This window comes from Anoplopoma fimbria, chromosome 11 (genome assembly GCF_027596085.1).
Source record: "Anoplopoma fimbria isolate UVic2021 breed Golden Eagle Sablefish chromosome 11, Afim_UVic_2022, whole genome shotgun sequence".
Lineage (NCBI taxonomy): Eukaryota > Metazoa > Chordata > Actinopteri > Perciformes > Anoplopomatidae > Anoplopoma > Anoplopoma fimbria.
The window spans coordinates 2,649,001-2,768,117 of NC_072459.1; the positions used below are offsets into that span (position 1 = coordinate 2,649,001).

The 119,117-nt window shown below is 41.4% G+C and overlaps 7 protein-coding genes across 9 annotated transcripts; 3 read left to right on the forward strand and 4 right to left on the reverse strand.

Annotated features, from left to right (window-relative positions):
• Positions 1–9: 9 nt before the first annotated feature.
• On the forward strand, positions 10–6,572 carry si:ch211-11k18.4 (uncharacterized). The gene is made up of 12 exons (XM_054607783.1): positions 10–285; positions 1,309–1,420; positions 2,304–2,397; positions 2,556–2,610; positions 2,809–2,949; positions 3,378–3,538; positions 3,729–3,827; positions 4,000–4,145; positions 4,400–4,571; positions 4,660–4,772; positions 5,682–5,766; positions 5,856–6,572. Exons 1-12 carry the CDS (start codon positions 168–170, stop codon positions 5,913–5,915), a joined length of 1,356 nt encoding a protein of 451 aa, XP_054463758.1. The 5' UTR covers positions 10–167; the 3' UTR covers positions 5,916–6,572.
• Positions 6,573–8,740: 2,168 nt separating this feature from the next.
• rabep2 (rabaptin, RAB GTPase binding effector protein 2) lies at positions 8,741–15,771 on the forward strand. 2 transcript variants are annotated; one of them, XM_054607731.1, is made up of 12 exons: positions 8,741–8,958; positions 10,902–11,057; positions 11,573–11,655; positions 11,749–12,120; positions 12,196–12,291; positions 12,425–12,523; positions 12,781–12,894; positions 13,367–13,445; positions 13,567–13,578; positions 13,716–13,870; positions 14,635–14,751; positions 14,871–15,771. In XM_054607731.1, the coding sequence occupies exons 1-12, from the start codon at positions 8,931–8,933 to the stop codon at positions 14,973–14,975; spliced, it is 1,416 nt and encodes a 471-aa protein (XP_054463706.1). In that variant the 5' UTR covers positions 8,741–8,930; the 3' UTR covers positions 14,976–15,771. The 2 variants fall into 2 exon arrangements, with proteins under 2 accessions (XP_054463706.1, XP_054463707.1); XM_054607732.1 differs by lacking the exon at positions 13,567–13,578.
• Positions 15,772–16,653: 882 nt separating this feature from the next.
• Positions 16,654–34,823, reverse strand: atp2a1 (ATPase sarcoplasmic/endoplasmic reticulum Ca2+ transporting 1). Its single transcript, XM_054606897.1, has 23 exons — positions 34,706–34,823; positions 32,869–32,951; positions 30,013–30,117; positions 28,058–28,196; positions 26,636–26,716; positions 26,457–26,542; positions 25,335–25,490; positions 25,077–25,218; positions 23,753–23,919; positions 23,563–23,651; positions 23,368–23,470; positions 23,136–23,267; positions 22,762–22,887; positions 21,811–22,029; positions 21,611–21,722; positions 21,290–21,513; positions 20,975–21,195; positions 20,686–20,888; positions 20,227–20,312; positions 19,897–20,030; positions 18,941–19,058; positions 18,495–18,612; positions 16,654–16,781 (listed from the first exon to the last, which is right to left on the reverse strand). The coding sequence occupies exons 1-23, from the start codon at positions 34,821–34,823 to the stop codon at positions 16,771–16,773; spliced, it is 2,973 nt and encodes a 990-aa protein (XP_054462872.1). The 3' UTR covers positions 16,654–16,770.
• Positions 34,824–48,375: 13,552 nt separating this feature from the next.
• Positions 48,376–73,850, reverse strand: LOC129098756 (Na(+)/H(+) exchange regulatory cofactor NHE-RF1-like). Its single transcript, XM_054607854.1, has 6 exons — positions 72,919–73,850; positions 57,377–57,550; positions 54,371–54,524; positions 52,388–52,431; positions 49,832–49,951; positions 48,376–49,730 (listed from the first exon to the last, which is right to left on the reverse strand). Exons 1-6 carry the CDS (start codon positions 73,513–73,515, stop codon positions 49,593–49,595), a joined length of 1,227 nt encoding a protein of 408 aa, XP_054463829.1. The 5' UTR covers positions 73,516–73,850; the 3' UTR covers positions 48,376–49,592.
• Positions 73,851–75,633: 1,783 nt separating this feature from the next.
• Positions 75,634–86,278, reverse strand: LOC129098687 (ras-related protein Rab-37-like). 2 transcript variants are annotated; one of them, XM_054607769.1, is made up of 10 exons: positions 86,158–86,278; positions 85,788–86,024; positions 84,821–84,931; positions 82,810–82,851; positions 81,622–81,688; positions 81,380–81,432; positions 80,895–80,960; positions 80,127–80,180; positions 79,970–80,046; positions 75,634–77,974 (listed from the first exon to the last, which is right to left on the reverse strand). In XM_054607769.1, the coding sequence occupies exons 2-10, from the start codon at positions 85,896–85,898 to the stop codon at positions 77,869–77,871; spliced, it is 687 nt and encodes a 228-aa protein (XP_054463744.1). In that variant the 5' UTR covers positions 85,899–86,024; positions 86,158–86,278; the 3' UTR covers positions 75,634–77,868. The 2 variants fall into 2 exon arrangements, with proteins under 2 accessions (XP_054463744.1, XP_054463745.1); XM_054607770.1 differs by lacking the exon at positions 86,158–86,278 and having other exon boundaries at positions 85,788–86,039.
• Positions 86,279–93,212: 6,934 nt separating this feature from the next.
• On the reverse strand, positions 93,213–107,288 carry xylt2 (xylosyltransferase II). The gene is made up of 11 exons (XM_054607919.1): positions 107,118–107,288; positions 102,039–102,582; positions 101,115–101,290; positions 99,495–99,697; positions 98,909–98,989; positions 98,368–98,584; positions 97,802–97,978; positions 97,407–97,663; positions 97,119–97,314; positions 96,408–96,741; positions 93,213–95,824 (listed from the first exon to the last, which is right to left on the reverse strand). The coding sequence occupies exons 1-11, from the start codon at positions 107,247–107,249 to the stop codon at positions 95,502–95,504; spliced, it is 2,640 nt and encodes an 879-aa protein (XP_054463894.1). The 5' UTR covers positions 107,250–107,288; the 3' UTR covers positions 93,213–95,501.
• Positions 107,289–112,008: 4,720 nt separating this feature from the next.
• Positions 112,009–118,754, forward strand: si:ch73-364h19.1 (uncharacterized). The gene is made up of 5 exons (XM_054608178.1): positions 112,009–112,158; positions 112,641–112,750; positions 114,965–115,057; positions 115,255–115,425; positions 117,478–118,754. The coding sequence occupies exons 1-5, from the start codon at positions 112,032–112,034 to the stop codon at positions 117,640–117,642; spliced, it is 666 nt and encodes a 221-aa protein (XP_054464153.1). The 5' UTR covers positions 112,009–112,031; the 3' UTR covers positions 117,643–118,754.
• The last annotated feature ends 363 nt before the right edge of the window (positions 118,755–119,117 follow it).

Sequence of the window (119,117 nt, forward strand, 5' to 3'; positions counted from 1 at the left end):
TCACGTCAACAGAACTCCACTACCCAGAATCCTCTGCGCCCCACCCACAAAAAAGCCGGTTAAGCTGACGACGTGGCCTCGCTGCAGCAGACCGGGGCGATTCAAACCGGCTCCGTCCACCTGTAGTCCAGAGAGGCCTCCACTCAGACACCTGACCGTCCGACACCATGACCGGGAAAACCAAGAGCCGCAGCGCTGCCAACGCGGAGTCCGTGACCGGCGGCGTCTCCTGCGACGAGCGCATCCTGCGGGACTGTCACCGCCTGTACACGGACCCGGACAGCGGTGAGTGGGCCGCCGTCTCCCCCGCTGGAGTGACGCCATGGCCGGGGAGAGAGTCTCTGCAGCACTCGGCACTTTGGCTGAGCTAACTGTTAGCACGCAGGCTAACAGTTTAACAAGGGGATGACGTCACGCTGGCTAGCCTCAATGCTAGTTTTATTAGCCATGCTCAGCTGTCAATCAAGTGTGCATCCTCTGTCCTTACCTCCTCTGTCCTTACCTCCTCTGTCCTTATGTCCTTACCTCCTCTGTCCTCACATCCTCTCTCCTCACATCCTCTGTCCTTACCTCCTCTGTCCTTACACCCTCTGTCCTCACATCCTCTGTCCTCACATCCTCTGTCCTCACACCCTCTGTCCTCACACCCTCTGTCCTTACATCCTCTGTCCTCACCTCCTCTGTCCTTACACCCTCTGTCCTCACATCCTCTGTCCTCACATCCTCTGTCCTCACACCCTCTGTCCTTACATCCTCTGTCCTTACATCCTCTGTCCTTACACCCTCTGTCCTTACATCCTCTGTCCTTACACCCTCTGTCCTTACATCCTCTGTCCTCACACCCTCTGTCCTCACACCCTCTGTCCTCACACCCTCTGTCCTCACATCCTCTGTCCTCACACCCTCTGTCCTCACATCCTCTGTCCTTACACCCTCTGTCCTCACATCCTCTGTCCTCACATCCTCTGTCCTTACACCCTCTGTCCTCACATCCTCTGTCCTTACCTACCTCCTCAGTCCTTACCTCCTCTGTCCTTACATCCTCTGTCCTTATACACTCTGTCCTTACCTCCTCAGTCCTTACCTCCTCTGTCCTTACATCCTCTGTCCTTATACCCTCTGTCCTTACATCCTCTGTCCTTACACCCTCTGTCCTTACATCCTCTGTCCTCACATCCTCTGTCCTTACACCCTCTGTCCTTACACCCTCACATCCTCTGTCCTTAACCTTCAGATTTAACCACAGCTCCAGCTCTACATTATTGATCCTTAATTTCTTTTTTTTTTTGATCGTGTTTGTTTTTTCAGGGTTGGTCTCAGTTGCTGAATCTGTGGATGTGAAGCTGCTGGCGCCCAGAAAAAAGATCACTGTGATGCTGATGGGGAACCACTCTGCTGGGAAAAGCTCCTTCATCAACTGGTAAATATGATTTTAATAAAGTATGTACTAACTATAAAGTGATATGCAACACAATGAAACATCTGGAAATATGAACGCATTAGAAAACCTTGTCTGGTCTCAGACTGTCCAACCGTATTCATGTCTGTTGCTTTCTGCTACGTCCCTCCTTTGCACAGTTTTTCGGCAATTCATTGGAGCATTTAACTGATAAATGTAATCTATTACATTACATTACATTACAGTCATTTAGCAGACGCCTTTATCCAAAGCGACTTACAATAAGTGTATTCAACATAGGTATTCAAGAGAACTACTGACCCCAGAAGTCATAAGTGCATCTCCTTTCTTAAACAAGCATCTAAGAGCATAAACCAGAGCAAAAGTATAGTGCAGAGGCAAACTACTACAATAATTGCAACAAACTAAACGAATACAATAATTGCAACAGACTAATAGAATATAATAAGTGCTACAAAAACGAATAGGATAAGTGCAACAGACGAATATGAATCAATAAGTGCAGTAAACGAATACGAATACAGTAAGTGCAACAACTAATACGAATGCAATAAGTGCTACGAGGAAGGCTCAGGGTAGTGCTTCTTGAAGAGGTGAGTTTTCAGCCTAAAAGATGGGCAGCGACTCTGCTGTCCTGACGTCAGTGGGGAGTTCATTCCACCACTGAGGGGCCAGGACAGAAAAAAGCTGCATCTATAATGCACGAGTGCAACACTAAGTATGCACCAGTCTATTGATTTTGCAGGATAATGTACTTTTAATTGATAGAGTTTGGACAGGTGACAAACCTGACATGGAAACATATATTTCTCCTCCATCTGTGCATCATGAAATTGTATATTCTGTGACCCTTTCCTTCCTTTTTTTTTTTTTTTTTGGTCAGGTACGTCGAAGAGCACATCCAGCGCACTGGAGTGGCTATTGAGACTCAAGGCTTCAACTTTGTTACAAGTGGGCGCAAGAGAGAATCTCTCACCGTGAGTGCAACTTAATAATGTCAAAACATTTACTGTTTATGGACGTTCTCATGATAGTGATGCTTATTACGTTACCATGCATTAGTTCCTCTCTAGTGTTTTCAGTTCTTCTTGATACCTCGTTTACAAACGACTAATCTGGTTCTGTTTTTCTTTAGGGAAATGCCACCCTTCATCTATATCCACATTTCAAGCCTCTGCAGGAGTTCAAAGGTGAGATTTCAGCTCAAATCACAATCCTTTAGAGGTCAAACAAGAATTCAAGTTCATGAGCACATTTGTTAAAGCAGTATAACTTATAGAAGAGCTTATTTTACAATGCTGCAGCTATGAGGCTTCAGCATGATGTTTTCTGTCATTGTAAAGTGATCACTATTGATCTGATCCGTGGTGTTGTGGATTGTTTTTCAGGTGTTTCTGAGTACTTGAGCACAGAGATCTGCACGTCACGACAGAAACGGTTCAGTCTGGTGACATTCGTGGATTCACCGGGGCTGGTGGACGGGGATATGAAGTATCCCTTTGACGTGGATGAGGTTATCATGTGGCTGGGTGAGTTACAACAAACTGACCTTGCCTGTTGTGTTACTGTAGTTATAGTTAATGAGGAATACTGGCCTCAAAGCACCAGACATTTAGTTATTTCTGCTTCAGTATTTGTGCTGCATTAGTGAGCTTTTTCCAGGTTAACTGCTCCTCTCACTATTTCCTGTGCGAGCTAACTGTGATTGGCTCAAAGCAAACCGTTGACAGTTCTTGTAATCATCTTTGAGTCACAGCATGATGAAACTGTGACGCGAGTCTAAATGTGAAGCAATAAAAAAAAAAAGTTACTCAAAAGTTTTTGCTCTGACATACTTTCATTACCATCATTCATCTTAAAACAACAATAATCTATTATGCATCATACATTATGTTTTTTTATTTTGTTTAGATTTCTTTATTCTGATCATTTTGCTCCCTCCCACTGTCACACTCAGGTGATCTCTGTGACCTGGTGCTGGTCTTCTTTGACCCCATGGGTCAGGCTCTGTGCAAGCGCTCCCTCAACATCGTGGAGCGTATGAACGAGAAACACGGAGATCGGCTGAGATTCTACCTGAGCAAGGCGGACGAGGCCGGGGGAGAGTCCGACAGACAGGTCTGCACGGCAACAGCTTTATTTATACGCTTGTGTTACGGGACGGCCTCCTTTCTTCATTGAGTTAAATGAAAAAACATTATCCGCTCCTCCTAGTATGAACAGTTTCCACATTTATAAGAATTCAAAGTGTGTATGAGCACAGAACACACATTCACCTCCTTCTGTCTTATTTCTTTGTCTGTCTCAGAGAGTAATGATGCAGATTGTTCAGGAGCTCTGCAAGCGACCGGGACTCAACAAATGTGGTTTTGACATGCCCACCATCTACATTCCTAATCCAAATAAGGTAAGAGTTGCACTTTTCATTAAGCTCTAGGGGATTGTTGACTTTTTAAAGGTTCATATCTCTGCTTCCTTATTTTTTTCTTGGCATATTATTCCAATGGGTTTAAAGATCGTGATATAACTTTTTCTGACGGGTCAAAATTTTCATTTGTTGTCTTTGTTCGTGTTCTCAGCCAAGCCGCTGTGTAAACCAGATCGAGGAGGTTTGTCGCACCATCGAGAAAACCATCAACCAAACGGTCCAGAACACACTCAACTCCCTGGAGAAGGACTGTGAGGTCATCAGCGAGGCCATCACTGACAAGCTCAGTGACGACCGGTAACTCACATAAACACTTTGTGCTCCGTAATACCATAATTGTTCTTTTCAAAATGGCATGCTTTAGTGTTGTAGAAGTAAGTACGCAGTGTAATGGGACCAGGATCTAGGAGCTTTCTTTGCATTTCTAAAAACTGTTTCATTGACTTCTATTCACCCAGACTGTGATGGTTGTCCTGTGCAGATATTTTACCTTAGTGGTCCTCACACAGTAGCATCAGTCAGAGAGTAAACCTGACCCTCTGCTCTCACAGGCAGACCAGCGCGATGAACCGACGGGCGCGCTGTAAGAGCTGCCTGCTGACTCTGCTGGGCTTCACCGTCCCTCTGGCTCTGATGGCTCTACTGGTTCTGGGCATTCTGTCCCAGGAGCTGCTGGAGGTGGCTCTGGGCCGCGAGGGCACAGAGACGCTGTCACTCTACCTGGTGAGTGTTGAAGGGAGTGCCAAGTTGTTGCTAAGTCTGCATGTAAAGCAGTCGGGTCTGATTTTAAAGCTGCTCTTGTAATCCACAGAGTCCCGTAGTCAAAGTGTTGGAGTCCCTCTCTGTGGAGCAGCAGCTCTACGGCTGTGGAGGAATGGTCCTGCTCTCCTTCCTCCTGCTCATCATCGCACGCTTCTCATTCAGGTAGAACAACAACACCTCAGCAGAGTCACCATTTTCATTTCATTCATTGTAATATGTTTTATATTCGGGTAAACTCTTCGTCCTGTTTCAACCTGTAATCTAATTTTATTTCACTTTATTTGTTTTGCTTCCTCCGATGGACACAGCTATATTCATTATCAATAACTCAACTAGAAGAGCACTCAGAGAACCTCTGCCAAGACCAGATGCCTTTTATGTATTCTCCCCGTGATTCAGATCAGCTCCAACATTTAATGGGTTCATCCTCAGTCTGGGCTCCATCCTTCCAGCACGTTTCATGAAAATCGGGCCAGTAGTTTTTTGTAGTCCTTCTGAAATCAGACAAACAAACCAAAACAAAACCTACTTGGCGGAGGTGATTAATTAAGAAATAATCAATCACTAAAGGAATTGGTCAAGCAATATGTGCCAAATATTCCCTAGTTCCAGCTTGTCAATTGTAAGCATTTGCTGTTTTGTCTTTATTTGTTATAATAAATACAACATCTTTAGGTTTTTGGAGTTAGTCACACAATACATGAAGGTGAAATCACCTCGAGCTTTGAAGTGTTTTGTGACATTTTATTGACCAAATGTGTTTTCGATTATAGTTGATAATGAAAATAGATGTTAGATGCGGCCGTGTTTTGTTCATAAACTACATGTGTACTGTACGTAGTATCAGTGTATCTGAGGTTCTGTTTGCACATGTTTTCCTTGACCATGATTCTTTTATTTCACTTGTGGGGTCAAGAACATAATCTATGTTAATCACTCATGTGATTTTGGTTTTCCTCGGATTTGCAGCTTTGCTCTTGACAAAGGATTCTAAACAGTTGTGACATTTTTCCCAACATCGGCTTATATCTTAATTACGAAACTCATCAAACTCCCTTCAATCCTTTGCAGGACTCGACCGACTCTTTCAGGCAAACAGAAAAGGCAACTGCAGGAGAAGCTGGAGTACGTTCAGGAGGTGGTGAAGACGAAGAAGGTATTCCATCAGTGTGTGACTGAAGTGATACACAGTGATGGTAATATAATACACAGTAGAGTGTTAAACCTTCTTTTGTGTTTCTCTAGAAAAATCTGTATGAAGAATACCTTCGCCAGAGTGTCAGCGATCATGACATGGATTTGTAGAGATGAAGACGACGACTCAGCATCCCCAACACCGACGCTGGACCAAATGAAATGAAAGCTCTGCCAAGGTTTCACACCAGCCGTCGTGTCACTCTGACCCCTCGATGCTGTATCCTGTCGTGCGGATGTAAATTATAAGCACATGGTAAACTCGTAGAAACCCCATCCAACATCTGGTGCTCTGGATACTGTAACGCCCGTTTTTAGACGATGTGAACACTCTAAACTCACACTACCTGCAGATTAATAGTTTGTTACTTGTTACTGATAACTTATTTGTTGTGAGCATTTATATACATGTACTTTGTGCCTCTGCTCCAGTCAAAATAATTCAGACTTGTACCACTATAAGATATTTAAACATTTGCAAACTATTTATAATATTCCTTTATCAGATAAATTGTATTTTGGTTTAAAAGGCCGTAGGGCACTGGTTTACACGAGACGCTTTGTATGAGTTTTTGAAGACTTTCACCAGCATTTTATACAGAACTTCAACCGCCTGGTATCATGGTACTAATCCAGTTCACATCATGAACGTCTATGTTTTCTAATATGTGGAATATTCCATTATACACTCAAAATTTTTGTATTTTCCTCTTCTACATTGTGACCATGTTTTAATTACAGATGACTTGAATAAAAAAGTGTTTAATACAACCATCTCTTTCTTGAGATTCATTTTAGTGGTTGAGATTTTTTCTGAAGATCTTAAAAAACAGCATCTACAGCAAATGTCTGCTTTTATGTGTTACTTACTATCTTGATTTCCATTAGGTGGAGATTGCATCGGTTTCTTTCTTGCCACACCCAGTTGGACTGCAGATGGATAAAGCAAAGACGGGATGCGTGCCCTCCTACTGTAGATATCAGATTTCTAGATGAAAATCGAAGAGCAGCATGTAAGAGTATCAGGGCTTGAATTTGATCGGTTCTATGAATAGAGCCACAGTTTTGGCCGCAGTATGTAGATGTTAGGATTCTGCTTTTATCACAAATGCACAACTGTTTGAAGCTAAATGTCCGTGGCTTCCAGTCATTATGATTGTGTGTGCTTTTATTATTGAAATGCAAACACAGGAAACTATAAACCTTGAATAGTCATGCCTTTGTCAAGCAAAGGAAGCAGGTGGAAAAAGACTGCTGCCAATAAAAAACAGTTTCCAGGTTGATATTGAGGTTGTTTTTTTAACATCTTTATGACTTATCTCACTTGTCATTGTTTAACAGATTACGTTTATTAATAATTTAAATAGTCCTGCTCTTTTATGCAGAAGAGGAGTGATGAACCACAACAAAAAACATAAAGTCCCTATAAAGTAGTTGACCTACACGATATCATTATGATTACATAATCTTTTCCTCTGTAAAGGACGGTATGAAAAGTGACCTACCTGCCAAAGCTGATAACACACAGCCAAAGATCATTCTGCACTTTGCTCTTGCAGCTAGCATTGTGAACAGGACAGACTTATTTGCAAACAGATTTCTGTGCAGATATATATTTTTGTTTTGTTTAAAAGGAGGAATTGGACAGTTCAGGTGGTGGAAGCACAACGAGCAGTGACGGAGCGCCATCTTTAGTGATGATGGAGAGGCCAAGTAACACCATGTCGGATCAGCTGGTCCCTCCTTCTGCTCAGAGTGCCTCCACTCTGGTCTGTTAAATATTGTAGATCCAGCATAACAACCTTCAAGATAAAGAATCCATGACTGAATTACAGGATCACCTGCAGGACATTCTGCACAGTGTTTAAGCATTCAGTACTCTGACTTTTTCACTTTTAGAGGAAACCTAAGAAACTGTCAAATTGGCAAAAGAGGGAATAAATTAAATGCAGGTAAATAAAAAAAAAAAAGATGTTATTTTCAGTATTTTGGGAGACTTTCACACATTTCATTAATAAATTCCTAAAATAAGATAATCCTTTATTAGTCCCGCAGCGGGGACATTTACAGGATTACAGCAGCATAGAGACATAGTAAAAAAAACAAGTATTATAAATAAGTAATTAAGTTAAAAAAATCCATAATAACTAAAAATATTATATGTACAGACAGAGTAATTATAGTATTGCACAGTGTATTTGTATAACACAGCTTTTCTAAGTGTTTTTCAGTGTTTTTTAGTGTTTTGTGGTCTACTGGGATGGCAGACAGAGCTGGTAATTTATTTTGAAAATGTTTTTTCATAACTTCCACAGGGTAATATTATCGGTGTTTGCAGCACTCATAACATGCCATTCAGGAATTAATCTGAGAAGAATCAAACAATCCCAAATTTCCAAGATGATTAAGGTGATTTAACACTTCTTGATCTAAATAACCTGAAATATGATATATAAAATAAATTAAACAATAAATTTTTTTACTTCCATCAAATTTTGAAATTTAAATAAATTAAATATTTTTATTGGTTTTTACAAACATGTTAAATATAAATGACCTTTTTTGAACAAAAATAAAATAAATTTCAATAAATAATTGAAGTTTCTTAATGAGAAATCTTCCAAAATAAAATGTAATGAAGATTTACTAAATAAAATCTTAATTAAATAAATTAATTATGTATCTAGAATAAAAATATATAAAATATGATAAATATATATATATATATATATATATATATAACAAAAAAAAAATATATATATGTTTCCACTTTTCTTGGTATTAAAAAACCAGTCAAGATTTTCAAGTTATTGGAAGGGTCATTTATGTATGTAAATTATGTTAAATGTATAAAAACCAATAAATATATGTTTAAAAAAAAAAAAAAAAAAAAAAGGGGGAAAGACATTTGCGAACCGGAAGGAGGCTGACGTCATTTCCGCAGGCTCGGACCGGGGAAAGTTGTTTCCTGAAGTTGTCACTGCGATCATTTCCAAACCAAACCCTGCTGCTGCTGCACAATGACTCCGACACGTTCATCTGCCTCTTAAAACACGTGTTTCTCTTTTTTATTTCATTGTTATTATTATTATTGTTATTAAGTTTGAGCTCCGACAGAACGAGGAGATGATGAGTTCAAAGACTGAAGACACAGGTAACGAAAACAACTTTGATCTGCTTTACGGCTGTCGTGAAGTGTCGTGAGGTGTCACCGACGCGTTTACGGCCTTCATTTGACTTCTTATGAGCACTGACTTGTTGCTTTTTCTTCTCTGTGGGTGAAACCTGTTGATTGTGAAGCAGCTCTGGTCGGTTGACTGTCAGAACGGCCTGTTAGCATCTTTCACCATAGAAATGAATGGGCGCTGCTAGTGGCAAGCTAACACTTTAGCATACCTATCTGGAATCCAAACTGTGGTCTCTGGACTAAAATATAATCTATAATTATATATATATATATATATATATATATATATATAATTATTATATATAATTATATATACATAATTTATTTATTTAATGAAGATTTACTGAATAAAATCTTCATTAAATAAATAAATTATGTATCTATAAATATATATATATATATTTCCACTTTTCTTGGTATTAAAAAAACAGTCAAGATTTTCATTTATTTCAACTAAATTAATATTTTCATTGTTAATCTTGGTCCTCCTATAAACTGCTCTAACTCAATACTAAACCTCTGTTTCACCTCTTTAATGTGCTTTTATCACAGATACATGACCACTGGATCAAGTTATATTTGTTACAACAACTTCATATGTAAATGTGGTGACTTTTGACACAAAATCCTGTGGCAGGTCCCTTTTCATGCCAAATGTTTACCTTCAATGTCACCTGCTTAAACTGGAACTATAGGTGTTTCTGTGAAGTTGTCACACATAAGAAGACATGCATCCTCAGCTGCAAATTGTGTACATGTGTGCTGGAGTCTTTACGTCCATAAATCATTCTGTTTTATTTGGCACATGTAAACATAATAATGCAATGTTGTGTTTTCAGCTCCTGCAGATCCGGGGACCTGACGGCTTAAAAAACATACTTAGTATTATCAAATCATTTTTGTACTGATGTCATGCCACAGAAAAAGACACTTTAATGCTGTAAAACACATTTTCAGCTGTATAACTTTTTATTTTAGTACTTTTCATAAAGCTCTTCCTCTTCCAAATCCAAATACGTATTTCTAGACGTCTGTTATTGGAGCTTTGTAACAGTTTGTTCATCGCCTCTCTGTTTGACCCCAGACCTTTGTATGAACAATAGGATTACACACTGCTATTTATTTGATTGTGAACGACTAAGTAAACAAACCAAACTAGAATATTAACATACTTGTTGCAATGAGAAGCTTTATGGCTATTTCTGTATTGTCACCTTCATCAAATGTGTTAGCCTGATTTGTGGCAGGAAATAACACTCAGTACTTTTCTACATATTGGGTTTTAGTGAGGTTAGAGGTAAAGATGACATACTTTTTATTTTGAGTAAAAACATGTTTGACATTATTGCTTGTTTTCACATTAACCAGAGTCAGTTGGACTTTGCTATCAGTTTATTTACCAATTTACTCATTAGAATCATTTCTAGATGGAGCTCGTTCTCCACATGTTCCCTGTCATACTTTCAAACAACTAAGAACTTTGTCAGGTGTGGACATTCATGGCCTATCCCTTGTTCATTAAAGTGTTTGTCAAATTACACAAACACACTATTACATGACTGGCTGACATGTATTTAAAGGATTTGGGTGCATCTGTCCAACAGCTCTGTCAAGCTACTGTGTGCACGCCTAACAAGAACGACATGCTTTTTAGCTTTACGTAACTAAATGATGCAAATAATTTAGAGTTGCATGCTGCAAAGTTCCCAGCTTATTGATTAGTGAAATACGGTGATCTTTCTTCTTATCTTCTAGTAAAGCATTCACAGGTCTTGTCTGCTGCTAGTACTGCAGATTCCTTTTGATAGCGTACCCTTGCTGTTTCCCATATGTGTGTGTGTGTGTGAGTCCATCCCTGCTGATGCAAAGAGCTTCAAAGTGAATCTAAAACACATTTGAATCATTTTCAGATACCAGCCTGAAGGCCCAGCTAGCCGAGTACCGAGCTCAGGCCGAACACTGGCAGGGTGTGGCGACGATCTGTGAGCTGAGCAAACAGGAGGAACTGGCAGAGCTGCAAAAACAATGTGATCAAGAGATCCAGTCCCTGCAGGAGGCTCTCAGAGGTCAGCGAGTGTTTGTCCGCGGCCTTCATGTTTATGTGTGCGTGATAAGCACGGTGTACTTGTAACAGTCCTTGTGTGCACATTCAACAGTTTTTTTTTTTTCACTTCCTTTTTCTTTCCTGTTGTGTAGTTTCTTATTGAGGCCGAATTACTAAAATAAAATAATTCACACTGTTTTTCAATCAAAAGTCTTCGTTAAACATTTGATTCAAAGCAGACTATAATGATGGGATGTAGTCAAAGTATTCAAAAGGTCAAAGGTCAGGAGAAGTGAGGGAAACAGTTACATGTGGGGTAAGCTATACTCCTGTTTGAAACAATGAAAGTGTTTATTCTCATAACTTTTTAAGTATTTCTAATAAAACAGAATCTCAAATGCGGCTACACTTTTTATTTAAGTATCTTGTGTTAATAAAGAGTTTCTTTGGTGGAATCTCAACCTTTGAGACAAACCGGATATCGTTCATCTGACTGGAGGATTCAATCCTTATCTCATTTCCCTGCTGTCTTCACAGAGACGGCAGCTCAGTATGAGGCCCGGATATCTGTCCTTCAGTCTCAGCCTTCGGAGTGGAGGAGAGCCAGTGGACAGAACGTGGTCAGTGTTTCACTTTGTGTTTTTTCTTGAATTGTTTCCAAATGTCCTGGATGTAATCCCAGGAGCTTAATTTGTTATTTCTCTACCTGTTAGTTCAGTGGAAGGAGAGGCAGGATGGACGTAGAAGTCTCCAGTAATGAATCCCCCACGTCGATCACCAACAGCCCGACGGAGGCCGAGTTGTCGACGGACAGGAGGCACAACCAAGCAGCAGAGCTGGAGGCGGTGGCCGAGGGAGAAGGGGTTCCTCTCTCAGCGGAGGCGTATTTCTCACTGCGGCACTGCGACTCGGCCTCGCTGTCCTCCTTCTCCTTAGACACGCCCTCTCTGCCCAGAAAACTCCACGCTCAGGAGGACACCGACTCTCTGGTCTCCACGGGAACTTTGGTGCCTGAAGCCATCTACCTGCCGCCGGCCGGACACCGGCTGGTCACCCACGGCGACTGGGACGCGCTCAATAATCAGGTAGAGTTTCTGACCAAAATATTCCCCAAAAACAGATGAGGTAGCGGTGTACTGAAGGTGGGGTGTGTTGGGCAGGTGTCGGAGCTGCGAGGGGAGGTGAGTCGGCTTCAGGCTGAAAAAGACGACCTAGAGAGGGAGCTGGACACACAGACCAACCACACACACAAACAGGTGAGTGTGAGTGTGTGTCTACAGCAGTGAGAGAGTTAGGCACAATCACAGAACGGGTATGATGTGTGCAGACTTATACACATGTTCATTTGTTTGTATTTGTGTGTGTGTGTGTGTGTGTGTGTGTGTTCAGGTATCAATGCTCCAGTGTCAGGTCCACACTTCAGAGGCCCTCCTGCAGGATTTGCAGAAATCTTTCAGCCAATCACAGAATGCCGTCCAGAGTCGGCTGGTGAGTGTCGTGATGTCGATCCTACAAAGTGTTTGTGTCTCGGATGGTGATTTACCTTCAAGGAGGAATTCAGCATTTTGGGGAATACCCTTATGTGCTTTCTTGCTAGGAGTTAAATTAGGTTAAGATAGCTTAGCTTAGCATAAAGGGAGGAAACACAGTGATTAAGCCAACAGTAGTCACTCGATTCCTTGCTGTATATTACATGTTACATATCCAGAAGACGTAGGTGTTCAAATCTTAATTTGTGTGTCCAGGCGGAGTTGTCCTTCTCCCAGAGGAAGGTGTGCAGTGAGCTGTCCAGACTGAAAGGAGAGGAGGTCGAGGATGAGGGACCAGACTCCAGCTCATCATTCCCAGCAACACTGCAGGTAAAACTACTGTTCTAGGTTTGTATTAAAGTTTATCTGCTCCACTAGAGCTGCGGCGAAAACTACCTTAAAATCCATTTTCTAAAAACCTGTGCAAACATGGATGGTAGAATAATGTATTTGATATTATTCACATCCAGTTTAATAAGAATAATGTGATTTTATAGTTTCACATAGTGTTGTAAAGGGAACAGAAACCTGTGAGAAGCTTTTCCTTTATGTAACTTCCCTTCAACTAGTTGCTGCTTCTCTTCATCTCAGATAGTTGTTGGGAAGACAGTGCACATATTTAATTAATTGGAGGTTCATTTTGTAATCAAGTTGTCAATGTCCTGGCTGTGGAAGTATTTTGTTGGTTTTCTTAGTTTCTGTTGTTGGTTTAAAACATTTAGTTGGTGTCATTAATTTGAGGATAAGATTATGTTTGTTCCTGAACAACTTTTATAGCCGTTACTGTTTATGCGTCCTACAGGGGGCGCACTCTGAGGAGCGTCTTCGCATCGAGATTGTCAACCTGAGGGATCAGCTGGACACCCGGACGGAGGAGAACGGTCTGTGGATTCTATTGTTATTGAGGGCATTGTTGCATCACTGACTGCCGGGACACTGAACCATGTTTTCATTTCCCTCTCTCTCTTCCTGTCTGCTCCCATTTAAAACTACTGTCATCAGAAGTTTTAGAAGGTGAGTCAACAACTTGATTATTAGTCTGGTAGGCCAATACTGTTTTGTCTATCCAACAGAACTGATGGTCAAACTAATACAATAAGAGGCAACTTGTAATAAGCTGTTATTTTTCTTCCCGTTCTTTGTGTGAGCAGTTCAGCTGTCCAGTCTGAAGACGGAGACGGAGAGGATCCAGAGTCAGAAGGACCAGTTGCAGGCTGAACTGCTGGCCTGCCGCACTGAACTGGAAGCCCTGCGGGTGGCGCTGTCTCATGTGCAGAGCACCAACAAGACCCTCAGTAATGACAAAGTAAATCCAACCTGCTTTTATCACCAAGCTCAGTGTTACTGCTGATGCTTTAAAATGTTCATTTCTGCCGGTTTGCCTCTGAGAAGTCTGAAGTGGGCGGCTCTCATTCTCAGAAATACTGATCCTGATTATTTAAAACAATAGACATTATTAATCATATCAACAAAAAAAAGATCTTAAAACAAGGTCCAACTAAAAGCTTTCCATCACCTCTTGTCTTCCTTTAATTGAACAGGTCCTTGAACTGAAACAATCTCGCCTAAATACTGTACATCCACATGTTATTCTGTACTTAAGTCACGCAATGACAACTGATTACCATCCTCTGAGGAAGGCCAAGACATGACATGTAGTTGAGAGCTTTGGAAACAACACGTACGTTGGACCTTGTGTTGGGAACGTTTTGCAAAGCTTGTATTCTGGTGTGAAGAATTGTTAATCATGATTATAGGTCTCAGTTTCAGGAAATTAAGAAGGAAATGCACATGTAAAAGTCAGATTGAACTTCCTATATAGGCTAAAGAATATATATTTTTCAGTGTGAGTCTTCTTTACATAATTCACATAATGAGAAACAAGTGTGACACATATTGGTGAGCCATGAATCCATAATTCTGAAACCCGAATTCTTACGCTTACATTGCAAATATTAAAAATAGTGACGTGCATTCTTTTGTTGATTCTACCAATAGTTGCAAAAGTAATACATTACTTAATCCGACACTCTTTTTTTTATTTATTTTTTTATCCTTCGTGTCTGTCAGGCGTCGCTGCACCAACAGTGTCTGGAGCTCCGTAGCCAAGCGATCAGTCTGCGCTCTCAGGTCGACACCATCCAGACGGTCCAGAGGGATTTCGTCCAGCTCTCCCAGTCGCTGCAGGTAAGACGCAATATACAGTCGTAGAAGTTAGCTTGAGTGGAGGAGTGATGGTAAAAAAAAAAGAAACTCATACAATCATGACAAATTGATATTTTACTGATCCCTGTCCGTCCCTTCAGGTGAAGCTGGAGGTCATTCGACAGGCTGAGAGTCTTGAACAAGTCCGTGAAATCCTGGAGGAGGGAGTCAGTGAAGCTAGTTCTCTGCCTGCAGACGCTTCATGAGTTATAGATATATATTTATATATTATGGAACCAAAGAGCAGAGACCAAGATTCAACTTCTCCAATAAGGACCAACTAACCAGGTGAAACACTGTCGGGACCCCTGGTGTTTATCACAGCTGGTGCTGCTTACACTCCTAACATGGGATGTCCCTACAGAGACATTATTTCTGTGTTTTGAGGTGATGGTTCGGTGACGACGACTGAAACTGTTGCTTTGCTACCAAAGTGATGATGAACCATGAATGCTTTGGGTAAAGAATATTCACATTCCTTCTTTCTTACATCCAGTAACACGTTTATTCCTCTACTTATACACATGTTAATATATACTGTTAAACTGACATGACTCCGGGAAAACACTCGATATTTCACTGTTTCTCTAATTGATATTCAAACCACGCGATCATTCCCCAATGCAAACATTTCTTTGTGTCTTCTTTGTGAAGGAGGGCCTCTCAAAGCAACGGATCACAGTGCAATAATGAATAATAGTGACACGAAGCAGAAACTCTCCTAAATGAACTGCATTTCAGACAAGTTTTTTATCAAATGCATTAATTTGTTGTCTTTTTATTTTAGCTCATCATTGTTAACTAATCTTGTTCGTGCCACAACCGCTAAGCTAATTATCGACTGTGGATTTGAACAGAAGTTAAGAAAAACTCTATGAAGAAAAATGTGAATGTGTTACATCCTGTCACTTTGTTCTGTGTTAATACATATTGAAAAGTAAAGATAAGCTGTCAGAATCTTTTCTTCAACCTTTGAGTTCATATTCAGACACTTTGATTAAGTTTCTCCACCCTGGGATCAGAGCGCCATAAAGAGCTGCTTAATATGCATAAAGGGTCCCAGGAAATGTAAAAGACCGATTAGCATTATAATATATATCTCTACCCAGTATGCTTTAATATACTGCATAATTTGATAATTTCCGTTTAACCGATGTGGGAATAAATTATCTTGAATTTAATACAAAGCACAGCCGGTGCAAAATGAACTTTAACAAATTTACCACAGGCCTTAAAAGAATGAAAAAACCCTGAATAATTAGTTAAAAATAGACCGATGACACAGTTTAAGACCAAACTGTCATCGGTCTATTTTTTTGTCTTTAGTTTAATACAAAATGATACATCAATTTGTAACTTAATTGTAATAAGAGCTGTTGCTGTCTTACTTGTGCATCATTTACAGATGTGTTAATGCAACACATTAACACATCTGTGTACAGTCATCTGTAAATGACTCAAGTTTTCAGTCACACCATGTTTACTAATTGTTATTGACCACATTATTATTCCCTTGATTAATCTCAGGAAATAGTGCTAAACATCTATCAACCGCAATATATATACAATATGTATATATATATATACAATGTATATATATATATATAATAAAAACATGTGTATTATATATATATATATATATATACATATAACAAAAACTTATTGGAAACGACAATGAAATCCAAGACTTTCTTTAATACATATCTTTATTCTTTAAGAATAGAATCAACACAATAGTTTTAATAACTCTCACCTATATATTAACTTCAGTACATACACAGAAAAAAATATTTTGCAGCTTTCTTTTGGTGTATTTTCAGATGGTGTATGTGTTTTTCTTTTGTATTCATGCCACTAGATGTTTTTGATAACGGCAAGTGACTGTTGGCAGGCGCTCCTTCAGTGGGAGCGCTCCACCTTTTCTCTCCTCTCCATCCTCTGCGTCTCTCTCTCTCTCTCTCTCTCTCTCTCTCTCTGCCGCTCTCTGTTGCACTTTGCCCTCTAGACTTTCCCTGCAGAGTAAAAGAAGCAGGTCAGCTGTGCAGTCATGTCAGTGTGCTGAGGTTGATCAGTAAAATGCATTGAGTGAGGAGTCTGTTTGTTTTGGGAAATACGCTGATTTGATTTGTTGCCTTAAATTAGCTAGATGATGAGATTAACACGGTTCCTCCATCCTAGCTAGCTTAGTTTAGCATAAACAAAAATCTAGCATGTTCTCTTACCACCACCTCCAAAGCTCACTAATTAACACACAATATTTTCTTGATTTAATGTGTACAAAAACCAGTGTAAAAAATAAATTGTTTTTTAACGAGACCAATTTCTTGGCTGGGACCAGTATCTTCCTGGAGTCTCTGCTGGTTGCCTGGCAACTGCTCAAAGAGTAGAAATAGTCGGATAAAACTTTTTATTATTATTATTGTTATTATTGTACAAATGAATACATCTGATACGTACATTAAACCATCCATGCACCTTGTTCAAGCATGGATGGATTCTCTAGGCAAGAAAACAAACTAGCATATTTCCCAAAATCAAATCTTCATATATTCATTTTTGAGAGTTAAACCAGTTTTACATAGTTTTGAAAAAGAACGCACATTAGCTAAAATACAGTATAATATAAATATAAATTCCAGTTTTTAGATTAGCAAAGGAAAAATGAATAGAAGGCTGCTTTTACATAATCACAACAGCAACAAAAAGACATGGTTTCTTTTTGGCAAATAATCCAGCAACATTTTGACCTTTTCAGCAGAATGCACAGTATTAGTTTGATCACATTAAATGCAGAGTCAAAGTGTGCTAATGTTGCTGTTTCTACAAGCTACAGAAGGCGATAAGCTAAAGTAACATTTTCAAACTTCAAATAATAAACACCAGCTATGCAAATACTACGTATGATGCTGAGACTGATTATTAGATCTCTAGTTCAAGAAAGATGTAAAGCCAGACAAACTGATCACAGCTCGGGATCCAAATGTATTAGTCCAGAAACATTAGCAAGACAGAGCAAAACTTAACATTTGTGCACGATGCAGAGTGCTTAAACCTTTAGGATGAGTCAGGGGAATACCTTTTGTTACAGGGGTGTAGAGGAGGGGGGATAGGTTTAGACTGGAGTGTTGGAGAAGGAGGGGTAAAAGGGAAAAAAAGCATCCAAGGAGAGGAAAGTTAGAAACATGTCACCAGAGTAAACAGAGATTAGAAAAAACAGGGTCGGAGATCATTAAAACTGTGTGAGGAAGAAGAAGAGAGGTTAAAATAACACACTGAATTGGGAGGTAAATTATCCCATAACATTCCATTAATCAATCAATCATGTGTTCCTTTAGAAATCAATGAAATGGAGACATTCGTAGTACAAGTTCAGGTGGAAATGTTAAAGGAGGAAGAATGAAGTCATGTTAAATGTTAAAAAACATATTTTTTTAAAGTAGGTCTTTAAATCTCAAACAATCATCCCAGTTAATTGTGTTGAGGCTTTAAATAATTAATAATGTGTCCAAATCACCCTCTAAATGTCTAAACAAAGTACTTAGATTGCACTCTGGATCATGAACTTAAAAATATGTGATGACATCTGGTTTTTTTTGGTACATTATGTGTATTTAATACAGACTGACTAGACAACATCTGTTCCAGGAAAGTGAATTTTACACACTATAACAAACAGATACAGAATAAAGGAAACATGTTGCACACAGGTCACGTGCTTAGCTTACCCTCCAGATATGTGCGAGCCACAAACTTGAGAACCTCATCAATGAGGATGACCGGGAAGGAGAGCTTCACCACCATCATCCACTGCTCCACGTTCAAGTGAGTGAGCTTGAAGATCATCTGTGGAGGAGAGAGAAACCACGCGTTAAAGCAACAACCACCAGTAAGAAACAAGCTGTACATTAATATTAACGTCAGTGCATGTCGTATTTATTCGTTTTGAAGAATGTGTTGTATCTTCACACCATGGTGATGCTTTGATTGTAGGCCAGCTGAAATCCCACCCCTGTTTAGTAATTTGGGCAGCTGAGCGGTGCATCATCTGTTAAGTATTTAAGCAATGGCAACATGGAGAGGCAGTGTGTGTGTGTGTGTGTGTGTGTGTGTGAGGGAGGTAGGAGTCGAGGGAAGGTGGATGTTTGTCTGTGGTGCAGGAGGCCGGACTCACGGGCAGGGGGTCGACGTAGATGATCATGAAGTGGAGGGACATGGAGAGGCTCATGGCGCCCACCAGCCACCAGTTGCTCCAGGGGGGCATGCGCACCAGGGACTGGTTCTCAGACAAGCTGGAGGAGGAAGAGGTAGAGGAGGAGGAAGGTGGGGTTGGATGGGGGAGGCGGAGGGGAAAGTTAATGCAGATTGAAAATGTTTGATGTGAAAGTGTGTTTTTGTGTTGAGGTGAATGTAGGATAATAAATATCAACAAAAGGACACATTTATATGTTGAATATAGAAATATAAACATGTTGTGTAATGTCTTCCTATCATAATAATCATAAGTATTTTATATATATATATATATATATATATATATTCTTCGATTTCATTATCATTATATGAATTATTTTATTTTATATTTTATTTTATATTATTCTATTTTATTTCAGATTTTAGCGTTTTATTATTATATTTGATTATTAAAGCACCTTGAGATTTCATTGTATTTTAAAGTGTGCTATATAAATAAAATCCATTATTATTATTATTATTATTATTATTATTATTATTATTAGTAAAAGTAGTTGTAGAAGTACTCCCTACAGAAAAAGTGACCCCCATGAGTGTAATGTTGATATATGTTATATAAATTAATTACTTTTAATGCTGCATTCACTTTTTTTCTTTTTAAATACTGTCATGTAGTTTACTCAGTGGAGGTAGAAGTACTTCAGTAAAAGCACCAATAGAGCAGTTTTAAAGTTTTGCATTTGAACCCCCCTTACAAATAAAAGTATTCTATTATTATACTGAAAATATCAAAAGTAAAAGTACTTTTTCTGCCAAAAAATAGTACTTTAAATGTGTCCTTTGGTCCAGTACTTGAGTGAATGTACTTAGTTACACTGGGCAGAATGTCGTCTATTGTTCATTAGTGAGTGCGTAGCAGGAAGTTTGAGCTCAGACCTGTTCAGAGCGTTGCACATCTCGATGGTGACCAGCACAGACAGAGCCATGGTCATCGGGGGGGCGGCCTCAAACACCTCGCAGTGGATCCCCTCAAAGTCCTCGTTGTCCTCGCTGCACTGCATGAAGTGTGACTGAGGGGGAAAGACAGAAACAAACATCTTACTGAGGTCTGGAATGGGAGTCTGAGACGCTGAGATCCCCCCTGTGAAATGTTTTTGTAACTAGTTTACATGAAAAGTTTCTAGTTACAGCAGCTAGATGTTGTACGCTGTGTGATCAGGTGCAATTTATAGTAAAAGTACACAAATAATAGTGTTAAATACTAACCAGCTGGTGGAAGGAAACCATTGGGCCTTCATCACAGTACAGGAACCACCAGACAGCTGCTGCGACTGTTGCAGCACCAACATAACCTGGAGGAGATATTAAATAAAAATATTTTAAATAAAGACATATTTTATTTATCTTACTATTCATCCAAAAGTTTAAATCCACAATCTTCAATAAACATGTGCAAGTTTCTCGTTTAATGGCCGCCAGAGAGGTTTTTTGATGAAGTTGTTGCTGAAGAAATCAATGGCAATTTGGTGCACAATGCCCAGAAGGCTGAGGTGTTACCGTGGCAACATCATCGCTGAGATGAACATTCTCTGTGAGTGTTTCTCTTAAATGACAGCGTTATCAAAAAAATGGTTGGAGGCCATTTAAGACTAAATAAAAGAAATTGCCACAACATATAAAAAACACCTCGACCAGCAGGGGAAGAAGAATCATAATTGTTTGTACCTCCGATGGCCATGTATCTGAAGAAGAGCCAGCCAGAGATGAGGGGCTCTTTGGGGGAGCGGGGGGCTTTTCCCATGATGTCCAGGTCGGGGGGGTTGAAGCCCAGCGCCGTGGCGGGCAGACCGTCCGTCACCAGGTTGACCCACAGCAGCTGGACGGGGATCAGAGCCTCGGGCAGACCCAGAGCCGCCGTCAGGAAGATACTGAGAGGAAGTGGAGCGAATGATCTTATTAGTTTTGACTCTCTTGTTACCACATCTCATCTCCGTCTGCACAAGTCTGTACTCACCAGACGACCTCGCCCACGTTGGAGGAGATGAGGTAGCGGATGAACTGCTTCATGTTGTTGTAAATAGCTCTGCCCTCCTCGACGGCGGACACAATGGAGGAGAAGTTGTCGTCGGCGAGGACCATCTCAGAGGCAGACTTGGCAACGGCAGTGCCAGAGCCCATGGCGATGCCAATCTCCGCCTTCTTCAAGGCGGGGGCATCGTTCACTCCATCACCAGTCTGGTTGAATGGAAGAGGGAGATAAGTTATCGTTTTTGTTCATCTATACTTTAAGATAAGAAACAATAAAGTTTAAGCTCTCTTTTCTGCTCACCATGGCGGTAATCTCATCAAAGCCCTGCAGGAACTCAACGATCTTAGACTTGTGGGACGGTTCCACTCTGGCGAAGCAGCAAGCCTTTCGAACGGCGATCTTCTGATCGTACAGATCGAGGTCATCAAACTCGCGGCCGGTGAAGGCCTTGCCGGTGACGTCCTCATCCTCGGTGAAGATGCCGATGCGACGGCAGATGGCCACAGCTGTACCTTTGTTGTCACCTGGGAGGACATAAATGAAGATTTTGTCGTTTCTGTTATGAGTTTGTTTTTCTAATACGATGAGATTTTAAATTCTGAGGGGGTTGTGTCTACTGACCAGTGATCATGATGACACGGATGCCAGCAGCCCTGCACAGCTCAATGGAGCTCATGACTTCCTTACGGGGAGGGTCGAGCATGCCGACACAGCCGACAAAGGTCATGTCAGTCTGGAAGAAAAAGGATGAGATACTGTGTTCTTGCACAAGATCATATCTGTTGTCTCTTTCATTTCAGCCTTCTTCATCAGTCACCTACCTCATAGTCAACGAACTTGGTGGCGTCCACCAGGTTCATGTCCTCCTTCCTCACAGGTGAGTCTCGGGTGGCCAGTGCCAGACAGCGGAGGGTGTCACGCCCGCAGCCCCACTCCTTGATGACGGACAGGATGTGTTCTTTGACGGGGCCGGTCAGAGGAATGCGGGAGGTTCCCACACGAACGTACGCACAGCGGTCAATGACGCCTTCTGGAGCACCCTGATGAGAGAGATAACATAACATCCATCAGCATACGTACATGAATAACATATGATTTGATTATTTTGACTTCATTTTGGTCTTTTCCTTCAATTTAAGAGGCTGTTTAATCATGATATCATATTTTCATAGTTAGTTTTAGTATTCAGTCCTAAAACAATTTTTTGCATTTCTAGTTCCCTCGTCTCAAAGTCAATTGTTTTTTTGATGGGTTTTTGGTTAGATGCCTGAAATAAGGTCTGAGGTTAACACAAGCGTAAGATCATTTTCTGTTTTGTTCCACAATATATACAATAGTCAGTAAATACCCATCCCTAATTCAGAAGCTTTTACTTGTCTTATAAAGGCGCTTGCTATCAAGTGGATTAATAAAGTACAAAAGGTCATCATGCTGATTTTTTCTAGCAGCATGCCTCTTGGGATGGTAGTGTCATTTGGGCGGTCCACCACTTTGGTTCAGACTGAAATATTTCAACAACTATCGCATAGATTGTCATTGGATTTAGTGCAGACATTCACAGACCCAAGACGATGTATCTTAATGATTTTGGAACTTTTCTAACACCAGATGAATTATATATTTTGGCTCATTTAGCTAACTAGCGGACTAAAGTTTATTCTCCATTCGACTCTTATTCTTTATGCTCAAAGCATTGCTGCAAACATCCTCACAGAGCCGCTAGCGAGGCTGTCGACTCTTTGTGTTCTGTACGTCGTGCGTCACACACTCACTTTGACGAACATCTTGTTTCCTACAGGGGCTTTGGCAGATTTGGCAGGAGAGCAGTAAACTGACATGGACTTTCTGTCTCTGGAGAACTCCAGAGTGAACTCCTTCTTCATCAGCTGCTTGATCACCTGTTAGAAAATGAGGAAGAAGAAGGTCAACTGGTGGAAAATTATCTAAAATCAAGGTTGAGTCGAGCCCATCTGTTAAGCCTCTGTTTATGTATGTATTTTTTCCACTAATTAAACATGAAATAATAGTTCTTTTGACCACTTCAGGGCTGTGGACATTGACATTTTATCCCCTTTAACAAACTTGTAACACTAAAATGTATTTTTATACAGGATACATCATTTATGGAATATTTTTGTAGACTTACAGAACAGCAAGCGTTTGCCCTTTCCACCTTGGACAGGCCGCGCACTTCACTGTTGAACACGTTCATCTTCTCCACCAAACAGGACAGCGCTGTTTCAGTGGCCTCACCCACTTTCTCATAAATACCCTTGGACTGCAATAAGACAGAACAAACGTACATTTGAAGTTGGCAATGTGTCACAATTAAAACCATGAATGTCATGAACACATATTCTCCTGAATGCTCTGCAGACCTCGTTGTAGTCCAGAGAAGAGTCGTTGCACAGAGCGCAGATGGTGGCCAGCTCAACCAGTCCGTCATACTGGCCGCACTTCACAGGCATGCCATTCCTTGTACTGGTAAAAAAGAAGATGTTCAAGAATGGGTTATGGTGTCTATGTGTTTGCAGCGTCTTATAAGATGAACTTTGAACTCTTTTGACACTTACACTTCTCCCTCTGGAGTGTACTTTGAGCCTGAGATGTCAAACTGGCCGAGGGAAACATTTTCACCGTCGACTTTATCAATGACGAACATCTGCATGGAGACAAACAACCACAAACATTTCATTAGATCTGCTCTTACTTCCCATCACCTGTCTGGATTTAGAATTATATCGGTGTTGAGCATGAACCTACCTTTGTTACACACATCTGGTTGGTGGTGAGGGTGCCGGTCTTGTCCGAGCAGATGACGGAGGTGCAGCCCAGGGTCTCCACAGAGGGCAGGCTCCTGACGATGGCGTTCTTCTTGGCCATACGACGTGTTCCCAGAGCGAGGCAGGTGGTGATGACAGCGGGCAAACCTGTGGTGGACGGAGCAAGAGATTAGGGAGGGAGGTACTGAATGAAAAAACAGTCACTGGTGGAAGATGGACAAAACATTTAGAAGAACTTAGTGAAGAATGATCTGACATGTCTGATCAAAACCATCTGCCACTGGCTTTGCTGACTACAGTCGTGGTGCCTAAACCCATCAGCTGGAGGACACCCAGACTGAGGTATTCCTGTGGGAGGGGGCTGCTGATACACTTAGCCAGATATCTGTTCAGAGTCTTGGCAAAAATCAACTCTGACAATGATGTGAAGAAGGTCTGGAGAGTGTCCAGTTTAGTGACATTATGGTGGCATCTGTCTCTTTGCAGATGATGTTGTCCTTTTGGCATCAACAGACGGTGGCATGTGATGAGCATCGCCACAGACCGTGATGTGACAGAGAGGAATGTGAGCACCTCTCACTGACCCAGAATATGTAATTGGTCCTATTCTGGTGGCAAACAAGTGACTGAGTTTGATGGCTCCTACGCACTTTGGGTCAACTGGTTTGATGTAAAAAGACAGAGCTGAGTAACTATACAAGCTCTTTATTTCCTGACCAAACGTCTTTCCAACAGTCATCTATTGTTGGAGTTGGGCAGGGACCAAAAAAAAAAGATTATACGGCTTCTCGTCTGTGACAAACAGCTGCTTCTCCAAGTTAAGAGGAGCCAGATAAGCGGCATAATTCACTTGCTGATGATCCTTCATGAGTTTATCAGAAAAAAAGACCAGGACACATGGAAGTAAACACTATGGAAGGTTTTTAAGAAAATCCTGATGTTAAAAAGATCAACTGCCATCAAAACAGCCAAAAAGAATGAAGGTGGATTTACATATTTGTACTCATACCTTGAGGAAATCAACTTAAAAAAAGAATACTTTGGATTTAGCATTATGCTCCTACTATATTGTTGGGAAAAAACAAAACAAAATCAATGCAGCAGAGAGATATCGTCTTTTTCTATTACAAAACATTCTTCGTCCTTGTCAAAACCTGGCACATACACTTTGTTATGATCAATCATCCAGTGACCCTCGTTTGATTTTTAATGGGGGGCACATTAGAAGAGCTACACTAAGACGAATCTTAGACATGATAATCTTGTGTAAGTAAGTAAAGGGTCAGTTAATCCCAGGGGTTTACCTTCAGGGATGGCAGCCACAGCCAGAGCCACAGCAATCTTGAAATAGTAGACAGCCCCACGGATCCAAGAGCCTCCGTGGACGGGGTCATTGAAGTGGCCGATGTTGATTATCCACACAGCCACACAGATGAGGGAGATAACCTGGAGGACATTATATACACATTTTTAATCTTAAATCTTTACTTAATTAATAAATAGATAACAGCTGTCACCGTGGTGATACTGTTTCAGATTCGTCTGAAATCTGATTCACCCACCTTGGAGAGCTGCTCTCCGAACTCGTCCAGTTTCTGCTGCAGAGGGGTCTTCTCCTGCTCAGTGGCGGCCATCTGGTCACGAATCTTTCCGATCTCAGTGGAGACGCCAGTTGCAACAGCGATACCAGTGGCTTTTCCTGCAGCGATGTTGGTTCCCTGAAAAGAGTTTAGGCAAAGATTGAGAAAAAAACATTAGAAAGTTAGTCGTCCAAACAGAAATATCTCTACTGTTGGATGGATTTCATGAAATTTTGTAGAGAAATTCACGATCCCCAGAGGATGAATCCTAGTGACGTTGGTGATCAACTGACTTTTCATTTAGCACCACCATGAGGTTTACTTCTGTGGTTTTTAGTGAAATGTCTCAACAGATATTGGGGATATTGGCATGAAATTTAGTTCCCAGTGCATTCATGTCCACCCAGGATGAATTTTAATAAAGACTGTGATACCCTGACTTTTCCTCTAGCGCCATCATCAGGTCAAAATTTGATTTCTCCAATACTTTGGTTTATGAAGAAATAACAATAAAGGTAAAGACATTCCCATCAGCCTCAGGTGGGCTTTTTGTTTGGTCCAAATTAGCAAATGCTAGCAGGCTAACTAGTATGTTAATTGTCTAATATGATAGTCGAATGGTTTAAGTGTTTTATCTATTGTACTCTTCTGTTTGTTGTGTGTTTAAATTTCACTTTCTTAGTTTGTCTTGCTTTTGTTGGGCCTCACTGTTGGGCTTTCTGAAGTTATATTGTCTTGATTTTGTGCTTTGCTTTGTATCTCAAAGTATTTTATAAACTATTTCCACTTTATAATGCTTTTAAAGGTTATATAAATACAGTTTTTATTAACATCTGCATGTTGGCATTGCCTTTGTGTTAGCATTTTGATATAAGCTTTTTGCTAAAAACTCAGTGGTACTTTGTCTGCAGCCATGTAAACCTAACAAATCTGCTAGCTAGTTGTTAGTTGTCCTCCACAAGAGCATGTATGGGTTGTATGGATGTATTGGGCAGGGGTCATCATTTGGAAAAAACTTTGACATTATGAGCTTTATTTATTATGTAACATAAAGGTGGAAAAGAAGCAGTCAAAAGAAAGCATTTCCCATAAAGAAAGACTTACGGAAAACAGCATGTTCTTCTTGTCCTGGTTGACGGCTCGGGGGTCAGGGACAGCGTCAGTGTGTTTGATCACGCTGACAGACTCACCTATGGGAGACACACACGTTTTAGATGGGGTGATCAGGTAAGGAAGCGGACATCAAACAAGACATCATGTCTGTCTTTCCCGCTGATACCTACCGGTGAGAATGGACTGGTCCACACGCAGGGTTGTGGATTTGATGGAGATGATCCTGATGTCGGCTGGCACTTTGTCACCAACTGGTGTCCAAACAAACGGAGACACATACAGAGAGAAGCACAAAAAGAAGCTCATCAGACCATTTTGATTTGTTTTAGCAGCTTTTGTTGCAGGATTACAACACAAATAGCTTCATGACAATGTGACAGCAGCAGATTGAGGGAGGGGGGGTGATTGACTGGTTTTAGCACTCTGGATGGATGGTGTTGTTGTTGAAAACTGATACCACAGTCAGAGTCAGAGGGAGAGGGAGACCTTGGGGAGATCATGAAATGAAAAGAACAGAACAGGTGTACAGCAAACAGAGGGAGAGACAGAGGAGCGAGGCCGCCGTCGATATTAAGTGTATTTATACTCAAGCTTGTTCTTTTTTTTTTCTTCCTGCAGCAAGTTCCTTCAGTTCCCCTCCACCCCTTTCTGCTGGGACTGCCTTAAAAGGGCCCGTGCTCATTCTCAAGGACATAAGGAGACATGTTCTCTCACACACACACTCTCACACTCACTCACACACACATACATGCATGTGACTCTTTTGTAGTATCTGAGCGAATCAGCCCAGAAGCTTGATTTCTTCTTTATGTGAAAACAGGAGTCAAACAAATAAGAGTTTCTAGTGCAAAAGCTCATCTGTTTGAACGTGTTTTCACCTCAAGCTTGGAGTCGGTTGTCATTACTCTGAACTGATAGTCAGTTTCATAAAACACTTGCTGTCTAGATCCAAGGTTGAGAAGTCCTGGATAAGCCGCAGAGATGAGCTTTGGCTTGAATATTTAAAACGTGCTACATAGTTAAAGTGTGTTCTGAATATTACCACAGTTTATTCTTAGGATATCATGATTTGACTTTCAGATACAAGCCAAAGCAAGATTTTTTTTACTTTAGCACACTTTATTATTACTAAATTCAAATTCCCCAATGTCAGCTGCTGCTTCTTTTGCTTGAAAAAGACAATTCACACAGACCAGTATCTCCATATAGCTGCATCGCATTCACAATCATGTCTTTTTTATGCTACCACTGCATCACAAAATTCAACACTCGCTAAAATTGAGCAGTATGAAGAATTGGGCAGATGCTTCCTCCCCTCCTGTGTTGCACCACTCAAACAAGGACACAACAAGTCCCATTCTGCAGGGTTAGTTTCAGGAAGTTGTGCTTGACCTTTAACCCTGTGTGGCTATAGTCAGCATATTTGTAGGTCACTTTATAAAATTTGAAATTACAGGATTTCCTCTGCACCTTTGTTCACCAAGTATAGACATTCTGTGACCCTGAGGATTCACTGCTGCTGATGGACTTTGAGTCCACGCAGCAGGTAAAGAGGTGAAAAGAGAAACCCGCTTCAGTTTTGGGAATCTTACCGGAAACCTCCACCACATCACCAGGAACGATCTCCCTGGCCTTGATTCTCTGGACGCTCTTCCTGTCCGACCGGTAAACTTTTCCCATCTCGGGCTCGTACTCCTTCAGAGCCTCAATGGCACTCTCTGCATTTCGCTCCTGTTGCAAAAATACACACAGGACAAAACATAAAACATTAACTGTTAATTTTAATATAAAAACCTCCCTGAGCATGTTATGTAAAAATAACCTGAATACAAAATAGTATAATCCCTTACAATAATCCTGCAATGCATTTCCAGCGATTCATTTTTGTCGAGAGTTTCCAAGGTGTAGATTTTAGTGGCAAATAGTAGATTTGGTAATGTGTGAGGTCATTTTTGTCATATTGTTGCATTTGATTGTATTGTATTTTAGGTTTTCCTGTCTTTTTGTCGGCTCCCTGTAAAGTCATACGATCTGCTACAGTCTGTACAACATTTGAAGGAAAAGACTGTATCAGAATTCCTTGGTTTAGCATGAAGTGTAGATTAAAAGAGAGAGAGAGAGGCTTTTAATTGACAACTTTGTCTATTAAAAGCCCTTGAAAACTTGTTTAAAACAATTTCTGGGGCATTAAGTATTTCTCTGTAACACTGGATACTGACTAAAGATGCAACAATCAAACGTTCAGGGAAAAAATCAAATTCATTTTCATAAAAAACTCAACTGAACTGCTTCATCAGTACTGCGAGGGTTTGATTTGGTCAGATTTGATTGACTGTGCATGCAACGTTAGCTAACAACTCAACAAATATTATGGATTTCCATTCAAATGGTGTTAAATCCTGATTGGTGCATGGACATATGTGACATCATCTCTTTCCCAGTTGAAACCAGTAAGAAAAACGATGACAAAAACACAAATACAGACACCTCTATATTGAAATAAGTGCTAGCAAGAAATAAGCTTCGGGGCCTTTAAAGTCGCAGTGAAATAGTTGTTAGAGCGTCTTTAGTGAAACAAAATATTTGAGCAATGTACAGTAACAAGAGCGATTAAAACCAAAACATTTGCATAAACAATTAAAGTATAGAAAGGAAATATAATTAAAGACAATCCGTCCTCAAAGAACAGGAGAACAGCAGCAGTAACATAATTAATGAATGAGGAATGAGATCCTAAATTATCATTAAAGTTTGACATTGATCAAATCCCGATTGACCACCGTGTGTGTTTTCAGTGTGAGGTGTCTCTGCTGAACAACATGTTGATGGAGTCCGTCAGACCGATGCCGGGTTCGGTCTGCGGTTTTCCTCCAAGGCTGCCCTCCACCGCCTCAAAGTGTAAAGCCCAATCTATGCCAGCCGCCCTCCCTCCCTCCCTCCGTTCTCCCCCGTACCCCCCATGTGTGAATCCTTGTGCATAGTTTCCAAATGACTGCCGCAGGATTCAAATGAACCACACACACACACACACACACACACACACACACACACACACACACACACACACACACACACACACACACACTCCCAGGCCCGTGGTAACCCAATCGTCTCTCTGTATTTTTACTGTGGATTGTAACAAAGCAGACTACAGTGTGAGACTTCAAGGGTCCCAGTCCCCCCCCCTCCCGTTTTGGCTTAACCTTTGGCCTTTTCACCCCCAGCTGACGTCATTCCTTTCATTCTGGACTCCCTCGAACTCCGAGCTGCCGTGTGCTCGCTGTAAAGGACACGCGCTGGAGAACAGGCCGTCCATCGTTTGTGATTTATTGTGTGTGACTGTTGCTAAGTATAAGAGGCTATTTAGGTGTGTGTGTAAAAGACAGCATTCAGGGGCAGGTATGTGTCCTTGTGATTGTTCCTGTCTGTATGTCTGTATGTCTGTATGTGTGTGTGTGTGTGTGTGTGTGTGTGTGTGTGTGTGTGTGTGTGTGTGTGTGTGTGTGTGTGTGTGTGTGTGTGTGTGTGTGTGTGTGCGTTCACTGACCTGCCACACTCCAACGATAGCGTTTGCAATGAGGATGAGGAGGATGACGAAGGGCTCCACAAAGGCAGTGACAGTCTCCTCACCTTCCTCAAACAGAGCCAGCACCTGAGACAGACGGAGAGACGAAGAGCATGTCAGAATTTAAACGAATATATCTTTTGACTTTATGATGTTTAGGATTTCTGTAAAGTGTGGTGACAGATAGCCACTTTTAAATCTCAGACTTTATCCCCTTATATTACGCTTTTTATGTTAAAACAAAACAAAACGTATTACCATTCAGATGCAACAATATGTCTAGAACCAGCAATTATTTTATAAAACAAAATTCCCATCACAGGTTCCTAAAGTGAAGTCTTTAAAATGCTTGTTGTGTTCAATCCACAGTCCAAAATCCAAAGATATTAAATTCAACAATCATATAAAAACCGAAAGCAGAAAATCCTCACATTTAAGAGTCACATGGCAGCAAAAATGTTTCAATTAACAAATGACTGAAACATTTTTTAGTGTAAAAGGTCATTAAAGATTAACTTTGTACACAAGTGTCAATCAACAGAAAATAACAATTATGATCAATAAATAATTTATCAGAGTCATTTATCAAGTAAAAATGCCAAATATTCTCTGATTTCAGCTTAAAAAATGTGATTTGCTGCCTTTCTTTTTTTATTTTTTTGATCAGTACTGTTAGTTGAGTTAAATAAGCTCTATACTGATATAAAGTTGAGCTCTGGGAACTTGTGATGGGTGTTTTCACAATTTTCTGACATACAATTCGGGGAAAATTATAGAAAGAAGCTCTTAGTTGTAGCCCCACTTTCTTCGTATTTGTTATGTGGGTTTGGACATCTTTTTTAATGAAGGATCAACTGGTGGATCTGTTGGGGTTGTGGAGGTTAATCAGATAATCACACTGAGTTCTTTTTGAGTTATTGATATACTTTATAACAGTTGGTGATACTTTGTTGTGCACCTGTTGCTAGGGGCGACGGTATCTTTTACTGCTGCTCAGCATTAAACAGAATCGAGTATCTATTTCTGACAGTTATCAACCATCACTGGATCAAATGACTTCGTGTCATTGTTGCCTCTTATGTCATCCTATGTGTGAAGTCTTTCCTCGACATGTGACTCTATAGTCCAACACGTGTCGCGCCCCTGGTGAGCCGGAGTGGGAGTCTGTTTCGGAAAGCCTCCGTGTTGACATTGACACAGATTAGTCTCAGGCCGGCGGACCAGAGAGAGGCCCGTCCTTCTCCTACGTTCGGCCTCTAACTTTCTGCTCCTCCTCGTCACAATCCGCTTCGTTCACTCCGCCTGCTTTTCATCTCACATCTTTTCTCACCCTTTCCCAAAAATAGTCGCTCACGCTCTCCGGCCTGTCTTCACCCTGCCTCCCTTCAAAGACACAATCGATCTCCGGAATGAGCGTCAGAGGTTGTCAGCACGCCGCAGAGGCACGACATTCCTGTGTGTATGAATAGGATGAGCGTGTATCTGCAGCATTTAGTGTTCTCGCTTTTAGAAACCGTACATGACTCTGAATCTATTGCTCTCGTTTGTCACACAAACAATGCCATTGTGCAACCCAATCCTCCCTCACCCTCCTCCCTGTCTCTCACCCTCTCCTGCTGCTGCAGGCCATCCCTCGTTCCTTCCATCCCTGACCTTTGTCTAAGGATACAGTTTCTCATCCTGGCTTGAGACTTTCTTAAAATAAAGCTCCTGCTATGCATATGTGCACACACTCTCTCTTTCTCTTTATCTTCATCACGCTATTTCACACACACACACACACACACACACACACACACACACACACACACACACACACACACACACACACACACACACACACACACACACACACACACACACACACACACACACACACACACACAGCCGTCAGGCCTTCTAAGGCCATAGTGACAGCTGAGCAGGGAGGCCGGAGGGCAGAGATCGAGGATTAAGACAATGTGTTCAGACTCCTCTCCTCCACAAAACAGTTTTGGAGTGAGCAACAGCGGAGTGGGGGAGGAGGGGGAGAGAGAGACAGACAGACAGAGAGAGAGAGAGAGAGAGAGAGAGAGGGATTCCTGGTGTAAATGAGAGTGAGGACATCGGTCCAAATGTAATTTAATAACTCAGCGATGTGCACGTTGTGTTTGTCGAGTGTGCGAGCGTGTGTGTGTAATCACAAACAGATCAGGCGAGGGGTCAGAAGGGATGCAGCTCTCAGTTTGCTCTTCTCACGTCACCGTCAGTCTTTTTGTTCTCTTTTTTCAAAACTTGTTCCTTTTACTCGCTTTTACTTTATGAGAATAGTTTCAGTTCTGTTTGTGAGGCGCTCCATCAACATCACGTCACGTTTAGATGCAAGAAGTGGTCTCCTTATTTGCAACGACTTTGAGCAGCTAATATTTCATGTCCCTAAATTCAGACTTAAACACAACCATTTAGTTTGTGGAGCTTGTTATGGACGAGTGATAGCTAGGTCATGACGGTGCTTTAATTATTGATACCACTGTCTATTTGATCATCTTCAACATGCTACATGCATGAGTTTTAAACGGTGTAAACTGTGCTGAAATGTCAAATATATAATACATTTTAGAAAAAAAAACAAGGTTCTCAGATTTCTGCTAATAAGCAACAGGTCTGAACTTTGACTTGAGAGTTTTGAGAAAATGTACTCTCTTTTATTTCTTCTTGTCTTGGCTTTTTTTTAACACTTCATACTCATGAGGGATGTTTGTTCCATCTTTTGTTTGGGTCTCTTTAAAATCAAAGTTAAGTACAATGAAAATACAAACACATCGTATCATGTAAAAGAGAAAAAGTGAACAAACTCACAAAAGAGATGCAGGCGGCCAGCAGTAAGATTCTGACCAACAAGTCCTCAAACTGTTCTGCCACCAACTCCCAGATGGTCTTTCCTGTTAAAAATAATACACCAAACCACATCAAACACAGCATTCAAATGTGTGTGTATGTACTTATATATTTACATGGTATAAGTGTTATGGAATGTCAATATAATCTCAATAATATACGTGTGTTTTTGCATGCAAGACAGTCACCATCAAGAGTTAAGGAGAAGCAGTGATTGGGATGAAGCTAATGATAAGTACATTTTAAATGATCTGCATGGCGTTAAAACTTCTATATTCTTTGGGATAATATAGTAAAACCATCTTTGCAGGTATGCATAACAAAGAAAAATATTAGTTTGGGTGAAAAATATATACATATAATTAGTACTTTGGGTCACAATAACCAGCGGCATTACAAAAAGAAGCCAATGACAGATGATGGATGAACCAGTGTGTGACTTGTCATCACAGGAAGTGATAGGAACAGGTGTGTCCGGGTGGCACAAAGTTAAAAGAACATGTGATTCAAAGATGAATAATTGAAAAGCAGGTGTTTGAGGCTTAAAGTGGACTCACCTTCCTCCGCTGGCAGCTCTGTGGGCGAAGAGAGACAAAGAATATCAATAAAGCGTAGCTGCACGGCACATTTACTGCATCGTTCTTTAACGTTTTTGACACATTTAAGAATCAAAACCACCTGAGAGGAACTTATTGTTCATCCCACTATTGATAGGACTCTAAGTGATTAATTAATGTTAGGAAGCAGATGGTTTGGTTCAGGCCTCCTTGAACCTCTGCCAGTTTATGATACAAATAAAGTGACGTTAATAACTGACCTTTACAGCTACCTTAATTACTTAAGTTATTCTGGTTTACTGTTACCCTGTCAACATCAATTTATCTGCTCTGATGCACCACAAACTTTCACTGCAGCCTGTTGAGAACCATTTGGTGCAATGATAAGGTGGTAAAAACTCTATGTTACCTTTGTTTTTGTTACAAACAGGCATTTTAAATACAATTAAAGTAATAAATAACATTAACGACAATTTAATGCAGGTGTCACAGCTCCGGAAACACTATTAAATGCAACAGGTAGATCATTAATTATATTAATTATACCTGTGCATCCCCTGCATTAAGGCGGATTTTTTCTCAAATGCCTAATTTTACTCAGTTTGACAAAAGAGAGTCTCAACTCAAGGTCCTCTTACACGCTTTCTTAAGGGCATTCAGCTGCACTTTATGGCCTTCCTCAGCGGACAGACTTTGCTCGACTCCATCCCACTGAGACGCAGCTGGTAAACAAGCGAGTGAGTTGACCTTGAGCTGAATGAGCTGTCATGCTTCACTTCACTAATAAATAAAGAATCTTCAATCAAAAATAAAGCCAGTAGCGATTGTTAGAAACCTGAAACTCTGATGCACCTGCTCCACAAACATCACCCCACCCCCCCTCCTCCACCCCTCCTTTTGTTTCCTGCAATTAGACCTTCATCAAAAACATCACACACAATGCCAGTTCATCACTACTTCTTCTCTTCTTTCAGTGTGTTTGTGCCAATTTATCTTCTAAACCTCTCAGGTGTTTGTGTTTTTGCCTCTATGGCTTCCACTCTCTCCTCCAAGCCAAAATCCAAAGATACATCTGTGTTCCTTCATCCTGAGATTCTTCAATCACTTAATTAACAACTACTCTTTCTTTACATCTTCCAATGCTCCATCCATCCATCCATCCATCCATCCATCCATCCATCCATCCATCCATCCATCCATCCATCCATCCATCCATCCATCCATCCATCCATCTCCCTCACCGTTGAAGCCATACTTGTCCAGGTTCTTCTTGAACTGATCAGGCGAAAGGCCGATTTCTTCAGTGACGCCGAAGTGAGACAGAACGTCTGGCGACTCTTTCATGTGTGCGTTCTCCATCCTCGAGGAAATGAAGAGGCTTCAGGAACAAAAAAGGGATAGAAAACACAGAAACATTCACATCAAGTCTGAGGCCGGCTCCACACTGACAGTTAAAACAAGTGAAAGCTCAAATGTTCACCCACCACTTTCTTGAAGTGTGGGTTTGGGATTAAAAACTGGCAACCCCCCTGAGTTCACACTTGCTCTCTCTCTACCCCCCTCTCTCTCTCTCTCTCTCTCTCTGGGCTGCTGCTCTCCTCTCGGAACCCTGAACTGACAGAAAGTGCAACCCGGCAAACTGTCCTGAAAAGTTTTATACAGATGAAAAACAGGCCTCATTGGTGCTCGCTCACCAAGCACTGGCCCCTCATTGGCTGAGAGCGACACAAATAGGTAGACAGGGATGGCCCTGTGGTAGAGAGTATGCAGGGGGGTAGGGTGGGGGTTGGGGGGAGGGGGCAACAACTGCAGAGGGGTCTACTGCCCGGCAAGCTTGAAATAAGATGAACACTGGAGAACATGCACGCTCAGGGGGCAACAACGGCTTTCTGAATTAGAGGTAGGGGACACTGATTGTGTATGTTTGAGGACACTCGAATACTCAACAAGTGAACGAAAGAAATGTCAAAAGAATTAAAGGTTTTTAAAGGTCACCTTCACTTTTGCAGAAGCAAAGTTAAATAGAGTGAATAATTATATTTATATGTTGACACAATATTCCTCAATGCATCTCTAGTTTTCCTAAAAAGCAAATACTTTTTAGTATTTTTTAGTAAAGTACATTTACCCAATAGTGTACTGTACGTACAAGTTTCTTATAAATTGATTTGGCGAACTTACACAGGTCAAAGAGAAGCACTTAAGTTTTGGGCCAGACAGCTAGACAATGAACTGAAATACTTCTTTCAAGCTTCTTAAATGTGTATTTTCTGGTCCTTTATTTTCTCCTCTATGACACTTTTTTAAATACTTTCGACTTGTGGACAAAACAAGACATTTAGGGATGTTATCTTGAAAATACTGTATGCTATTTTTTACAGTTTTCCGAGATCTTTGGGCCAAACAACTAATAGATTAATAAATAAGCAGCAGATTAATCAACAAAACAATATAATTGTTAGTTGCAGCCCAAGAAATAACTTGTACTTGTACTAATAAATGCTCAATGATATTTCGGATGATTTTATGATTTTATTTAGTTGTTTTATTATTAATTTTGAGTGCTTTAATATTATTATTTAACAAGAAGAGATTATCAGCCTGAATTAGTTTCCACCTTGTGAGTTTCATTCATCATTGTATTTACTGATAATTTCTACATATTCATAATTGTATGAATTGTGATCATTTTTAATTTCATTTTCATTCTTCATAACTTGATTTATAAGCTCCTAAAAGTACCTTTCTTACTGAAAACGGGAAGTTCAAGGCGGCAGACATCTTTGGCTCGTGAGCCTTGTTAGCATTAACAGCAGTTTGGACAGCAGTTTTTTGGAAGTCTACCAAATGCACATATTTGCTGACTGAAATTGTGATATTGCCACATCCCTAGACCATCATGTCAGGTGGATCTCCAGTTCATGATTGGAACAAACTATCCTCCAACACCTACATGGATTTTCACAAAGCTGTGGCCTCAGGTTTTGACCTCTGGCTCTCCAAAGCATCTCCCTGTTTTCCCCTGATGACGTACGATGGCATTTTTTAACATGAGAGATGTGTTTCGTCTTCTTCAAACCAAGGCTTTGGACTTTGGCCTACACTCTGTGCACGTCAGAGACACCATGTGTGCCGTTGCCATATGCTCGTTGTGTGTGGTACGCTTTTTGCCATTTGGTACATGTATAAGCTGTTTTCTAAAGACTTCTCTCTTTTTTTCTTTTATCCTGGTGTGAGTTCGCCAGACTCTCGTTCTTTGTGGGTGCACTTTTTTTCTCATTGTATGAGTCAATAAGCTGTTTTCTACTGGTGTGTTGATACCTAAGATTTCTCTCCCTTTTAGCTTTATCCTGGTGTGCCGTCGCCAGACTCTCATTGTGTATGGGTGCATTTTTTTATCCCATTTTGTTGGAGCGGATAAGCTTTGTTCTACTGGTGTGCTGTCTCCAATCGCCCTTTGGCCTTTGTGTTGTATGTCGGCCTAACTACAAGAACACTCGAATTTCCCCCATGGGGATCAATAAAGGAATATAATAATAATAATAATAATAATAATGGTGACTATATTTTACACTATATAATATCCATCAATGTTTATTATAGATGTCTCTGCCTACAGAGGCAACAATTTCACGGCCCATTACTGCTAATAAGCGGTTTTGAGTACTGTGCCAGGTGTTTATGTCTGTGGACACGAAACATACAAGTGAATAGTTGAGATCAAAATGTAGGCTGAGGTCGAAGACGGGTGAGATCTGAGCAAGGGTCGATTATGCATCATGGCTGGTGTGATCCCATCTCAAGATTGTCTCTAGTTTATCTATGTTTTAACACCAATCAGTATGGTTTTATTAGTGAACACTGATCAAAGGGGAACAACAAAGGATCACTTGAAAACTGTCATTGTCATCAGTATCATTCTTCATCACCAGTCTTTTATCATCTTCATCTCTGCAGGTTCACCACTTCTTTCTCTTCTGTTGTTTCTTTCATTTATCTGCGACAACCTTTTCCTCTGTCTCCCTCTGGCCTAGCGTCTGTGTTTTAGCTGCAGCGCGGTGTGTTTCTTCGTGGGCCGGCTGTAGCTGTGCAAAGCTCAAGGTGGCTCACTGACATTTAGCTCAATCTCCCTTTGGGATCGGGTTACCGCGGCTCATCCTAAGCACTGTGCTCTAATGCTAATAAAACACAGCAGTGATAATGCTGCACAACCCCTGCAGAGGAACACAAACACACACACACACACACACACACACACACACACACACACACACACACACACACACACACACACACACACACACACACACACACACACACACACACACACACAAATACACACACACACACAAATACACACATGTATCAATGGTCTTGCATGGTGAGAAGGCAATTCTCGAAACACTAGTTTGGGATCATTTCTTAGAAAGAATGATTATTCAGATCAAGTCTTTTGAGCTGCCTGTGATGAGTTTTTAATTAGAAAGGACACACAAAGTATCATCTTACTTCCTTAACCTTATCATAAATGTACTTATCCTGGTGTTTTATTATATTGACATTATCCTTTACATTATTAAAATAATTAGCTTTTTTGGCTAAAGTGGGCCAGTGAGTTGAAGTTGACTTTTTAAAAGGGGCCATCGCTCACAGCCGGTTGACTTGTTGTCATGTTTCCTGTTGTGATTGTTGACTTAAGGATATTTAAGTACTGGGATATCATGACACAGGAGAGAGGACACAGAAGTCCTAAAACAGGACGTCCTCTGCCGTCGACCCCTCAGTGCTCTGTAGCCTGTTTAAATTCTTATATCATATTATATTGTTCCTTCAAAAAGCTTCAACGCACTATTCTCAATTCAATTCAATTCAGTTTATTTTGTATAGCCCAGAATCACAAATTACAAATTTGCCTCAGAGGGCTTTACAATCTGTACGCATGTGACATCCTCTGTCCTTCCCAATGAAAGTTAATATGAAAGATACAAGTTAATTTGTTTTCTTTGGTCTTAAGTGTTTTGTCATAACGATTGGTGCCAATTTTTTCGTAATTACTGAAGAAATGAAATGCTCCTATCATAATTTTTGGGTCTTTTTAAACTCTCTTAATGTTAGTCGCAGACAAAATGTCTTACTATTCTGCGAATTAATTAATCAGTTAATCGATTCAACATAAACTTATCTAACCAGGCGGCAACCTCCAGGTCTGAAAAGTGAAGCCAATGCTAAGGTGCCTTAAAGCTGCATTCTCTCTCCTGTCCATCAGGGGGCGACTCCTCTGGTTGTATAGAAGTCTATGAGAAAATGACTCTACTTCTCTCTTGATTTATTCCCTCAGTAAACATTGTGAACATGAGTTTATGGTCTCAATCTCTAGTTTCAAGTCTTCTTCAATACAGCATGATGTTCATTTAGTAAATTATGCTCCATTTAGAGTTAAACAGACTATAAACAGATCTGAATAAGTTACAAATATATATTACTCATATGCATAACTATTCACCTCCTTTAATAGGATACAAACATCAAATCTACTTTGATTAAATGTTGTAAGACAGTAAAACATGAATACTTTGTATGTGTCTGACCGTGCACACATTGTGTATTATTATTTATTTGCTTGTTTTAGCTTTGACAGTGGACGTCAATGTTGTTCTACCCTCTGAAATGATTATGTGTATAATGATTTGGAGCTGGGACGGGGACAGTCGTGATGTAACAGGCTCGCGTGTTTGAGAGCTTGTTGGCAGCGGTTGGGTGTGGGAGGTGGGCACGCCGGGACTGCCTGCCTGTGGCGGCTCATCACCGGGATGGATACAGGAAGCACTCTGAGGGAGGATGATGAGGGCCAAAAGTAGCAGCAGAGCAGGCAGTGGCGCGTTTTTGTGTGTGTGTGTGTGTGTGTGTGTGTGTGTGTGGAGGTAGTGCGTAGACCGCATCGTATTATTAGCTGAGGCCGGGCAGCTGGGATTCGAAGTGCCCCACTGTAACTGTACCTATAGCAGCAGTTGTGCTCCTCTGGTATAAATAGTGCGCGGGGCATGCGGACAGGCAGTTATGACACAATGGCAGAATTTCAGTGTTCTTTCAGGGAGGATTGAGAATGTGACACCCTGCAGGCAAGGACCCCCCTAGATGCTACACGGAGGCTTGAAGGTCACGTCAAGGTGGGGACGAGTGTGCAGAGAGTTAACATGCACGGCAGAAAAACAGATTATTCTCCAATTTCACCACGTAAACAGAAAGAGCAGTTTCATTTTTTTAAGGAGAAATGATTCATATGAACACATTTAAAGGAATAGTTTGAGAAGATTGATACGACTCATATCAATCTTCTCGTCTCTGCAAGAAATCAAATATTTTCATATTTAACCCTTGATTAACCATGATTTCATTCAAGCCGTAGCTCGATGGATCCCTTAGAGATTTTCATCCATGCATGGAAAAGACAATGAAGGGGGGAAGTTAGTAGTAGAAAAGTGATAACTGACCGTAAACAAAATAATTCAGTAGTTTTAGCTTTACATCTTGTGTTGCGTTACGGTTGAGATACACCAAATCTGGCCAACAAATACAGTCCGGTTTGATCCGGTCGATTGGTGGTGCCTGGTTTTGGTTCGGCTGTAAAACTTTCTAATTTTCCAGCCGAACAGAACACTAAAATATGTTTCTAAAAACATTCAAGGCGAGAAATGATCAATGCAGTAACATAATCTTTATTCATATTTGATCTGCACTGCCTAGTTTTACTGTCTGAGCATGCTGCCTTAAGAGTTACGTACCTCATTTGATTAAAGTTGAGGTTGAGTTATGATTTATTCTTTTTAAATTTAAGTTGATTTAGTTAGTTTGAAAATCACTTTTTGGGCAAAACAATAGTGTCAGAGCAGTTTGAGTATATTGTATGTTCGAGTTACTCACTTTTTCTCACACTTTTTCTTAGCCATAGGTGTGAATTAGGGGTTTATTGTCTAATACCCTACCGGTATTGATGATAACCATGAAATTTATATAAATTAATATATATATAATGCTTGTAATACACATAATAGGATTGTGTAAATAATCCAGCACTTCTTAAAACACACTTTTGCACAGTTCTGGTTACAGACTCCCTCCCCCTCCCTACACTTGTGTTTTGAGCGTAATTCATTTGTCAACCATAAAAACTAAATGCACAATTTTCTATAGTAACCCAATTAATTTGACAGCGATGATCGTGTTGTGAAAATCTGATATTGTGACTGCCCCTTGTGTGAATAACCTCCCGTCTCCTGGCAATCCCAACCATCTCTTGGCTGAAATCTGCCCGTTCTCCATTTCACCAGCTCATGATTCTTGTCCTCTCCTGCACCCACTTCATCACTTCGCTGCCACGTGCCCCGAAGCCGTCCCTGGAAGTAAACCGAGGCCAGGCGCTCCCCTTTAAGTGAGTGTGTCCCTGGGAACATAAAGTGAGGACACACTCCAGGCTCTCGTGTTGCTCGTGTCAACACATCTCAGCCTCCCCCCCCTTCTTCTTACCAAAGACAGAGTAGAAACTGATAAAGAGCCACTTCCTCCTCAGAAGATGTGTTTGGGCTTTACAATGAAGTGGAGCCAACACGTTTAATTTACAGAAGGCCTGTCCAGTCTCTTACAAGACGTATGACATCATTAGATATCTCAGGACCAGCTACTGTTTGTATCGCACATTTAAATCTCTTTGATTTATAACTTGTTGAAGTGCTGAAACGGTCTGGGTTTGCTGCAATGTCAACTTATAGCCAATTCAAATTAGATTAGCCACAGTGGGTTTCCTAATGGGCTGTCACATAATTAGAGATATAACTTAAATACTCCCCTTTTTTTAATTATGCTTGTTTGGTTCCTAAAAGGATTTGTTTCATAACTTTTGAAACACTTTAATGGTGCTATCTTGGCCAGCTTTCCCTCAAACCACTAAGGGACTTCTTTATTTAATGCTCTATAATACCTTCATAAGTAAACAAAACCATCAGAGAGAACATTTCTGTATAGTTAATCTTGACCGGGTCCGATTCTGGCAAAATCAGATGTTGATTGTTGTTGGCAGCCAACACTGACACCACGCTGTTAGAGGCTCAGGCAGTATAGCTGGGCCCGCTGGAGAGGAGGGAGGGACGGGAGAACCAGAACCAGAACCAGGATTGAGCTTGGCAGACTGTTAGATCCTGCTGAGTAGAATTAGAGGTTTTCTAAAGGGACTCTGGTGCTCGGAAACACCACTGCTTTTGTCCACACGACCGCAAAATCAACACAAAAAGTTCCTTGTAGTTACTTTAAATAAAAGTTACATAAATAAAATAAATAACCTCTTCAGACCCACAGATTCTTTGGATTGGACCTTGAATTTGTTTCATATTGGACAGTGAGGTCATGTCGTTTTTCTGAAAATGTTAAGGTTTTAGCAAGTTCACATTCTCCAACGTACACATCTTGGCTATGAGCTTATTCCCTTCTTTTTTTGACTCAATATGTTTACAATTTACCTTTTTAAGTTGTGATGTAAAAGTTAAATTCATCAATGAAATAGAGAAAATCTAAATGATTAAAAAGGGACCTCTTTTTGGTTTCTGATCAAAATGTTCTGGGGTTGTATTGGGGCTTATAATGAACTTACTATTTCTTAAATCCTAGCCAAGATCCTGCAAAGAAAGCAAAATGTCTTTGTGAAAAACAATGAAATGTGTGTACAATATACACACGAGTGATGAAACATTTTGGGTTTGATATTTTTTGATCAGTTCATGTGGATTTATTGATGATAAAAGGTTTTTACCAACCTAACTTGAAATCATATGTGGGGTACTTGAGGTAAATCTTACCAACATTTGAATTTAGGTCAATATTTCCACCAAAATATTGTTTTAAGTTTATCCTGCATCTGTAACTCTTTCTGTTTGATTAGACATATATGCTTTTAATTGAATTTACCCAATCAGTGTGTTACATTTCAAATCTATTAGTTTCTCTTTGATTTCATACTGTGTGTTCAGATGTCTGAGTGTTGCTCTGCCACACTGGATGAAGAGGTTTATCATTCCTGAATGCACCTCATAGATGTGACTCCGCTTTATATATAAGAATGGTTGCAGAAAATGCTTATCCTAATGAGACAATGAGCACATGTGCCCATTGTGTGTGTGTTGGCTAACCTCTGGCAGGTTAGCTGGAGGAGTTTGGCATTCTCGGAGCTTCAGAGTATATTTAACCCTGTGGCTCCCCTGCCGGATGGCCCCGCCATATACGGGCCGGAGCGCGGCTAGGCTGGGAATGACCGGGTTCACATGGGCCCGGAGAAACAGGCAGCGGCGACAGGATGATGGATCAGTGTCAAGATGGAGGGAGTACGCTGTGAAGAAGTTAGGAGAGGGAGAGGTGGAAGCTGTGAAGGACAAGCGTGTGTTTATCGCCTTCTCTGATTGTTTTTTTTGACCAGCTGAGGCAGACTCTTTGTTCGGACGCTTATAGGATGAAAACAGATGATGAGGAGGACTGAAAGATTCTCCAGCTGCAAGGTTCAACTGCATTTGATTGTTGGCTTTTATCAACTGATGTATCCTGATGAAACATAAAGTGGAATACACAACAACACCCCCAAAAATGTGTGTGAGAACAGAAGCTGCTGTCAGTTTGGACGACGGCTGTAATCAGAAAAACAAGCAGCCATGTGAGAGAATATATAAATGTGACCTTGCAGACACAAACATTTCTGAGCGTGTCACAATGTGTTCAAGTGTGAGTGTGAGACAGACAGACAGACAGACAGAGAGTATGGCATGCATCAGACAGGTGTGTGTGTGCATCTCAGTGTGGATGCAAATGGGTGTGTGTGTGTGTGTGTGTGTGACAGGTGTTTAGTTGGAATGGCGCTAAGCTTTAAGTGCTGTTTCAAACCAAGCCCTATTCCTGGGGTATACACACACACATACACACATATACACACAAAAAAATGCACACACACACACCATAACGGTAATCATCTATAGGAGGATACATTAATTGTCCCTGTCGAGAAATCGAGTAGTTATTGATAGTAAGGAACGATTACACACACAAACACACACATACGCATAAAGGATTCACACACACAAACACACACACAAGGCTTTGTTTCCCGGAGGGCCATTTCAACTAAGACATAGATCACATCCCAGAGTGCTGCAGGGATGACGTATGTTTGAAGGCCAACCAGAAAGAAGCGTCGCCCCCGGTTACCTCGTCAAGAAGCCAGCGGTACTTTCCCACTGTGTTTTGGAAGAAGTTTATGATACTTACACCTTTCAACTTTAGGCTATCAACACCATCACATGACTTCAAATCTCCACCACTATGCTAAAAAGCAGACCAGTTTTTGGAGTGATGATATTTTGTTGTCTCATTTAGCCACATTTTTCAAGACATGTAAAAGCTTCAACATTCACAACTGGGTATCTACTATTTATGCATCTAAACAAAAACCCATTTGAAAGTCCTTTCAGGGTTTTAGAACTCATCAATCATTGCTTAGCAACCGTAACTAGGCATGGCAGGTCTGTCTTTTGATTTACCCCATCGTCTTCAAGGGTCTGTAGTGGGAAAGATAAAAGTTTGGAGGATGGTAACGTGTTTTCATTGAATTAAATACTCTGTTTCAATCCATATTTGTTGTACTTTAACCATTCAAAACAACATTTCCACTTGGGTCAAAAATCCTATCTCTCTTGCACACAAAGAGACGCACACACCTGCATTAACGGAGCAGTCGAGCAGCAATCTAACAGCACCATAAATTACATTTACGTAACCATGATAACACAACAACATTTTCCACATTTTTTTTACAGACAAAAGACATTGAAAGCAAACCTTCAATACATCTTTAATGTCACAATCCAGATCATTTCCATAACGTTAACTACTTTTACGGAGCGCAGAGCAAAGTTTTGATGAGCTGGCATTTTGAGAACGGAGGTGCAATCATCAGATCCACTGAAAAGAGACGGCAACCTGATTAGTATCTAAGGGTTTCAAGATTCAGACGTCTCTTGTTCTGATTAACGGTGGACATGCCGCTCCACCAGAAACATCTCTAACATCTCTTTTTTCTCACATCCTTGTTCTGATAGTAGACTAAGTTAGTGAAAATCGCCTTATTATTGGTGTAAGAAAAACAATTCGTCAATCATCCCTTCAACTGTCGATAAACAATTTGATCGTCAAACTTCACAAACTTGCTAGGCTTTATTGACAAGAACAACAGTATGTCGATCATCAACTGTTGAGGATGCTAACTTTTTGCCAGAGGACCCATTAGCTTTAGCATCAGTCTATTTCAGCCCAACGCTACCAGCCGAACTAGAAGTACTCACTTGTGTCACAAACCATAGTAGTATCTCACGGTGTGCAAACATGACTCGAAAACACTGGATGCAGATGTCTAAACAGTCAGATTGTAGCGGTCGGGGGTATTACTTTTGGGGGCGGGGCTACAGGATGGCGACCCTGTGGCCAATAAATCAGCCGCAGTATGCCCGGAGCTCCATTACCACCGCAGAGCTGGAACCGAAAGGGCCCGGTGCTGAAAGAAGAGCCAAGTAAATAATATAACACTGAGTCCATCACTCTCAACTCTCTGTGACGGACTCTCAGAGCAGAAAACAATGACCCTTTAATGGAAAATAAACGTGAGAAGATTACATTTTTGATGCTAAATAAGATGTCATTTTTGTTCATAACTCCAGGCAAAGAAAACTTTTTTTATGGTTATTTCTTGATATTTCTTAACACAACATTTATAATTGAATTAAAAAGAGAGATTTGTCTGTGTCGTGTTAATAAAACCAGCTGTAAATGTATTTAATAGACTGGAAAACGAATGTAATTGACAGTGTAAGGGGTCATGGCTACAAAGGACCGCAAAAATAGTTAGCGGAACAGAAGGTCTCATTTCTCCAGAGCCAGTTGACAACACTTCCTATTAATAGTGAGGATTGTCCTTGGGTATTTTTATAAAAGGAGATGGGGTGTGAGTGTGTGAGTGTGTGCATGATGAAAGTAAGTCAGAAGGGGATGAAGTTTTTCTCAGAGAAGACGCTCGTATTACAGCAGACTTACGCACCGCTCTGCTAATGCGTCATACTTCACCTGTTGGCTTGTGGCACCTTCCCTGAGTCTTCTCCTCCATCTTTCTCCATCCTTCTCCGTACACTCAATGTCACTTATTCCATGTATTTCTGTTTTTTTTCTGTCATTTTCTCCAAAGTACTTTCCCACACACAGACACACACACACACACACACACACACACACACACACACACACACACACACACACACACACACACACACACACACACACACACACACACACACACACACACACACACACACTCCTGGTCTATTTTTAGCCTGCTGTAGGGGTTTGAAGGTAGAGTTGTGTCGACCCCTCTTCTCACCCCGGCTCCAGGCCTTACAAGGACCCCCCGGTGGACAACGTTGCCCGGCAACCAGCTGTGTTTGCCCCTAAGCTGTGAAGGGTCCAACGCTCGACCTGCACCTGCCTTCATCATCCTAATTATCCACGCCATTCCTCCCCCTCATCCTTCTTCATATCATCAACGTTTTGATCGTAGTTCGATGTGCTAATGAGGCAAAAAGAGTTGTTCGGTTGTTGTGAGGAGTTGTGGAGTTATAAGTTATATCTAGTTAGAGTGGAATTACTCACTGAGATGTCAAGAAAATGACATGCCAGCTATAAAAATGCACAATTTTATTTGTCGCATTTTACCTTTGCCAGTAGGAACCTGTTAAAGATGCTTTAAAGAGTGCGATGAGTTTCTAAAACGAGCTCAGTGAACAAGTGCTTTTTAGGAAATTAGATTATTTAATTTGTTCACGTCATGTATGAATACAATTATTATAATTATATTAATAATAATTATAATAAAATCGACCTACCAGGACCTCTGCTTACTATGTAACACATTATATATTGTTTGTTTAAATGCATAAAAACAGCCATCTGTACCCCATGTTTGCAGTCTTTGTGTTAAGCTAAGCAAACTTGCTACTGGCTGAACATGCTTTGCCTTTATTTGCACAATAAAGATGATTATATGGCCCCAAAAGACCAACAGTTGCAGATTGCAACAAACTGAATAGCCCTCTGCTCTCTCCTCTTTTTCAAAGACTCATTAACGTGAGACGCTGAGTGCACAACCACGATAACGACGTTGGAGATGTTCCGACTACATTTTTTTCCTTCCCCATACTTGAACTTAACTACCAATCGGATACCAGTGTGTTAAAAACAAAGATTATATCTTTTTTATAATTCTGTAAAAACTCAAAAGGCTCTTGTTAGAGCCAGTGTTTGGTTTGTCCGTTCTGGGCCACTGTAGAAACGGTGCAACATGGTGGACTCCGTGAAGAGGACATGATATGAAGGTTTCATTCTAAGATAACAAGAACACAACCATTCCTATTGTCATCATACACTAGTGAAAATAGAATTATCAATATTATATTCTATCTAATTCTGCTGGTAAATGCCCAGAAATGCTACGTACTGGCCCTTTAATCCAGTGATAATTGTCATCACCATTATCTCTACAGTTGGCTTTGAAGCTATTATTAACCCTCACACCTTTGAACATCACCCATACCATCATAATCATAATCACATGCATCTTTACCAGGATTCCCATAACAGCCAATTACAACAACCATCATCATTATCTTTCCATGCGGAGTCCCACATTTTATCCCATTTACTCCTCATGTGTGTCAATGTCGTGAGGCCCAATTATGCTAATGACCCCACTGAGACACCGAGTGTGACAGCGAGCTGTGATGGTGATGTCCGGGCCAGAAGGAGAGCGGAGGAGCAGAAAGGTCGCGGCCATTAGGAGACAGCTGCTGGAGACAGACTGACATGTTGGAGGACGGACCTCGACCACAAGCATGAGTCCTCTGAAAAACACAATTCAGCACAGCCTGAGGGTATAAGATGTGATAATTAACACAGAATTTGTCTGTAAATTAAACTTCTAAATGATTGGTGAGGATTTTAAAACTACTTAAGTTAAAGGAGACTAATATGGGAACACATTTTTAAACTTATGAGGTCAGATTTATTAAAAATCAATTGAATTGAGGACTCTACGTCCAAGTCATTGTGGAGCTATGGAGAGGAAGCATTCTGCATTAAATGAAAAGGATTTTTTGGATGCACAACTGTTTTCAGTTTGAACAAGCCATTTCTGGTTTGTTTAAAATGAAAATCATCATTGTTGTTTTTTATGGAATGAAACTTGTTGCATCTCTGACAAAGGAGTCAAAACTTGTAGTAATTAATATCTTTGGCCACTTGGGGGCAGTGCAAACAAGAGTCGAACTCAAGATTCATCATTTCTCTTCATCATCAGGAGTTAGTTAGTAATCCATTGCTGATATACAAACATTTATACCTGCAAATCATCTGCAGAAACATGCAGCCTGCACACAGTACAACTTGTTGCTCTGGTCTTTCTTTTTCATATGAAGGTTGTTTATATCAGTTAAATGTTTGGATTAATGAAAGACAAAAACTTTGTATTACTTTTTACAAATGTCCTGATGCAATGCTTTAACCGCATATACAGTAAGACTATTATATTACAAATATTTAATGCTGTGTGTGGTCATTATTAACTTATGAAACAAGTTATGATATAATGCATCGCTGTAAAATGAACTGCATAAAACACACAATTTGTCTCGTTTAGATTCAGATAATTATCTTTTCTTAACTTTTTTCTCTTATGGAGAAAAAGTCGTATCGTCTTCACATCATCAACCTTTTTCTTTTTTATCTATTGCACATCGGAGATTTTTATAGCTGAATAAAAACCAACCTCACTGGATAATATTGTGATGACAGATTTATTACAGGATAGAAATCGCTTACTTCTTACACAAGCTACAAAAAAACAAAACTTCTTCATATAATTAAATCATTCATTTTGAAAAATCAACAATCTCATTCCTGGATAAATGCACAAAATCTAGTGAAGCACGGGCTGTTCTTCTAAAAATATCATTACAAAGTTACATAATTATTGTTTTTAAGACATTTTAAGACAATGTGTAAAAATCTCATTCATCACGAGAGCAATAAAAATATTCCAAAAAAATCAAAATGTGAATTTAACGACCGTTCACAGCAGACGTGATGGCAAAGAGTTACTCATAATAAACTGTAGTTCACATTTAATAAGAGAGGATATCATGTATTCAGACTCAGTGTGGATAAATGATTAACATTTCATTTCAGAGAGTGAAACTAATGTAAAAATGTATATTATAATATTCACATGATATAAACAGTATGAATATATGAATACATACAGTATCAGATAATCCTCTTTAAAACACAGTTCTTTCCAGTTTAAAGCCATCAGAATTAACCTAATTTACCTTTCTTTATTTTTTTATATCACAAAAAAGGGCTTTAACATGTAAACGGTAATCAAATCAAATAAAACCATTACTGTTCAGTTAGATGTTTGAACCCTACAAACTAACAAAAAGGTCAACTAGATTCATGATGAGCTGATTGTCGGGCCGGTTTATCTCCTGCTCTTTGACATTATGATGTTTTTAATGTTAGTAAAAAAAAAGACGGATAAGCAGACGAGGAAGAAGAGGAGGAGGATCATTAAACTAAACATAACGATCAACTCCTCCTCGCTTCCTCAGGCACCAGACTCTGACCAGCAGGGACTGTCAGGGTCCACACACACACACACACACACACACACACACACACACACACACACACACACACACACACACACACACACACACACACACACACACACACACACATTTTCAACATGGTCCAGTTCTCTTTCATTGGCATTTCTCATTGTTAGTATCACATTATACTCATTATTATATATATATTTAATATCTGGATTATACAATAGCATGAAGAATAATGATAATAAGGATACTATATTTTACAGAATTGATTTGTCTGATGCCAATAGTTAATCTGCACTTTTTAATGTCATGATGATAAAAAAAATGTCTTTCTCTTTTTGTAAGAATCACCATAAAATCAGTGTGAGGTGACCTTGGTGCCCTATAGGTTACTGAAGAGTTCATTTTTCTTGGTCCAGTCCATCGGCGGGGCTCTCTTGCTGGAGCGTTTCTGGCGGGCGAGCTCTTTGACCTGCTGCAGGGACATGTTGAGAGCCGGGATGGTGTCCGCGATAAACCCCTGAATAATGGAAAACAAATGTGAAAAACATTAGGGTAAACTTTAAATTATGGAACCATAAGAGGTTGTTGTACTGCAGGATAGTATTTCCTGAGACGTACATCAGGTGGGGTGTTGGTGGGCGGGGTTGTGAGCGAGGTGTTGGACGAGGCGTTGGATGGAGACGGACTGATTGACAGCTTTGAGTCCCTCTGTGCCTCTTTGGCCCCTCTGCCATTCACCTGGGAACCCAAACAATCATCGATTATCATCATAATAACAAATCATTACAGACATTTATGAATTTCAGTCAGAATCTTTTAGGCCGATACAGTACCGGTCATCACCACAGGGGGGCAACCTTGGATTTTATTTGTTTTTTTTATTGATTACAAGTTAGTTAGAGGGCCTAAGAAGTTTTTTTATATACCTGCTTATTTAGCGATCACAAATAAGCTGTATTTATTTCATCTGTTGGCTTTCCTTGGATTGGATTCGTGGAAAAGGCAAACTTTAGGTATTGTTTTGTAAGGGTGGAGAGATTTGGGAAACTCTTCCTGCTTCTCTTCCTGGTTGAATTCCAGTGTGTTTCCTGCCCTCAGTGTTTTGTTGCAAAGGTTACAGGATGAGGCTGTTATGTTTCTGCAGCCTCAGTGTAATTATCAGTTGTGTAACTAGCGGATTTTTAACCCCCTCCAACCCACTACCCGTTTAAACACTGTATCTTCTACCTCACAGACGACTTGTTCCTGACCTCTCTCACCACCACCCCTCCCTCTCACCTCTACAGCCCTTTAACGAGAGTCTGTTACGCCACAATACGAGGAACAATTCACTTCCCTGCAGGTCTTACGGTTCCTGAGTAATGGGAAAACCGGTCCAGGCTTCACTTTGCATATTTGGCCAAACGCCCGAGCGAAAGGTTTCGTTTGTGTTCTGGTGTCTTCATACACGTCTGGAATCATCTGTGTCTTATCAACACTGACATGTATACTAGTAAAGTGTGTCCACCTGGGAACAAGACACTCTGGTAACCTGAGAGACCTTCAGAAAGGTTTCCTGTGAGGTTAGAAAAGCACACAGACACATAGAGACTGTAGGATTTCATTTATCCCACATTATGGGAGAGCACTTATTGTCTTTCTGGCTTGAATAAGAGTTGAATAAGAGGGTTGATACCACTCGTATATCTATACTGTAAATAAGCTACAGCCGGAGCTACTTAGCTTAGCATTAAGACAGCAAAAAAAAGGTTCAAACAACTTTTTGGGCTTTGTTTAAATTGAACAAATTCAGCAAATACAAACAACAATTCAGGTTATAACTGAGGCGTTGTGTGCCGGACTACTTCTTAGTGAAGGCAGTGGAGTCTCCGCTGGTTGCCAGGCAACAGCTCAGAACCAAATTTGGCACATAACCACCTGTAAAATGCTGATTTGCTGTTTTTAAGGTGTTCTCGTAGAGTTTCGCCTGGCGTCTTTCCCGTGAATTTGACTGTTGCTGACAGCAAACAGCGAAAGTACTGACTGTACAGACTGTAGCTGTGACGTTAAGCTAGCTGGAGACGGATGATTGTGTGGTGTTTCGGCTATTTCCCTCTGGTCTTCCCTTTCTTATCTCTTCCCTGTACGTTTATAAAGCATGATAATGAAGCTCCTGGATTAGGATTAATGTTTTTTTTGAGGTTATAAGGTTTTAAAATCAAGCAGACGCATCTTGGCATTAGCAATATCAAATTGCTATTCTAAAATGTACTGATTATTTTTTACAATATGATTATATCGGAATTTTTGGGGGTATCTGTACCAAACAAAATCGTTCTTCGTGAGTCTGTAGAATATAATGTGTAGGCCAGGACATCTCTGCAGCACGACAATAAATCTTAATTTCACCTTTTACAAATATTGTGTCACCTGCTATTTGAAAATTGCAGACGGCCACATTCAAATTTTGATTCATCAGCCCTATAAAACAGCAAACAAGGGTTTTCCCAAAATGCAGAACTCATTATTCAAACTTGTGAGTGAGGGTAATTGCCTCCTACAGTATGTGTCATTGGGATTACGCCCAAATACTTGTGCAGGATTAACGTGAAGCTGCTACATTCTTCATGCCTCAGCTCAAAAGAGGAGCTTCTAGTTGTAATATACCTTTTTATACAGTAAACTGTGGGTCAAGGAGGAAATGAAATTTTTGAATAAACAATCCGTCCTTGGTCAAACACTTTCAATAATTCAGAGTTAATGGAGTACTGGCTGGGTGTGGTTTTCCACACAGCGCCGTACAAAGAACGCCAGAACGTTTAGACAATCACAGGAAGTTCCGTTCAGATCACGTCTCTGCGATTAACCACCGACTTCAGTTCTCTGAAGTGGCAAACCACACCTGAATACCAGAATGCTGCGTGTTACTGTGAAACCCTGATCCGACCTCGGCCCGCTGGACTGTTGGAGAGCTACAGAGAATTCAGAAAGCACGACTATTATTGTCCTCCTCTGACAGGAAGCAGAGGCTCCATCGGTGAGGAAGGGAAGTTGACGCTGTTGGAGACCGACAGCTCTTCACACACTTTAAAGTTCAAATCCCACGTTTGGCTTCGCTCTAAAGCAGATCTCCAAACCAAATGAGAGCTTTACAGGGTCGTCTCTGTGATATATTTGCAGCTGGTGTATTCTTACCTTCTCCTCCATTCCTCCATTAATCACCGGCTCAGGCAGCGGACCTGTGGGCATGAAAATAACACGAGAATCAGTCATTGGACTCCAAAATGAATACACAACTCTTCACCTGTCTGTCAGAGCTGATGCCACTTCATGAGACGTGCACCATCAGCTCCACTCTGCTGGATCAAGAGTCTCTCTGCAGCTCACCTTTCATTCCCAACAACTCTTACTCTATTACACAGATCATCTATTATTCACACATATGGTTCATCTTCTGTGAGGTGGTGCTCATCCTGGTCCTCCAGTGCATCCACAGACCCTCTACATATCAGACGTAATGGAGCATTTCCCTGCTGCTTTTTCCCTGTAGCCATGTTTGAACCCAACCCTCACCTTTGAGAGGTGGTGCCCTCACACAGACATCATCACAGATACCTCTTACCTTCCATCGCTCTGATCTTTGGCCCAAACGAGTTTCTAGCTAATAGTGATTATTACTGCAGACAGCAGAAGGTCCTCCAGAGCTAATCTGAGATTGGAGTCCTCTTTGCTGTGTTGCCTCTCCGAGTCCGAATACAGCTCTGGCTCCGGGGTCTGAGGGGCCACTTGAAGCGAGCGCCTTGGAAACCAAACAAAGCTGCAGGCCGGCGGCGCTCGGAGACAGAGAGGCTGAATGAGCCTGTTGACGTTAAGAGTCGCTGCAGGCAGGTGCTCTCTGAGTGGGCAGCATGTGAAGTGCAGGCAGTTACCTGGGAAACACCTCACTGGAATCTGTGCCCCAGTGGGGCGGTATCATTTTTAATCCTGGACTGAAACACTGGAGGGTTCGAGAGTCCACGAAACTATGAAACACCTGCCTCTCATTCAGCGACCGCAGTTGATGATTCATCGCAACAAAAGTACACAACACAGGACGAGTCAGCCAATGGCCTTATGATAAATCTAACTTATTTATTAATAATCAACTGGGAGCACTGGGAACATTCTCAAACTAACTAACAAATACCCACAAATTAAATATCTATTCCCTCGGTCCCGGACACAGAGGGCAGCATCCTCTACCACCTCATTCACAGTCGGTTGCCATGCCAACAGCTGGCAGCAGCATGTTTACATGAGAGGTCTCATGATGCAGAATGGCACTTAGACATTTGTCCGAGTGCACCACACACACACACACACACACACACACACACACACACACACACACACACACACACACACACACACACACACACACACACACACCACCTGCCTTTTCTGTGGAGGGACAGAAAACACAGAAACCAGATCACAGTCGGTACTGGGGCTCCCCCTGGGGGCCGTGGCAGGAACAGTGCCTTTTGAGCAAGGCACTGAGCTCCTGGGACGACCATATCTGACCTTTTTATGTGGAAGGAAGGCCACACAAATATATTCCCCTTAAATCAGTCCCTTTGAAGTAGCAGTTTGACAAAAAAAGTCCAGACAATAGTCCTCTTATTGGAAACATTTTCTGGAGCTTTCGGCCGTATCTCGTGGCCTTCACTATCACAGGACTGACATTTCTTACTTTGGTCTCCATGACAACTGAGAAAACTCTGTTTTTTGAGTGTTGCAATTTGATATTAAACTTTTGTGTGAGAGAGAGAGATCTGAATTTAAGCCTTTACACTTTACAAACCAGACTGTTACTCTGTGCAGTCCCCCTCTGATCTGATCTGTCTGATCTGATCTATTTAAGTCTTTTAAGGATTAACTTTCTCCTCCGGGCATCAACATGAGGTGGTGGTGGTGGTGGGTGGGGGGGGCAGGAAGTGGCTTAGCGTCTCTGTCTCTGTCTACGTTTCTTGGCAGAGAGAGAAAGAAAAGGAAAAGAGCCATGCCACAGAGAGATAAATAGAATTAAAGGAGGAGAGAAGAGCCAAAGAGTCTTAAACTGTCTATAAACTGCGACCGACAATGAACCTGGAGTGAAACATTGCAGTCGTTCACTCCGTCCTGGCTATGCCGACTCACCGTTGAGGTGGTGCAAGGCGGGGGTCACTCGGCACCTCTTGAAGAAGGCGTCTGTGTCGGGGTCCACCACCAGCAGACGGGCCTCCTTCCCACCGGCTTTAATGGCGGCCACGACTTCTGAATGCGTCTTTCCTTCTACTGACAGACCGTTCACCTGAGGAGAGAGACATTGTATTAGTTTTTTATTTCTACAACGGATGGAAATCCTTCAAACTTCAAAAAAAAAAAAAAAAAAAGTTGTGTTTGTTCCCAGAGAGAAGTGAACACACTGTCAAGGATTTCTTTCTCAATATTATCACTGTGTCTGCCAGAGGCTCCAGGGCAGGAAATCCTGTGTGTCCACACACAAACCCACGTACGCACACACATTCCTCCAACCACCAACTCACAAAACAATCGTCACAATGTGCTCCATAACAAAGATCAGGATTTATTTTATTAAATGTGTTCTTTAAATCAACTGTGCATCGTGGTGGTGCTTGACTGTGTGACACCTAAACTCACAGTTACTCAACACGTCAGGTGGCTCACTCCCACACCAGCCGAGGGTTCTGGGATAAAATCACCATGGGAAAGCATGTGAGAAATGTCTCGGAGTGTGTGTGTGTGTGTGTGTGTGTGTGTGTGTGTGTGTGTGTGTGTGTGTGTGTGTGTGTGTGTTTAGGTCATAGGGTGGACCTGCATGTCTAAGCCAGTCCCACAGAGGAAGCTGGACAATAGCTGCTTGGCCAGTAACAGCAGTAACAATGGCTGTCCACTCCCCACAAAGCACCGCTCCTCAGTGGGTGGTGTGGCTCTGGGGCCCACGGGGGGACTGGAAACCCCTCGCTAGACCCTCAGACAGACCCCAGTCTCTGTGGGACTTTTAATCCCTCTGTCCTCTTTCTGTTCTCCTTCTCCTCTGATACTTCCTTTTTACTTTATCTGCGGTCTTTCACTTAGGAAGTGAAGGGAGGCGCTCTGATAGTCCAAATCAGTGAACAGAATTTGTTAAAATATTGTGTGACACTGAATGATTCGTGTTGCTTCTGCTTCTGCGGGCTAAATAATACGTTTAAATACTGTATGGTTGTATGATATGACAACCACAAGGTTTTATGGTTCAGCATCTGGATACAGCGTCAGACGCAGCGCCGCTCTCATTCCTATTAAAGCTGCTCAGTGGCACATGAAAGAAAAAAAGTTTTTCTGGAGATCTTCTGCGTCCATGAGGCCCATAGATCACGTGCACTAGTGTTTTCTTTTAAACCCGCCCTCCCAGCCATCGGTCCATTCTCGTTCTCAGGCTCATTCACATGAACAGAGGAAGGAAAAAGTTTACAACTTTAAGGACCTATGATTTAAATAAGAGCTGTTCATGTGTTCGTACTGGGAAGTTGATTTATCTCGAAAAAATAATCTGCAGAGTTACAGACGTCTCTTTATTTTTATGTTAGTCTGTGTGAAAATGTTGTGATGGACCCAGAAGTTGTGATTCCAACGTTTGGCTTCAGTGTAAAACTTGCTTCAACGCCTCTGAGGGTTTGGCCAGGGTCCCACTTTTGCAAGATGTCTTTAAAAAACCCACTTACAATACTACTATGATTGAAAACTACTGTGTTAGAGGACGCTGCAATGTGGTCTGGTAGACCGAAAGTAGAAGACAGTAAAAACACTGTCCCTCTTACATTAGCTCAAAATGCCATCAACTGCTTGTTTCGAGCATAATATCATTATAGTGACAATTTTAATGACATACTTTCTGTTTTTCACCAGAATAGTACGATACAAAGTTTATTTTAAGCCTCCTACATTGCAGTGGCACTCATTTGATGTAGAAATTGTAGTAATCCACATTGTAATTTGAGTTTTTGTTTACACACACACGTCTCTCTGTAGGCCAGTGTACACTAACAAAAGGAGGGGTGCAGAGCAGACCCCAGACCAGCTCAGAAGCCGATTATTCTGGTGTTACAGTTACACCAGAGTCCTGTGTGTGGATTAAAGACCCCACACAGCGGCTGATCGCTCACTACACATTCCTCTGAACACACAGTTCACTTTTTAAGCCTCTCTTAGAAACAACTGGAGAGTTGTTTTTTTATGGTGGATGTTGATCAGACAAATTTCTTCTCTGTTTTAAAAATGTAGCAGACATTTTTATATGCATGTTCATTTATATTCCGTTCTGAATAAGAATGAAACGTCTTAATCTATATTTTAAGACCTGATATTGAGCATTAATCATTGATGGCAATGATGCATCTACGAGGATCATCTACAAACTGTGTAACTCTTATTTAGAAAATTCATCTTTAATGATGATAGAATTAGTATCGGCAGTACTTAAGATAAGATAAGATAATCCTTTATTAGTCCCGCAGCAGGGAAATTTACAGGATTACAGCAGCATAGAGGATAGTGCAAACAAGAGACATAGTAAAAAAAACAAGATCAAAAATAAGTATTATAAATAAGCAAATGAGCAATAAAAAACAGTAAAGAATCCACAGTAACTGAAATATTATATATACAGACAGAAACTATTATAACTATTGTATTGCACAGTGTATTAGTGTCATGTGGTCTACTGGTTGTGCAACCTGACAGCAGGGTACATTTTCACAACATATAACCACTGAATGAGTCATGTGAACCAGCTTCCTATCTCATACCTTTTTTTGTATGTAGGCGATTTCTGACACCTATACACCACTCTCTATTTTTATCCGAGTAAAAAAAAACTGTAGAGTGGAAATAAGGCCTACTAGGAGTATTTATGTGCATCTCTGTTTAGTTTGGTCTCATAAATATGACTCTGTTTAGGAAAATGAACGATGAAGTTCAAATGTAAATTACCTTAAAACTTCCACAGACTAATATTAATGCATCTTACCAAGATTTGGCATTCTGTTCAAGGAGTTTCTGAACAAGAAAATCTTCTCTACAGAGCCATAATAATGTCTTATTGCCCCGTGCAGAGCTACTGCCCTGTCACAGTGTGTATCCTTGGCCTTATTAGAGTACCTGCACTATCCTGTCCTTGGACAGCAGGCCGGCCCACTCTGCTGGAGAGTCTTCATCCACCGCTCTGATGTACTGGCCCGGCCGCGCCCGCTCGCTGTGCAGGTTGAAGCCATATCCGTTCGACCCTCGCTGGATCACACAGAGACGCGGCCGCAGTTCAGTGCACGACACCTCCTGGAGGAGAAAGGAGGAGAGAGAAAACCGAGACAGTGGGTTAATACACTGATATGAGACATGCATTTATAGACAACAGCTTTTTAAGGAAATACCTCCACCATGGGTTCAGGAAGTACAAGAGGCACAAAGATTACGGAGAGCTCCAGTGATTCGTTAACCATGAATATGAAGCCCAGGTTGAACATAAAGATGGTCGCCGCTGTGTTGTGAAGTGTGTTTTTTGACAATCATGTGTAAACTGAAGCTGCTGTTGGACTCCACGTGACTCCAGACTGCTCGCCAGGAAGGAAGAGGGTCTTGGAGGCATTTGTGATTGGAGCTCTACTGGGAAGGTTTGTGGAGAATTTGGGGAGGGGAGTTGTGCTGCTCCGGCCTTGAGGAAAGGGACCAGATCCGGTGTGGTCCGCTCTCCGCTCGCTCCCGGCTCCGGGGAGGACAATGGAAGCTGGGCGCCGACCTCTGACCACCTCTCCTGGCCCCGTCTTGTCCAGTCCAGTCCCACTATGGGATGGCAGGAAGACTTAGAGCTGTATTGTCATCCAGGAAAAAACTCCAACTCGACTCCAGAACCTCCCTTCCGCTGTGTGGAAGTAGCAGGTTCTTTATTTAGAAAAAAGGGGCTTTAATGGCGTCAAATAGGGGGAAAGTAAGAAATAATGGAGACACAGCGCCGGTCAGGATAATCTCTGTCAGTGCGACCAAATCTGACCCGGCACTCCCTCCACATCAGAGCGGCTGTGTGCTCCCGCCCTCTGTCAACCGAACACTCCAAGACAATGAACTGCCTCTATAAATAAGTCTGACTCACTTTCTACAGAAAACACTGGCAGGAGGCTGATTGAGTAAAAATACTTCAGAACATCATAAATGAACTGAAGACTTTATTTGACCGACTCAACGTTTTCTCTGGTGCACATGAGTGATTGTCACTTTACTGAGTTAGGTAAGACGATTATTCTGAGCTAACGCCCAACGCACCTCCGCCAAGAATGAACTGTGGTGCTTTCAAACTGGGAACTTTCATAAAATCATGTGACGTAAAAACAGAAAACTGCATACGCCAAGATCTCTTCAGTTCACTGGACAGTTTGTTTTCACCTCATCTGTCGGTTCTCTCTGACAAACAGCCGTTCTTGAATTAGGGATGGGTTGCTCTTACCCTTACAGGCTTCATTTTACAGCCTTAAAAGGATAGTTGGACATTTTGAGAAGATTATTCCATCTTAAAAAAACCATAGTGGGAAATACTACACAGTACACACACAAGCTCAGACTATATGAGACGTATATGTCGTTAAATAGCACTGGGAACTGGCTAACGGCATTTTTTTCCCATTGAGAAGGACTTGTAGCCTGTAGCTGTGTCGCTCGTAGTGTAAAATCAGCACAACGTGTCCGTGTCCATCATAAGCCTGCTGTGCAGCTGGAGTTTGTGCTAAACGTTTATCCTGCTGATCAGATGTTCTCCTGATAAGAGCCCTGCAGCCAGAGTTTCATCATAATGGTAACTGATTATACAGAAAAACATTGTCTCTGATTGCACGTCCTTCACTTTCAGTGTCACACCCAGACTTCACGAGTAACAACCTTCCTTTATGAGTCCTTTTAACTGTTAAACATGCAATCCAAAGTACAGACTGAACAGTTCAGTTTAGTTTAGTGTTTGTTCTAATTACTGGCCTTCGCTCTTTGGTCTTCTACAGTATCTGCATGACGGCAGAGTAAAGCATTGAAGCAAATAACGAGATTAATTCATGACCTTAGCTACTCTCAATCCCTGTAACCGTTAAGCACCTCTCCATGATCTATAATTACTCTGCTCTAGTGCTGGACACCTGAAAGCAGATGAAACACTCAGGGCCATCAGCACCCACTGCAGCCTCGGCGTGAGACATCGGGTGCTCTGGCTGACGTTAGGCGTCTCTGAGAGAGAGAGAGAGAGAGAGAGAGAGAGAGAGAGAGAGAGAGAGAGAGAGAGAGAGAGGCTCTGGACTCGACAACAGAGGAGCGTTTGTGTCGGAGACGAGTGGAGGGATGAAGAATCTCCACGCGGGTCTGAAATCTGTGGAATCTGCTGAACACACACAAACCAGGACGGGAACCGAGGACCCACTCCTTGTCAAAATGTGTGTGTGTGTGTGTGTGTGTGTGTGTGTGTGTGTGTGTGTGTGTGTGTGTGTGTGTGTGTGTGTGTGTGTGTGTGTGTGTTTACAGCAGCAAACTGATAAACTCAGCTGTTAGTTGCAAAAACACTGAGAACATCGTAGATACAGCTGCAGAACATTTATGGGACGTTCTGTAAATCACAAGCTGAGCTATCATAAAACTCCTCCTCATGTCTTATCTGCTGTTGAACGACACACCAATCTGTGTTTCTTGATTTACGCAGCGGCTTCAACTACATATTTGTTTCAGCTGAGGCCTGAGGTTAATCCAGGAACATTTGTAAACTTCCTCTCTGGCTCTTTGTTTTGTTTAGAGTGCTTCCCAGACCCTGAAACATCTGCACGAACAAGATATGTGGAAGGAAAACAAGGATTAATTAATCTACTTGTGCTGCTTCCTCAGATTTTGTTTGGTTTTTGTTAACCTACAACATCATTTTACCTGTTTTAAAAGTCCTATTCTCGCATGGGGATCACAATAATAATTTAACTTTAATTCTCCAAATAATGATAAAGGGTTTCTGACCATCAAGCAAATCATCTGAGTGACATTTATTTATAATATCTTGTATCTCTTTAAGATCAAAGTGGCACCGTTTTCTATTGTTTGAAATGTTCCTCTCAGCCCTCAAAAACAAAGGTTCGAGGTTGAACTCTCTCTCTCGGTGACACAAACTTTCCTTTAAGGAGGTAAGTGTTAAACAGGAACTGTTGACACATCTTCCCTCAATATGCTTCCCTCTGTGCTGGCTCAACTTCCTGACATGAAAGAGAAATTAAAATACAAAAACACACCCCAACACTTGCACAAACTCACTGTCTCTAGAGAGCAGAGAATGAATGAGTGTATTTGACATCTAATAAAAGCTGCTCTTAAACTGATGAGCTAGGCTGTGAGGAAAATCTGACACGGATTAGCTGTTTCCTCCTGTACACATCAAAGGATGTCTAGAAGAACTGGACGTAGGCACCATGATGTCACCCACTGGTTGGTGGAATGTCTTTCTAGTTTTGGAGCCTTGAGTTCGACATTTTGGCCGTTGCCATCTTTTTGCAACCAGAAGTGACACCAGAAGGGTGGAGCTAAATACAACCGAATGCTGAATACGATATTTATAGGGGACCATTATGTTACAATTAACTTTCAGGACTGATGACACACTGTTAAAGGGTTAAAGCATAAAGCGAACTCGGCTTTATGGAGTATTTTACTCTAAATGGGACCATCATTTACTAAATGAACATCATGCTGTATTGAAGAAGATTGAGATCATAAACTCATGTTTACAATGTTTACTGAGGTATAATTAGGTTCATTTTCTCATAGACTTCTATACAATCAGAGTTCTTTTTCTTCAGAGGAGTCACCTCCTGAATGATATTAGAAAGAAAGCAAGTTTAATTTCAGCATTGGCTTCAGTTTCTTTATGCTAAGCTAACTGGCGTCATGTTTATTGTATTAAAGAAACTAGAAAAATAACAAGTAGGCGTATTTCCTAAAATGTTGAACTATTCCTTTAAATCTTATCTTCAACTTAATGAACACAGATTGAGGAGATCTGAGTCATAAAGGTGCATCCGTCTTTCACTGCAGACGTTTGTCATCGCTCTGCTCAGACAGATTTTCCCACGAACATTTGGCAGTTGTATCTTGAATATCGGCAAAATGTGTGCGTGCTGCTGTGTATCATCATAACATTATTTTTATTTTTTTAGATGTTGTATTGCAATGAGATTCTCGCTTTTCATGTCTCATCAAACTCTCTGTTTTGAGCTGATCATCAGCTGCGTTTTACAGTGTTGCTTAGCATCACTTGTAAACAGATGTAAACACAGAGTTAACTGTTGACGCTGGCTCGGGTGGATACAAAGTTAGGTAACGCAGTCCACATAAAGTGAAACCTTTTCCTGTCATATATATAAATTAGAATTGCATCACATTTATTTCAAACAAACATCTTTTGCACTCTCTTCTCTCTAATGTCTGCTGCTGTCAAGCCTCTGATTTCATTAAGATTCCCCTCCTTCAGGCACCTAACACATGAGTGTAGTCTCTATCTGCACTGCACAGACCTTTAAAAAGAGTTTTGGCGACAACAAATAAGCAATTGCCTTGAATACCAATCACTCCAAAACAAAACAAGGGCCCATGTTAATATTCTTAAAACGCACTTCACGGCTTTCTCACAAATCTCACTGCGTCTGCTCCTCCAGCACAAAGTTTATCTCTGAGTGTTTGAGAGCTTACAGGCTCCCCCACCCAGAGGTTGATGTAGACATGTTTTAGACTTGTTTCTGGTTTTCCTCAGGAAGCTGTGATAATAGATAGATTAGATACCGAGGCAAAGATCAGTTTACAGGCCTCTTGATGAGTTTGCAGCATGTATGGGGAGTCTAAAATGATCAAAACAGTGAATCATTTAAATACAAATAATAGCTGTTTTTGTAACCGAAGATCACAGATGTTTTAGGAGTTTTCACAATCAGTCAAAAAAGCCTTTTATATAATGCAAGATATTGTTTTGTATGTTGAAAAAAAGGGTCAAATATAGGTCAAATAACAACAGATGGGATAACTTTGTATTTCTTGCCTCAACAAAATATCTTCACACCGAGCTAAAGTCTTCTGTGGATCATGAATACTTGTACCAAATTTCATAGCAATCCATCCAATAGTTGTTGAGACATTTCAGTCTGGACCAAAGGGGCAGAATGATTGACATCCCCATCCATAGAGCTGGTAGTGAGTGTAAAAAAATGAATAGCAAATGTCAACATTAACATTTTTATAGCCTCACAAAAAGTCCTAATTTCTGCCTTCGAGGAACCCTCAGGTGAGCGTCTGACAAGCCAGATAGATTGATTTGCATCTTCTAAACCCTCTCAGGGAGCGTTTAAAAGGCAGCCAACTACCTCCACAATATCCATCCATCATGTTTATCACCCTCCGACTCAGCCGCCGCAGATTTGCATCCGTCAGGCTGATTCTGCTGCTGATTCTGCTCGACAGAGGGGCGCTGTGGCTGCGAGGGAGTCTCTGGCATGGAGCGAACAGCCAGTGTTAGTGTGTGGGTGTGTGGGTGTGTGTGTGTGGTGTGTGTGATGCCAAAGGCTGCAGCTTTGCAACTCAGCATGCCAGTAGCTTCATATTTTCCCCATGCTTAGCCAGCGGACTGATGTGTAACTACTGTACAAAAGGAGAACACATGTAGGACATCCACGACTGAAGGCTTCCTGCACAGCTCTGTCTCTGACTCAACTTCTCTTCACAGGGCGGGAAAAACAAAAAGGTCACATGCTGTACATTTCCTATAATTATGTACACACCTCACATATGTATTTCAACTGTCAAACTCACGAGTCCTGCAGATCATTGACTGAAACCTGTCACAGTCAGCTGTTCTCTGCGTTCGTCTTCTAAAGCAGCTGTGGTTTCTTATCTCTGTGTATCACTCTTTCTCCGGCTGCTTACTTCTTCCAACATGTCGCTCTTAAAAAAAAGAGGGCAGCTCCCCCGTGACTTCAGCCTCTTTGATTAGCGTAAAGAATAACCACTAAAGTGACACGCCGCCAGGCTCCGTGGTTACTAAGTGACAGGACAACTCTTTGGCCTCCTTGTGATTGTCATGTGTAGCTTTTGACGCAGATCAACAGCCTCAAGGACAGACTTCATAAATGTTTCACGTAAACCTGGTTCCCTTTAAACCACCAAAGCACAGCTCTTAATGTTCGGAGCGCACCACTCTCTCGGTCAGGACGGGGGTGTTGGATTTCAAGCTGGACCGTTGAACCAGCTGGAAGGCAGGCGGAACAAAGCACCCTACTGTCCCTCCTCCCGTTTGTGGATGGGACAAACTGGCTCTACAAAAGACACCAAAGAAAGGTTCTGCTGAGGGTTCCCGTTACAATAGACTCTTCAGGGGGAAGGTCTGAAAATAGAAAAGTAGTGCCAGTCATCACAGCGGGGGTACGAGCTCTGATAAGACCAAATGCAGAGGCCTCAACGTAGCAACGTAACAAGCAGGGCCTGCAGATCCTCAACGCTCTTCTTCGTTCGTCCACTCTGCAGCCTTCTTTTAAAAAAACAAACCAGAACTATTACATCAGATCAGCCCGACGCTGTCCTATCACAGTCAACAAGTTTTATCTCCTCGGCCAGTCTTCCTGTCCCCGACCCTCCACACCCTCTGCAGACCTGAAAGCAGCATCGGCTCAACAACCTCTAACACAACATTTGTGTTTCTAAAAGTGCATTTAGAGAAAGAGTGGAAGGCAAGACAGAAAAAGTAGATGTTGAGATATGTGAGATTGTCAAAGTGACAGCATGATGTGGTCACAGTGAGCGTCACATTTCTCCTGTGGCATGCGAGCAAACATTAAACACCGGTGAGTCTTCAGTCACATGCTAACAGAATGAAATGATTAACTGTCTAATCATAGATGTTACACTCTTTTACTTCCAGAATGAAGCATGGGGGGAAAAAACATTCCTCATGTGGCTCTTCTTCTGTGTTTTGACTTAAGTCTGGGATTCTCTACACTTTGTTCATCCAGCTGAAATGAAGGTGAAGGCGTAAGCAGGGAGAAGAAATTGGGAGTTACCGCTCAAGAAAAACTTTACCCTTTAATCAAAACGTGCCTTGTGGCCTCGTTGCATTATTGAGGCTACTGTTAGTGGAAAAAACGGCACTCTAATCTCTTTTCTTGTGTGATGGATTCTCTTTATGTGACTCGTAAATGCATTCGTTATTCCTCCCTGTGCATGTAAAATGAGAAACGATGAGAAGCAAAAGGCAAAGGGGAATAAAAATAAGAACAAAATTGATAGTGAGGGTTCATCAGAGGCTTTATAAAGCGACGACATAGCCTAACTCTGAAAATGGGCATAGAGGTGGATCATCGGTGGAGCTGAAATGGTTTTGGTGATACAGCAGAGCAGACAGCTAGCAGCTAGCAACCTGAGACGACACCCACCTGTCACTCAAAGCGGCCACACCCTCGATTATCCCTACCTTTAAGCCTTAATATTTAAACAGCTGAGCTATGGCCCACTACAGTTGTCATGAACTGTGATATTATAGATACCAAAAACATTTCTGGTACCGAGGTGTAAACATTATTATCAGCATTATTATTTCTGCTTTAAATGTTTGGTATTTTACCATTGGACTCTATGGGGATTGATTTGCTTTTGGAGACATGCATCTCCAACACATCTGCGTTTTTTCAGCATCTGAAGTTGCAGCTTGGGATGTACAGCTAAATGCTAATGTTAGCACAGTATCATGCTGATGTTAAGCAGAAACAAAGGTATGTTTACCATGTTCAGCATCTTACTTTTACGTGTTGTTGTTAGCACTAGTAAATAAGATTTTTTTTCAGATTTTTCCTACATTTTCTTAGTTTGGTTCCATTTAGTTTAAGTAAACCCACGATGTACATTCATTTGCTCTGTCTTGGTTGTTTGGCATCTGTGTCTTGTACGGGGAGTAGGGAGGTGGTGGACAGCGGTGGGGGGGGTGAGTCTATTTTAGGGCGTACAGCCAGTCACTTCCCCCTCCACCCCCCCCGGCAGGGCGCGGCCCTCCGGCTCATTGTCCGGCCGGGGTGGTGAACCTTCAGCAGAATGGAGCGGGAACTGGAATGTGGCATTGTGGACTCTCTCCGTCCAGAATCCCATGAGACCCAATCACCAGCAACCCCACCACCCTCCAAGTCACCCCCACCCCCACCCACCCACACACAGGGTTCAGGTTCCACCCCTGACCTGGGCCACTGTGGCCTCGGCTGCCGGGACGGGACAGAGGTTCTGTTGTTTGGATTTACGTCACTGAGAAGTTTCTCTGAGACAACACATCATTGATTACTTGTTGCTCCTCTGATCAATAGAGCTATTTAAAGCTATGTTAATAATGCGAACTGTATCCTTCCTTTGCTCAAACGGTAAGGTTGTGCCTGGTCTGGTAGTTTATGACATTTAAACAATAGTACCTCTGAACTCGCCCTGGTGGCCCCTGAGGGTTAAAGATGCTGACCGTGAAATGTCAACGTCTCCAGCTGAAGTCTGGTTGCAGACCTTTGTTGCATCTTATTTCCTGTCATCGCTCCACTCTAAAAGTCTGAACACTGCCTCAAAAATAGTCACAAAAAGGGGCTGAGCACACTAATGATGGTACGTTTTCACTGTTTTCTACTTTCCACTTCTTTGTCAGACAGATGTTGAAACACCGGGGAAACTCTCGTTATCTTCGGCGACATTTTGTGATAGTATTGTGTTGTGATTCCTGCTAATAATACACGAGAAAAACAGCTTCTTCAATGAAAGACAATGTCTGGTGGTGTATTAAATATGAGAGTGTGGTTTTGGTTGTATTAACATCTTTGTATAGATCTTAATGGCTCTATTATTGTTCTATGATAAACATTTATTGGGTTATTTATCTATATATACAGTACCAGTCAAACGTTTGGACACGCCTTCTGATTCAATGGTTTTTCTTTATTTCTTTATTTATTTTTTTCTACATTGTTGATTAATATTGAAGACATCCAAACTATGAAGGAACACATATGGAATTATGTGGTAAACAAACAAATGCTCAACAAACCAGAATATGTTTTATATTTTAGATTCTTCAAAGTAGTTGAATGAGAAGGTGTGTCCAAACTTGTGACTGGTACTGTATATATAACTGTTTTGATAGATAAACATTATCAATGAAGTGTTTCTGTGATATTTAATTTAATCAGTATAACTCATAAGTAATGTCGATAAAGATAAAATATTCGGCACTATTATATTATATAATATTTTGCACTGTGATATATATTATAAACATGCCTAAATGTACTGAAACAATATAGATAAAGAAATCGAGACATTTCTAAGGATAAAACTACAAAGGTCTGGTTTTAGCAGATAGATACAAATATCCTGTAAATCCAATTTAGCTATTGGGTTAATACTATAGTTCTGGCTATTGATTTGCAGCATTGGCATAATGTAATAATCAATTATTGAATTCATGAATCTCCTTTCTATTGTCAAATCTTTGAGTTAAACACATCGAGTCCCCGGACACCCTCCGTTTTCTCCTGAAACTCACAGCCCAGCAATCAATAAACAGAAGCGAAGGGAACGGTGACGCCCAAACCTTCTGACTTGCACACTCACACACACACACACACACACACACACACACACACACACACACACACACACACACACACACACACACACACACACACACACACACACATATACATTAATGTGAAAACACCCACACAATACATAGGCAAAGACATCACATGACCAAACGAGCAGTACAATCAAACGTCAAGCGACAGCGTGCAGAAAGTCAGAATGAATCATGGATTATATCTGAGCAGACAAACACAATGACACGCACTCCTTTACCCAAACACAGCCTGGACAATACCTGGCTCCGTCACAATGGCTTCAATGATAAGCAAACCAACAAACACAGCTGGAGACACTGTTGACTTTTATGATTCATGAATCTGGAAACGAAACGCTGTTCAACCAGTGTTGCTTTTTATTTATTATGTATCCTGTTTTCATTTGAGGCATTTATCTGCTACTTCTGCTCACACACACACAGAGCCGGTGAGATCTAAAACCTCCAAGCTCTAGTTTAACAGTCCTTCTATGAGCTGCAGTAGCTGTAGGCCATACGGGTGAGGGGCAGTTGCCATTGACAACCATTTTGAGAAATTGGCAACCCATTCTACAAAAAGTAAGGACAGCAAACAGCAAAACATGCACCTCTAAATAAATACATTTTGAAATATTAGTTGCATTAGTCAGATTTATATTTTGCATTTCCTCATGTGTGTGCACAGGCATCTGTTTTAGAGTCAATGACGAAGCGAATTCAGTTGTTTGACTGCAGAGTGAAAAGTGTCACTAACTCCATCAACATCACAAATATGCAAACAGATCTGAACCAGATGATCTGTCACATGAAATGTTTACATTTCACATTTTCACTATTAAGCTGACGTATAGCATAGTGTCATGAACAGTTATTACACAAAATATGAGGTGAATAAAAATGCCAACCACTTTTTTTTAATTGCAACAACCAAAAGCTGATGCCGAGCAGCCGTTTTTAAAGGTCAGTGTTGAGCCCTGAGAAGATCAAGACGACGGGCGGGGGGGCATCCTCCTCCAACAACAATGACAGGAAACCAGTGCAAACGTCCCGGGGTCTGGTAGACAGCAGCAGGACCATCCTGCCTCAAACAGCGACTACGGGTGTGGCCATTTCTGACAAACAAATGATCATCGAGAGCTGACGTGTATTCTATTAACAGAAGACTGTAACCCCAGGCTGCTCCTGAAGGCATTACATCATATAGAGGTGGACGGCAAACGCCTCAAACTCGTAATTCCCTCCCGCTGAATTAGACATGACCGTACACAGATAGGAATGTCACATGGACGTGAAGCTACATAAACAAATGATGAAAGCCAAAGCTGAATATCTCCTGTCAGATGTCTCAGGTGTCGAAAAGCAGCCAATGAAAAGCCGGTTAGAAAGAGCATTGTTGAGCCCTTACAATGAATGCAAAACAAACATAGACTGAATCCTCCCACTAAACAGATCCAGCATCATTTGTTTAGGGAAAAGATGTCGTTGCACAGTTAAAGGACCAACGCTTTCTATGTTAAGCCATGTGGTGAAAGCAGTTAGAAGAGTTCAGGCTCTTTAATGAGAAGGTTTTATATGAACGTGTAGATTAGAGACTCGGATTAGAGGAGGGGAGTGACGAGCGGCACGCGGACACAAAGACGCCGTCTCGTCTCACTTCAGGCCTCTGAACAGTTTCCTCTATCTGGATGATGTAGATACAGTAACACTTCACACAAAGATCTCATCTAGCCGCAGACCATTTCACCCGACAGCAGCGCTCTTCCTCTCCTGTCATTAGTGTTTAAAGACGAGAGTTATGTAAGCAGCCTGCAGCCTTTCAGGAAGACTCCCAAAAAACACTTCTCACCCTCAGACACTCTCTCTCTTGAATCTGAATGAATCACTGAAGGAAAACAAAAACACAGCTCTTCCGAAAAAAACATTTTCATGGGTTTAACTGCAAAATGGTTCTTTATAGATCAATCGCCCATGTTATAGAGTTATCTCATTTATTTAAATCATTATCAACAAATATAGTGGGATCATGTTTTTGTTTTTTTACTGATGAAACAATCAATCAGACCTTGAAATATGTTAATTTTCATTTTTTCTCTGTTATGTCATCGTTAAGTGTACTGTAGGACATTATTAACATTATTCCCTAACATTTAAAAGGCAATTAAGCAATTAATCATTATAATTATTTATTTTTTCTCATTTTTTCCAGTCTTTGTGCAATTAATTAAAGTGAAACAGATTTTTCATTCCTCTGATTCATACTGGCCATAACAAGATCTCCTCCTAACATGCTTCCATGTAAGTGGAGGACAAAATTCCCAGTCTTCATTCAGAAAAAATCATGCCACAATTTCAAACCTCACTGCACGGAAGTCATTGTAATAATATTCATAAGGTGATGTCATCTCATCCACAAACGCTAATTTGTTCCCAAATGATTTTTTTCTGGATAAGCTGATGGATGTCGATCATGAGCTGAGAGCGACCGCTGCTTCTTCACTGCACAACAACAGCAGAGTAAAGATTTTACTGCCTGGTAAACAAAACACAGACCTTTGGACCAGTGATGTATTTGTATGTGTGTGTGTGTGTGTGTGTGTGTGTGTGTGTGTGTGTGTGTGTGTGTGTGTGTGTGTGTGTGTGTGTGTGTGTGTGTGTGTGTGTTTTGTTCCACGATGACGACAGCGGTTCTTATTTTCTTCCCGGGCCACGCGATGTTTTGACCCTTCGCCACGGCTCGTTCTTAATTTTTTCACACCTCCCAAGTGCTGTTTCACTTTTGCCTACCTCCATCCTCACACATACTTACGCTACACACACACACACACACACACACACATCAGTGTAACCATGGCAACCGTGAGCGTGAGGGGGATACTCGGTTTCTGGAGGAGGCGTTGCTCTTTCGAACCCTCTTTTGTGTCGTTTCAAAGACTGAGGCCAGACAGGCGGAGTGCGGACGTCAGTGTGACTGCTGAACCAACGTGTGTGTGTGTGTGTGTGTGTGTGTGTGTGTGTGTGTGTGTGTGTGTGTGTGTGTGTGTGTGTGTTTGTCATTGGCCAGGCCACAGGGCTTGGGCACAGGAATGCCGGACAGGATGTTGGGAGAAAATTCCAGAAAGAGTGGAGTCACTGCAAAGAAACCCACCCTGAGGTGGCTCCGACTGTAACACAGAGACAAACGCACACAGGGATGGCGTCCCTCGAGTCCAATTTACACACTCACACTCTCTACTGTCCCCAGATGACGTCTGCAGCCTGTGAAATCTGGGTTTTGTGCGCCTCTACATTAAAAAAGACACCGGGCTCACTGCTCAGCATGACTCCATCTGGATCTTTTTCCAAATATTTGTGGAAATTAAAACCCAATGGGTGAAAAATGATTAAGTTGCTGCTATTGTTTGTTTTGACTTAACTTCCCTCTGCGTTGCATGTCAGCGTGAGTTGTCCTGCTACAGCTCCATTAGGCTTTCTGTGGAGAGCATTGAGAGTAAACACGGGAACAATCGCTACGTATGCCTTTGACGAACGACTAAACCCAGCAGAGCTCAAGAGCTGTACACAAAGGAGGGCCTTAAATACACAAAATATAACTCCAGAAGGCCCTGCACGCTCTGCTTATGTTATTATATATATATACTGAGGGCGTTCTTATATACAAAAAAAAAGAGAAAATAATATGATGACCAAGCAGACAGAGATGTTATTTGTGCATTTTAACTACCACAACTGTTAACAAAGTATTTATTGTTTTGAAGTAAAAATGCCAAAAAATAAATCTCTTTCCAGCTTCTGAAATGTGAATACTGTTTTTTCTTTTTCTTCTATGATATTATACAGAATATATTTGGACTACTGGTCAAACAAAAGACGACATTTGAAGATATTTTAAGGATATTTGATATTATTTTAAGGACCAAACTATTTTTTATTTCATTAACAATGATATAAATATATTGTTGGCTGGTTTACTTGTATATATGTATGTCTCTTTAATACAACAGGTACCTGAAGGTGTTTATCGCCAGTTTTGTCATGGCGACAGAGCCAGGTCGAGTCAATATATAGAATCCATTAATCAATTATGAAAATAATTGTTAGTTGCAGCTCTAATTTCAACTGTAATGCAGCTAGAGCTCAAAAATTAGGTTGGTTAATAAAAAATACATATATTTGCGAGTTCTAGATTTTGAAATACAAAGTCAGGGTTTATCATTTGAAATTGAATATCTTTATATCAAAACAAGACATTGGAGGAGATGCCAGGCTTTCCTAACGATTAATCGAACAAGTAATGACTTATCTTTGTGAACGATGCTTGCTTACAGGTAGTATTTGCCTTTTTTCCAGAATATTTGAGTTAGATGACACTGTACAGTAAATGTGAAAATACGGCCTGCAGCTGGTCATCTTAGCACAAAGACTGTAACCAGAGGGAAACAGCTAGCCTGGCTCTGTAACAAAATCTGCCCACCAGCACATCTTAAGCTCATCCATCCATTTTCCGTAACCTGTTTATCCAGTTAAGGGTCGCAGGGGAGCTGGAGCCGATCTCAGCTGTCAATGGGCGAAGGCAGGGTTCACCCTGGACAGGTCGCCAGTCTGTCGCAGGGCTATCTTAAGCTCAGTAATTCATTAACATATTATAGTCATCATACTCGTGTGTCTCGTTTATATAATCTGTATGGAAACTCCCAGTCTTTATGCTAAGCTAACGAAGCAATCTTCTCATCTAACGCTCGCAAAGAAAGCAAATAAGCGTATTTGAGACCAATATTCAAGTTGTATCATAATATTACATTATCCAAAATCTAGATTAACCTCACGACAGATGTATCACCTCCGTATATATCTCCCATCTTGACTCCTCATCATCACTTTTCCATCAAGGTCAAAGGGTCACCACCTTTTTGCACAGAACAGCCTTTTCTCTGTCTTTGTGTCTGATCGCTGCAGGCCCTTCACACTGTGGCCCTTCTTCCCACCTCACCTCCACCTACAGGAGGGTAGTGTACCGAGCAGCAGAGCCGGACAGAAAACAGCCTCGGGGATAAACATCATCCAGGATGCAGCAGCGAGGGGGGGCACAGATGTTCCAGACTGGAGGGAAACCTCTTCAACCTCTTTCAACCTCTTCTCCTCGAGTGCTTTTTAATGATCATCTCACAGCCGAGCACACAGACAAACAACGACACACACAAAGCGACAAGTGGCCACTGCGGAGTGAGGATGAGCCCGTAATGTTTCACAGACAAAGATCAAAGGCGGAAAAAAATCATTTTGTGGAGAATGAAAAGAAAAGAAAAATATGCTATTTCCTGTTGTTTGTTGTGGAGGGTTCAGCAATGCCAGATATGTGTGATGGTGGTTTTTCTAAAGGACCGTGTCTTCTCAAAGTGTTTGTGAATGTTATTTATGCCCACTTGATGCTTAACTTTGTGGCATAACAGACCACAGCATTGCAAGTCAGTGTTTTTTGTTTTTCCTGACCCCAAAGCTCAACCAGGTTGTTGTTGGTCCTCTCACCCACAGAACATGTCCCTCCAGCTGACCCTGCCCACGGGCCCGGCAGCATGTGGGTGCAGTGTTGTCCATGTTTAACACACAGAGCACCGATTCTCTCCCTCTGTGGTGCATTCAATTCAATTCAATTCAGTTTATTTTGTATAGCCCAGAATCACAAATTACAAATTTGCCTCAGAGGGCTTTACAATCTGTGCACATGTGACATCCTCTGTCCTTCCCTCACATTCACAGGAAAAACTCCCCTAAAAACCCCTTTAACAGGGAGAAAAAAGGAAGAAACCTCTGGGAGAACGACAGAGGAGGGATCCTTCTCCCAGGATGGACAGAATGCAATAGATGTCATGTGTACAGAATGAACAGCATAACAGAGATACAACACATTCAATGTATATGACATATACATTGAATGTGTCAGGGGCTTTAATGTCACATCATTGAAGGCTTATATGTTGCAAAGCTGGAGCAAAGGAATCTGAAAAGGAGAGAAACTTTGACTCACCTTCTCAGAGTTGATGCTCAGCTTTTTCTCGACGTGTACGTGGATCTCTCCGTTCCTCTCCAGGACCGGCGTGGACTCCCTGGGTGTCTCCTCCTCCTCCTCCACCTCCACCTCCACCTCCTTCTCTTTGGCATCCCCGTTTACCGACCCGTTCTCCTCCACCTCCACCTCCACCACCTCCACCTCCTCCTCCTCCTCCTCTTCATCAAAAGGCAAAGGCACCCCATCGGACACATACTCCCTCAGACACTTCATGCTGTGTTTCTTCAGCAGCTGCTCTGTCTCCGGGTCCAGCACCACCAGCTCCAGCCTGCCCGGAGTGGCTCTGATCCTGGACACGACCTGCTGGTGGCTCTCGTTCTCCACCTCGTCCCCGTTCACGAACACCAGCCGGTCTCCTGCCCGCAGCCCCGACGTCTCCGCCGGGCTGTCGGGCTCCACCAGGCGGATGAACTGGCCTGTCTTACCTTTCTCTCCATGCAGGTGGAAGCCGTACCCGTTGTCCCCCTTCTCCAGCGTGCACAGCCTGGGACGCAGATGCTGGATGCTCTTGCTCGGCATGGTTTCAGGTTTTACGCACGGTGGTTTTACGCACATCCACTTTACGCGCAACTGGGAATGACTAGGAGAGCTGTGGAGCTGCTGGGGGATGGTGTGTGTGTGTGTGTGTGTGTGTGTGTGTGTGTGAGTGACTGGTACCCCTCCAAAAAAACACCCAACCCCCACCCAGTTGGGTAGATTAGTCCGTGCTGGTTTTGTCCCTCTCCAGTCCTTTTACGCACAAGAGACCCAAAGTCTTGTTGGTGCTCACACTTGGATGAATCCTCGTCTGGGACTCCTCACTGCTATCAGCCTGCACAGGTCCTGACCTGAGGACTGAACCCGGTCTGCTTACACTCACAGCTCCCTCCCAGTGCGACACACCAGTAGGAAAGCCACTCAGGAAGAGGGAGGTGCGTTCAGGGACCGGCCCAGCTGGCAGCCTCATGCAAAGAAGGGAGGACTGGAGGAGTAAACACCAACCAGGGAAATGAAGATGGTGATCAGAGGACCAGATAGTGTTTGGATTAAAGAGATCCCTCTATTTATTTTGTGTTAGAAACTTTATTGATTCACATTCTTTCTCATAGTTTTACTTTTAATTGTTTCATATAGTTTTCTTTAAATTGCATTTTAGTTTTCTTCCCCACATTTTGCCTTATATTCCCTCAGTGAGCAGCACTTTTCATATTATACATGTGTTGTACTTACTGCTCTGAATACATCCTCATTTTTGTTTAAGATAAGATAAGATAAAATAAGATAATCCTTTATTAGTCCTTTACTCAGAACCATTATGCACACTTGCATGCTGCCTTTCTGTGTATCACATAGTGTTAACATTTAGCACCGTTGCATATCTGATACATAATGTATTTATTTATTTATTAAAAGCCCTAAATAGCAGAAATTATAGGGAATTTCCTCCAGGAATAATAAAGTATCCATCCATCTATTAATATGTGTTTTGCCAGAGGTACATAGATAACAATGTCAGAGTTATTCACTGATTATGTTGAGACCTTCCCTTAGAAAACTTTTAATTGTGTCATTTTTCCCTGTGTTGTGTAAAAGAGATTTAATCTCAGTAATATTGTTTTAAATATAGTATACAATTGTAGTTATAAAGAGGTGTCAGCTGCAGGAAATAATATGTAAGCTCCTTTTATATATGGCCTTATGATAGGCCTTATTATGATCAATATGCACACATTATGAATAAATGATCAGCATCATTTGTAAACTCCACAGTCAACCCAGAGCCCCTCTGGTTCTTCAGAGATATGAGTGACTATTTGCTCCTGAAGTAAAAACCTCGGGGAGGATTTGGCTTTTCAGCTGAGAGCACTTCCTGAGCTGATAAGAGGACGGAGACAGCATCTCTCAGCACTCTCCAACCTGGGAATTCAAAGCACTGATAGCTGCAGCGTGTTTAAGGGAAGCCGTTAGTTAAGTTGATGGCAAGTTGTCCAGATAATTCAGATTTCTTTTCTTCTTCACAGTAAAGGATAGAAATTGTTGAGGCTCCTTAATGTGTCTGACTCCACGGAGTGACTCATAGATGTGAGTGGGAGAGCTGAAGTCAGGTGTACAGACCAGTACAGTTAGTTATGAATTTGCTCCACATATCCTGGGGGAACATCCATATACATTTGCTCCATATATATATATTTATATATATAACGTCCACTAAATTCACCTGACATATATGCAGCCACAGTATTAACAAAAACATCATCATCCAGATGTTGAGCATCCTTTCAAAAACAACGTAGCCTTAAAATGACATTTTCTAAAATACAGAATCCACTCCACATCCACCGTCTAATTGATAAATGACTTGTTTTTAAAGTGCAACATGCTGGAGAATAATGAGGACAGCTGCTGCCACACAGTGGCTCATTAACCTCAGCACATCCTGTGACGCCCAACACACACACACACACACACACACACACACACACACACACACACACACACACACACACACACACACACACACACACACACACACACACACACACACACACACACACACACACACACACACACAAGACAAACAGACGAGACTGACTTCAATAAAACAACACCACATACATTACCAAATATACGTTTTTTTTTATATATATATATATATAATATGATAACAAAGCACTTTTTCATGGCACTTTGTGATCACCGTAACGCCTCAGAAGAGGGAAAAATGTGACATCGAGCAAGTTCGACAATCAAACATTCATAATGAGCATTGTTCAAAGAAATGAGTGACAAGTCTAGACGACAACATCCATCGTTAAAGGAGACACAACACTGTTTGTGCATCTGTCTGCATCTGTGTGTGTGTGTGTGTGTGTGTGTGTGTGTGTGTGTGTGTGTGTGTGTGTGTGTGTGTGTGTGTGTGAATGGTAAAAGGAGAATAGCATACTGAGGAATCTCTAACCAAAGGCGTGAAAATAATTATCTCTTTGTGTGAAGCCAGCAGTGGGACGATCCTCCAGCACATTCACATGTACAGTACTCTGAATGAAGTTTCACTGGCCCTGAATCAAATGTACAGACACACACAGTGGGCGAGCTGCCTCAAAAAGTTGGCTTTATTCTACCTAACAGCAGTACAGATGTGAACAGACAGGATCATTTAGCTACAATCAGACTGTGAGACTGAAGTCCACTTCTCAAACACGCTGAGTTATCAAAGAATGATGATGATGATGATGATGATGAAGACTGTAAGGCCAAGAGGGGTTCAGTTCACAGCCGGTAAAACAGGGATGGAGACAAACTAAGAGCTGCAGGGCAAAAATGTTTAAAACCACACCAACAGTCCTATTGATGGTTTATATAAAACTGCAAACTGCAGGATGAAAAAGGTGACAGTTCTGAGATCAGTGACGAACTTCGCTTTCAGTGTTTTGCTGCTGCAGCTGGACCGAAAACAAAGCTGAGCTCATTTTGGATGAAATGATGTTACTGATGCTCAGTTTAACAGCAACCTAAAAGTTTAATTACAAACATTAAGTCAGCTGAACTACATATTTAAATTATTCTTCATTTGCTGTACGCATATTCACAAAGATTCTTGTTGGCATTAAATGTTACTGCCCTGTCTCGTAAAATGTAACTTCCCATACAATGAAACTGCATTATAAAAAAGGTTTCCAGCTAAATATATTTTGCAGTGGATTACGTTTACTTTTGACGTATTTTGGTTCAATATTATAGTCGTTTTGAGCCAAACCATTATGTATTTTTACAAACCTAACTAAGGAGTTTTGATGCCTTTTTTTGTTTTGTTTTAATCAATAATCTCATGTTTGAAACAGTTTGAAACTTTGACCGTTGGGCCTGAAAGAAAATCTGTTTCCTTCAAAACATAATTGAGAGCTTTCTGAATCTGTCTGCTTGGTTTAGGAAGTTTGGTTCAGCCGAATTCTCTGGCTCCTTCCCAACCATGAGGAAATGTAAAGACACAGAGCGCAACGAGTCATACTGTCAAACCCAAACCCGCCAGAGAGGGAAACAATCAGCGCCACAACATGCAACCAAAGGCTGGAAAGGTAACTCAATTAAAGTAGCTAGCCGATCATTTCAGCAGTAAAATGATTACTTTAGTTGCAGTTGATATCTCAAATGATGATGAAATGGGACAAGTTAGCTGTTAGCGAGCTAATGTTAGCTATGTGTTAGCAAGTTATTAGCTAAGGCACTAGCAAACATAATACTGCATGGCTTTCTGATTCGCACATTCCACTATAACACAAGTTGAATACTTTTCATACGACACGAAATCAATGGAGAGCGATGAATTGTTTTACCCTCCGGTGTGGGCGGGACTTCATTGCGCTTTGTCTCTTGTGATCTATTCCCCCTCTGTGGCAGTAAACACAACAAAAAATTGTGCTGTTAATTGTTATATTTAGATATTTTCGAGCCAGATTTGAGGGTGTAGTTAACCTTTAATGCGATGCGTCTGACCGGGACGCCTCCTTCCCCAAAATAAAACACTCTTCAGATCAGCACAAATCACAACGGCGCCATATTTTTCATCCGAAAGCAAGATTTCTTTTAGGTTGCAGCGATCACGGGCATGCTTTCTGTTTGTCCCTGCACATGGAGATTGCATTTTGAGATTGCAACTCCTGACTCGTAGTTTGAAACAACTGTCACCACAAAGACCACAAACATTTCTACGCATTGACATTTAAATTCACATTTCAGATAAGGGATGGCGGCCGATCCAGATTCTCTTTTCATTCAAGCGGTGGAGACGAGGTCGTCTGCTCCTCAGGCTTGGTGCAGGGACCGGCTTTTCGTAAGAGAGCTGAACTTTTTTTTTTACCTCGTTCCCACTCCCTCCCTCTCTTTCTTTATTTCTCTCTGTGTCTCTCACTGCCTGGTGATCAGGATCAGCTACATGTGGCCACAGCAGCCAGACTTGTGCTTCTGAGACTCGATGTAGTCGTGAATCTGGAACTTGGGCTCATTCTGCTGCTGTGTCGCTCTGTGCCTCAGCTCCCTGATGGAGAGAGAGAGAGAGACAGGACGTTGGATACAGAGGGGGTGGATGTGTGGGATGGAGCACATACAGGGTGAGCAAATCAAGAAAATGAGAAAGGAAGAGCAAGCTAGCGAGGGAGAGAAAATCTATCTGTACTGAGTTTTAATCAAAAATGCCTCCAGCATGAATGATTTAATCTAACTTCAATTTAAAATACACATGAAGTTAGGAACTCATTCAGATGACTTTCTAGCCCTGGGAACACGCTGCACAAGTCATTTTTAGACTAAATAACAATCCTTTTCACACTTCACATAAGAAAGGTTTGAGCACAAGAAAGTCATTCAAAAGCAGAAATGAAACAGAGAACATGCACAATCCCACTATAACGAGTCAACAGGAACAAACAAGAAATTAGCTAAAAAAACAAACAGTGTGCAGATTAGTTGCAGGAATCAGAGGGAGGATTGTGAGCATTACGTAAAAGGAAAGTATAAAAATACTCAGAGGAGACGATCAGAGTGAACTCAGCAGAAAGGTATCGGCTGAATGCGTGAAGCGGATTAAAATACAAACCCTTTATGTGGAACCTCAGTGTTTACTACACTCAAGAAGCATGACCCAAACTAAACTGGGAATAAATTCTAATTTGTTTTGGCTTTTACTAATACAAGTAGAGAAAGAGACGGTTTCTGTTGTAGAAACATTAATTTTCTCAGGACTAGACAAACCCGGTGAAGTGTTAAATATTAGTTTTGGAGATCACTTGACTCTGGAAATGAGAAAATGCAAATAACTCCTCTGTATGATCCCCAAGGGTATTCTGTTTTCTTTCTCTCTTTCTTTTTTTTGCTGTTTATTATCTTTATCCAGTCGTTTTTCTCTCATTAATGTGGAAAAGTCTGCTTACTGTTGCTTCTTTCCAGCATCTTGTAATCAAAACATGAACAAAAACTGCTTTGATTTAGAGCTCAGAATACAAACACTACACAGATTAACTAATCATGTCTCTGAAAATAAAAAGACCCCCATTCTTCAGGGATTTCTTCCTGTTTGCATTATATACTATTACCGAGCTACATGCAGTAACTTATGGTCCCATTTAGAGTAAAATACACCATAAAGCAGGGTGTGCTTTAGGGCGGGGCTACCTTGTGATTGACAGGTCGCTACCACGGCGATGTCATGTCTGAGAGTCTCCATGTTTTCATCTTACAACTTTGACCCTTTCACAATTTATTTACAGTTTATTAATTATAACATTTTGGTCACCTAAAAATGTCTTAGCTCCATCCTCTCACTTCTGGTTGCAAAAAAACAAGATGGCGACGTCCAACATGCCAAACTTAAGACCTAAAAATCGCAGTCCGCAAACCAATGGGTGACGTCACGGTGGCTATGTCCACCTCTTATATACAGTCTTTGGGGGTGATGGAGGGTTTTTGGTTTGTTGCAGTCTGCAGTTTCACCATTAGATGTCACTAAATCCTAAACACTGGTCCAGTAAACATAATTTTTTGCCAATTAAGGGTAGCGCAACAAGCTATGAATACAAAGCTGACATATCAGATTTCACATATCACCTTATTACTTTAACTTGTTAGTAAACAGTTGCGTGTCTCTGGCAACCTGTTGAATATAAGTCCAGTATTCACTCTCTTTGAGCTCTGTTTTGAGTGAAATATCCATCTCTTTAACGGCTAAATGCTCCACATCCTTTCAGCAGCTGGTCACCAACTTTGACGGTTTGCCGTGCTGGGCAGTTATCTTACAGCTGGTTTTATAAGGATTTAATTGGTAAACTGCTGCTGGAAAAGATTCTGAATGGGCAGTGAGAGTGAATCAAAATAGTAACAATTTGGGCTGAAAAACCAAATCTAAGAGCTTAAAGAAATGCTTTGTAGAGCTGCAGAGTCAGCTGATTATTCTCTGAGCTACATCCTTCACATTAGACATAAAAAAATTCATCCACTTCTGGTATTAAATATTCATCAGTGCAGCTTTAAGACTTACTTTGCTATAGCGAGAAAGGCCAGCTCCACGTTGACTCCCGTCTTCGCACTGGTCTCCATAAATGGTACGCCATATTCCTACGATGGAAAAAACATTAGAGGAGCAAGTGGAGTGTCTGTTATTGAGAACATGACCACATAGCGCCGTCATACATTACCTTCGCCAGCTTCTCTCCGTCCTCCGTCTTCACCGCCCTCTCAGCCATGTCTGCCTGTAAGTATGAGCAGGGGAGAGAAAACAAGTCATCATAGCGGAGGTGAAGGGGTCAGAGATTCCCCCCTGCCATTAGCTACAGTGATGCACCGTCGGGTCAGACCGCCACATCCTCTTATCTGCCGCCGGCTGCAGAGCCAGAGCTCCTTCAGACTGATGAGATGTCAGAAGCTCCACCTCTAGCAGGAGAGCAGCACTCCCACAGACTGATGCCGGCAGTCCTGCTGCTCTCACAGCAAATCATCTGAGCTGCTGCTGTGTGACATCTCTGACCCGGAGAAGGGTGAGTCCTCCCTGAGCCACCAGAGGGAGTTTAGAAATAACATGACTGCAGACTCATCACCAGCAGCATTGTGGAGGAAATGGTTGCTTGAGGCTGGTGATTAGTCATTTTTGTGGCTGGTTTTGATCGTTATCCTTCGCAGTCACAATGATGAAATAACATTGGGGGATTGAGTGTGTCGATGTGGATGATTCTGTAAATGGACCAACTTTATTTCAAAGCATAAGTCAATGAAGACGCACAAACACAATTAAGACCGGGTTTCACTTAGTAAATGTCAAGTGACACTTTGTATCTGCACATGTGCTGCTCGGTAGAGGCGTCCTCACGTCTGTCTGAGTGTGATAAGAGTGCATTAAAACCGTGCTAAGAGACCAGTTATCCTCCTGATCTGTTTTATGTAACACAAAAATAGGAAACTTTGCTCACCTTGTTGCCGAGCAACATGATGACCACATCCTTCTGGGCATACTCGTGTATTTCAGTCAGCCAGGCCTTTGAAAGTATAAAAGACAGACAGATTCAGGAGAGAGGGGAGAAGGAGGGATTGGTCGATAAACAAAACAAATACCACCACTTGAAATCTGCATTTTCACTCTCGTACTGAGCTGTGTATCATTACAATCCTCTGATCAATCCTGGTGAGACTGACTCACTCTTATCCTTGAACACTTTTATTGCTTTTCATTACTGAAACTGGGGACTGTGTAGCGAAGCGAGCGATAACATCATGTCATTTCCAAAGAGGGCCGTGAGAAAAAGGCTGCAGGTCCTCACAGTCTTTTGCATGTAAACAGACAGAGTGAAGCGTTCAGCTTGAGAGGGTCGAGGAAGTGAAAATGAAGAGAGAGAGAGAGAAGAAAGAGAGAGAGAGAGAGAGAGAGTGGGAGGGAAAAGTAATTTGATAGTCTTACCCTGATATTGTCAAACGAGATCTTGCTGGTGGTATCGTAAAGCAGGAGTAACGCTGTAAAAGGAAACAGAACACCTGTATTGTTATGCAACGCACACATCAACACCTACACACACTTTCTATGTTCACTAATAAAAAAAAGTGCACATCTCAGCCAGGTTTCACCCGAACCTACACCACCCGTTCCCACACAACAACACACACAAGAGCACGAGGAAGTGCAATATAAAAAGCAAAGGTTACCCTGGGCATCTCTGTAGTAGGCGTGTGTTACACTGCGGAATCTCTCTTGGCCAGCTGTATCCCAGATCTGCGTAACAAACCACATAATTACACAACAGCTAACGTGGGAAAACTGAAACATCCTGAACAATCCTTCACTGCAAATCCTCCACAGACAACGACTGCAGCAGAAACACAGCATTATGCCGACCCACAAGGTCAAAAAGCTGTGACCGTATATTTAGTCTATATTTGTCTGCTGTCTTTGGTGATAAAAGACGCGATCTGCATTTGTGCTAAGCAATGAAATAATTGGCCCCCATTCCGATGAAAATATCGACTTTGCCTGCATAAGCACATACATGTGGTTGTGCATGAGTGTGGGGTTTAACGAAGGGTCCCACTTTGGGTTTTTTTAGAAAATATGGTCACCCTGACTAACTGCCAATGCAGCTTTTGACTCTAGTGGAGTTCACGATTTTGTGTGGTTATGCTTTGAATCCCATATTTAAATGTATTTAATTAAATTAATATATTATATGAAAGTAATGAAAAGCTGAAAGAACACATTTGCTGTTACTATGTTTTCCCCCAAATTCCTTCCAGATGTCCAAAGGCAGAGTGCAGTTTTTAGGTCCTATCTAATAATAATTGGTTTAAAAATACATAACATGAGGATATTAAATCAATCAATCTGCCACAGTGTTCATCCAGTCAGACTGAGAACTGTGCTCTCACCTCAGCTTCATCTCTATCGTACAGATTTATACTCATAGTGGTAGTCTATTTTGAAATGAATAACAAGATTTCATCATGTTCATGGCCCATGTAAGAAAAGAAAATCTAATGATTTACTCGAGTTGGCAGAAGAATGTAATTTGTGGCGTCTCCCACTCAGTGTTGAATGAACAGGTTATGATGATAGACGGGTTTGGGCCTTAATATTAACAGCCTGCTGCTGGAACAGAGCACGGCAGAGTCATAGCCGAATACATTATTATTGACTTTGATTGGATTAGCAACACCAGACAAGCTCATCCAAGGGAGTGTAAAGCATATTTAGGTCAACAAATATTTGTAAATTAGTGTACAGATTATTTTTGATGCTACTTAATCTACCAGATGAGTCTTTATTTAGGTCAATAGCTTCCAGATGGTTGAGCTAAAATGCAGACACAGGTCTCGAGAAAAAAAGGTCCATGTTCTCACCTGGAGTTTGACTTTCAGGTTGTCGACATCCACCACTTTATTCTGCAAACAATGAGAGGAGCCGTGAGAGACTGACAGCCCACCATGTGCTTTAAAGACTGCAGTGCTGTGAAAACGGCACAGAAATACATGACGAACATCTCGGCAGAATAAACGCCAATACACTCAGCGTGCAGTTACAGAAACAAGACAACTAAAAGTAGCTTTGAATGCTGGCAAAGAAAGTAATTTGCAACACCCACACATCAACAAGGTCCTGGGATTAGACTTAATTACACAACAGTGAGAAAAGACGACTGGCAGCAACTACTGACTCCCCCGTTAATTTCCTGCAGCCCCGTAGGGGTGCCCTCTGATTTCCAAAGAAGAAAAGATCGGCTTAAAATAGTTTAGACGCCACGCTAAAGAAAACAGCTAAATGTTGTTAACAATAATGGTGAAGATGACATGCAGTACTATTTAAAGCTGTGCTCCAACATGCAAATACAAAACACAGGTTCCATGCTCTGTTTCATGTGTGTGGGGGGTTATGTTAACATGACCTGCTACAGCAACAAGCCAGGTCACCACCGCATTTCAACCGCCAAACACAGAGGGAGGAAGTTCAACTAAAAACATGTTGTGCAGCACTTCCTCAATCACTTCATCACTGCGTGTCAGACGTGTCGCCACAACAAGCTCCCTCCTTTCCTGTGAACGCACGCAAAAATTCAACCAGAAGAAATGCAGAAGAAACCTCTGCTACGTGTGCAGAGCCAGAGCTGCCACCTGCTGAATCCTCTGCCTTGGCAGAATGGACATGGTTTCTACCCCTGCATTAGTTGCCATGGGTTTCCATTTTTCCCCCTCTCAATTATGACGTGAGAGGAGCCTGCATGCTGAGTAACTGCTACAAGGAAGCATGCCGAAAATAGACCGGCCATGTTCCAAGCTGCCACAACAGCCTGCCTGCCTGCCTATCCATGCACGGAGGACGACCTCAGCATATTGACTCAACGGCTCCTCTCACATCACTCTGTTTCTAAGCAGCTTCGCCCCTTTTCACAAACACAAGCCATAAAACGAGAGGGTGCCTTCATTAAGAGACAATCTTGTGAATGAATAGTGTGACACTGAATCCACCAGGTCTTTTTACAGCGTAAACCAGTGTCAGTTCCCTTTGTAAAGCATTTTATGAATGGCCACAGGCCGCAGTACTTGTTGCTTTTGCTTCAGTAGTCGCAAGATGAAATGTTGATGCTTCTGAACAGACATGGTCCATATAGCTCTAGCCTGACATCCATTACGCTCTATAACGTCTACACCACCACCAAAGAACACAGCACATCACTCCGTCTAATGCAACTCAGCTTCCTCCTCAAACCACCCCTCCTTGACCTGCCATTAGTGTGAGTGTTTTGCCTTGATCTGAGGGGAGCTGGGGGTCGAAACACTCACTCCACACCGCTTATTTGCATGTTCATCTCTGCAGAGTGAGATGTTCAGTAGAAATCTGCAGAAAACTCAGCAACTGTCGCTGCCTGTGCGTGCTTGTGCGTGTGCGTGTGTGTGTGTGTGTGTGTGTGTGTGTGTGTGTGTGTGTTTGTGTGTGTGTGTGTGCATATGTGATGAGGCAGCAGCTCGTCTGCCAGCAGCGCGACTCCTCCAGGACCGAGTGGAGCTGCAGCCAATCTTTCCAGGAGACAGAGACGTGGGCAGGCATCTGCCAAGACGGTTACGAAGCCGTCCGCAGAGCCTTAGCAGCACAAGTGGTCTGTGAACTTGACTGATTGGCGAGAGGATTCGTACATTTGGTGCCATCAGCGCAGAGTGTTCTGCGAGGAAATAAGGTGATAATTGGGCCGCAGTGACTCTGACAAGTGGATCTCTTGTTGCCTTAAAAATATCATTGGGTTGTTTTTCAGATGCTAAATGTTACCTCATGATAGCAACAAGCAAATGACATAAACGCAGAAATAATAAACATTTTAGTGAGACATTCTGTGCGTCTCTCTCTCTCTCTCTCTCTCACCCTAAAGTCTATTCCAACGGTGGCTATAAAGTTGCCTCCCAGAAACGCCCCGTCTTTAAAGCGCACCAAGAGGCACGTCTTCCCCACGGACGAGTCTCCCAGCAGCATCACCTAAAGAGCAAAACCCCAAACCAGAGAAGAAGAACAAAAGGTTAAAAATAAAACATGACTGACAGCTTGTACATGATGGTGAATAAACAATTACAAAGCACCTCTGAGGAGGAAATGACAGCTGAGGCAAATATGTTTCCAACTAAGCAAGAAGAGGTGTTTCACAACGGGGATTATGATGTTTGAGTCAGATGATGGTGTTGTGCAATGTCTTTGGTTTTTGGCAAGATTTCCGTTGTAAAAATGAAACTAGCTGCCAACAACATGTGACACTCTGGAGAGAGGACTCAAGATGTCTGAGCCAACTCTGTATTCTCAACTCTTCATGTTTCAGCGTGCATCCAAAACTGATCGATATAATTACAAACAAACAGGATGTGTAATTATACAATCCATCCAGCCCAGTGTTCACAGTGACTCATAGCCGCATACAACATAGATTACAGAACAATTAAACTTGAATTAAACTTTGCCTTTTGTCCGAGGGTCTTTATTAAACAGTTACTGGTGTGCCTCAGCTTTTATAAATATTTAATTGGAGGGAGCAACAAGTACACCCTCTGCAAACATTTGCTTAACAGTAAGGGCGGACAAAGCAACCTCCAGAGAGATTTAGAGACTAATCAAACACCAGGTCGGTGACTTGGTGTCAGTGAAGGAGGAAATGCATAAAGACAGACACACTAATCAACTGATAGTTAAAGGTTTCCCTCAGTATGCACATGATGCATGGAACAATAAAGCAATATAACACATGTGGATGGTTTAACATGCATGCAGGTCAAACCTCCAGCACATCCAGACACCTGTTATCCCCACAAACAACACACCAAACAACCCAAACGCAAATACACACCTTGAACGCAATATCATAATACTCATTAACAGAAGCGCATCTCTCCAGCACATATTTGGACGTCCCGTTTTTAGCCTGCTTGTCCGTCAACGAGGTCTTTCTTGAGGACATGGCAATGCCAGGAAGAGGCTGAGAGAAGCCTTGTCTCCGGAGATGTGTCCAAGAAAAGACGCGTCTGTGAGCTGCGAGCTGCTCAGTGCCGAGCTCCTCCAGCCTCCAGCTCCTCCGAGAGCATTACTGCATGTGGCCACAGAAATGATCACCACCAGAGGAGGAAGAAGAGGATGAAGAGAATCAAACCTTGATGTCGCTTTGTGGAAAGACGCAAGCGAGGCTGTCCAAACTTACCCAAAACATACCCAAAAAATACCCAAAAAATACCCAAAATCAGTGCGTCTTCATCCAGCAGTCAGGAGAGCAAAACAGGAGAGATTCCTCTGCATTGTGCATGGAACTGATCGTGTGAGGACTCTGGTGTTACTCTCATGAGAGGAAGCATCGGTCTGTGTCTCAGGCTGACACTGTCCCCAATAAACAGATGCGGAGGTCAGGCGCGCAGACGGCTGACTCATGCGCCACAGGTGGTGCTCGGTGATGGAGCAGGTCAGGGAGGAGAGCAGAGACCTGGGGAGGAGAGCAGATACCTGGGGAGGAGAGCAGAGACCTGGGGAGGAGAGCAGAGACCTGGGGAGGAGGAGAGCAGAGACCTGGGGGGAGAGCAGAGACCAGATACCTGGAGGAGGGAGCAGGACCTGGGGGAGAGCAGATACCTGGGGAGGAGAGCAGAGACCTGGGGAGGAGGGAGAGCAGATACCTGGGGAGGAGAGCAGATACCTGGGGAGGAGAGCAGATACCTGGGGAGGGGGGGAGGAGAGCAGAGACCTGGGGAGGAGGAGACCTGGGGAGGAGGAGAGCAGAGACCTGGGGAGGAGGAGAGCAGAGACCTGGGGAGGAGGAGAGCAGATACCTGGGGAGGAGGAGAGCAGATACCTGGGGAGGAGAGCAGATACCTGGGGAGGAGGAGAGCAGATACCTGGGGAGGAGGAGAGCAGATACCTGGGGAGGAGGAGAGCAGATACCTGGGGAGGAGAGCAGATACCTGGGGAGGAGGAGAGCAGACCTACCTGGGGACCTGGGGGAGGAGAGCAGAGACCTGGGGAGGAGGAGAGCAGAGACCTGGGGAGGAGAGCAGAGACCTGGGGAGGAGAGCAGGGAGGAGGAGAGCAGATACCTGGGGAGGAGGAGAGCAGAGACCTGGGGAGGAGGAGAGCAGATACCTGGGGAGGAGAGCAGATACCTGGGGAGGAGAGCAGAGACCTGGGGAGGAGAGCAGATACCTGGGGAGGAGGAGAGCAGATACCTGGGGAGGAGAGCAGAGACCTGGGGAGGAGGAGAGCAGATACCTGGGGAGGAGAGCAGCAGACCTGGGGGGAGAGCAGAGACCTGGGGAGGAGGAGAGCAGAGACCTGGGGAGGAGAGGAGAGCAGAGACCTGGGGAGGAGGAGAGAGATACCTGGGGGGGAGGAGGAGAGCAGATACCTGGGGAGGAGGAGAGCAGAGACCTGGGGAGGAGGGCAGCAGATACCTGGGGAGGAGGAGAGCAGAGACCTGGGGAGGAGGAGGACAGAGGCTGGCCTGGGATCTGTTAGTGTAAATACACTTGATGTACAGTCTCCTACAGATACAGACAGACTGCTCTTGGTGCGTAAAATGGCGCACAGACCTTGTTAAATGCTGATTTTTTCTAATTATTGCAGCTTTTTAATAAACCCATTGGCTTCTCTCCTCACAGCAGCCAAACAATCAAAAATCCCCTCTTGGGAAGACATAAAAAACACACATGTCTCCCATTTAATTAGCATGTCATACATGTCGGAGCTGAGCCTGATGATGAATGTTGTCCCGGTGTTTGTCTCCCTCCAGTGTTCAAGTCGAGTCCCCGCTCCTCTCCGTGGTGACAGGATCAATGACACAGTCAGAGAGCGTTTATGTTACATAACTGACATGAGATCTATCATCTGAACATATGAAGGCATCACTCTGCGTCACGGGGAAGCTGCAGGCCACATCTCACGCCTCAGACATGAACATGAAATATTCAGGTTGTAGATGGAGCTGATCGGATGGTTGATTTAATTATGAGTGGTGCTAATATATACTCAGTCGTCAGATTTACTGCATGTTCTTGTATCTGCCCCAATGCTTTATCATTGAGTGTGGTTCATAAGGATCAGTGGAGAGAAGTGCATCTGAAAAAGAGGCCGAGGAAGCTCTAAATGTAGGTGACAGTTTATAAGAATATATTAAGATGTTCTTTGCATTTAAAGCTCTTTAATTTGACCACCTGCATAAGCCCAATCTAAATAAACACCAACACATGTCTAACCCTGCTTTAAATCCAGACGTATGCAGCTGCATCTTGGTGACTTGTTTTGTTTCTCGTGCATTTTTCTCTGCAGGCCTTTTTTTGAAGCTTGAATCACACACAGAACAACATGCTAATGCGAACTGGCAAAGCCAATTTTACACTTTCTCACATATTCCTGCCGTCTCCGTGCCGCTCTAATGGCAGTGACACCAAGCCAAAGTTATCACAGACACAGAATCAGTCATTAAACGAGCCAAACATCTTCCTATTTCCTCCACAGAGTCAACCCCCTCCTCCTCCTCCTCACATGCCACAAAGCATAAAATCACATGAAACAGCTCTGTTAAAACCGCAGCAAACAACCTGCGATGTGTCTTCACATTGACTTAATCATAGCAGTGGCATCATTAACCATAATAACGCACACAAACACTGTTGGTGGTCGTAACGAATGCGGTGAGAAGATGCATCCATCGTCCCACGCTGGAGGAGAGCACCACTGATTCATGCTGCTCTCCACTGGCAGCAGAGAAACGGAGAACATGAGCTTCACTTTCACGTCACGACTTCAGCACAAACAGCCCAATCGCAGCGACGTGTCCTTCACATCAAACGATGGAAGTCAACAGCGTGAGAGTGTGGGGGGGAGGAGGGACATGCGAGGGAGGGTGTGTGTGTGTGTGTGTGTGTGGAGGACAGGAAGTGTGGACTCACTGTGAAACCGATGCCGACGGTGGCGGTGAAGGAGCCTGGGAGGAACTTTCCCTGGTCGAACTGAACCAGCAGAGAGGTCTTACCCACTCCGCTGTCTCCCACGAGGATCGTCTGCAGGGAGGGAGAGAGATATGACATTATGCTTCCACTGCTTTGCCTCCTTCGCTTATCGCCCGAGGCCAGAACACTGTGTGTGTGTGGGCACAATCAGAGTACGATACTGTACATGTTCATCTGTTGCTCGGCGCACAGCTCTGCCTTCTGTAACGCAATGTGACGGCTCAATGCCTTCAAGAGGGAACGGCAATGTGCAGTGGTTAACTGGGAAGATACTGGATGTGTGTGTGTGTGTGTGTGTGTGTGTGTGTGTGTGTGTGTTTAGGCCTGAAACTGTGTCACTGTATCAGAGATGGCTGCTCACATCTCAGGCTGCTTGCACCCACAAGAGGAACACTAACCACAGAAATCTCTCTTTATTATGACATTTTTTTAAACACGTCCTATACTCACCAGCAGTACGTTAACTCAAGTACTACACTTGTACTTCTACTTCTACTTCACTCCATTTAGGAGACATTTATTGTACTTTTTACTCCACTACATTTGTTCAACAACAGTATTTAATAGTTAATCTAAACTGTTTAGGTCCTAAAGAGGTAAATTATACAATAAGTCCCAAAAAAGCCCCCCAAAAAAGAATATTTTAATAATGAAATACCCTCAGATTTGCATATTTGTGACCCTTTAAAGGGCCACAACCCTTAAGTTGGACTAAACCGAGACTAAGTCATGACCGAGAGCAGACCAGTGCGAGTCCATCACTGCATGACTCACTTCAGATAAAATATGGAACATGCAAACCACAGTCACTCCTCAAATTGATCTGAAAATATCCACATTCCCATGAGAACACCCACAAGAAAACAAATGCGGATTCCTCTCCTTTCTCCTCTTTTATTGCCATATATACTGTGTATATATATATGGCATGTAGTGGGTTATTTCTGTGAAGTTCTATTTCCTTAAATAAAGGATCTGAGGACAAATCAAACCTCACACCCTCGTATAAACACAGTGTCGTTGTGATGACATCAGCTGTCATGGCCGCGGGTCGTGTGTGTCCTGCTGCTTTGACACCACAGCTCTGAACGCAGGCATCAATCGGCCTTGTCGCCATGGTTATCGTCTCATTTTGGGGCTGCTGGGGGAGTCCAGCCTGGAGGTCTTCAGTTGCAGATGCTTGCCTATTTTGTTGACATTTATCACCCCACCCTCCTCCTCCTCCTCCTCCTCCACCTCCTGCTTGCTGCTTCTTATCTGCGGTTTCAAAGAGCCCACATGCTGCGCAGCATTACAGCATGCAGTGCTCTGCAGCTCGCGATACGCTCACTTTAATCACTGACATCCACGAGTTCTGCACATTCCACTTTGCTCTCCTATTAATAACATCCTGACGGTTTGAGCAGATATACAGAATGAAGACTATGTGGTGCTTTCGATTGGAAGCTTGCAGAAGTCTTATTGAAGATGTGGCTGTCTAAAATGCTAAGTAAAGCAACAGTTTTCATGCTGAAAATACAGATAAGAATCTCCAGAAAACCCGCAGATAGAAGATGAGCTTTTCAAACACAGCGTACAGGATGTGAATAAAATAGGATGATATTGTTTCACTTTTGAATAACATTAAGTTAAGCATTAAATTAAATTTGTGAGTAGGTACAAGCACAAATTGGCCCTCAAGTCCAAAGATGCAGACCAGAGGCGAGCTGCCACGTGCATGACTCACACTGTGTTTGTGCCGTGTTCAGCTGGCCGTGAAATCAACATATTACTATTTTATGTCTCCTTCATCAAGTTTTTATGCCGGCGTGTAAACGTTCTCAGGACAAACGCTGCTGGAGAAAAAAGAAAAAAAAACAGCAGCGAGGTGGGGGGGGAAGTTTATCTCTAGGAAGCACATGTGGGAATGAATGTATGGAGGAAGAATGAAGGAAGGATGGAGGTGGAGATGCTGAATGTGTCTCCATGGCAACACGAGATTTCTTCTCAGAGTTGTTTGGGTTCATCGAGAGTGAGCCCCAGAGATGTTTCATAATGAGATAGTTACCGTTAAAGGGCCAAGTGGAAGCCCAGCATTCAGGTATGCATAAGTGTGCAATGAATGCAGTGGATGGTAATTTAGACCCTCAGTGATGTCATCATATCATACATAACATTCCTTTAATAACACAGTTTTTAACAGTATTTATGGTACTTTTTCTGGTGATTATTGAATGTCCATGCCACTGTTTCAGCTCCTTATTCCAACATTCCCTTTATTTGTTTTTTTCTTTAAAATGTAAATTAATCTAAGAACTAATAATTAAAGAAAAAGCTGTGCTTGTTTTTAAATATGAGCAGTGTAGTGTGGATTCTTACAGCAGAGAGAGAGAGAGAGGACAGGGAGTGTCTTTACCTTCATGTTTCTACTTTTCGGCAGATGTCTTTAAATGCTGATAACTTTACATTCATTTAAGAATAATTACTGAAGTAAAAGGAAAACCACGTCCCTTCATGTCTAACAACGAGCGGTTCTGACTAGATTTTGAGCTACACCTTTTTTTCATAGAACAGTGTAAACTCAAAAAAAAAAAGTAGAAGTTGGAAGTTTATTGTGTGTTTTAAGAACTGAGGTCCAATTGGCCCGTTGTCGCCTGCAGAGAGTCGAGCCATCTGTCGTTAGTATCCTGAGTCGTCTCTGGCAGACTGTGACTCGGCAGAACAACAAATGTAACCAGAAATGTGAGTTTGTACTCGGATCAAAAATGTCAAGTTCATGAGGGAATCATACCATCAAAATAGCTTCAGTTTTAAAGCAGTAAAATTAATCTCACAGACTGTAGAAACATATTTAACTTAGTGTGTTCCTGCAGAAGTAATGTGAGCAATACAAAAAAACTATTTGTCTTTTTATTTGCTGTAATAATCCAGAAAACTAAAAAAGAAAATCAGGATTGAGCTCTTACCAGCTTTATACTGTGTTAGATATGATACGTGTGTGTGTGTGTGTGTGTGTGTGTGTGTGTGTGTGTGTGTGTGTGTGTGTGTCATGTATACAAGTCATACACAGAGGATTAACAATATTTTACCCATGAATACCAATGAGTTACTCCTTTCAGCTGAATGATTACAGCAGTGAAGCTGCTTCAGTTGAGGATGTTAGGCCTGAGGGAGCTTCTAGAAAAATACATACTATCAGTTTACATGACCCAAAATTAAGACTGAAATAAAAGAAAGCACACTTTGAAATAAAAATATCTATATAAATATTTATATATAAAATGTTAATGTGAAAATAATTGATCATAATAATAATTTCTTAAGTTATTTAACCAATTTTTTCATTTATATATTTTTACACTATATTCATGATTTATAATGTCTTTTTTAATTTATTTTATATTGAACACTTAAGGGGTTCCAGTTTATTATATGGATAATAAACATAAACTATAGACCTTTTTTTATAAATAATTGCTTTTATTAAGCTCTCCTGATGACCATTTTTGAGAAATTAGCTTGCAGTGGGTATTTATTTATGGGCAGAGGGAGCACACATAATTTAATAACTGGGCCCAAAATTGAGACTATTAATATAGAATTGCTAGCAAACCATTAATTGACAATTATTCTGGTAATTTCTTGTCTCTGGGACAATTGCAAGGTCAACAAACTAGTGAAGAGAGGAATGAGTCACCTTGTGCGTCAGGTCTTCATTATAGGGGAAGGTGTCTGATGTGGGAGACATTCCGTCCTCCGTGTCCGTGTCCACAGCCGATGACCCGTACGCACTGTCCGAGGAAACCAGCTTCTCCTCCTCCCGCCTCCGTGTTTCGCTGGTGTCCTCCATCACGTCTGACCTAAAGCCTGAACGCGTTCTATCGTCAGAAGCAAACAAACTAAACGTTAGAACGTCCTCTCCGTCGGTCGTCACCTCCGGCCCTCCTCCTCTGCAGGTTTCTATCCTGAACAGAGACACAAACCGGACTAAATATTTATATGAAAGCGTCACTGAGGTGTAGTTTACAGTATTTATGAAGTAAAAACCATGTTGGGAATAGCTACAAGGAAGTGAAGACAAGGAAGCGTTCAGCACCCTGGAGAGAGATAAACATGTCCTACTTCCTTCATCAGGGGAAAACCTTTTATATCGAATGGAAACAGGAAATTAAGACCAAAAAAAAACTGATTTAATGTCGTCCATCTGAAATATAAGAATAACTATTTTCTTGCTATTAGATTCAGTTGAAAATGAGACATGTGGTAAGAGGAAAAAAATACAAAACACATTACAAAACCCTTTAAAGTGTTTTTTATTGAGTCATCAGTCAGGATGCCTTGGAGCTTCCCCAGAGGCAGATGGTGACCGGCTGAAGTCGCCGTGTCACATTAGAGCCACAGAGCTCAGCATGACTCATCAAAACAGACCGCTGCTGGTCATCACAGCAGACCCGGACCTCAAGAGACCCGGACCCCCAAAAAACACGCATTGGTAGGTGGGACTGTCAAATACAACATTATTAGACAGCAGTTATTAATAGTTCAACAGAGCTCTGGAGATGAACGGACACACACACACACACACACCTCCTCTCAAACAGTGTAGAAAAATAACATCTGAGCCGCCATTTACTTTCTTTCTTGTAGCGATAAAACTGGGGCTTCACTGAAGCAACTGTACTGTGCAAGGTACACAAGGTCACTTGAAAACTCATACGGTGGCCAACTATATTATTTAAGAACATTAAAAATTAGGTTTTAAAAATCTAAATAAGACACAGACAGGGGGGCTCACTATCCTCTGAAAAGGCATTCATTGCACGTCTCTGGAAGCTACTGTCCCGTAGTAAACAATTCATCTTCTCACAAGTGAAGGCAGCTTAGATTCTCCTGATCACAGTGAAATAAAAACACAAACGTACAGAGAACTGTAAAACATCTTGATTGGTGGACTTGAGTTGAATTGAAATGCACCATGGGAAATGAAATGAGATCAACCGGCCTGCGAGGCAAACGGGGCACACGCAGTGTTGAGTTAACGTGGATGTGAAGATTGATACGACTTTCACGTTTGTACGGTTAATAGCATTGATTAACAATGATTGGAAACAGTTAGCCTGACTCTGAGCAAAATAAACCAAACTAACAGACGCCTTATGTATGTCCCCGTTTAATCCGTACGAAGAAAGAAGTATTAAAACAACAAATCTATCGGTTGTGGGTCGGAGCATTCTTTCTTGGACGTATTTAGTCCAAGCCGAGAAATTGTCAACATCATCTGGAAAACAGCAGTTTGATGTTTTTACACATTTAAAAAAACAACAGAGCTTTAGATACTTTAGCTGCTGGTTTAGTTGCCTTTGGAAACCAGGCTAGCTGTTTCCAGTCTTTATGCTAAGCTACGTTACCCAGCTGCTGGCTCGTATTTACAAAACATAAGAGGAGTATCAATCTTCTCATTTGACTCTGGACAAGAAAGCAAACAAAACTATTGCTTTAAAGTTTTATCTTGTGCTTTTAAAACAAAAGAATTCTGGAACCAAAAAGCTCAAAAGTTCATTTCAGAGGATTTCACCTGGACAGCTGCCAAAACAATCTCAACTTAAGATTTTCAGACTATTCACGGCCTTCATCAGCAGGTGGAGTTTGTTGTCATATAACTATATCTGGATGTTTTGAGTTGAGATTGTTTTATCGTGTATTTCAAGGGAATTGCTCTTTTGTAACCGGCTATCTGCTGCCTTGATGTTGCAGCTGTCCAGGAGATTCCTCTGAAAACGGAGTGTCTTTTTGTTTCTTGCTACAATGGACATCAAAGAGGACTTAACACTTTACTGCCAGTTCAGAGAACTAACAGATGACACAAATATACATAAAAATAAACATGTTCTATGATATGTCACAGTAAACAGAACTAAAATTGAAATACTCTCTCTCTATACTCTTTTTCCTAAAACAGGTACCAGGTATTTAGTGATGTGTCTGTGCAGGTTTAGAGTGTAAAATAAAAAGGGATGTGACCTCATCTATGACTCTCAAACTGCTCCTCACTCTGTAACCAAGTGACCTCTGTTTAACACCATAGTCTTACAGTAAAGTGCACTTCATCCGTCTGCTCCTTATGCGTTCATAACAACAACAATGCTTTAAAATAAGCACAACAATATGATGCAGAGGTTCCACTCTCCTGTAGTCGAGTTTTGACGACTGCCTCCCGATTCTTTCGCAGCGGAAAACGGAGTTCAAACATGCACAGAGGTTGTTGTCTTTTTCCCCAAACTCTGACCCTGACTGGCAACCCGTGTGCCAGGAAAAATAAAAACAATACACCATTGTTACCATTCAGCAAACAATGACAAGTCTATGTGCAAATTCCCAGCAGTCACATCCTCCTCCTTTTAAGTCCGTATCACCACCTCACTGAGAATGTCTCGACTCCTCAGTGCAGGAAGATCTGGTTGTTTATGTGCCCTTGAGCTCTGAGACGAGATCCGGTTCACACAGGTTCTCTTGGAGCCCTCCAGTGCAGGTCCAGCTCTCCCTCATACTTCCTGTGCATGTGTTGACGTCTACAGCCTCTCCTCTCTTGGGGGCTACCTGATCCGCCCGTCACTTTTGACCGGGCCCAGTTCAGACTTGGGGTCCGGGGACAGGGAGCTCCAGGAGGTCTTGGAGCAAGGTCCCACCGCTGGACAAGAGGAAGACTCTGTGGCGCACAGACCTCCTGTAACCCAGAAGGTCCCTATGCTGCTGTCCACCCACGCTTCGAGGGGCGGACCCACCAGCTGGGCTTTACGCTGGGCCTCCTGCATGGCCGACTCCTGGGGGGGCAGCTTCAGCACGGGGCCCAGCTGCTGGTAGCTCTGCTCCAGGTACAGGTTTCCTGGAGGACCTGCATGGAGCCAGATGTCCCCTTCTGGAGACAAAGAGAGATTGAAGGGGGAAATGAGTTATTTAAAAGATCTAAAGACACTTTCCAGCTAAACTTCAAACCTTCTATTAGTCCAGTGATGTTCTATACTGTATCTCATCATCAACAAACCCATAAAAAAATAAAAGCCTGTAGTTTATTTCTCTTTGCTATAAAGCTCTATTGTCCCAAAGCTATTTAAAACACACGAGTAAGCCACCCTCACATAAGTCACATGTTCAGGCAGTGTAGCTTATTTTGGATCAATCCCATAAACACACACTGCTCTGCAGCCAGAATACTTGAAAATGATCCACAACAACCACACAGCCATGAGTCGGCCTTTACTCTGATTGAATAACAGTCACTATCCAGCTGTTTTATAAATTTAAGCTATATATCTGTGAACCATTTCTCAAGCTGGATGTCTTCAGTAGGAGTACATGGGCCACAGACAAAGTAAACATGTCGAGTTGTAGTACTTTATATTTCATGGGAATTGTTGACAATGAGAAAGATATAGAATATCGCCAGCTTTTTCCTTTAGACTCACATAATGACAATCAGACGCTCTGTATCCAGGTCTCACCTTTGCGTAGTGGCTCCTTATCTTTGAAGGTTAAGGGCATGACAAGGAAGCGGACTTCCGCCACGCGCTCCCACTGCTTTAACACCCGTACCGTCCAGGTGCCGGGCCGTAGGGGGCGCTGCAGCGGGGGTTTGTACTGGGTGTACTCTGCATCCACGTCCACGGTAATGTCATAGGATGCTGCCACCACCAGAGCTGGGTCGATCCATACGATAGTGGCCGTGAGGTTGGGACCACGTGCCCACTTCTGGACCGCCAGTGGTTCATTCAGAGGGCCGATCACGCCGCCAAAGTTACGAAAGATCCTTTCTTTAGGATCCCAGTCTGTGCCGATCTGCCAGGGAGAAGACAAGGAATCACTGTCTGTAGAGTCCTGAAGGAGCAATGGGTTATGTGACACAATACAGCAATACAGCAATACAACGCCCTCTACGTCTTTGACTTTCATATTTTTATTGGAGGACAAGGAGAGAGGATATGTTAGAACTTTCTGCTCTGCTGTCCTCCCAAAATGAACATATGTTTTTAAATCTAATTAAACTTCAAAGTTCAGTTTTGGTCAGATAAAGCCCTGATAAAACCAAGCTAATTTTTTCATATCAGGAAGGAAAATCTTCCTGTGAAGCAGTTTTCTTAAGGTACCTTGATATTAAAGGTTTGGACAAAGATAAAGAAGAATCCTCATCTTCTTTAGACAAGAAGTGCACTTACCTCCAGGTTCTTGAGCCTTTCAAACTCCTTAAGGTTTTTCTCGAGGACAAACGTGGCTTGGGGCATCGCCCACATCTCCAGTGTCTCCTTGACCTTTGAACCCACAGCCTGGACTTCCTGCTGCACCAGATATCCTTGGAAACGGTCGTCATAAAAGTACACTTGTACCGATAGAGGGTAGCCTACTGGTTCTAACCTGCATTTAGTGGAGAAAAGAAAATCTATAAATATATATTCAGTAAAGAAACCTCATGTACCTCAGTCATTTACACAACAGTGTCTACGGACCTGCAGGCCTCCACGTTGCTCTTTGGAGTCGCCAGATTCTTTAGGCTGAGACGAAAGAACGCAGAGTGAGCGGTCAGAGCCGCGTCACTGAGCGAGCCCACGCCATCCAGCTGCTCAAACAGGCTCTCCCAGTACGCCTTAATGGCAACAGTTCCCGGAGCGTACTGGCCGTACAGGTGAGTGTCCAGGATGTCTATGGCCTCCTGGTTCACGGTCGACTCAAACTTGCGCGCAAAGAATGTCGGACGGGTCAATTGCTGTGGTAGAAACAAAGAATAAACAAAAGGAAAACCTTGATGAACCAAACGGGTGCTGATAAAACCAACAGATTGGAAAAGGAAGAAAATGGAAGAAAAGAAATGGATGAGTTGTGGTTCTGCAGCCGGCCCACTCACCTGGATCCGGATCAGGTCTTGCGGTTTGAAATCGTTGGGAGAGCAGCCACACCAGTCCACAATGTGCTTGTACTGACATTTACAGCCCAGCTTACGGTTCCAGTTGGTGACACGCAGGTTGTTGTCCACCAGGGTGTCACACATGTGACTGTTCCCGAGCACCGTGTGGAAGAAGGACTAGGAAGAAGCAGGAGAAAATACAATATTTATTCTGGGCCGTGTTGTGTGAGAGCGAAGATGCTGTAAACCGTCAAAGACAAGAATAAACAGTTTCTATCCACTGGCTCTAAATCGCAAAAGGTCACGCCTATATAGCCTCAAACAACAGGGAACAAACCACCGCAGCTCCTCTGAGACTTTAAACCACACAGTCAGATAAACTCAAGTGAACCCTTCTCCCGTCTGGCTCCTCCGCCGCACGCTGCGCCCGAAAGCTTAAAGTATTACATTATCTCCGCTGCCGGGCTCTTCTGACTTGGCAGGGGAGGACGAGCCGGAGACAGACTTGTACATCAAACTGTCTGTCTCAACTAGGGGAGATAAACAGACACCTCAGGCTCACTCACCTCGGCGGGGAGCAGAGCGTAGGTATAGAACTGCTTCAGCCCCGACACCAGCTCGTCCTGGGAGTTCATCACGTATTCCACGAAGCGGCGGGTGAGCGCAAACCAATCGGAGCCTCCCGAGACCTCCAGACCTTCTGGGATGCTGCGCTCGCCGAGGCGCCACATGTGGTTGTCACACTCGTGGAAGAGACGGTCGAGGCCCTGCTTCTTAATGAACCTTCAACGCAGACAGAGCACGGTTTAAACACAAAGACGTGATGCTATTCACAGAATCCACCAATGCAGTGATCAAACATCTCTGACTGAAGAATCAAATCACCACGTCGCTCTTTTGCCTCTTGTGTGATTTCAGCATCATGGAGATTGAAATGATTTCTTAATTGCTCTCATTGGCTGCTGCTGACTCACTGGAAATATCTCCACAGGCGCGCCATGCAGTGTTTACCACTTAGTTACAACCAATTTCTGTCCAAAAATCTAAACTATGCTTTGATTTGTTGGTGTGTGGCGTCACATTGAATCAAACTGCTGGCACACTCACCGGGCATTTTCTCTCCCGTGGGACTTGAGGAAGTTTTTGTCCCTTTGCTGCGACAGGAACGCCACCAGTTCATCATTGGTCCTGCAGGACGGTGTTAAGGTGAGAAATGAAAAGGAAGAAGGGTTCGGTCAAGAAAGAAAAACAGATTTCTAGAAGGTTCTTTGGAAAATAAATAGCTGGCTGGAGATCGGTGAAATTAGGATTCATATTGACATAGGATTGTCTGTGTGCATCCAACCAATCAAGGCAGCCTCAGATATCCAGCAAAAACTGATCAGCGAGAAAGAAGACTATTTACTGCAAGCTCTGTGATTCAGTGAAGAAAACAATCCATGTCATGCTGCTGTCAGACTACTCTTCTTATCTGGAAAATGCTTTGGCTTCACAGGAATCAAATCTCCATGCTCTATTGAAAGATTAAACCAGCAGTGAACAAGAAAATCACCAAATAATCAACACATACTTGATGTTGTCACGGCTCTGATGCACAACAACAGAGTTTGCATTGGAAAAACTGTATTAAACACGTGAATGGAGTTTGGTTGCACCTTCAACCAATGCTTTACAATACAGTTACTCTGCTGACCTGGTGGGGAAATCTGTGGCGCTGAGATTGATGAAGAAGTCCCACTTCCAGTCCAGCATGGAGAGCAGGTCCTGCATGCTGCGTAGGTAGGCCTTCAGGAGGCTGGCACCGCCCCAGATGGTGACCATCCGCCAGGGCGTGGCCCGTATGTTTGGGTACTGCTGGGCTATCTGCAGGACCTCCCGATGCAAGTACCCGGACCGCTGGAGAGTTTCAAAGCAAAAGTTCAAACTGTTAAAATGGTGAAATCTGAGTTTCTGCATCACAAAAGGTGAATGTTGTTCCCACAGATCTGCAGCCGCCACTGTGCCAAGAAAAGCACACAAAGCTGGCTCTCGTTGAAAGAGAATTTGATCCGAGCAGAACAACAGCCACATGGTGCTTTGCATTGTGGGTCACCGTGATGATATTTTTGCCTTTTTCCTCTTTCCTTTTCAAAGAGGCAATAGGTGATAGCAACACAGAACTAAGATGAACTGAGCTTAAAGGATAGTACTCTGTAAAACCTCCAGCAGGGATTAATCTAGAGGGAATGAAGGGAGAGATGGGGGAGTCAGAGAGCCAAGCAGCTGCCAGGCTTCATTCAGAGTCATTAGAAGTGGGGAGAGATATCGCTACGAGTCTGAAGATAGCAGGAAGCCACAAATCTGTAGGTTCAAAGGACCTTTTGTTAAATTCCCCTTTAATTAGATTAATTACCAACTCATTAACAAGCAGCCTGTTTCCAAATGAACACGGCTAATAAAAGGTCCTGGAGCGACAAATGGGCAGTTAAACAGAAAAGACACTTTGTTCAGGGACATGAAGTCCACTGAAGCACAAACGCTGTGCCACTGACTCTGTCCTGTGTTAAATAATCAGCGGAGATTTGTCTTAAATTTAGCAAAGACTTCTTCAGACATGAATGCATGAATCTGTGGTTGTTGTGGTTGTGTTCACGGAGGAGACGGCAGCAACAGACTGAGTCCAGTACAGCCTGACCTGTTTTACAGGCTCATCTGTCAAACAGGCTTTTGCCTCGGTGATAAATAAAAGGTCTGCGATGGCGTCCTCCACTGAGCCTCTCCTCCGTCCTTTGGCAGCAGAACACAGAATCTCTCCAGGACTCGACAACCTTTCCGGCTACACAGGTGCACCGACAACAGGCACCCGTTTCTCTGCCGTCTGCACCGAACACACCTGAGGTCTCCGCCTCAGTATCAGCAGCCGGACGTACATTTGTCTTCCTGTCTTCGAGCTGCACATGATAGAAGGCTTTTTCCTCCACTAAATCCAGCCACCAAGAATAACTACACTTTACTCTATCCAGGCTAATCCCCTTCACCACACTGTGAGACCCGCGGGATATATTTAACCTTCATAACGCAAGAAGACCTCACCGGTAAAAACATGTGTGAGCTCAGTGAAGCCAGAACCAATCAGAGAGCCAAATACGCTCTTCAATGTTCAGCAGAACCATAAATAAACAATAAGCTCGAATCACCTGCAGAACCTTTTTTCCAGGTTCAGAGTAGAAGAATTAATTATGTTTTATGTGGATATTTCTAACATGCAGGATTGCTCTGTCTGTGTCTCAGACTGTTTGGTAGTAAAGGCTCTGTGATCTCCTTTAGGGCTTACCTTGTCCACGTGGATGTAGTAGTAGTGGTCACGGTGATATATGGCTTTGATGAGGCGCTTGAGCTGCCGTACAGCTCGGCCGTGGACCATCAGAACGAAAGCCACTCTGACCGGGTTCTCCACTTTGGACAGGCTGTTGTCCAGCTCGCCAAAGGCCTGGACCTGATTTGATAAACCTGTTCAAAGAGGACGGACACGTAAAGGACTGAGTCAGTAGGGTCCAGAGAGATTCAGAGCACAGTAACTTGTAGGCTGGGTGGTTGAGAAAGACACTGTTCGATGGATAAAATATCATTTTAGCAGATTACATAACAAGTCCATGTGTGAAATGTATAGGATTGCCTTTTCCTCTTCTTATTTTTCATTTTCCCTCCAACAAATCTTCCCACACACGTGAACGCCACCAACTGTGTTCACAGGAATGCACAAACACATTAGAGGTGTGGGTTGGTGTTTTGCCCCTGTGCAACCCAACACCACACTATGTACAGTAGAATGCCAACAGCTAGAGACAAGTATAGAACGTTATGTGAGAGATATGTGTGATTTGATGGGCTGTGACGTTTAACCATTACTCGGTGTGCAAGCGATGGCCGACGTACACGACATTAATGTCAAATTCTTTCTTGTCAAGTATGTAAACCACAAGATCTCCAAATAAAGATACTATTTGTAAATATTATTTCATAAATGACGATAGTTGTCATGAAGGATTTATATAAAGAGGCGGTGTGATAATGTTCAATTCTTTAGAGACGACAAGAGGATTGAGGAAACAAACCCCACCACAAATGTCACGGGAGATTCAAGAGGATTTGGGAATGAGAAATGTTTTCATTGAATATCTGTCAGTGTTCAGAAATCTCCGTCAGTAGATGTTCTGCACCTTCAGCGGCATCACCCTATCAGTGCACATGTTCTCACCGTGCTGCGGGCAGAACTGAGGGAGTGCGTCCGGCATGAGCTTCCCGGCCTGATGCTGACACACGATGTTGGCGATCTCCTGCCTGCACTGCTGGGAGCCGGCGCGGTGGAGGGCAGACAAGGCGTCCTTTCCTACGATATCACATTTAGGCACAAAGTCACTGCTGGGGTTCTGGTGCGCCCCGTCCACGCTGCCCGGCTCCCCCTGCACGACGGCGACCAGTAACTTGGCCGCGCCGTCGGCTCCGCCTCGGGTCTCGTTGAAGTTGCGGCTGCTGGACGGGTCATGGAGGATCACGCCGTCCAACCCCGCTCCCGCCATCCCTCGCTCCTGAGGAGACTTCAGCCGGACGCTTGGCTTCTCTCCTTTGCGGCTGGTCCCTCTCCTCAGCGCACTGGCTGCTGTGCCGCCCGTCCTCTCCGACCTGCCGCTCCATCGGCCCCTGTTCCTCCCTGACAAAGAGTTTTGTTTCTCCCAAAGTGAGGCGTCTCTCTTGAGGTCCTGGCTGTTGTGGTCAGGCAGCTTCGACCGCCGTGTTTTTCTCTGAGTAGAGAAAGAGAAGGGCGGGGGGGATGGAATAAAACGCATATTAAATCAAGAGTTATTGCGAAGAACATCTTGGACAAGCACTACAGGGAGGAGATGTTGATTCACCATCCAGGAATTACATGAGGTAAACTAAGACCACCACTAAGACAACAGCTGAACGGGGCCCAGAGGGAAGGATGTGTTTACTCGCTTTGTCTGTTTTTTTCATTCTCTGATCTGAGTTATTTTTAGCTGAGCCGCTGCCTTTTTGTGAAGCTAATCTGCAAAAAGCAGTTCTAGATAGCCACGCACACACTTAAAGACACACCAACACACACACTTAAAGACACACCAACACAGACACACCAACACACACACTTAAAGACACATAATTAATCCAGTGATTCACTGTAGAGACCTCAACAAACCTCTGTCTGCACACTCTGACAAAAACATGCAGGAAGAATGCAAACAAATGTTTGTCGAGTGATGCAAACCGAGCATGAAAACCTCAGACAGTAAGGGAATCCTCACCAGAAAGCTACTGTGTGTGTCTGCCAGTGTGTGTGTGTGTGTGTGTGTGTGTGTGTGTGTGTGTGTGTGTGTGTGTGTGCGCTTGGGGGGAGCATTTATTTGTACTGCATGTTTGTGCAAAAAAAAATAAAAAATGCACTTTTCTCAGAGGGGTGAAAACAGTGAATATAGCACTATGCCAGAGGAATCTTATAAAACACATTATTCTGCAAAAACAATGAACTGCATAACTCTCATTCTAACACTTTATTCAAACGGATATAAGAAGTCAGATTCATTGTCACTGAAGAAGACAGATGTTGCATACATGCTCAAGATTTGACCCAGCTTTGTATCATTATTTTATAATTGTTCTTATAATTAATACATCTTCATGACTGCATGATTTTTGTATGAGATTTGAATTTTAAAAATCATCCTCTGAGAGTTTATAAACTCCCTAAAATGTCAGTGAGGTACTGCAATGATGTAAGGACCCAGTCAGACACACCCATCATCCATCTGGGTGTCTTCCTGCAGTTCTCAATATCCAAAAAGTACAATATAACTTGAATTCAAGCGTAAAGAGAGAATCAGTCTCACTGGAGCACAAATCACACCTTCAAAAACAGAAGACCAGCTTTTGAAAAAAGGAACAGGACTTTAGCCATTTTGAAATATTCTATGCAAACAGCATCACAGCGTTGGCACACCAGATTACTGGATCGCACAAAAGGCCCTTCAAAACATTCGCTTGGAGAAGAGGAAGCAGAACAGTGAGTGGGCAGAGAGCTTTCTGCCTCTGTCAGACGATATGGCAGAACGCGGGGATCGCTCGCTCGCTTCACGCCGCTGGCACGCCGAGCCGAATGAACAGGAAAGGGATCGGCGCTGTGTGGTGGGACGAGGAGCCAGGTAACACAGTGCCAGTGGACCAGCTGCCAAACGACACAGCAAAGTCTGCTTCTGATGGCCAACTCCACCCTCAGACCCACTACAGTGAGAGGCATTGTGAAGCCCGGGGACATACCAGTCATTGCAGAGCCGGCCTCTTTCAGGGAGTTTACATGAACTTCAGTAACCTGGTTATTGTCAGCTTTCAGCAGAGACCTGTTTGTTCCAAACCTCACCTAAACAAGGAGGTTTGGTGCTCTGAAGGCTCCCGGTTCACACGGCTAGATTCATTCTAAATGTTCCTGTTAATGATGATAAAAACTTTTGTTCTCAACATCAAAAGCCCCGAAAACTATTTCACATTTTCTCCAACAAGGGTGTTATATTTTCTTTCAGAGGTGGCTCATCGCTGGTATATTAATGAAACCACCACCGTGAACATATATGCATTCTGCCAGCTGACACCGAGAGATATTTTCGGCAGCAGGAGTAAATGTTCTCGCACAGCGGGGGCTAATGTTTCAATTTTCCTTATCACTCGTTTTCACAGCTTTTTAATTAATGCCGTCATGTCAAAAAAATGTATTGATTCAAAGGAAAGCCATGCAGCCTCTTAAGTTTCCAATTAAAGTGGAGTGAACCCCTATCAGCGTCACCATCTGCTGAAGCGGGAAGCAGCAGCGAGCAGAGGATGACACAAGGATGACAGTCTTCTTCTTCTTCTTCTGTTCTCTCACTCCTTTCCCCTTCTGTACAGGACGTATAAACGCGTGTGGCTGTGTTCATACATGCACAGCAAGCCACTGATTAGAGCCGATGCGAGTTAGCGCAGAGACCACAGAGCACGGAGGAATCCAGCCTCTCTCGCTCATGGTCCCTGTTTTGATGAGCCGCCCTGACTGAACATGCACCGTTCGGCTGCAAAGTGAACTTTAATATGCATTCTTAAGCCTGAAATCTGATTCTGCATTTCAAGTCAAAACACACAAAGACGGCGCGGGCTGACATTTGCCTAGATGTCTGCCAACATAGTTTCATGTCAGGCTGACATGTGCACCGAGCAGCAGTGTCACGTTACTGAAGCCGGAGATCACGAAGAATGAATGAGACCTGTTCTCAACTTTGAATTGTTCATTTAAAAATAAACACATTTAGAAAACAGTTTGTCAGTTTGACCCGAGAAAATACTTTTATAGCTGTGTACGTCTGCCTCCTTTACAGTCCTATATGACCTCCAGTTAACCACAGACCCCTACAGACATGTCTCTGAACCTCTGCTGAAGCATGTTAAAGCCTAAATGCACCTGATGAGGGAGCAGAAAGCCCAGAGGCTCAAAATGAAAACAGGTGATTGACGTCAAAAGGAACATTTTGACTTCAATATGACGAATAGCATGTCTCACTTCCTGTTTTGTCATAATGTCACTTTTTAAGTGAGTCAGACACTTACTGGGAATTAATTTTGTCTTTACTGTTTAGCTCACAGAATCAGGATCTCTTTCCTCTTTTGAAGCGTTACATCTGCTGCCCTCCAAACACTGATCTGCACTCTACCCACTCTCATTATATCACGATAAAGAATCAGCTCCATTCCCAACTCAAGTCCCAGCTTGCATTCCTGCAACACTCAAAAAAAATAAAAAAGACTCCTGTCCGTGCACAGAGTCCTCCACGGGTCACATCTGTTAACAAACTCCCTTCACCTCATTTAGAGGGAGACCAGGAGCAGGGACGCCTCGGGGCCGAGTGCTCCAGGTGTGCGAGGCAGAATCAGAGATAATCTTCCCATGGTGGACTCGTGGAGCAACTCTCTGCTCAACGTCCACCTCTATCCCCCGGGCTGTGCTCCCTCTCTGGGTGTTTTGGTCTGACTCAAAGGCTCAGTGGAGGTCACAGAGACGGAGCAGCCCTGCACACAGAAAGGCCTCTGCTGGACACAAACACAGACAGTAAAACAGATGTTTCTGTATATTTGGGCTGTTTAATGGCACGTTTCAGCTCCCAGCCATGATTTGAAAAAATACATATATATATATATATATATATATACACACACATTTTAGTACATAATTTTATTGTACTAAAAAATATATATATATATAAATAAAAAAAATAAAAAAATAAATGAAAATAGACAATTCACATTTTTAGTACAATAAAAAAAATAATAATAATATATATATACATTTTAGTACAATAAATAATAAATGAAAACAGAAATCAGAACAGAGTCACATGTTCCTAAAAAGTTGCATCACATGTGCAATAATAGCTACAATAGTTTTTCTGTCTGTACATATAATAATTCAGTTATTGTGGATTGTTTTTACTGTTTTTTATTGCTTATTTATAACACTTTTTTCATTTTATTTCATGTTTTTCTTGTACTAAGTCTCTAGTTTTGCACTATATCATCTCATCACATGTTCTAAACACAACAGTGACTTTAAATGAAATGCTGCTGCTTCTTAAACAAGTTAAATAGTATTATGAATCTGTGTAATATAATGAAAAAAAAAAAATGAAAACAGAAAATTAACATTTTTAGCACAATAAAAAAAAAAAAAAAAAAAAATAATATATATATATATATACATTTTAGTACAATAAAAAATAAATGAAAACAGAAAATTAACATTTTTAATACAATAAAAAAATATATATATAAATATATATATCTGTCTGTACATATAATATTTCAGTTATTGTTTTTACTGTTTTTTATTATTTATAACACTTTTTTCATGTTTTTCTTGTACTAAGTCTCTAGTTTTGCACTAAACTCACATGTTAAACACAACAGTGACTTTAAATGAAATGCTGCTGCTTCTTAAACAAGTTAAATAGTATTATGAATCTGTGTAATATCACAGTAATACACGTGTATTAGTGTGTGTGTGTGTGTGTGTGTGTGTGTGTGTGTGTGTGTGTGTGTGTGTGTGTGTGTGTGTGTGTGTGTGGGACACACACACACAGCCACAGCAAAGCTTCAGAGCGGCGCTGCTAGCATCGGCTAGGCGCTAACAGCATCATAACACACGTGGGAGCTAGGCTAGGCGCTAAGCTAGCTGTTAGCTCCCCGATGAAAGCCGTCAGAAAACCCGCCGTGACACCCGCTATTCGGGGGGGGATTCGGGGCTCACCTCTGCCTCTCCTTCCTCCAGACTCCTCAGACTCCAGACCACCAGCCCCTGGACCAGGAGGATGGCCAGCGCGGCGGCGATCGCCAGCTTGTAGCGGCGGAGCAGCTTCTGGACGCGCTCGCTGGCCGCCATCTTTACGACTGACTGGGGGAGCGCGGGCACGAAGCATTCGGAGATGCGCGGGCACGCGTGGGCGCTCGCCATCATCAGGTTAACGGAAAGTTTTTTTAGTACAATAAAAAAAAAAAACATATATAATAATATATATATATATATATATATATATATATATATATATATATATATATATATATATATATACATTTTAGTACAATACAAAATGAATGAAAAGAGAAAATTAACATTTTTAATACAATAAAATAAATATATATACATAAATATATATAAATATAAATAAATAAATAAATGAAAATTCACATTTTTTGTACAATAAAAATGAAAATATATATATATATACATTTTAGTACAATAAAAATAATGAAAACAGAACATTAACATTTTTAATACAATAAAAATGAAAACAGAAAATTAACATTTTTAGTACAATAAAAAATAATATATATATATATATATTTTTTTTTTTTATATATATATTTTATATAATATATATACATTTATATATATATATAAATAAATATATGAAAACAGAAAATAACATTTTTTTTAATAAAAAATAAATGAAAACAGAAAATTAACATTTTTAGTACAATAAAAAATATATATAAATAAAAAACATTATATAAAAAAACAGAAAATTTAAATTTTTAGTACAATAAAAAAATATATATGAATATAAAAAAAGATATATATACAGTACCAGTCAAAAGTTTGGACACACCTTCTCATTCAATGATTTTTCTTTATTTAAATTTTCTTATATATAAAATTGTAGATTAAATAATGAAAACATCCAAACTATGAACAGAACACATATGGAATTATTTAGTAAACAAACAAATGCTTATATTTTAGATGCTTCAAAGTAGTTGAATGAGAATATGTGTCCAAACTTTTGACTGGTATATATATATATATATATATAAATAAAAAAAAAAAAAATGAAAAAAATAAATGATTCAAATTTTTTTCCAAGTACAATAAAAAATATATATATAAATAAATAAATTTATATAAAAAAACAAAATTTAAATTTTTAGTACAATAAAAAATAATATATATATATATATAAATAAATAAATATTATATATATATAAATAAATAAATTCAGAAAATAAAACATGTTTTGTACAATAGAAAATAAATGAAAACATTTTTTTGAAAATTTTAGTACAATAAAAAATGAATGAAAACAGAAAATTTAAATTTTTAGTCAATAAAAACAATAAAAATATATATATATATAAATAAAAAATATAAATATAAAAAAACAGAAAATTAACAAAATTAAATGAAAACAGAAAAAATTTTTAGTCCAATAAAAAAATATATAAATAAATATGTATATAAAAAAACAGAAAATTCAAATTTTTAGTACAATAAAAAAATATAATAAAAAAAAAAATATATATACATATGTTAAGTTTCTTTTTGCAGCAGAACTTCAGGGTTGTTTTTCATAACATAAAGTTAAATGAAGACTTAAAAAAAGATCTCATAGGTTTATGAAATACATCATGTGACCATACTTCTGACTTTTGTTCTCCCTGCTGCCTAAAATATGTTCAGAACACACTTAATAAATCCATGCCACCATGTCAAATGATTGTATCTGCATTCAAAGCACAGACTGCATATAGTTAGATGAGGCGGGCCTATATCAGATAAATCAATCCCCCTAATAAATCCAGCCTGATCACCATAAATAGACCAATATATATAAACTATTTCTCATCCTTATTACTCTGAAACTCTCTCGCCACTTCCAAAACTGCACGTAAAACACTAAAAAATCTGTGCAATACAAATACACTGTGCAATACTATAACTTTAAATATTCTGTCTGTATTTATAAGATTTTTCTTTAGTTATTGTGGATTTTTTATTTTTCTTACTTACTTATTTAAAATACTTGTTTGTTTTTTCTACTATGTACCTTGTTTGCACTAAATCTGCTGCTGTAAATTCCCCGCTGTGGGACTAATAAAGGATTATCTTATCTTATCTTATCTTATCCATTTAAATCTGCTTTCAACCTGTAATGTTAGTTATGTATGTTTTTTATTTGCTGTTGTTTTGTTTATGACTGTTATAATGTCATCTCTCTGCCTTGTTTACATTGTTATTGCGTTTATTGTTTCTGTTTTTACCATGCAAAGTGCCTTTGAATACCTTTTAAAGTGCTATGCAAATAAAATGTATTATTATTATTATTACTAAAGTTATTGGTTTATAATGTTGATCTGTATCCCTTTTATTTTATTCAGTATTTTTTTAGTTTTGTCCATTTCTGTTTTTAGTATCAGTGCGTCCAGACAGGCATTTGTTTTGATTATTATAAAATATACAAGTTTATTGTTTAAAGTTGGGGAAAAAAAGAAGTTTCCATCCATCCATGAATACTAATGCTACATTTTTGGCTCTTTGTCTGTATAGAAATCATCTCCGGACGGGACCCCCGCAGTCTCCAGGGTAACGGGACTCCAGCTCAGGCATCCTGTGTGTTAATCTACTGGTCTGGATGCCATTAAGCAGACGACAGAGGAAGCAGTTTGTTTCTGTATATTTGGGCTGTTTAATGGCACGTTTCAGCTCCCAGCCATGAACAGCTCATGATCAATGAATCATAACAGAGTCACATGTTCCTAAAAAGTTGCATCACATGTGCAATAATAGCTATAATAGTTTTTCTGTCTGTACATATAATAATTCAGTTATTGTGGATTGTTTTTACTGTTTTTTATTGCTTATTTATAATACTTTTTTCATTTTATTTCATGTTTTTCTTGTACTATGTCTCTTGTTTTGCACTATATCATATCATCACATGTTCTAAACACAACAGTGGCTTTAAATGAAATGCTGCTGCGTCTTAAACAAGTTAAATAGTATTATTATATTCCTTTATTGATCCCCATGAAAAGTGTTCTGTACAACACACAGACAATAAATACACATACTATACAACAAAATAAAGATAGAACAGGAATAAAAATACTATGTACTATGAATCTGTGTAATATCATAGTAATACACGTGTATCCAGCTCAGGCATCCTGTGTGTTAATCTACTGGTCTGGATGCCATTAAGCAGACGGCAGAGCAGAGGAAGCAGAAAATTAACATTTTTTGTACAATAAAAAATAAATGAAAACAGAAAATTAACATTTTTAATACAATAAAAAATGAAAACAGAAAATTAACATTTTTAGTACAATAAAAAAAATAAAAAATAAATATATATATATACATTTTAGTACAATAAAAAATAAATGAAAACAGAAAATTAACATTTTTAATACAATAAAAAATGAAAACAGAAAATTAACATTTTTAGTACAATAAAAAAAATATAAAAATATATAAATATAAATAAATAAATGAAAACAGAAAATTAACATTTTTGTACAATATATATAAATATAAATAAATAAATGAAAACAGACAATTCACATTTTTTGTACAATAAAAAAAAAAATATATATATATATATATAATATAAATATCAAAAATAAATAAATAAATGAAAACAGAAAAAAATTAACATTTTTAATAAATAAAAAATGAAAACAGAAAATTAACATTTTTAGTACAATAAAAAAAAAATATATATAAATATATATAAATATAAATAAATAAATGAAAACAGACAATTCACATTTTTTGTACAATAAAAAAAAAATATATAATATATATATATTATATATAAATAAATATAAAAAAAATAAATAAATGAAAACAGAAAATTAACATTTTTAATACAATAAAAAATGAAAACAGAAAATTAACATTTTTAGTACAATAAAAAAAAAAAAAATATATATATATATAAATAAAAAATAAATAAATAAATGAAAACAGAAAATTAACATTTTTTGTACAATAAAAAAAAAACAGAAAAATTTTTATACAATAAAAAAAATATATAAATATATATAAATATAAATAAATAAATGAAAACAGACAATTCACATTTTTTGTACAATAAAAAAAAATATATATATATAATATATATATATATATATATATATAAATAAATCAAAAATAAATAAATAAATGAAAACAGAAAATTAACATTTTTAGTACAATAAAAAAAAAATATATAAATATATATAAATATAAATAAATAAATGAAAACAGACAATTCACATTTTTTGTACAATAAAAAAAAATATATAATATATATAAATAAATAAATAAATCAAAAATAAAAAATAAATGAAAACAGACAATTAACATTTTTTGTACAATGAAAAAAAAAATTTTTATAAAAAAAAATATATATAAATATAAATAAATAAATGAAAACAGACAATTCACATTTTTTGTACAATAAAAAAAAAATAATAAAAAATATAAATAATATATACAAATAAATAAATAAATCAAAAATAAATAAATAAATGAAAACAGAAAATTAACATTTTTAGTACAATAAAAATAAATAAATAAAGTACTGTTTGTAATCAGCTTGTAACACATGGTATATTGCCTTTGTAATAAATCTGTTACCAGATCTCATCCATAAACCAAACCTCGAGCCAGAGCGACGTCACGGTTTTGGAGAGCGCGTCAGTGCGTCTTTACGCACGGTGGAGTGACCCGGTGGAGAGACTGAGAGAGAGAGAGACTCTGCAGAGAGAGAGAGAGAGACTGATCCACTCTGCAGAGAGAGAGAGAGAGAGAGAGAGAGAGAGAGAGAGAGACTGTCACACCGAGCAGACGATGAGGAGGAGACAGAGCTGAGATAAGATGAGAGCCTTTGTGTTGAGCCTGATGACTTCAGGAGGATTTCTCAATGGGACATTAATGGTTTACACAGAAGAAATGTCCACAACTGCAAGTCCAACCATCCCCTCCTCACAGCTGACATCGGACCAGCTCACAGTGGTCGCTGCATCCTGTAAGTTAAGCTTTAAAAACATTATGAAGAAAGAAAAAGTTTGTTAGAGAAACATCTGTCTCTGGAGAGTGATTTTAAATGTCTGCTGTAAATGTATTTGCACTAAATGTAGCCATATTGCAGCATTGTGATAAGGGTTGTACTGGGTACTTTCCCTTTATAGATAACAGCTAATTTGATTGTCACACATTTCACTCAAAGCTCTAAACCATAATTCATTACAGAGTTAGTCTATTATGTCCCAGCTGTCATTGTTTTTGATAGACAGCTAGAGCAAAGGAGATCAATTATACCTTTAAGTTTTCAAATTGCAGAGACAGACTGTCAGTAAAAACTAAATTTAACCAACTTCACAGATTGTAACTGCTATAAAAGACAAAACTGTTCTTTTATAAGTTGTTTTAGAGCCAGAAAACAGACAAAATGTCCGTCTGTTTGACGGTGATTAAGAAACATTTCCTTCTCTCCTGCTTTTCAAACAGTTTCTTCTCTGGTGTTCTTTGTGATAATCGTGGCGCTGCTGTCCATTATTTACCGAAAGGATCTTCAGTGCTGCAAACTCCGCTCCTATCAGGGGCCACATGCAGATATGGTAAGAAGAAACAAATCAGACAAAAGAGAGAGAAAGTGCTTTTTGTGCAGAGTTTCTTTTTTTTAAAGTGGCTCAAATGTTCAGTTCTGATCCAGCACAGTTGTTGAGGTCACACTGAGAGAGAGAGAGAGAGAGAGAGAGAGAGGACTCTAAGACACCATGTGCACTCTTTACAGGGTGTCAGATTCAATTTGCATGGCTGTGGGAAAAGGACTACAATAAACCTGATATGATCATTGTCAGGCGCCGGATTTGCAGCGGCTGAATTAGCTGCCCCCTCCAGAAATATCTGCCACAGCAACTCTAATGCAATTGGACAGAATTAGCACTTACTCCGCTTATTGATGCTACTTCAGCACCAGTTTAATTAAATCACTGCAAATCAGATTCTGTCGCTAACATCGGCAAACAAAAACCTCATCTTTAAGGTTTTTTAAGGGTCATTTTATGTCATTATGAATCTATTTTTCACACCTCAAACATCACAAATGTCTCTATCTTTAAAAAGATAACTGAATAAAGCTGCAGGCGATGGTTCAGGGTGAGGTGAAATGTGAAATGTAAACACAGGTAACTTTTCATTGGGTGTTTATTCTCTCTGCTTCCTCTTCCTGACTTATTTCTCACCTCCGTGAGTCCCAGGGGTGAAGTCTGAGTGTTATCTTTGGGTTGCAGAGACGCAACTCAAACCTCCCCCTTTAACAGACAGGAAGCTCTGTTCACTGTGTTTTTAACGGAGGAGTCCTGTTGTCCCCTTTAAGGAACTAACAGAGTGTTTCACTGGTACATAGTGGCCTTAGTTACAGCCGTATCTGTGCACGACGTCGCTGATAAGACAACATTAACTTACGTTAAGTTCAGTTCTGTAAAACACAAGTGATGGACTGTAAACAGAGTGCAGAGTGCCGGAGTCTGCACCCATATTTTGGTTTGTTTCAGAGTTGATTTTCATTTGTTAGCACCTAAGAGTCAATATGTTCCTGAAACAGAAAAGGCTTTGTGTGGTTTTTATTAAAAAGGAGACAGAAAGTGAAGGTTAGTCATTCCACGAGTTAAACACGCACACACAAACACTTTCATTGTGCTCCTGCGGGACATTTCATGTCTTCAACTTCATCGTCGCATACCTTTCCCTGCTTCAGTTTGCACCATGAATAGCAGGGCCGACCCCTCTGTGGGTGTTGGGGACACAAGGGGGACAATGGGTCTCCTTTAGGTTGCGGCGGTGAAAAAAGGCACACTGCCGCTGGGTTCCTCCCCCGACTTCAACACTGATTTTACACGGTTGTGCTTTTTCACACTGGCTGAATCAATGGCAGGAGACAAAAGGACTAGTCTCTTCTTTTTCTCTTTCTTGAGGACTTTTTCTTTTTTGCTTCTTAAAAAGTACAAAACAGTGAGGGGAAAGTGACCTTTGACATCACCTTTTCTGTGTCGTCTCTCTCTCTCTCTGAAACGATGTGAGGGGTTATGGCAAAGGTCGTTAGTTTGCGTCACTCTAAGTGTCAGTGATGTCATTGTTTGAATTAACTTGCCTGGGAAAATGATAAATCTGATGTTTTAATACTACTTTTTACACTTTTGTTGCTTCTTAGCCAGAGGAAATCTCCTCCGTGATAATAGCTAACATCTCTTATCCCCGCGCTGAATTCAAATCCGAGTCAGGCGACAAATTGACTTTGTTGTAATGTCGGCCCGAATGACATACGAGGCCATAATGTTCACCGGAGTGTGCTCGTTAAGAGGTACCTGCTGCAGTTACAAGGGGAAGAGAGAGACGCCGAAAAGACCACACGGTGAGGTTTGTTGCCGAGGGAGCCCGATGCCACAGTGGGACATCACATTGTTCTCCACACAAAGGAGACTCATTTAGACTCCAGGCAATTACAGAGTTTTCCTGGCTGTTGTTTTTTTTTTTTTCAAGATTGCACCTCATACAGTGAGACGCTGACAGGTCTCGTTTTAGAGTGGGTGGGGACTAGGAGGAGGCACGGAAATTAGAGGGTGGTCTTCTTATTGATTAGATAATTTATGGTGTTGCTAAACCAGGCAGCGTCTACAGTGGTTAAACAAGGCATGAACATTGGGCAATTGGGCTGAAACGAGTGGACTTTTGACTAATTGCAGCAGTAGAACCCATAGTGGAAGTATAAACTGATAAATGCTCTGCTTTCTGAGACACACTTGTTCCAGTTATGACTGCTTGTTTAACAGGATGCTCCTCCTCAGTACTACAGCAGCAGACAGACGCTGGTGGGATCTGCCTGTCTGGAGCCGAATCAGATCCTGGACGACAACAACACTCAGGTGAGAGAGCCAGACACCCCGTACACATGTCACTGAGGGCGCACCCACCCCTGAGGGGGACGTTTCAATGGCTGCAGCTTCAAAGTGGCGCATACACGCTTCTGTTCCCCCGTCCCTCATAAATGTCCCTCATAAGTGTCCCTCATAAGTGTCCCTCATAAGTGTCCCTCATAAGTGTCCCTCTTGTGTCTCAGCAGGCCGGTCAGCTGTTCTTCGTCGGCGTGCCCTCCAGCTACAGCCTCCCCACACTGGAGGCCCCCCTGCCGAGGCTCCCCTCCTATGAGAGCGTCCGAAAGAAGGACCGCCAGAGGCAGATCCACATGATGATAGCGGACCGCTTCGGCCTCAATGGACCCATTGTGACTGAGGTCAGCTAATTTAGGGATTTGGACGGTGTCACAGCACTCGATACAGTCTCAAACGCTCTGACAATGAAGTATGTTCAGGTGCTGTTGTTCATCCTGGGAACAGAGACGACATTGTACTTCTATCACAGTTTGAAGAGAGCTAAATCTCACATGAACTCATCTTATTATGGAGGCCCCTCACGTGAAGCTTCACACTGAACGGAGATAATAAGACGCAGGCCCTTTTCCATTATGATCATGCTGTTATACAATATTGTAACAAGAGCTTGTTCAAAGATCAGGCTGCATTCAGAGTGCAGGAAACGGGACGCGCGATCAGCTCATCTCGTGCTCGCCGCCGTATTCTGATGGCGGCCGCGTTTCAAGGTTTCACCGTGTTGATCTTTCTCTGAGCTTTAGACTCGCACAACGCTTCAGCAAACAAGGTAATGAGTAAGAGGCACATCAAACACGATTAAAGCCTGCATCCTGAGAGCAAACAGAGCACGGGAATGCAGCTTTGTGCGCCTGTCTTCTGCTGCTTTTTCTTCTTATTTGACCTTCGTCCTTAATTAAACAATCCTTAGCATGGCTGCCCATCTCACACACACACACACACACACACACACACACACACACACACACACACACACACACACACACACACACACACACACACACACACACACACACACACACACAGTACTTTCCAGTCAACCCATCAGCAGTCACGGAGAAGTCTCCCTCCCCCTAACTAAAGTTTAACTGATGGCCCCTTAATATTTCCTGCTGTCTGTTCTGCAGACCGAGGCAGGATGGTAGTAAAACTGTGTGTGTGTGTGTGTGTGTGTGTGTGTGTGTGTGTGTGTGTGTGTGTATATATCACACAGAGGGCAGAGTTGTAGGGTTGCTCCTGTCGCCTGAGGGTCCCCAAGCAATTAAAAGATAAGAAGACCCAGTCGGGAAAAGGGAATCAGTCAGATGTGATCACAGAGATAATACAGTGGAGAAAAAAAAACATGTTCCAGGCGACTGACGTGGAGATTAATTGGTGGAGTAAATACAAACATGATCCACTTATTTCCAGGGACGGATATCAGACCTCAGGATGTTTCCTAACACTTTCATCCCCAGAAAAAACATTTTCCGTCTCCCCTGAATAACTTTGAAGTTATCATCATAAGTGATACTGTTTCTGACTTATGTAGATTCTGGTTAGTTTATTTTCTTTGTCTGTAAATTACGGTAATAGTCTCTAATGGACAAATAGAAAAGACAGTGTCCTCTAGCACAGTCACTCCCAAAGACTTTGTCAGGACCCACAGGAGGGTCACAGGAGGTTTTTTTTAGGGTTTTCCATTTTTATTTAATATATATATATCTGAAGTACACGTATTGAGGCTTTAAAGTTTTTTCTTTGCTGTGCTTTATAAATCTTCAACGTGTCCTATAATGTCAACAAATTTAAATAACTCCATTCAATCCAAAGCTTTGTGTTGAATATATACATAAGTGGCCTCTTTCTTAGGTAAACTTGTACAATCTAATGCCATTCAATGACAACAAGCTCTGCTATAACGTCTCTCTTTATGCAGATGATGATGTTCTGTGTTTGGTGCATTGTCGTAGTTAAAGGTGGTGTTGTATTGGACCACATTACATTGAGAGGTGTTTTTCCTCCCTATATTCACAGACATGAGGGGTCCAGAATATATACTTTGTTCAGTACACCACCACCTCTAATGACCTAAATGCATTACAGTGTTCAAGGTTCAAAGATCATCTATTGTCATTCTGCAACACAGGGCTGCACAGAGAAATTCAGTTGTCCATTGATGCTTCACAAGACAAAACAGTAGTTCATTCTTTTGAATTTGCTGCAACAAAACAACTCTCTGGGCAGATAACATGGCCGACATCTTAACATTAAAAATTCAGCATTAAGAAAAAAACGGTCCATCAACTTTGACTGTTTGAGCTATTTCTGCTCTCCTGTTCAGGTGTAACTTATAAAGTGGTGTACCTTCAAACTCTGTTTCTAAAATCCGTCTTGTTTCTACTTGTTTCCTGCAGCCTCCTCCTACATATGAAGAGAGCATCCGCTACTCGATGGATCTGCCGTACAACTTCCTCTCATCCAGTCTGGACGTCTCCGCTCCTCAGAGCATCTACACCAGCACAGTATCTCCACCTCCACCTGTCAACTCTGACACCAACAGCAACGTTCTACCTGTGTGACTGATCACTGAGCAAGCTTCTCAATGATGAATGTGAAAGACATGTGGATCACGACTGGATCCTTCACACGAGCTGATTCAGATACCTCAAGACTTTAAGAGAAGAGTTTATGATGAGAGACTGATGATGAAGGAGCAACCAAAGAGGAGCTTCGGCACATTTGAATGTTAAAAACACTCTGAGACAGTTACTGATCTCGACCACGCTGATGAAGTTCAACAGAGGATCTCTGGATATTAATATTTACTGAGGTGGCTGGTACCACCTTGAAGAAGAAAGTCATGGACTACATCTTACCAAAAAGGGGAACCACTATTTACCTTGTTGATTATACTGTGAGTGAACACCTGTCTTCTCTTTTATTGTGCTGTTCCTGAGCCAGAGGCCTCATTGTCAGGTTTGTAATGTCATCAGACACCTGTTTGTTTCCGTACCTGTCGAGGTCGAGCCAAACCGCCACGCAGCACGAGCTTCAGCCTACGAGAAGTAAAAAAAGGTGCTAAGAAGAGTGCCTTCATGAAGTTATAATAAGACATGTTGTTTTTTTTACCACCTTTACCTTTTTTTTACCATGCTTATTTTTTTTATTTTAAGGCAGATGGGACTCTTGATGATTTCTCTTATATTTATATCTATAGAAACATTGTTCTGTTCTCCAAAAGGCCTCAAGGAGCAGAGTGAACAGGAGCGATTCTGGAATTTCGTTCCGACTTCTTCAATCCCGAAACCAACACTTTGGCTTTGGTCGTCATTGGATACCGAGTGCTGATCTGATGGAAGTGACTGGGATCGATCATTCATGTGTGAGGCAACATCAGGTTTAAGTTAAACATTGCTTTACTAACTTTGTGAAACAAAATGAAACAAACAAATACTTGGATATAAATGTGCTGAATTGTTATTTATTAAAATAATGCTATCCACTACAAGATTGTCCCATTGTTGCCGGAACCAAGCTTTTTGATTCAGTATCGTACTGATATCATTATAAGTATGTCTCTAGAGTTTTGTTTATCACATAATGTTATTTTTTGCATCCTTCCATGCACACGCGCTCCAAATGCTTGTCCTGCACATTGTCATGTACTGTATTTATTGAAGAAAAAACAGTGACTCCTCGTTATTATTTCTGAAAACAAATGTAATAAATTCCTTTTTTGTGTTGATGCCGGACTAGTCTAATTATACAGCAATAGCACATTATGAATATTTAATAAGAATATAAAGACGAATAATTACCAACAGCTGCAGAGCCAAACACAGTGTCCTTTCCAAGTGCAGTTATATTTCCATGATATGTACGTGTGGGCGTGTGAATTCTGTCCAACTATCGTAGGCTTTTCCTTTTTTTTTTCTTTCATTCTTCATAAATTTATTGGCAGAGAATATCCTGCCCCTTGTATCACCCTGATTTTAATTGAAGCTCCTTGAATGTTTTTCTATTTTTTTAATGATCTTTTTTTCAGCTCATAAGC

Coding starts and splice junctions, on each gene's coding strand:
- LOC129098756 (XM_054607854.1), bottom strand. CDS start 73,515: ATGTGCGTAAAACCACCGTGCGTAAAACCTGAAACCATGCCGAGCAAG. Junction 57,551..72,918: donor TGAGCATCAACTCTGAGAAG/GTGAGTCAAAGT, acceptor TTTCTCCTCCAG/GAGGTGTCGTGCACTGAACT. Junction 52,432..54,370: donor CGCCTTGCACCACCTCAACG/GTGAGTCGGCAT, acceptor TCATGCCCACAG/GTCCGCTGCCTGAGCCGGTG.
- atp2a1 (XM_054606897.1), bottom strand. CDS start 34,823: ATGGAGAACGCACACATGAAAGAGTCGCCAGACGTTCTGTCTCACTTC. Junction 21,723..21,810: donor CCAAGTTCGTTGACTATGAG/GTAGGTGACTGA, acceptor TTTTTCTTCCAG/ACTGACATGACCTTTGTCGG. Junction 20,889..20,974: donor AACGTGGGCGAGGTCGTCTG/GTGAGTACAGAC, acceptor ACTTCCTCTCAG/TATCTTCCTGACGGCGGCTC.
- si:ch73-364h19.1 (XM_054608178.1), top strand. CDS start 112,032: ATGACTTCAGGAGGATTTCTCAATGGGACATTAATGGTTTACACAGAA. Junction 112,159..112,640: donor CACAGTGGTCGCTGCATCCT/GTAAGTTAAGCT, acceptor CTTTTCAAACAG/TTTCTTCTCTGGTGTTCTTT. Junction 112,751..114,964: donor AGGGGCCACATGCAGATATG/GTAAGAAGAAAC, acceptor CTTGTTTAACAG/GATGCTCCTCCTCAGTACTA.
- LOC129098687 (XM_054607769.1), bottom strand. CDS start 85,898: ATGTCCTCAAGAAAGACCTCGTTGACGGACAAGCAGGCTAAAAACGGG. Junction 82,852..84,820: donor CCGTTGGAATAGACTTTAGG/GTGAGAGAGAGA, acceptor CATTGTTTGCAG/AATAAAGTGGTGGATGTCGA. Junction 77,975..79,969: donor GCCTTTCTCGCTATAGCAAA/GTAAGTCTTAAA, acceptor TCTCTCCATCAG/GGAGCTGAGGCACAGAGCGA.
- xylt2 (XM_054607919.1), bottom strand. CDS start 107,249: ATGGCGGCCAGCGAGCGCGTCCAGAAGCTGCTCCGCCGCTACAAGCTG. Junction 101,291..102,038: donor TCAGTTCTGCCCGCAGCACG/GTGAGAACATGT, acceptor CTCTTTGAACAG/GTTTATCAAATCAGGTCCAG. Junction 97,315..97,406: donor AGCAACGTGGAGGCCTGCAG/GTCCGTAGACAC, acceptor CACTAAATGCAG/GTTAGAACCAGTAGGCTACC.
- rabep2 (XM_054607731.1), top strand. CDS start 8,931: ATGATGAGTTCAAAGACTGAAGACACAG. Junction 12,292..12,424: donor CCAACCACACACACAAACAG/GTGAGTGTGAGT, acceptor GTGTGTGTTCAG/GTATCAATGCTCCAGTGTCA. Junction 12,895..13,366: donor CATTCCCAGCAACACTGCAG/GTAAAACTACTG, acceptor TGCGTCCTACAG/GGGGCGCACTCTGAGGAGCG.
- si:ch211-11k18.4 (XM_054607783.1), top strand. CDS start 168: ATGACCGGGAAAACCAAGAGCCGCAGCGCTGCCAACGCGGAGTCCGTG. Junction 2,950..3,377: donor TGAGGTTATCATGTGGCTGG/GTGAGTTACAAC, acceptor TGTCACACTCAG/GTGATCTCTGTGACCTGGTG. Junction 5,767..5,855: donor AGGTGGTGAAGACGAAGAAG/GTATTCCATCAG, acceptor GTGTTTCTCTAG/AAAAATCTGTATGAAGAATA.